This window comes from Polypterus senegalus, chromosome 1 (genome assembly GCF_016835505.1).
Source record: "Polypterus senegalus isolate Bchr_013 chromosome 1, ASM1683550v1, whole genome shotgun sequence".
NCBI classification, from domain to species: Eukaryota; Metazoa; Chordata; class Cladistia; order Polypteriformes; family Polypteridae; genus Polypterus; species Polypterus senegalus.
In genome coordinates, this window is record NC_053154.1 from 25504142 (window position 1) to 25648320 (window position 144179).

The following is a 144179-nucleotide window of genomic DNA, read 5'->3' on the forward strand; positions in this document are numbered from 1 at the left end:
TGCCTCGATCACGTCTTCTCGCATGTTCGCCGTGATCTTGGGGAAGAGTAAGAAATCACAAGAGGCCAGATCAGGAGAATAGGGTGGGGCATTCAAAAAGACTGCTCCCAGAGACACCGATGAAGAGGATGGTCTTGGTGACTTGATGCTTAGGAGCATTATTGTGGTGAAGGAACCAATAGCTCAACTTGCACATTGAGTGACCTGTGTTGAGGTTTTGTAGAACTTCAGCCAAACATTTCTTTGTAGATATCTGAAACCAGGCTGACCAATTCTGGATGTTTCTTTGAATCAAATCTATCAATCAAATATATGCTTCCAGCTTCTTGAATTTTTCTGTCACTAATAAACAATAATGAAAATGTGGTAAAGCATGAGTGCTTGTTTGTTCTTATCAAAAAACATCATTCATGAGCAGGTAGCACATTTACTTCTATCTTCATTTCTTGTTTCCATCATGATCTAGGAGTCAGATATTTTCAAGTAGTTTTTGTAAATAGTTGAATAAGATTCTCTGAGAAAATCAACAATTCCCCTCTTATAAGAAGAACTCTAAATAAATTGAAATGAGTGAATAATGCTGCTGATTGGCTAATACAGCTGCTACACAGATCCAGCATTCTGAGCTTTGCTGTTGTCTGTATGGAGTCTGCATGTTATCTCCTTGGATATGGGTACTGGTTAGGGTGTGGGACTTCAGGGTAAACTTGCCTAACTTATATCTCTATTATAAAAAAAATCTTGTAAGGTTGGAAGGAGACGAGACGTGATTTTCTCACAAAGACACTTTCACGTCCCGCAAGACGAGTCTTTGTGCCAAGAGATTTTACCACACCCAGGGCCGGAAATAAAAGACAAAGAGTAGATGATAAAGTAGAACGTCATAAAGAACTCAAAAACATTTGCGCAATACACATGCAGAGCAGGTTAGAGATAATGGAAATATGAAAATTCGAAAGTCTCAAAAAAAGGATAGTAAAGATCGCATTAGCGCAAACAAACGGAAATTATTACTCAGTGAAATAATGGAACAGCAGAAAGTGATTGAATATATTGTTCGGATTTAAACTTTAAATTGGAGACTTGTAGATTGTCTAGTTCGTGTTGCCATCAGGGAAAAACAAATAGTGTTGCTTCCCAATTAAGAGGTGTATCCACGAGAATTAAAAGATTTGTTGTTTGGTGAAAGTGAAATCCCGTGAGAAAAATCATTTCTCATTTGTGTGAATGTCATTGTCAGACACATTTCTTGTAGAGAGAAAGCAACGATATTCACTCACGGGCAGTTATACATTGCATTGGCACAATGTAATTCCAAACACAGAATCAAAATTCAATGCGATATTGATGAAAAGGTAAAAGCGAAATGAGATCAAATATATGAACAAAGGTGATATGAAAAAAGTGCGCTATGTGAGATGCAGATCACGTTGCACAGCAGCGGCAATCCAGCAGCTGATCGAGCAAAGAGGAGGTAAAAAATAAATATATATTTGTTTTCCATTGTATCACCGTTTAAGAGGGGGTGTTGGAAGAGCGACCGCATCTCCTTGGGGTGCGTTCAGCCCCCCTCTTCACAACGCGAGCGGCAGAGACAACAACAAACATTTATTTCTATAGCACATTTTCATACAAACAGTAGCTCAAGGTGCTTTACATAATAAAGAATAGAAAAATAAAAGACACAGTAAGAAAATAAAATAAGTCAACATTAATTAACATCGAATAAGAGTAAGGTCCAATGGCCAGGGGGGACAGAAAAAACAAAAAAACTCCAGACGGCTGGAGAAAAAATAAAATCTGTAGGGATTCCAGACCATGAGACCGCCCAGTCCCCTCTGGGCATTCTACCTAACATAAATGAAACAGTCCTCTTTGGATTTAGGGTTCTCACGGAAGGACTTGATGATGATGGTCACGTAGACTTCTGCCTTTTAATCCATCCATCATTGTTGGAGCATCATGATGCTTTGAGTAGGTGGAGGAGGCGCAGGCCACCACCACAAAGAAACCGGAAAAAGAAACAGAAGAGAGTAGGGGTCAGTACGGATTTTAGAGCCACCATGAATAGTTATTATGATGAATTGAACATACAGAGTATCAGTATTAAGTTAAATTGAAGTTATAAAAAGGCCATGTTAAAGTAATGTGTTTTCAGCAGTTTTTTTAAAGTGCTCCACTGTATCAGCCTGGCGAATTCCTATTGACAGGCTATTCCAGATTTTAGGTGCATAGCAGCAGAAGGCCGCCTCACCACTTCTTTTAAGTTTTGTTCTTGGAATTCTAAGGAGACACTCATTTGAGGATCTAAGGTTACGATTTGGAATATAAGGTGTCAGACATTCCAATATATAAGATGGGGCGAGATTATTTAAGGCTTTATAAACCATAAGCAGAATTTTAAAGTCAATCCTGAATGACACAGGTAACCAGTGTAGTGACAACAAAACTGGAGAAATGTGTTTGGATTTTCTGAGATGGGGAGAGGGGGTTGGTGAGAGAAGCAAACAGGGGGTAAAGCCCCTTATTTTTATAAAATTTCTAACTGATTGATCATGAGTTATAATTCATTTATGTTTTTATTCCAAGAAAAATGAATTCCAGGCTACACCCCTGTCCTACTTCAGTATTCCTCCTACCTCCCCAAAGAGAGCAAAAATCAAAATTTGACTTTTCCAAGGGGTGGACTGGCGTCTTGTCCAGAGCTTTCTCCTGCCTTGTGTCGAGTGGTGTCAGTCTCCTACAACCCTGATATAAATAAAGACAGTTTGAGAAATGGACACTTGCTGCACAAATTCTTAGGCACACTACACTAACACTAGGTAGGGTGTCCTTTAGTTCTCAAAGCAGCTTCAATTCTTTGCAGCATGGGTTTCACAAGATGTTGGAAACATTCCTTTGAGATTCTGGTCCATGTTGGCACGATTGCATCACACGATTTCTGTTGATTTATCAGTTGCACATTCATGCTGTGAATCTCTCCTTCTACCACATCCCAAATGCGTCCTGTTAGATTCAAATCAGGTGGCTGGGAAGACAATTGGAGAACACTGAACTCATTGTCACGTTCATGAAACCAGTTTGAAATGACTTTTGATTTGTGACGTATGTGATGCTAGAAGGGTCTAGCTGCAGCTTGCAATACCTATAACATGGATCAGGTAATGGTCACAACTTCAGTCACAAAACGTCCTTTGACTCAGATAACCCTCCAACAACCGAAATCTTAACCGTTGTGTAACGGGGCCCTAATGTTAAGCATAGTGTAATGCGATGGGTGTTATGTGACCAACGTTGAGGGTGTTTCATGATGTTGGGGCGTTACATGACTGCCTCATAGGTACTGCGGTCTGCAACTACACTCAGTTGAGCCAGCCCAGCGTAAATGAACAGCAAGAAACTCCGTAAGCCTTAATGTGAACAGCACTAAATAATTGTTAATAAACTGTTTAAAAAGGTTTGGACTCACGTTTAGGTTGTCTTGGTATTTTTCGGCCATTTCGCCGTTCGTTTCAGCCTCGGACCTCACTCGTGGTTCCCGGCCGGTGTTTTGAGGTTGGCGCCAAGGCTAGGCGCAGTTGCGGCTTTCTGGAATCCAGGAAGACGGCCACAGGGGGAGCCCATTTTGTTTCACGCTGAAGGTACACCGCATCGTTTTGGTTTGTTTTTTTCTGATATCCTTGAGCATAAGAAAAATTCTGTTTTGTAGTGCTAGTTAGGGATCAATTATGTGTATGTTGTTTGTGGATGTTTTGGTTTTATTTGTTTGAGGAGCATTACTCCCTCCTTCAGGATCGTAATGGTACCTCCCAATGTTCCGCCCAACGATTGTGGCGACAAGAGGCTTTTTTTGAAATGAGTTTATTTCACTGGACCCCTTTGTCTGTCTGGGTCGAATCGTGCAACTGAATTGAATTGCTCTTTTGGCGAAGCAAAATTACTTCAAATTCTGCATTGTTCAGTATCGATAACAATACATTATCATTTCAAAACCAATGCAATTACGTAACAAATTTCACCATAATTAATGTTTATGCGATTAAAATTAACGCACACACAACAATGACGGAGAGAGAATAAAGATATAGGCGCATACAAGTGAGAGATGCGTCGGATTAACTTATCCAGTGAGTGGAGTGGGTGAATATGCGTGCCGACTTTACTTGTTTACTCTGGCGAAGGAGTAGCCTTGATGATCACAGTGAGGAAGTATTGCCGTATTTTTTTTTTCGCTGCGACCGAGCGCTAATCCCATAAGAACCTAAACAGAATAATAGAGACCAAAATATAATTCTTTTTAGTATTCAAATAATACTGTAAAGAAGATATATTATGTAATACTTTTAAATAAGCTTCCCGTTCATGAAAATGGTTAAAGAAAAATCATTGGCAAAATACTCAAAAAGTAAGAAATAATATATACTGCTCAAAGGAATTAATGGAACACTTTTTAATCAGAGTATAGCATAAAGTCAATGAAATTTATGGGATATTAATCTGGTCAGTTAAGTAGCATAGGGGGTTGTTAATCAGTTTCTGCTACTGTGGTGTTAATGAAATTAACAACAGATGCATTAGAGGGGCAACAATAAGATGACCCCCAAAACAGGAATGGTTTAACAGGTGGAGGCCACTGACATTTTTCCCTCCTCATCTTTTCTGACTGTTTCTTCACTAGTTTTGCATTTGGCTACAGTCAGTGTCACTACTGGCAGCATGAGGCGATACCTGGACCCTACAGAGGTTGCACAGGTAGTCCAACTTCTCCAGGATGGCACATCAATACGTGTCATTGCCAGAAGGTTTGCTGTGTCTCCCTGCACAGTCTCAAGGGCATGGAGGAGATTCTAGGAGACAAGCAGTTACTCTAGGAGAGCTGGAGAGGGCCATAGAAGGTCTGTAATCCATCAGCAGGACCAGTATCTGCTCCTTTGGGCAAGGAGGAACAGGATGAGCACTACCAGAGCCCTACAAAATGACCTCCAGCAGGCCACTGGTGTGAATGTCTCTGACCAAACAACCAGAAAGACTTCATGAGGGTGACCCAAGGGCCCCATGTCCTCTAATGAGCCCTGAGCTCACTGCCCAGCCGCATGTAGCTCGATTGGCATTCGCCATAGAATACCAGAATTGGCAGATGCACCACTGGTGCCCTGTGCTTTTTACAGATGAGAGCAGGTTCACCCTGAGCACGTGACAGAAGTGAAAGGGTCTGGAGAAGCCATGGAGAACATTATGCTGCCTGTAACATCATTCAGCATGAGCAGTTTGGTGGTGGGTTAATGATTGTCTGGGGAGGCATATCCATGGAGGGTCACACAGACCGCTACAGGCTTGACAAAGGCACCTTGGCTGCCATTAGGTATCAGGATAAAATCCTTGGACCCATTGTCAGACCCTATGCTGGTACAGTGGCTCCTGGTGCATGACAATTCCTGGCCTCATGTGGTGAGAGTATGCAGGCAGTTCCTGGAGGATGAAGGAATTGATACCATTGACTGGCCACCACACTTTCCTGACCTAAATCCAATCGAACACCTCTGGGACATTATGTTTTGGTCCATCCAATGCCACCAGGTTGCACCTCAGACTGTCCAGGAGCTCAGTGATGCCCTGGTCCAGATCTGGGAGGAGATCCCCCACAACACCATCTGTCATCTCATTAGAAGCATGCACTGATGTTGTCAGGCATGTATACAAGAACACAGGGGCCATACAAAGTGCTGCGCACAATTTTGAGTTGCTGCAATGAAATTTTGGCAAAATGGACTAGCCTGCCACATAATTTTTTCACTCTGATTTTTGGGGCGTCTTTGAATTCAGGGCTCTGTAGGTTGATCATTTTCATTTCCATCAAACGATGTGGCATCCTTTCGTTCCTAACACATTACCCAGTCTATATCAGTATAGATATCCAGGAGGATTTATTTTTCCCATTGAGATCTGATGTGTTTTCAAAATGTTCCTTTATTTTTTTTGAGCAGTTTATATATAAAAATTTAAGTAAAAAGATTTTACTTACTTTAGTTATAAATGCATTAAAAAGCAAACAATACATTTTTCTTTAACCCCTGTTTTCATGGTTATATGTTACTAAATAAAATCGTGGTGCACACATAAATTAATTAATTCAATCAATTAATAACAACAACATTTATGTATATAGCACATTTTTATACAAACAATGTAGCTCAAAGTCCTTTACATGATGAATAGCTACTTTCATCATAAAATACTAAAAAAAAACAATTTTTTAATTCCAGGGTGGTGCAATGGTAGCACTGCTGCCTTGCAGTAAGGAGACCTGGGTTTGCTTCCCGGATCCTCCCTGCATGGAGTCTGCATGTTCTCTGGGTACTCCAGTTTCCTCCCACAGTCCAAAGACATGCAGGTTAGGTGCATTGGCAATCCTAAATTGTCCTTGGTGTGTGGGTGTGCATGTGCTCTGTGGTGGGCTGGCGCCCTGCTCGAAATCTGTTCCTGCCTTTTGCTCTCGGATTGGCTCCAGCAGACCCCCGTGACCCTGTGTTAGGATATAGCGGGTTGGAAAATGACTGACTGATATTGTAATTCCCCACCATGCTAAAAAACTTTCAAAAATTGTTGGAATCAAAAATCTGTGCTCCATGATTTTATTTAGTCAAATATAACCATGAAAATTGTGATTAAAGAAAATGTAATTTTGTACTTTTTTAGTGCATTTATAACTAAAGTAAATAAAATCGTTTTATTTAAACAAATGTATATATATTTTATTGATCGCTCATGATGTTTGCTGATGACATTGTGATCTGTAGTGATAGTAGGGAGCAGGTTGAGGAGACCCTGGAGAGGTGGAGATCTGCTCTAGAGAGGAGAGGAATGAAGGTCAGTAGGAACAAGACAAAATACATGTGTGTAAATGAGAGGGAGGTCAGTGGAATGGTGAGAATGCAGGGAGTAGAGTTGGTGAAGGTGGATGAGTTTAAATACTTGGGATCAACAGTACAGAGTAATGGGAACTGTGGAAGAGCAGTGAAAAAGAGAGTGCAGGCAGGGTGGAATGGGTGGAGAAGAGTGAGGAGTGATTTGTGACAGACGGGTATCAGCAAGAGTGAAAGGGAAGGTCTACAGGACGGTAGTGAGACCAGCTATGTTATATGGGTTGGAGACGGTGGCACTGACCAGAAAGCAGGAAACAGAGTTGGAGGTAGCAGAGTTAAAGATGCTAAGATTAGCATTGGGTGTGACGAGGATGGACATGATTAGGAATGAGAACATTAGAGGGTCAGCTCAGGCTGGATGATTGGAATACAAAGCCAGAGAGGCAAGATTGCGTTGGTTTGGACATGTGCAGAGGAGAGATGATGAGTATATTAGGAGAAGGATGTTAAGGATAGAGCTGACAGGCAAGAGGAGAAGAGGAAGGCCTAAGAGAAGGTTTATGGATGTGGTGAGAGAGGACATGCAGGTGATGGGGATGACAGAGCAAGATGAGGAGGGCAGGAAGATGTAGAAGAAGATGATCCGCTGCGGCGACCCCTAACGGGAGCAGCCAAAAGAAGAAGAAGAACTGATCGCTCGTGAAGACTTGAGAGGCAAAGTCAGCGTGTGTGAGGTGCACCAACCGCGGAGGGGCAAGGTGGCTGAGCAGCTGGTTATTGTTAAGGAGCAGCTTGAGGCTCCTGGAAACCAAAGACAACTCCTGAGGGATTTTGAGGAGTTGCATTTAGGGCTTGGGGTGGCACAGAGTTCAGTTTCGGTAGTTTTTCTCAAGGCTGCTAAAACCTTTTTTCTGGACTGAAACTGTCCAAACAGTAAGTGTATGTTTTGTTTTTTCTTACTCCATTTTCACTTCCCTTAGTGTTCCCCCCCACTTCCCACAAGAAGATCGGTTTTAGCTGTGGACTGCATTTTTTAGTGTTGTTTAGTGGGACATATGTATTTATTTATTTGTATACATTTTCACAAAGAACTGAGGGTTTTTTTTAAAAGCTATTATGGAATAAATATCTACCTTTTTTGTAAATCTTCCTCTCTTGTGCCTCTCTTATTACACTCTCAGTCCCAGTCAGTCCTAAACTACTAGTAGGCCACCTGCTTTATTAGACGGTTTGCGACAGCGTAATGCATTATCATGCTGGAAGCAGCCATTACAAGATGATGAAATTGTCACCATATAGGAATGTACAGCAACAATATTCAAATAGACCGTGACGTTCAAGTGATAATTAATTAGAAATAATGGACCCAAAGTGTGCCAAGAAAATATTGCCCACACTATTAATGCTGCCACCACCACCACCAGCCTAGATTGTAGACCCAAGGCAGGTTGGATGCATGGATTCATGCTGTTGGCACCAAATTCTGACCATTCATCTGTGTTCCTCAGCAGAAATCATGATCCATCAGACCAGTCTTCAGCTGCCCAGATTTGGTGAGCCAGTGCCCACTTAGGCCTCAGCTGTGGAATTCGTTGTAGCCCCTCTTCCTCAAGATGTGATGTGTTGTTCATTCTTAGTTGCTCTTCTGCTCACCTCAGCTGGCTATCTGAGTTACTATAGCTTCTCGATGGTCTGGCCATTCTCCTCTAACATCTCTCATCAACAAGGCGTTTCCATGCTGCAGAACGGAAAATGTTTTGTTTTTCTCACCATTCTGAGTAAACTCTAGAGACTGTTGTCTGTGAAAATCCCAGGAGATCAGCATTCACATATATACTCATGCCAGTATCAAAATCACTGAGATGACATTTTGTCCCCATTCTTGTTTGATGTGAACATTAACTGAATCTCCTGACCTGTACCTGCCATATAATTGGCTAATTAGATAATTGCAGGGATAAGCTAGTGTAATGGTGTAACTAATAATTTGCACAGTGAGTTTATATTGTGTAAACTACACATTATGGTGTGGTGGACCTTGCTGCTGTCTCATTGTGCCAGAGCTTGCCATTTAAATGAATGCCCAGACACTGCCCATCAACAGTTTGCACTTCTGTTCGTGGCCATATTTTTTTTTTTCTCACATATACCAAAGACGGTCATGTTAGGTCGATCGGTGATACGATTGGTCACGATGTCGAAGAGTTTAGATGAGTGCTCTCTTTAATGAAGTGGCACCTCTACCAGACTTTAGCCTACCTTACGAATGATGCTGCCATCCACTCGTGACTTTGTAGTGCAATAGGCGGGTTCAAAATAAATGAATGGACGGTTTAGTGTACTAAAGACCAAAGTGACAAGCAACACTGAATAAAGATACTCCGAGGGCGGAAATGGCATTAGACTTTCGTCATTACTTTTGCTCGGAGAAGAGAAATGTGTCAAATTTGAGTACCCGCTGCGCGTTAAAGCGGCGCTCGTCGTTGTGGCCTCGAAAGAGGAGGCGGGATCGCGCGCAGCTCTGCCTGCCCCTCTTCAGTCAGTGGCAGAGAGACGGGGAGGGAAGGCGATCAACAGTTGCTGACGGACGCAAAACACACAGGGACGGCTGCCAGGCAGGCAGGCAGGCAGAAAAGGAGAGGTGTGAAAACACAAGGGGTCTTCACTCTGTGGATTCGTGTACCGGGAAAGAGCGCCTAGAGTCGGAACAGTGTTAGAGGTGCCGGTCAGAGCACAACCACCTCACTATTATGTCCTCGTCGAAGCTGTGTGATGAAAATTACAAACGATGAGCAGCAACTTTACTTTACCCAGACCGCTGAGGAGATCGGGAAGTCTCCCCCCGTCCAGGACCGTCCGGGTGGTAGTCTTGGGTCAAGGTGCTGTTGGAAAAACAGGTACGATGCCGATCCGGGGCCATGTTGGGAACTTATCACCTGTTACAGGTCTTTGCATTATTCACCCTGCAGACTCTCTTTACACTATATGGGATCACGGGAGCAGCGGTACCTTAGCAAGAACCAGCTCTGGACTGGACGCCACTTGTGTGCAAATCGACATTTCTAAAAGGAACATTGTATAATCACACAATGCCGCGCTGCCATTCATACAGCAGCTTTCATTTTTGTTGCAAATATATTACCGATCTCGTTAAAAAAATGAAAGAAATACGAAAGTCAAACTGGTGAGTGATACGTGTCAAAGGCAGCAGTTCTAGAATACCTCATGAGCCGCAGAGAAGTGTCCGTGAAGTCTCCCAGAAGATTATTGTTTATTTCAGCCGAAAATTAGAAAGGAGAGTCTGCGGAAATAACAATAATTTGCATCTGAGCGCAAATCTTCCACGTCTCTCGCGGGCCAAACATACCGCTGACTGGACTGATTTTAAAGTCGGGCGCTTGAATGAAGAGTTGTGATGATGACAGGAATGGAAATTGGCGCACGCGGATTGGGAGTGGAATCGATCTGTTGTAACATTTAGTATTTTCTATTTTTAATACGGTTCAGTAGGGTAGAATTTATTGATGGTTTCTTTTTTTCTCAGCAATCAGGGTATTAAGTAAACTTTTACAATTACTGCTGCATTACCTTTACGTGACGAGAATTTGTGCCTTATGAGCTACCTAAGGCCTTTGAACGGATTGTGCCAACGGGACAATAATTCTAAACTATATGGCAACCTTTTAATTTTATAGTTCACCACATTGAGTGCTTATTTGTAATTTTCTTAAAATAATAACATATTTTAAAACGATCTTCTCAACCATTCTACTCACAAATGCGCTTTCATTAACAGCATCCTGGAGAGCAACCGACGTAACACAGAAGGTACAGCACGGGGTGTCGGTGCATCACTGGGCACACTTTGTCGCACACTCATCAGCTTTAGAATTGTTAATCGATACACAACTACAAATCATTCCACTGATGGAAGAACATAACGTCCTCGAAGGAAACCCACATACCCACTGGGAGAAGAATATGCGTGTTCTTCACAGAAGTCTATAATAATAATAATAATAATAATAATAATAATAATAATAAGGGCAACACGGTATGTGTCGCCACTTCGACAAATTCGACAGATGCCAAGCTCGATGTTTGCTAGTGTGAGGTTTGCACATTCTCTCCGTATGTGTGTGGGATTTTTTCCTCGGCCAGTCCGCGTTTCGTCCCACACATCTAAAATCGCGCAGATTTCGAGGTCGGCAGTGAATGAATGGCTCTTTGAATGACTGCCACTCTGCTATCGACATTTTTTGATTTATAACTGGCCTCCGTTAGCCTGAATTGAACAATGCGGCTTTGAAAATTTTGTATTGGTATTTATAGGTCACCATTTGATAACATCACCTGCCTGTCTGTTTGACTTTTTGAATTCTTTAAAAAAAAAAATTTATCTATTATATAATGCCTTTCATTATCTCTATCTATCTATCTATCTATCTATCTATCTATCTATCTATCTATCTATCTATCTATCTATCTATCTATCTATCTATCTATCTATTATATAATGCCTTTCATTATCTCTATCTATCTATCTATCTATCTATCTATCTATCTATCTATCTATCTATCTATCTATTATATAGTGCCTTTCATGTCTATCTATCTATCTATCTATCTATCTATCTATCTATCTATCTATCTATCTATCTATCTATCTATCTATCTATCTATCTTATCTATCTGAACTCATTTAATACATTTTCATTACATTGCATGTTTTCTTTTTCTCTTCTCACATTTCACATGGCACTAAGGGTTATAAGTGTAACTTATCCATTTTGTGTGCTTATTATTATTTATTGTTCTGTACATGGGCTCGTGTCTCACAGTCCTGACATTATTCTGAGCTCGCTGACTACATTTGTCCATCCTGTTTACTTCAGTTTCTAATGACTGTGAAGATTGAATGCAATATCAGAATTTGTTAAATTGCTGCTGTTCAAGACGTTTATTAAATTGGATTTTTTAATTTTCTGTTGACTCTTTTTTGACAGATTTCAGTTGGTTGTCCAGCATTTTAAAGGCCGCCAGTAGCGTACCACCAGAGGGTTGCTTGTTATTGTCTGTCTGCTCAGTAGCTAAGCAGACCCCAGAGCCCACACGCTGCCCTTAGCCCGCCTTATCTACTTTGTAGCACGTCACTCTCTCTTTGTGCTTCATGGTTTGTTAGTCCTGTTTAGTTTTCACAGTTGCTCCATTTAAAGCATGAGCTGGGAGAGTGAACTTTTCAAATTATGTCTGCAATGAAAATATGTTTTACATTGAACCTTTTGGGCTGATTAATGATCGCCATTAAGTTGATTTCTTTTTCCTCTTTATCTGGACATAAAGAGTTTGACATGCCTGTCTGAGTAACGTTTGGTGTCTTTATGGTGTAAATGAGAGAAGACTAGTGCTGAGAGTAATTCATTGTGAGACTTCCTAGAAATCTGTCGGAATATCTGCCTGACAGTTTTATGTGTGCACATTATTTGTCATCGAAAAATAAGCCGTTTGTTGTAAAACAATTCGTTAACAAAAGGAGGAAAAAAGATAGTTAGAACCAGAGGTAGCAGCTCATTTTGCAAGAAAACCAACTGGGCAAATCTGCAGAGCGAGGTAGCCAACTGATTTGGATAAAGTGTCTGTAAGGCTCACAGCAGCCAGTAGGTGGCAGCACACAGGACCTGTCTTTGAAAGACAACAGTGGGTGAGAGACAGACGAGGTGTCCTTGGTGCACTCAGCACATGACACAGGAAACACGGACAAGTAAGGGAGCTTGAGACTGGCAGAAGTGTGTGGCTGAGCAGGAAGAGCAGAAACAATGCTGGCTTGGCTATTAACCCTTTCGGCCCTGGATTTTCTGTTTTTATGGGAAAAAGTATTTTGTGAGATATTCTACCTTTGGGGTTTCTAGGAAGCTCAAAAATGAAAAAAAAAAATATCACTATTATTATACAATAGCTGCCAAATACTTCAATCTTCTTGAGGAAATAAAATTGAAAGTGGACCTACTTACTATGTGGTGTGCACAGTCCGGAAGGATACATTTTCACTTCTGTGTTTCACAGACTGTATGCCAGTCTCTCCAGTCTGTGGTAATAGTAGCACGCCCGGTGCCAATGGCTGCAAACGTACCTGTGCTTTACAAAAACGGCTGCATATTTATGTACTAGTAATAGGATGTCAGGGCTGAACCAAACCTCAGAGTCACAGGAAGCACAGAAAGATCACCTTGCAAGCTGCCCATGAGCCTATAGCAATGTTTTTTTTGTTACTGAGAGAGATGCTTGACTTTTCATGGATTTCTAGACAATACCCTGAATCATGGACCTATGACTGACAACGGCGGAAATCCATTCACACCTTTAATTAGGATGGCAGCCATTGTCTGGCCATAGATACATAGATATGTAAGGCACTATATAAAAGATAGATATGAATGGCACTATATAATAGATAGATAAATAGATAGATATGAAAGGCACTATATAAAAGATAGATATGAAAGGCACTTTATGATAGATAGATAAATAGATAGATAGATAGATAGATAGATAGATCTGAAAGGCACTATATAAAAGATAGATGTGAATGGCACTATGTGATAGATAAATAGATAGATAGATAGATAGATAGATAGATAGGAAATTCACTAAATAGATAGATAGATATGAATGGCGCTATATGATAGATAAATAGACAGAAAGATGCAAAGGCACACTATATGATAGGCAGAGAAGGAACTTCCTCTCAGTTTGGAGTCTCTTTCTGTTTCCTTTATTCCCATTTGCCAGACTGCACAGTCACAAACTGTAAAGCTTAAAGAGACTGAAAATGTACATTTCTTTTAATATATTGTGCACACCGTAAAAAAGGAGCTAAATAAATTCAACATTTGAAACTGCTACTGAAATCTAGTAAAAAATGTGACAAAGCCTTTCACGTACATAACATAATGGGCAGTTAAAGTGAGAAATAATGAAAATTGTCTTAGAATGAAAATGAAGGAAATGAGATGCACTAAATCTGTGTAAGTTGCCTGATTGAAGTTTTCACAGCTGCCTTCCGAGCCTCAGTGTAATTATTTGTACTTGAAATGACAGCCCCAGAGGCCACATGTGAGAAGTGGAGAGCAGCACATTTGGAACAGGCAGCAGGAAGTATTTATTACAATAAAATAAAATACAGTTAATCACTGCGAATGTTTATCATGCTACTACCGCTGCAGTTGCTAAAACATTATCCCTATGCTGCGCAACAGAATGACTCGTCTTTTTTGCATTCTTCACAAAAATTATTACCATATTTAACCATTACACTTAATGCATCGATGCTGTAATTTATTAATTGGCAAAATCTCACAAAATATTAAGAGTGACTGTTTGTCATTTCATTTATCCTTATGATATCAACAAAAGAGCCAAACAGATAAACAGATAGTTTGAAAAGGTACAATATAATTTATAAATATACTGAGTGAAAGACACTACATAAAATGAGATCAACTGACAGATAAGAAAGACACTATATAATAGACACTGTAGATGGAGTGAAAGCTCTATATACAATGAGATCAATAGACAGATAGGAAAGACACTGGATAATAATATAGATGACTAATGTAGATAGAGTGAAAGGCTCTAAATCAATAGATGAATATGAAAGGCACTATATGATAGATAGAGTGTGAAAAGTATGTTATAAAATACAGTAAATAGATGGAGAGGGCGGCACGGTGGCGCAGTGGTAGCGCTGCTGCCTCGCAGTTAGGAGACCCGGGTTCGCTTCCTAGGTCCTTCCTGCGTGGAGTTTGCATGTTCTCCCCGTGTCTGCGTGGGTTTCCTCCGGGCGCGCCGGTTTCCTCCCACAGTCCAAAGACATGCTGGTTAGGTGGATTGGCGATTCTAAATTGGCCCTAGTGTGTGCTTGGTGTGTTTGTGTGTGTGTCCTGTGGTGGGTTGGCACCCTACCCAGGTTTGTTTCCTGCCTTGTGCCCTGTGTTGGCTGGGATTGGCTCCAGCAGACCCCTGTGACCCTGTGTTTGGATTCAGTGGGTTAGAAAATGGATGGATGGATAGATGGAGAATTAGGTAGATATAATAGGCACTGCATAAAATAAGATCAACAGATAGATAGGAAAGACAGTGTATAATCTAAGTACCGATAGATGAAAAGGTACTTAATAAAATGAGATCAATAGATAAATAGTAAAGTCACTATATAAAATAAATCAATAGATACCATATAATATGGCAGGCAAGTGTGGCATAATTGTCGAGGTTTTTATTGACATGGTGTGACTATGAACAAGTCACTTCACCTGCTGGAAGAACTAAAGAAATGTAACCAGTTGTATTTCAAATGTTGTAAATTACTTTGGATAAAGGCAGCAACTAAATAATAATAATAATATAGATACTGTGGTTGGAGTACAAGGCACTATATAAAATTAGATGGATAGGAAAGACACTATTTAATACAGGTAGGTAGACAGAGTAAAAAGCACTGTAAGAAATTAGATCAATAAAAAGACAGATAAAGAAAGTATCTTCTTATATAATACACTACCATTTGTCTGTCCAGAATTTTAAATCACCTGTAGCTTGCAAACCGTTTGACCTGCTGACCTGAAATTTGGTACACATATACTAAGTGACGTCTTCTATCCACTTGCAGGGTGACGATTGGACCCCAAGGTTATTCCTCTTTTTATTTTTAATTTTATTTTATTGTAGAATCAACTCTCAGCAGCGGCCAGCAGGGCAGCCGTGCGGCACATGCGTACGGGCACCGTTCTCATCTCTACCACCTTCGCCCTCATTTCCCATACCTTTTCATATCTTAACTCATTCTTGATGGCAGTTTGAAGATTTAAGTGCCAGCTTAAGTGAAAAATTAAAGTAAGCGTACTAAATAATTGCAACACAAACACTGACTTAATCGGTTTTAATATGAAAAGATGCCGACAAAAGAAGAGAAGAAGCGGGCCACTAGGGTGGAGACGAGAAGAGCTGCTCAGGAACCTCTGAGCAAACGAATGATAAACGCACAGAGAAAGAGGAGGAAAACTAGGAATGCTCAAGTCAAATGTATTCACTGCACGTTATTGTGCAGTACGCCGTTACTGGTTTAATATAAATAGACTGAAACAGAAGGTGAAAGGCACTATATAACAAGATAGATAGATGTGAAAGGCACTATATAGTAGATAGTTAGATGCATAAGGCCTGCCTAGTTCCATCTGCTAAAGGTTTAATATCTGGTGGCATTTTCTTGCCATTTTGTATCCCTTTTCTTTGAAACAATCCGGGAGTCCAGCTGTAGTCTGCTCCAAGCTCTCTATAAACCTTTTGTCGTCCTAGAGGAGCCCTTGCTTGATACCCAATAGCATGTGCCATAGGATGCCATCCCTACTTGGATGATGCATACCTGCTTGTAGTGCCAGCACTGGGTGTCTTATCCACCTCTGTGCTCTCCCTGTGCTGTCTGTTTCATTGTCTGCCTCTGCTGTTGAGCTCGTTTCTTGATCTCATGTCATTGACTTTGTGCTGTGATTCTTCATGCAGATGAAACTCCTTTTTTATTTATTGATTGATGTATTTCTGACTGGCTCTTAAACCCTGGCATGTTTTCCATCAGGGTGCTCTCATTGTGTAGTTGTTAAGCTTGATTTCCTTTCAGGAAGGACTTGCTGTCAGGTTGACTGGTGAACCTTAATTTGTCTTGAGAGTAGGCAGCGGTTGGCATCCCATCCAGGACAGGTTCTTGCATTGTGCCCTGATACTTTGTATACTGTATTGTTAATGCAGTTTTAAACTTCAAGTAGATATAATGTTGCAGATATCACAGTTAACAGTAAAACATCAAAGGAAAGATTTTAGGTTCATTTAAAAACATGATGTTGAAGAACGTTTATTTACTTATTCTCTGCATGCTTCTTGGACATGGAGACATATTGAAAATGCAGAACTGTTTCTTCAAGCCCTCGTCCAAATCACAAAAGTACTTGAAAGCTGCCATGTGCCAAGAAGTCATGTGGCACCGATCTCCAGAGTGACCTGGGATCCATGCCGGTCTAATAAGGGCCCTTCTTCACTTCAGGGTGAGGCTCCCTCTCACATTCAAAGGAATGCTTTAGATATATTAATGGCCGCTCTGCCCAGGAATGGCTTCCATCTTAGTGGATGGGCTCTGTCTCCCTTTGACCCTGAACTGAACAACATAAATGGATGGAAGCATTTTAGTGGTGGCACTTTCAGCCCATATGAAGCATCGAGTATATCTCAGCACTACAGGCATGTGGACGTCACTTACTGTCCTCCTTTACGTAAGTCAGACTCCACAGTATGGCCTGGAAAAGCAACGGCAGCAGGAAGCAGCTGGGAGTAACTGCGTCTTGAGATGGGATGGCCACAGGGCAGCAACATTTAAAAACTGAGGTTAAGTGGTGCACTGAATTCCTAAGGAGTCCCAGAAGGGACCGAAGTGGGGCAGCATTCCCAGTCTGGATTATTTTTAGCAATTTTCACATTCACTGGAGATGTGACTCTTCATAATCTCATCGTATTGTGAAAGTCTTTGGCCAAGACACTCCAGAGCGTGGGGGGGGGGACCACCAGTGGCAGTCAGGTCTCCCTGTTAACCCTTTGACTTTCGCTTTACAACATTAGTTTGGTTGACCATTCTGTTATGTGGTGTTTATGTGCTTTGTGGACCCTTTTATCCAAATCGACCTGCAAAAGAGACAAACACAAAGTAAACATCAAGTGTGAGAGACAAGAGTTAAGGACGAGGGTACAACATGGATCATCACACGTGAAGAGCTCAGAACAAAATGCAAATGTGTTGCATGTCCTAGGTTAATCTCTCTATTATAATAAAAAATAAATCCTGGGACGAGACAAGACTTTTTAGCCTGGGCTGAGACGTGACTTTCTCAGAGAGACACTTTCACGTCCCGCGAGACGAGACTTTGGGCCTGGGACCGGAAATAAAACAAAGAGTAGATGACAAAGTAGAATGTCGTAAAGATTTCCAACACGTTGGTGCGATACACATGCAGAGCAGGTTAGAGATAATGGAAGTACGAAAATTTGAAAGTTTCAAAAAAAGTAAAGATCGCATTAGCACAAACAAACGGAAATTATTACTCGGTGAAATAGCGAAAAGAGATCGAATTATTGTTCGGCTTTAAACTTTAAGTTGGAGACTTGTAGATCGTCTAATTTGTGTCGCCATCAGGAAAAAGTAGTGTTTCTTCCCAATGAAGAGGCGTATCTGCGAGAAATAAAAGATTTGTTGTTTGGTGAAAGTGAAACCCATATACGTGAGCAGAAGAGACGTGAAGTGGCTGACGTGTAACACAGGCCGGGTGGTTGGTGAACGAAGCGAGCAGAGGGCAAAGCCCTCTAGTAATAATAATAATAATAATGATAATAATAATAATAATACATTTTATTTGAATAGTATCTTTCCCATGCTCAAGGCACTTCATAGAAAGAATAGCAGAGTATATGTAACTTTGGATACAAATAATTTCTGCATAAAACATTAAAACAGATAAATACAGAATATAGAAAGCAATAAATAGAATAAAAGAGAAGAAAAAAAAAAGAAACCGGAGTAAAATACTAAATTCAATACTAAAAGAAAGCCTGAAATCACATAATTTGTGATATAACACACACAAACACACACACAAATGATGCTGAGTTTCTGGACAAAGAGGTAAACTGGCAGAGGAGGCAGAATGTCAGTTTAAGTGAAACGCCTTCCTCAACAGAGGAGTCTGAAGTTGTTTTTTAAAAGAATGAATGGAGTCAGCTGATGTCGTTAATTTCGGGAGGTCATTGTATAAAGTCAGGGTGCTATACAGCTGAAGGCCCTGCTGTCACCCACAGAGCGCAGGTTAGTATGGGGCACAACGAGACTGCCAGAATCAGAGGACCTTAGCAGTTGAACAGGAGCAGAGCGATGGAGAAGCTCACTGATGTAGTCCGGTGTGAGGCCATTTAAAGCTTTGTATGTTGTTAATAAAATTTTATATTCAATCCCGTAAGGCACAGGGAGCCAGTGAAGGCAAAGCAGCATGGGTGTTGTGTGCTTACTGTTGCTGGTTTGTGTAAGGACTCTTGCAGCAGAGTTTTGAATTGACTGGAGCTGTGATAGACATTTAGAGAAGGTACCTGCCAGCAGCAGGTTACAATAATCGATGCGGGATGTGATAAAAGCAGGGACAAGTGTCTCAACATTAGAAAAGGAGAGGAATGAGCGAGCACGGGATATGTTACATAGGTGAAATAAGAAAGTTTCTTAATGTGATTTATGTGGGTGGAATAAGAAAAGGAGGAATGACACCAAGATTCTTTGCATTAGAAGAAGGTCTGGTCATCACCATCAAGAGTGACTGGGAAGGAGCTGATTTCCTTAAGTTGTGCTTTAGGGCCAATTTGCAGGAGTTCAGTTTTGTTCACTGTGTTCTGCTCCATAATAATAATAATAATAATTCTTTGCATTTATATAGCGCTTTTCTCACTACTCAAAGCGCTCAGCAATTGCAGGTTAAGTGCCTTGCTCAAGTGCCCAACAGAGCAGAGTCTCTTTTGGCATTTACGGGATTCGAACCGGCAACCTTCCGATTGCCCATTTCAATGAGGCAAGATGTGATCTGACAAAACTCCGGTGAAGTTTCTCTTTTAATATTGAAATAGAGTTGAGTATCCTCTGCATAAAAATAATAACCTAGTCCAAAACTATGAATAATATGGCCAAGAGGAAGAATATAGATATAGAAGAGCAGAGGGCCGAGGACAAAGCCCTGGGGGAACCCCTTGTGTGACTGGCGCTGAGTTGGACTAACAGACTTCTGGCTGTCACTCAGATAGGACTTAAACTACTGGAGGGCAGTGCCAGAGATACCCAGCATGTTCTCCATTCTGGACAGTAGAATGTCATGTCTGACTGGAGTGTCAAATGCTGCACTTAGGTCTAACAGAATTAATATGCTGGTTTGTCCAGAGTCTGCTGCCATAAGCAAATCATTGATTACCCGAATCAAAGCAGTTTCACTGCTGTGCTACGCTCTGAAAGCAGAGTGTAAGGGTTCCATCAAATTATTAGAAGTTAAGTACTTGGAGGGTTGGGAGGCTGCAACATACTCAGGAACTTTTGACAGAAAAGGTAATTGTAAGAGAGGCCAAAATTATAAAAACCTATCGGCTAATATCAGTTTGAAAGAAATTCACCAAACGTGAGTCTTCAAACACATCTTAAAAACATTGAGGTAGTCAGAATTTTGAATGAAGGTGGGCAACTCACTCCACTAGCTAGGAACTACCCATGAAAAGAGTCTAGCCTGAGATTTAATACCACAGAGGTTGCATCACCAGATGGCATTCATCAGCAGACCTAAGTGATTGAGTAGGAGCCTAGGATGTCACAAGTGTCCCCATACACGGTATATACTGTAGGTGTTGACCCATTGACTACTCTTGGGAATCACCCTGCACTCATTATATTATCATTATTATGATTATTATTGCAGTGGCATACTGAGTTGGGCAATGTCTGGTATGTAGACACTGTTGGTGAACCATATATGTGGGCCTTGTCCTAAGGGGATGCTAACTAAGCTCCCACTGTTCTGACCTCTAGAGCCGTCTCCACTCTTGGGTGGCTACTTGTCTCGTGCTTCTCCTTCCTGATATTACGAAGCTCCTAGTTTCAGGTCACTCCTCTCACCTACCTTGTTATTACAGTTCTAACTACTCCCTGGTCCACACATCTCACTTCTAAGTCACCCTCCTTCTTCATGACTCTGTCCCTTTTTTGACATTCTGCAGACATTACTTGAATGGGTTCCCAGGGACCAAATATCATTTAATTCCATCTGAAAACATCATCTGCATGGTCCCCAATCAGGTGTGGATGTTTATATAATATTATTATCCATCCATCCATCCATCCATCCATCCTCTTCCGCTTATCCGAGGTCGGGTCGCGGGGGTAGCAGCTTAAGCAGAGAGGCCCAGACTTCCCTCTCCCCGGCCACTTCTTCTAGTTCTTCTGGGAGAATTCTGAGGTGTTCCCAGGCCAGCTGGGAGACATAGTCCCTCCAGCGTGTCCTGAGTCTTCCCCGGGGCCTCCTCCCGGTTAGACGTGCCCGGAACACCTCACCAGGGAGGCGTCCAGGAGGCATCCTGATCAGATGCCCGAGCCACCTCATCTGACTCCTCTCGATGCGGAGGAGCAGCGGCTCTACTCTGAGCCCCTCCCAGATGACTGAGCTTCTCACCCTATCTTTAAGGGAAAGCCCAGCCCTGCGGAGGAAACTCATTTCAGCCGATTGTATTCGCGATCTCGTTCTTTCGGTCACTACCCATAGCTCATGACCATAGGTGAGGGTAGGAGCGTAGATCGACTGGTAAATTGAGAGCTTTGCCTTACGGCTCAGCTCCTTTTTCACCACGACAGACCAATGCAGAGCCCGCATCACTGCGGACGGCGCACCGATCCATCTGTCAATCTCACGCTCCATTCTTCCCTCACTCGTGAACAAGACCCCGAGATACTTGAACTCCTCCACTTGGGGCAGGATCTCGCTCCCAACCCTGAGAGGGCATTCCACCCTTTTCCGGCTGAGGACGATGGTCTCGAATTTGGAGGTGCTGATTTCCATCCCAGCCGCTTAACACTCAGCTGTGTACTGATCCAGAGAGAGCTGAAGATCACGGCCTGATGAAGCAAATAGGAAAACATCATCTGCAAAAAGCAGTGACCCAATCCTGAGTCCACCAAACCGGACCCCTCAACACCCTGGCTGCGCCTAGAAATTCTGTCCATAAAAGTTATGAACAGAATCGGTGACAAAGGGCAGCCCTGGCGGAGTCCAACTCTCACTGAAAACGGGCTCGACTTACTGCCGGCAATGCGGACCAAGCTCTGACACCGGTTGTACAGAGACCGAACAGCTCTTATCAGGGGGTCCGGTACCCTATACTCCCGGAGCACCCCCCACAGGATTCCCCGAGGGACATGGCCGAACGCCTTTTCCAAGTCCACAAAACACATGTAGACTGGTTGAGCAAACTTCTATGCACCCTCCAGGATCCTGCTAAAGGTGTAGAGCTGGTCCACTGTTCCGCGACCAGGACGAAAACCACACTGTTCCTCCTGAATCCGAGGTTCAACTATCTGACGGACCCTCATCTCCAGAACCCCCGAATAGACTTTTCCAGGGAGGCTGGGGAGTGTGATCCCTCTGTAGTTGGAACACACCCTCTGGTCCCCCTTTTTAAAGAGGGGGACCACAACCCCAGTCTGCCAATCCAGAGGCACTGTCCCCGATGTCCATGCGATGTTGCAGAGCCTTAAGGAACTCCGGGCGTATCTCATCCACCCCCAGGGCCCTGCCACCAAGGAGTTTTTTGACCACCTTGGTGACCTCAGTCCCAGAGATGGGGGAGCCCACCTCCAACTCCCCAGGCTCTGCTTTCTCATTGGAAGGCATGTTAGTGGGATTGAGGAGGTCTTCGAAGTACTCCCCCCACCGACCCACAATGTCCCGAGTCGAGGTCAGCAGCGCACCATCCCCACCATATACAGTGTTGACACTGCACTACGTCCCCCTCCTAAGACGCCGGAAGGTGGACCAGAATCTCCTCGAAGCCATCCGAAAGTCGTTCTCCATGGCCTCCCCAAACTCCTCCCACGCCCGAGTTTTTGCCTCAGCAACCACCAAAGCCGCACTCTGCTTGGCCTGCCGGTACCTATCAGCTGCCTCCAGTGTCCCACAGTACAAAAGGGTCCTGTAGGACTCCTTCTTCAGCTTCAGCTTGTCCACCACCGGGTTTGGGGATTGCCGCCACGACAGGCACCGACCACCTTATGGCCACAGCTCCAGTCAGCCGCCTCAACAATAGAGGCACGGATCATGGCCCATTCGGACTCAATGTCCCCCACCTCCCTTGGGACGTGGTCGAAGTTCTGCCGGAGGTGTTAGTTGAAACCACTTCTGACAGGGGACTCTGCCAGACGTTCCCAGCAGACCCTCAGAACACGTTTGGGCCTACCAGGTCTGACCGGCATCCTCCCCCACCATCGAACATGCTTGAACATGGTGTTTGTTATGGACACACAGGGGTCCTGCCCCCTCCCTTCGGACTGCTGCATGTCTCTCGGATTCGCACAAATAAATCAGTACAGCAGGCAAACTATGATACAGCGCAATGAGAGAAGTCACAAAATCAACCGGAATGTTCAAGTAAATTATAGAAAAAAGCCCGATCTAAATCCATTAAGTAGTTTGTCTCATTCGCTAGCTGAGAGGAGTGAGGAGAGACCTGTGGCCACTTTCTCAGATTCACACAAATAAATCCGTACCACAAGTGAATTATGATACTTAGCGTGATGAGAGAAGGCGCAAAATCATCCAGGATTATCAAGCAAATTATAGAAAAAACCTTATCTAAATCTGTTTTCTCGTGAAAAGCAGACAGACAGACATTGGATTTTATATATAGAGAGATGGGTATTGTCGTCTAGGCCTGAATTGCATTAAACTAACGCAAAACACTTCAGAATGGTTGCTGCAATTTAATATTGTCACAGTGCCTGTAGTTGCGGTGGGCTGGCGCCCTGCCCGGGATTTGTTCCTGCCTTGCACCCTGTGCTGGCTGAGATTGGCTCCAGCAGACCCAATCGGCCCAGCAGACAGCCGTGACCCTGTGTTAGGATATAGCTGGTTGGAAAATGACTGACTGACAGTGTCTGTAGTTCTTTGAAAGAGTGAGTTACAGCAGCACGGTGGTCAGCACCGTTTCCCCCGAATCATCAGTTCTGGCAGTGTGTGGTTTGGATGTTTTTCGCTTGTCAATGTGGGCTTTTCTCATCTCCAAAGGTTTCCTGTCATATCTAAAGATGTCTAAATTAGATTGATTGGTGATGCTTGGTGGATCTGACATGTGAGGACGATGGACTGGCAACCAGGAGTGTGGAAGTGCATTTAAAACTGAAGCCAGGAAACACTTCTTTATGCAGTGTAGCTGCATTTTCCCAACATTACCAAAAGTTCAGCAGCTCTAGAATAAGAAATGGGATTCAACAAAAACCTGATGCACTGAAATGATTCCACAGACAAAATATCTTTGTTGTTAAAAGTTTTATTTAAAATTCAAAGTTAAACAGTTCAAATAAAAAAGAGAAATTTGAAATAGCAAAAAAAAAAGTTCTTGTTAAAAAAAGTTCTGTTCAAAGCTTAAATCTTATTTCATTTCTTTAAGTTTGCGTATTCATTTAAATCATTTCCAAACGTGTCTGAACCATTTCAAAATGGTCAGAAAACTGTATGCCTGTCCCATTTCTAAGCTGAAAATGGGTCTTTGAAGTCCCTGTGCACTGGGACCACACTCTAAATAACAACTGACTCAATTATCAATTATGAAAGAAAGTTCTATCTCATATTAACTTACAGGTGGACAAGACAATACCATTGTCTATGACTATGAAAGAAATTTACAGTCATATGAAAAAGTTTGGGAACCCTACTTAATTCTTTGGATTTTTGTTTATCATTGGCTGAGCTTTCAAAGTAGCAACTTCCTTTTAATATCTGACATGCCTTATGGAAACAGTAGGATTTCAGCAGTGACATTAAGTTTATTGGATTAACAGAAAATATGCAATATGCATTATAACAAAATTAGACAGGTGCATAAATTTGGGCACCCAACAGAGATATGACATCAATACTTAGTTGAGCCTCCTTTTGCAAATCTAACAGCCTCTTGACGCCTCCTATAGCCTTTGATGAGTGTCTGGATTCTGGATGGAGGTATTTTTGACCATTCTTCCATACAAAATCTCTCCAGTTCAGTTAAATTTGATGGCTGCCGAGCATGGACAGTCTGCTTCAAATCATCCCATAGATTTTCGATGATATTCAAGTCAGGGGACTGTGATGGCCATTCCAGAACATTGTACTTCTCTCTCTGCATGAATGCCTTTGTAGATTCTGAACTGTGTTTTGGGTCATTGTCTTATTGGAATATCCAACCCCTGCGTAACTTCAACTTTGTGACTGATGCTTGAACATTATCCTGAAGAATTTGTTGATATTAGGTTGAATTCATCCGACCCTCGACTTTAACAAAGGCCCCAGTCCCTGAACTAGCCACACAGCCCCTCAGCATGATGGAACCATCCACCAAATTTGACAGTAGGTAGCAGGTGTTTTTCTTGGAATGCGGTGTTCTTCTTCCGCCATGCAAAGCACTTTTTATTTTGACCAAATAACTCAATTTTTGTCTCATCAGTCCAAAGCACTTTGTTCCAAAATGAATCTGGCTTGTCTAAATGAGCATTTGCATACAACAAGTGACTCTGTTTGTGGCGTGAGTGCAGAAAGGGCTTTTTCTCATCACCCTGCTATACAGATGTTCTTTGTGCAAATTTGGCTGAATTGTAGAACGAAGTACAGATACACCATCTGCAGCAAGATGTTCTTGCAGGTCTTTGGAGGTGATCTGTGGGTTGTCTGTAACCATTCTCACAATCCTGCTCATATGCCGCTCCTGTATTTTTCTTGGCCTGCCAGACCTGCTGGGTTTAACAGCAACTGTGCCTGTGGCCTTCCATTTCCTGATTCCATTCCTTACAGTTGAAACTGACAGTTTAAACCTCTGAGATAGCTTTTTGTAGCCTTCCCCTAAACCATGAGACTCAACAATCTTTGTTTTCAGATCTTTTGAGAGTTGCTTTGAGGATCCCATGCTGTCTGTCACTCTTCAGAGGAGAGTCAAAGGGGAAGCACAACTTGCAATTGACCACCTTAAATACCTTTTACCACTCATGATTGGACAGACCTGTCTATGAAGTTCAAGGCTTAACAAGCTAATCCAACCAATTTGGTGTTGCAAGTAATCAGCATTGAGCAGTGACAGGCATTCAAATCAGCAAAATTACAAGGGGCCCTAAAGTTTTGCACAGCCAGTTTTTCACATTTGATTTAATTTCATACAACTAAATACTGCTTCACTAAAAATCTTTGTTTGGAAAACACCCCAGTACTCAGATGTTCCTAGGAAATGAAAGACATACCACTGTTATCTTTTTTGTTGAAAGGAGAGTAAATTATTATGCAGCCTGAGAGGGGTTCACAAACTTTTTCATATGACTGTGTATTCTATTGAAATCAAGCAAACACTAATATGAATTATTGCGGGTTGAAAAATGACTGCCTGACTAATATGAGTTTAACTCAAAGCTTTATCTTTCTAAGATTGGCTCTTACATGCAGAGTTATGGGGCTCTGAAACAAATTGCAGAGACATGGAGTTGAAGTAGAACTCCTGACAACCTTTAAGTAGAATCTGGATGAGCTATTGGGGACAGCTTGGCTATTAGCTAAACAAACATGCTTGATGGACTGAATGGTCTCCTCTCGTCTCGTTCTTTTGTTCTTATAGGCCCCGTAACATATTTCAAAGTCAGCAATACCGCAAAGTGCTTAACAGGATTCATCAGTACCACTTACACCTGCCAATACATCCATCAATCCATATCACAGCTAACCCATCTCTCCCATTTGATTTTGTTAGATGAATGTTGAGAGGTAATCAATCGTCTGGACCTACTTAATCCAGTTTACAGATGTGGGGGCCACATACACCGGGCCAGTTTGAAGACACAAATCCTCCCATATGTGCATGTCTTAGTGGTATGGGAGGAAGTGATAAGTATGCAGAGGGAGATATGGTGCCTTGTAGAAGTAATTGCCCCCCTAGGTGTTTGTGCTGTTTTGCTGCTTTACAACCTGGAATCAAAATGGATTTTTGGTGGCGGTTAGCATCATTTGATGTACACAGCATGCCTACCGCTTTGAAGGTGCAAATTATTTCTTATTGAGACATAAACAATAATTTAGATGAAGAACAGCAATCCAGAGTATGCATAGGTACTCACCAAACCATTAATACTTTGTTGAGCCCCCTTATGCTGTAATTCCAGCTGCAAGTCTCTTGTTGAATGTCTCTATTAGCTTAGTACACCTGGCCACGGAAATTTTCATCCATCTCTCACGGCAAAACTGCACTGGTGTAAAGCAATCTTCAAGTCATGCCACAGATTCTCCATTGGATTGAGGTCATCCCAAGACATTTTAACGTTGCCCTTTAAACCACTCCAGTGTAGCTCTAGCAGTACGTTTAGGGTCAGTCATTGCCATGCAGGAAGGTGAACCTTCACCCCAATCTCAAATCTCTGACAGACTCAAACAAGTCTTCTTTAAGAACTGCACTGTATTTAGTGCCAGCCATCTTTCCTTCAATCCTAACCAGTTTTCTTGTCCACACAGCATGATGCTGCCACCACCATTCTTCCCTTTGGAAATGATACTCTTGGGGTGATGGGAAGTGTTGAGTTTGCGTCACTCTTGGTGTTTCTCATGATGGCCAAAAAGTTAAATTTTAGTTTCATCTGACAAGAGAACTTAATTCCATGTCTTTGGAGAGTCCACCTCATGCTGTTCGGCAAACTCCAAATTTGCTTACTTATTTTTTTTCTTTAAGCAAAGACTTTTTTCTGAGCACTCTGTCATGAAGCCCCGCTCTGTGCTCTGTACGGCTTAAAGTGGTCCTATGGACAGATACCCCCATCTCTGCTGTGGATCTTCGTAGCTCCTTCAGGGTTATCCTTGGTGTCTTTGTTGAATCTCTGATTAATGCTCTCCTTGCCTGTTCTGTGAGTTTTGCTGGGCAGTCTTCTGTTGTCAGTTGGTAGTGGTCCCATATCTTTCCATTTTGTCATAATGGATTTAAAGGTGCTTCCGGGCATATTCAAATCCGAACTTCTGCACATCTTTGGCTCTGACCTGTTTGGTTTGCTCCTTGGTCTTCATGTTGCTTGATTAGTGGTGTTGCTGTGTCAGGGGCTTTCCAGAACAGGCCTATTTATACAAACATCATGTGACAGATCATGTGACACTTTGATTGCACACAGGTGGACCCTATTCAACTAATTATGTGACTTCTGGAGTTAACTGGTCGGACAAGATCTTAGTCAGGAGTTTCATAGCAAAGGAGATGAATGTGTATGCTCACATAACTCGTATATATATAAATATACTAGCAAAATACCCGCGCTTCGCAGCGGAGAAGTAGTGTGTTAAAGAAGCAATGAAAAAGAAAAGGAAACATTTTGAAAATAACGTAACCTGATTGTCAATGTAATTGTTTTGTCACTGTTGTGAGTGATGAGTGTTGTTGTCATATATATATATATATATATATATATATATTTACACACACACATAAACATATATATATATATATACATATCTATACATATACACATACATACATATATATATATATATCTACATATATACACACACATACATACATACAAACACACATATATAAACATATATATACATATACATACATATCTACATATATACACACACAGCTATTTCTTATCAGTGCAATACGCTGTTTGTTAAAACGGTTGACTCCCGCTCTTACCTGCAATAACAAATCAAATCATGCAGTTGTCTTTGCTCATATGTCATTTTAGAGCTGGACGCCTGGCATCTTTTTTTGGCCACAAGTTCGTTTCTGTTTGGTGTGAGGTTCTGTGTTGTGGAGATTCTCAGGATGGATTGCAGGTGCTCATCAGTGAGGCGACTCCTGTGTGCTGTTTTGTTAGTCTTTATCACTGAGAAGAGCTTCTCACACAGATATGTGCTACCAAACATGCACAAGGTTCGAGCCGCATGTAGACGGACTTTTTTTGTTCTTCAAAGTCACCAAAGCGCCGTGCAAACTCAGTGCGCAATAACTATAGCTTCGCAATAACTTTCAGCATCATAAGATAGACTTGATTAATGCTGTAAGTGTTCGGCAAGGCAGCTGAAGTGCTGCATTATGGGACCTGTAGTTTATTGTGTTACCAGCGCTTCATATACCCGGGCCATTAATAACAATAATACAGTATATAAAATGATCTCGGGCGGATATAATTACACGCTGGCCGGATGTGGCCCGCCCTTGAGTTTGACACATATGGACTAAATAGAACTTGAAAAGATATATTTTTTCAAATGTGATCGCGCAATTCAGATAGAGTTGACGCAAGACTACAGCCTGCATGCCTCAATAAGTCATCCTCACCTCGCTCTTACTTTTTTACCGTTCATCTAATGAATACACTGAGTATGGCTTTACCAAAACAATCATTGATGGCGAATAAAGTATCCATTATTCGAGTATGTAGAGCGGGATATATATATATATATATATATATATATACCCGCGTATGCAGCGGAGAAGTAGTGTGTTAAAAAGTAGAAAAGAAAAGGGAACATTTTAAAAATAACGTAACATGACTGTCAATATACAGTATTTGTTTTGTGAGTGTTACTGAGTGTTGCTGTCATCAAGGATTTGATTATCATTATTTCTTTCAATCAGGTTCGTATTTGTAGGATGTGTTGTGTTCAAGTTACATTCCGTGTTTGTCAATCGTTGTAAAGATGACAGGTTTCATTCATCGATTCGTTTCTTACTGCATCAATAAACAGCTCGTCTTCTTCTTTATCTGAGACCTGACACACTGCATGCACAGGTTTTTTTTACACTGTCTTCCTTTAGCGGGACATTGACTTTTTCCACCGTGTGCTTTGTTTCCGCAGTAGCTGGATTTATGAATATGCTTGTATGTATCAGACGCTTCATATTTTTGCTGCCTTTTCAATTGTGTAATTCGGTTTTGTTCAGCTCTTTGGAACTGTTGCTTTTATCTGTGCACTGCGCCAGTTCACGTGAGCCACTCGGTGTACATGCATCGAAGGTTCCCAGCTGTGCTGGTGCCATCTCGTGCTATGTCCATAGCTTTATTTAATGTTACCTTAGTCCTGGCACTTAAAACTTTCTCTCGCAGTTTCGCTGAGTTTGTGCCAAACACCACCCTGACCATCTCATCTTCCTCTCCATAAGCACAGTCCTTCACCCGTGAATATTTACCCGTGGCAGTTTGCTATTGGATTGCCGCTGATGGACGGCCTTATATGGGCAGGCACTAAATTACAAACGCCAGCGGCAGCCTGTCTATGAACTTAATTTAAAGTGTAGGTTTACATCGTGCTTTGTTTCCGAAGTAGCAGAACTCATGAATATGGTTGTATATGTCACTCGCTCGCTTCTTATTGTTTCGCTGCCTTCTCAATTATATAATGCATGTTTTCTTGAGCGCTTTTTTGAGGTCTTTCTGGTTTTCTATGTACTGCGTGATTACGTAGGAGGCGTGATGATGTCACACGAAACTCCCCACGCGTTGAAGCTCATCTCCATTACAGTAAATGGAGAAAAACTGCTTCCAGTTATGACCATTACGCGTAGAATTTCGATATAAAACCTGCCCAACTTTTGTAAGGAAGCTGTAAGGAATGAACCTGCCAAATTTCAGCCTTCCACCCACACGGGAAGTTGGAGAATTAGTGATGAGTCAGTGAGTGAGTGAGTGAGTGAGTGAGTGAGGGCTTTGCCTTTTATTAGTATAGATTAGGGGGTTCCTGCCTGCTTGCTTTGCTCGCCATCCACTTCGCGTCTCTGTTGCTCATGTTGTGAAGAGGGGGGCTGAACGCATCCCAAGGAGACGCGGTCGCTCCTCTGAAACCCCCTCTTGAATGGTGATACAATGGGAAACAAATAGTTTTATTTTACCTCCTCTTTGCTCCATCAGCTGCTGGCTTACTGCTGCTGCCGTGCCGTATGATCTGCATCTCGCATGGCACTTTGAGCCTTTAACAGCCTGTACAGCAGCTGTCCTACTCCATGTGTTTTACTTTCGGCCCTGGGTGTGGTTAAATCTTTTGTCACACAGTACTGTCTCATGAGACGCGAGTTCTTGATATTTTTTAATTTAGAATTTAAAAAACGGAATAAGAATCTGAAAATCTAACAACATCACATTAAAGTTCGATAAAGTCTGAAATGAATGATACCATACAGATATACAGTATATGTAGGTTTTAAAATAAGCCCGATTTAAAGCGTGACCAAAAACGTGACATAGACATTTTTAGGCTTAGGATTTAGAATAGATATATGCTGTATACAATATATACTGCTCAAAAAAATTAAAGGAACACTCTTTAATCCGAGTATAGCATCAAGTCAATGAAACCTCTGGGCTATTGATCTGGTCAGTTAAGTAGCAGAGCAGGTTGTTAATCCGTTTCAGCTGCTTTGGTGTTCTTGAAATTAACAACAGGTGCATTAGAGGGGCAACAATGAGACGACCCCCAAAACATGAATGGCTTTAACAGGTGGAGGGAGGCCACTGACGCTTTTCCCTCCTCATCTGTTTTTTCACTCGTTTTGCATTTGGCTACGGTCAACGTCACTACTGGTAGCATGAGGCGATACCTGGACGCTACAGAGCTGGCACATTTAGACCAACTTCTCCATGATGGCACATCAATATGTGTCATTGCCAGAAGATTTGCTGTGTCTCAGCACAGTCTCAAGGACATGGAGGAGATTCTAGGGGACTGGCAGTTACTCTAGGAGAGCTGGACAGGGCCCCTCGTAGAAGGTCTTTAACCCATCAGCAGAACCCACCAGTATCTGCTCCTTTGGGCAAGGAGGAACAGGATGAGCACTGCCAGAGCCCACAAAATGACCTCCAGCAGGCCACTGGTGTGAATGTCTCTGACCAACCAATCAGAAACAGACTTCATGAGGGTGGCCTGAGGGCCCAACATCCTCTACTGGGCCCTGTGCTCTTTGCCCAGCACCGTGTAGCTTGATTGGCATTTGCCATAGAATACCAGAATTGGCAGGTCTGCCACTGGCGCTGTGTGCTTTTCACAGATGAGAGGAGGTTCACCCTGAGCACATGTGACAGACGTGAAAGGACTGGAGAAGCCGTGGAGAACATTATGTTGCCTGGGACGTCATTCAGCATGACCGGTTTGGTGGTGGGTTGCTCTCTACAGGCCTCTACAGGCTAGTCAATTTTACATTGACTGCCATCAGGTATCGGGATGAAATCCTTGGACTCATTGTCAGACACTATGCTGGTACAGTGGGTCCCAGGTTCCTCCTGGTGCACGACAATGCCTGGCCTCATGTGTCGAGAGTATGCAGGCAGTTCCTGGAGGAACAAGGAATTGATACCATTGACTGGCCCCCATGCTGTGCTCGCCTGACCTCAATCCAATAGAACACCTCTGGGTGTGACATTATGTTTTGCTCCATCCGACGCTGCCAGGTTGCACCTCAGAATGTCCAGAAGTTCAGTGATGCCCTGGTCCACACCTGTGATGAGATCCTCCAGGACACCATCAGGCATGTATACAAGCGCGTGAGGGCCATACAAACTGCTGAGTACGATTTGGCAAAATGGACTCACCTGCCTGCCTGTCACATCATTTTTTCACTTTGATTTTTTGGGGTGTCTTTGAATTCAGCCCTCTGTAGGTTGATCATTGTCATTTCCATCAAACGTTGTGGCATCCTTTCGTTCCTAACACATTACCATATCAGTCCATATCAGTATAGATATCCAGCAGGATTTTTTTTCCCATTGAGATCTGATGTGTTTTCAAAGTGTTCCTTTAATTTATTTGATCAGTTTACATATATAAAATATGTATTTATACAGTATATTTACCTTTATATATGGAAATTTTATTTTTATTCCAATCCAACAATTTGGACTATATTGTTAAGTCCATTACCTACATTTCAGTTTGTAATGAGCCAAAGCAGGGCGAACTCTGAGGAGATCTGTAACTGCTCAGGGACGGTGTGGCTCTGGAGTTGTGAGGCAGCACATGCAGCATTTTTACATTCATTCATTCAGTCATTGAAGTTCCAAACATTTTTCCAAGCCAGTATGCATTAGGCCATGGGAGTTGCACACATCCACAATGAAATCGGTTGTTTTCATGCGTCTCTCATATAGCATCTTACAAACGAGTCTCTAACGCAATTCAGAAGGATTCAAATCCCAGGCTGGTCAGCGTCGCACTAGTTTGGGTTTTTGTACAGTTCTTTGGCTTTTCTTCCCAAATCTCAAGAAGGTACGTGTTAAGTATATTCAAGACCCCAAATGGAAAGAAGTCCCAGAGGGGACTGGGCGGTCTCATGGTCTGGAATCCCTACAGATTTTATTTTTTCTCCAGCCGTCTGGAGTTTTTGTTTTTCTGTCCCCTGGCCATTGAACCTTACTCTTATTCGATGTTAATGTTGATTTATTTTTTTATAATTATGTCTTTCATTTTTCTATTCTTTAATATGTAAAGCACTTTGAGCTACTGTTTGTATGAAAATGTGCTATATAAATAAATGTTGTTGTTGTTGTTGTTGTTGAAATATAGAGATTAGAGTAATATAAATGTGTCTCACATGATATATTGCACGGGTGAGAGGAGCCATACAATTTCCCCTTTTCTTTACTATACAGAAGATGTTTAATGTTGTATTTAAATTTTGTTCTCTCTTTCTTGTTAACTTCCAAATCTCTTAGATGTTGAGTAATTTGCTGTAAGTACATTGATTTTACAACTCAAAAATGTAGAAATGCTGTGGCTGACACTACTACTGTACCAACTTAAGGTGGGTCACACAGCTGCATGAGTGCCCACCAGCAGTAACTGTATTCTTCAGTGACCCTACTTGATCTGTTTTGTAATTGCCACCTCTTCATTCTTTTTTTATTTTGCAGCAATGACAGTGCGATTCATCACCAAGAGGTTCATTGGAGAGTACGATCCAACTTTAGGTAGGTGTTGACAAGAAAAACAAATTTGACAACTTACAGTATGCCTGGCATACCACGCGGGTGCATTTGGCGACTAAGTTGAGTGAGATGAAAGTTGGCGCATTTCACATTTTTTATTCACTTCAGTGTTTAAAGTCAGTTATTACATTTTTGTGTATTAAATAGTTTTGTAACAATGAGTCATATTCAAAGGTAATAGCGATCATACATTAGAATGCAATTCAGTTGTGTTTGTAGACACCATTAAATATGTGCCTTTTGACAGCACTTTAGAGTGGAGTTAAAAACGGAGCACAAAGAGGCTTGTGGTGGCTCAGTGGCTTTCATAAACAGCAGGCAGCAACTCAAGTGACGTGAAACTGGCCTCGGCTGAAGTGTGTTAGTGGTGGAGGGTCTGGGACCAGCTGTTGTTCAGTTTTCTTAAAAGTAACATATTTGAAAGTACACTTAACTGAGTATTATACAGTAATTAACAAATGAAAAATAACTATTAATACAAAATAACCAATACTAGCATAAAATCACAAGGCCGAAGATCACAAAATATTTGAATTTTATTTTCCACCTTGAATTCTGTTACATTTGACATATTCAGGCAGTGGATGTCACTGAAAAACTTCCATCTATCCATTATCCAACCCGCTATATCCTTACTACGGGTCACGGGGGTCTGCTGGAGTCAATTCCGGCCAACACAGGATGTAAGGCAGGAAACAAACCCCAGTCAGGGTGCCAGCCCAGAACAGGGCACACACTACGGACAATTTAGAATCACCAATGCACCAAACCTGCATGTCTTTGGACTGTGGGAGGAAACTGGAGCACCGGAGGAAACCCACACAGACACGGAGAGAACATGCAAACTCCACGCAGGGAGGAACCGGGAAGCAAACCATGTCTCCTTACTGCGAGGCAGCAGCGCTACCACTGCGCCACCATGCCCTGAAAAACTTCAACATACAAATTTTAAAATTTTGTAAATTGCCACATCTCCATCAATTTTTATCACCTTATCTTTTCTTGTATATGCCGTTTCAAAATAATAACACTGGCATGTGAAAATACATATGTGACGAATTACAGGAATGTTTATCTGTGGCCCCCTGAACATGGCACTTGTGAACATTTGGGCAACTGACTGATGTAAAAGGCACTATATGATAGATAGATAGATAGATAGATAGATAGATAGATGTGAAAGGCACTATATAATAGATAGATAGATAGATAGATAGATGTGAAAGGCACTATATAATAGATAGATAGATAGATAGATGTGAAAGGCACTATATAATAGATAGATAGATAGATAGATAGATGTGAAAGGCACTATATAATAGATAGATAGATAGATGTGAAAGGCACTATATAATAGATAGATAGATAGATAGATAGATAGATGTGAAAGGCACTATATAATAGATAGATAGATAGATAGATGTGAAAGGCACTATATAATAGATAGATAGATAGATAGATTGTACACTGGAATATGCAAATGCATGCTGTATGTTCAATTTGTTAAAATTATATAAATAAGTAAGAACTTGGGAAAGAGGATTGTAAAAGGAGACAGTTATCTTACATTTTTATTCAGTCTGAAGATACACAGAAGCCAAAGGGTCTCTGTTTGGTTTTGATAAACTGTAACACATTCTTGTATGTTATACCACAAAGTAACCCGCACAGCACACACTGTAACTATAAATGCAGTTCCATTTTTAAACCCATCATTTATTTACATCAGTTAGGGCAGCTACACCTTTCCTGTGTAATTAATTAATTAATGAATTAAAAAAAAAAAAAACAGGAAGCAATGAGGGGAACAGTTAAAAATCCCTGGCCCTAAATAACAGAAATATGTTATTTTGTATCAAAAAAGAGTTATTTTCAAAATATGCTCAAAAAAAGCAATGCGAGAATAAAAGCAAAAATTAGGTCAGAAAGGTATGTCTTAAAAGACAAACTAAACAGAGCAAAAACAGTCAACAAGCTCAAATCTTTATCCTTAAATTGCTGTCTGATAAACACGAGTTAAGTTGTAGCAGGTTTCATTTCGAAATTTTACGCATAGCGGTCATAACGGTCGACAACGTCCGCCATGTTGAACTTTCTTATTTATGGCCCCATCTTCACAAAATTTGGTAGGCGGCTTCCCTGCGCTCACCGAAACCAATGTACGTACTTATTTCGGTGGTGTGACGCCACTGTCAGCCGCCATATTGAACTTTCCAACGTCACTAAATCTTCAACTTCCCGTGTAGGTAGAAGGCTGAAATTTGGCAGGCTCATTCCTTACAGATTACTTACAAAAGTTAAGCAGGTTTCATTTCGAAATTCTATACATAACGGTCATAACGGTCGACAACGTCCGCCATGTTGAACTTTCTTATTTATGGCCCCATCTTCACAAAATTTGGTAGGCGGCTTCCCTGCGCTAACTGAAACCAATGTACGTATTTATTTCGGTGGTATGACGCCACTGTTGGCTGCCATATTGAACTTTTCAACAGTCTTTGTTACTTACGGGCCCGTCTTCAAGAAATTTGGTACACGGGTTCCCAACGCTAACTGAATCCTACTTACGTACATATATACGCCCATAGCCTGCAGCTCGGTCACCGTGTGAGGTGGCGTTGGGTCCCCCATCCCAACGCCTCCCACGTTGTTGGCTGCCTGCCTATATAAGGCCGTCCGTTGCTCCGGTCTCTACATTTCCCTTCCTTGCTTCGCCACAGGATTCACGTCTCCCTGCTGATAACTACAGCCTTTTTATTTAATCCACGGCTTCTCCTCTATCTTATTGTTTGTTTATTACAATTATAGTTATTGTGTAGGTATTTTAGACTTACTTTACATTGTTCAGGTACCCATTTCCTTTATCGTTCCAACCGTAACCCCATTAACATGTCTATCGAGGTGATCACCATTGATCAAAGAACTGTCAATTACTGAGTGGTTTCCATGCCTGGAGATGGCACCTACCGTTTCCTTTCTCTTTGTTTCATATTGCACGGCCATATCAGGCTCACTCTTGATATCCAGAGGAACATTGTGTCTTATGTATTGAATGACTGGGACAGGTTCAAGGTGTGGACTTATGACGGTACAGGAGATAATTAGACTACACAGGAGCACTAAAAGAGTGAAATGCTTAAGCCCTTCACCTATGGATCTGCATGTGAGTTGATGGCTGCCGTTGAATTGTTCGGTTGTCGCTTTCAAGTGTACCGAAATGGCCAAATATTTTACACCTTTCGACAACCGCCAATGCCTCTTAAACATCTTAGATTCACGGGTGACGATTTCAGTAGTGGACACTTTGATGTTTATGAATGTTTAAACTCTCAAAAGCTGGATGTGAAGTTATCAATGAAACCAGTTGTATGCTTACAACGCTTGACAGAAGCACAAGTCCTACAAATACTGTCGTAATTGAAACAAACCATGAAACTCAAACCGATTATGACAGCAGCAGTCCAAGCTGTGAGATTTGAGACAAGATTACTTTTCACACGGCCAGCTGCACGTTGCATGCTCAAGAGTAAGCTCAGCGCACAGCTTGGTCATATTACAACCGGAGGGCCGAACTGACAACATGGTATACAAAGAGATCCTTAACAAATAATTATTGGTATATTTTCCCTCAGTTTAAAAAGGTTTAATTTTCTTCTCAATAAAAATTTTAAGGCAGTACTTCACCGCTGCGAAGCGCGGGTATTTTGCTAGTATATATATATATATACTGAGTATAATTTATACATAAAATGTATGTTGTCGTACCTTGCATAACTGAATAACCTTTATGGCACAATAACAATTCAATACATTTATGGTCACTACAGTATTTGGATTTAATAATCGTCATGTGGGAAAAGGCTGACTCGTATAAATAAGTAGAGCCAAATAATGCAGTCAAGGAGCATTTGAATTCAGCCAAGTGAAAAATGACGGCTGTCCGATTAACTGTGATTTTTAGTTCCCTCTCCTTTCTCTTTCTCAGAGCGCTTTTTGGAAGGACGTCACTTTATAGTTTTTATGAACAGTTCGAAAGTTCCTTTCCACATTTTCCTTCTTTGGAATAGCAATGATAGATTGACAGATCAGACAAACGCACTTCGATTGTGACATTGTGAGAAAAAAAATCCTCTTCCAATTCCACATCCAGCCCATACCCTCCACAAACAATTTTTTTTTAAATCCCCTCTTTAGTCGATATAAATTGGAAGGCTAACTAGATCACAGACAGAGTTTTACAGTAGCTTGCGTGTTTGATCGTGTGTGTGGGATGACCAGTATGTTAGAAGAGAAGAGATCTCAGACTGGCTGCCCTATATGTCAATCAAGTGGCAAATGCCACAGGGAGGATATATCGTAAAATAACGTTTAAAAATATTTTTTTGAATGCAACGCAATCTACCTGCACTACCTTTGCGATCTACCAGTCGATCGCGATCGATGCATTGGGCACCCCTGTAGTAGATGATCTATAGAGGGAGGTCACCCATTAGTGGTCTTGTAAACTGTCTTCGAGGCTGTAGCACCAAATACAAGCATATTCTTGAGTAACACACATAAACAGAGGATAATGGGGTCTGAAATAAGTGAAAAATCAGCGTGGCACCACAGGACAGAATATTTCGCTTTCAGTTACTTTTTTTCTTATTAGCCATATTTTTTGCAACATGTGTATTTTACAAAAATAATTTACATATGCTCGATGGCGAGCGCCTGGTTGCCGGGCACAGCCCGAAGAGGTAACGTGGGTCCTCCTCCCCATGGGCTCACCACCTATGGGAGGGGCCAAGGAGGTTGGGTGCAGTGTGAGTTGGGTGGTGGCCGAAGGCGGGGACCTTGGCGGTCTGATCCTCGGCTACAGAAACTGGCTCTTGGGACGTGGAATGTCACCTCTCTGAAGGGGAAGGAGCCTGAGCTAGTGCGCGAGGTCGAGAGGTTCCGGCTAGATATAGTCGGACTCACCTCGATGCACAGCTTGGACTCTGGAACCAATCTCCTTGAGAGAGGCTGGACTCTCTACCACTCTGGAGTTGCCCCCGGTGAGAGGCGCCGAGCAGGTGTGGGCATACTTATTGCCCCCCGACTCGGAGCCTGTGCATTGGGGTTTACCCCGGTGGACGAGAGGGTGGTCTCCCTCCGCTTTCGGGTGGGGAAGGGTCCTGACTGTTGTTTGTGCATATGCGCCGAACAGCAGTTTGGAGTATCCACCCTTTTTGGAGTCTCTGGAGGGGTTGCTAGAGGGCATACCTTCTGGGATTCCCTCGTTTTGCTGGGAGACTTCAATGCTCACGTGGGCAATGACAGTGAGACCTGGAAGGGCGTGATTGGGAGGAATGGCCCCGATCTGAACCCGAGCGGTGTTTTGTTATTGGACTTCTGTGCTCGCCACGGATTGTCCATAACGAACACCATGTTCAAACATAAGGGTGTTCATATGTGCACTTGGCACCAGGACACCCTAGGCCTCAGGTCGATGATCGACTTTGTGGTCGTGTTGTCGGACTTGCGGCCATATGTCTTGGACACTCGGGTGAAGAGAGGGGCGGAGCTGTCAACTGATCACCACCTGGTGGTGAGTTGGCTTCGATGGTGGGGGAAGATGCCGGTCAGACCTGGTAGGCCTAAACGTGTTGTGAGGGTCTGCTGGGAATGGCTGGCAGAGTCCCCTGTCAGAAGTAGCTTCAACTCCCACCTTCGGCAGAACTTCAACCACATCCTGAGGGAGGTGGGGGACATTGAGTCCGAATGGGCCATGTTCCGTGCCTCTATTGTTGAGGCGGCTGACCGGAGCTGTGGCCGCAAGGTGGTCGTGCCTGTCGTGGTGGCAATCCCCGAACCCGTTTGTGGACACCGGCGGTGAGGGATGCCGTCAAGCTGAAGAAGGAGTCCTATAGGACCTTTTTGTCCTGTGGGTCTCTGGAGGCAGCTGATAGGTACCAGCAGGCCAAGTGGAATGCGGCTTTGGTTGTTGCTGAGGCAAAAACTCGGGCATGGGAGGAGTTTGGAGAGGCCATGGAGAACGACTTTCGGACGGCTTCGAGGAGATTCTGGTCCACCATCCGCATCTCAGGAAGGGGAAACAGTGCAGTGTCAACACCGTATATGGTGGGGATGGTGCGCTGCTGACCTCGACTCGGGACGCTGGGGGTCGGTGGGGGAGTACTTCCAAGACCTCCTCAATCCCACTAACATGCCTTCCAATGAGGAAGCAGAGCCTGGGGACTCTGAGGTGGGCTCTCCCATCTCTGGGACTGAAGTCAAAAGGTGGTCCCTGTACAACCGGTGTCAGAGCTTGGTCCGCATTGCCGGCAGTAAGTCGAGCCCGTTTCCAGTGAGAGTTGGACTCCGCCAGGGCTGCCCTTTGTCACCGATTCTGTTCATAGCAGCCAGGGTGTTGAAGGGGTCCGGTTTGGTGGACTCAGGATCGGGTCACTGCTTTTTGCAGATGATGTTGTCCTGTTTGCTTCATCAGGTCATGATCTTCAGCTCTCTCTGGATCGGTTGGGTGAGAGATCCTGCCCCAAGTGGAGGAGTTCAAGTATCTCGGGGTCTTGTTCACGAGTGAGGGAAGAATGGAGAGTGAGATCGACAGACGGATTGGTGCGACGTCCGCAGTGATGCGGGCTCTGCATCGGTCTGTTGTGGTGAAAAAGGTGCTGAGCCGTAAGGCAAAGCTCTCAATTTACCAGTCGATCTACGTTCCTACCCTCACCTATGGTCATGAGCTATGGGTAGTGACCTGAGATCACGAATACAAGCGGCTGAAATAAGTTTCCTCTGCAGGGTGTCTGGGCTTTCCCTTAAAGATAGGGTGAGAAGCTCAGTCATCCGGGAGGGGCTCAGAGTAGAGCCGCTGCTCCTCCGCATCAAGAGGAGTCAGATGAGGTGCCCTGTTGAGGTGTTTCGGGCACGTCCAACCAGGAGGAGGCCCCGGGGAAGACCCAGGACACACTGGAGGGACTATGTCTTCCGGCTGGCCTGGGAACGCCTTGGAATTCTCCCAGAAGAGCTGGAAGAAGTGGCCGGGGAGAGGGAAGTCTGGGCCTCTCTGCTTAAGCTGCTGCCCCCGTGACCCGACCTCGGATAAGCGGAAGAGGATGGATGGATGGATGGATAATTTACATATGTTGAACTACTACATCTACCCTGAAAGAGTTAATTAAATACTAGTGAACATGCATGCATTCAGTTTCGCCAGCTGTGTTCTGCTCAACTAATTTATAACGTTCTCGATTGTGTGCTAGATTGTGCTCAAGTGCGCTATATTCAGGATTCATTCTTGCTTATCAGTGTAGTTCATTGTCTTGTCTTTGTATTTTTTTTGTCCTACATCAAAAAATTGTTTTCTGTGATGTGCTTGACACTCAGAAGATGTCACTGCTCTTCTTTTTCTTTCTGCCATTAATGTGGCAATTCTACATTTTGCTATCACTTTGCTGTAAATACACACGGCCCCAGGTAACTTTGCTGTTCTTTGCTTATGTTTAATAAAGTTTGATGTTCAATGATCAATAAACACAATATTTACACTTAATAATGAATTCTAAACACAAGGACCATGGTCTTATTACAATAAACTATTCTGGCGACCAGGTCACCACAACCTATTTTTTTTTTTCAATTTTCAGGACTAATATCACTATATTCAAGATTAATCTCTGCCTGTCTATGTGGTTCAGTGTCTTGTCTTCTTATTCTTTCTTGTTTTTCATCATTTAATCACCTTCTGTAATGTGCCTGACTCTCAACAGAAGTTGATGCTCTTCTTTTTCTTTTAGCCATTATGATGCTCATCACTTGGTTTCTCAATGACTTTGCCATAAGCACATAATCAGAGGTCACTTTGCTGCCCTTCAAGACCACCAACTTGCTACTACCTAAAATTATATATTGAATATCACGTCTTGCCCTGTCAGTGTGGTTCATTGTCTTGTCATTGTATTGTTTTTTTTGTTCTATGTCACATCATTGCTTTCTGTGATGTGCTTGACGCTCAGCAGATGTTACTGCTCTTCTTTTTTTATGCCATTATGCTGGTCATCACTGGATTTTCCAATCACTTTGCCATAAATACACACGGCCCTAGGTAACTTTGCTGTTCATTGCTTATGTTTAATAAAGTTTGATGTTCGATGATCAATAAACACAATACACTTAATAATGAATTCTAAAGACAAGGACTGTGGTTTTATTACCATAAACTATTCTGGCAACCAGGTCACCACAACCTTTTTATTTTTATTTTTTTTACTTTAATGACTTATCACACTCTTTTCTTCATTACCTTTTGCTTGCCAGTGTGGTTCAGTGTCTTGTCTTCTTTTTCTTTCTTGTTCTTCATCTCTTAATGGCCTTATGCAATTTGCTTGACTCTCAGCAGAAGTTGCTGCTCTTCTTTTCCTTTCTACCATTATGGTGCTTATCACTTGTTTTCTCAGTGACTTGTTCACAGGTCATTTTGCTGCCCTTTATGGCCACCAAATTACCATAACCTAAAATCTTATCTATGTGGTTCAGTGTCTTGTCTTCTTATTCTTTCTTGATCTTTGTCACTTAATCACCTATTTTGATTTGGTTGGCACTCAGTAGATGACACTGCTTTTTTTTTGTCTTTCTGCCACAGTGGAGGTTTCATTTCTCTGTCACTTAAACAAATTACCAGAGATCATGGCCACCAGGTCCTCACTACCTAAAATGGTTTGAATTTTCAGAACATGTCGTATCATAAGCATTCCATTAAGACCAAGATCAGAGTCCTTGCCTCATTAATTTGTAAGTAATGACTGCCAGGTAGACAGACTGTGGTCCCCGGCCGGGACGCCCAGGAGGACGAGAGGAGGGCTTGTGCCTCCTCCAGACCGCGAGGGGGCATCCGTCCTGGTTATGTTGGGGGCCTCAGGTAAAGGGCTTGGAAGCCCAGCCCTGTAGGGACCCGTGGCCACCGCCAGGCGGCGCCCCGATGCCGGTATATCCTGTGTGGTCCCCGGTCGGGCTCCCAGAAGGACCAGAGGAGGGCTTTTGCCTCCTCCAGACCGAGAGGGGGCGTCCGTCCTGGTTATACTGGAGGCCACGGGTAGAGGGCTTGGAAGCCCAACCGTGTAGGGGCCCGTGGCCACCGCCAGGCGGCGCCCAGGTGCCTGAGGAACCCTGGAGCCCAGCACTTCCGCCACACCAGGAAGTGCTGGGGGGAAGACGACAGGGGACACCCGGACGGCTTCCGGGGCGCAGCCGGCACTTCCGCCACACTGGGGTGTGGCTAGGACTGATTGCCGGGAAGCAGCTGGAGCCCATCCGGGTTCCTATAAAAGGGGCCGCCTCCCTCCAGTCAGTGGTAGATGTCGGGTGGAAGTGGACAGAGCTGGAGAGAGGAATGGAGGCGGCCAGGAAAGGAAGGCACAAAGGACTGTGTGGCCTGGACAATTGGGGCATCGGTGCTGGAGGCACTGGGGTTTGTGCACGTGACTTATTTGTGTAAATATTGTAAATAAACAGTGTGTGGTGACAATATGATGTCCGTCTGTCTGTGTCCGGGTCCAAGTTCACACAGACCTTAACATTTTATACACTATATATATATATTTTATATACAAGGCTTGCTGCTGCTGCTGTGCCACGTGATCTGCATCTTGTGCGGTGCTTCAAACGTTTAAAAGCCTGTACAGTGTTTGAATAACGTTTCTGTCTCCAAAATCTCCTGTGTATCTGTGCAACTCTGTGACCCAAGCATGACAGCGTATGTGGATTTCACTTTCACCAAACAACCAATCTTTTAATTTTTGCGGATATGCCTCTTCATTGGGAAGAAACACTACTTTTCCCTGATGGCAACATGAATCAGACGATCTGCAAGTCTCAAACTTAAAGTTTAAAGCCCAACAATATATTCAATCTCTTTTCGCTGTTCCGTTATTTCACCAAGTAATAATTTCCGTTTGTTTGTGCTAATGCGATCTTTACTATCATTTTTTGAGACTTTCGAATTTTAGTACTTTCATTATCTCTAACCTGTTCTTCATGTGTATCACACAAATGAGAAATGATTGAACCGTGTGCGGGGTTGTAAATGTTTTAGATGTGGGCGGAACTTTTCCAACTCTCTTTGCATAAAGTCTTATCTCGCGGGGCTTTAAATTTTCTCTCGTAGGACATGAAAGTGTCTTTCTTCAAACGATCACATCTTGTCTCCCAAGACATAGATAAGCAAAAGAAACATGAGCTGTACCATACCAAATAAGACTCCTACACCCTGTAAGCTTTATGTTGTACATTTTCAGTGTAAAGAAATAATTTAACAATCCTTTTTTTATTTCCAGAGACAATATACAGACATGAAACTTCAATAAGTGGAGACGTCGTTCACTTTGAAATATTAGACACAGCTGGCCAGGTAAGAATTGATTTCAAAAATTACATTTTCACTGTCTAAGCATTTAACATCGAGTTATGTCATATTTGATACAGCGTCTCCAATAGTGAATATCATCATCTAGCACTTTACGTTAATGGTGTTTCTAAAGGTGTTGATTTTCTGTTGTTCCTGGAACTGCATCAGTGTCCTCACTCCATAACTAATTAGCTTTAAAGTCAACCTCTGACATCACAAAGCTGAAACTGCTTCAAAAGTCAGGCAGCATCCCATGTGTGGAAAAAAAAAATGGTGACTGTTCACAAAAACCGCATACAAAATCCTCCAACGCTTGAAGTTAAAACCATTGCCATTGTTTAAATTCGTAAGATAAGTGGATTTTTTAAAACTGTTATTATAGGATGCAAAATCATCCATCTTTGTACACAGCAGGCAGCAGTAGCTCAGTCAGTAGAGCGGGTTGTCCAGCAATCAGAGGGTCGCAGGTTCGATCCTGGCTCCCGGCTTGAGAATGCAGCTGTTGTGTCCTTGGGCAAGACACTTAACCTACCGGAAGGAAGGATTGGTGGCGCCAGTGTTTGGCAGCCTCGCCTCTGTCAGGGTGCCCCAGGGCAGCTGTGGCTACAAAGTCCGTTATTTACAAAGTAGCTTATCATCACCAATGGGTGAAGCGCCTAGGGGGGTTCTTGAACTCTAGTAGGCGCTATATCAAATACAGGCCATTTACACACAGTTTAGTGGTGGAGTGGTGGCTGTGAGGCTAAGGATCTGCGCTGGTATCCTGAAGGTTGCCAGTTCGAATCCCCGTCACTGCCAAAAGGGATCCTACTCTAATGGGCTGTTGAGCAAGGCCCTTAACTTTCAATTGCTCCAGGGGTGCTTTACAGTGGCTGACCCTGCACTCTAACCCCAAGGGGTATGTGAAAACTAACAAATTCCTATAAGGTGAAATAAAGAACAGTCCTTGCTTTAAGACGACAGAGGCTGGCTGATTGTTCAGGTGGCTGTGATGGATTTATGACATCGTAACTGGAAGTGACGTTTTCCTGCAGGCGCCGGAACCAGAAGTGATGTCTTCAGGGTTGGTTTAGACCGGTTTTCCCGTTTTTGGTCTGCAGAGGCAACAGAAGAAGGTTTATCGCACTCTGCCACCCCCTGGCCTGGCGTGGAACTACCTTCACTTGGCCCGTACAGCACCCTCCTATTCACACGTGTGTGACAGCTGCTAAACCGATTTTTATGCACGTGTGTATGCGCTACATTAAGTCACATCTGTACCATTCAGCGCTTTCCTGGGAAAGGTTTACCTTATAGATGGTGGATAATACAGTCTGAAGGGTGATATGTTGGCGTAGAAGCCAGACGTATTTTCTCAACGTTCCTAGCTAGGTCTTCCCTTGTGTTCCTAGTTTTCATGTTCACTTTACTTGGGTTTCCTTCTCCAGTTAAGAGATGTATGTCATATTCAGCACATTCTTGCAGTCACTTCCAGTTGACATTTTTCCATATTTGGGTTCTCCTCGTCCAGTGAAGAGACGTATGTCAGGTTCTGCACATTCTTATGGTCACTTCTATGCAACATGTGATTTTTTTTTTCAAAATTTGGGTTCTTGCAAATGTCATTTTATTAGGCATTTGGGTATAAAGATTGTTATGAAATATGATGTTTGCTACTGTATTTGTGAGGTGTGCATCTGTTAACGTTGGTCACTTGTGTGTGAAGTGGATTTGCCAGCTCAGATTGTTTGGCTTTTAGGAATTTCAAGAAATCCACGTTGGCTCGTAGTTTATGCCAAGTTTAGTTTTGACCCAACTTGCCAAGGAGATTCTTCTTTATTGATGTCAAACTATCTTATTGTAATGCCCTTGCACCACCCTTCCTTTAATCAGCGTGCAAGACCCTGAGCTCTTTATTATGGTGTCGCCACCTCTATTGTTGGCATGTACAATATATGCCACCTTCAGCCTTTGAACACATAACCAAATCACAGTTTACTCTAAATTTAAGTAAAAAAAAACTTTCTCTTTACTTAAATTCAAAACGAATAACAGGTTTCATTAGCTAAATGTAGGAGTATAAAAGGTCGGCAGTGCAAAACACCAACAACACTCCTATGGACGAAATGCTCCGTTTAAGAACTAAGGGCAGCTTTGAACAAAATTCAACCACCATCATGCAAGATATCTGCAACTTTTAAATATGGGAGTTCACTTTTTCCAGTGGAAACCTCAACAAAGACTCATGTGGGTTGCTTGGTATGTTTAACAGCTAAACATGGAGGCAACAAGGCATGCTGTTGTCATGGTTTTTGCTGGGGGTCCATACCCAGCTTTATGTTTATTTATTGCCTATTTTTTCATTTCTTTTCTTTGTAAATCATTTTGTACAGTACATTAGAACATTACAAAGATTTAGACGAGAATAGGCCATTAAGTACAAGAAAGCTCACCAGGCATGTCAACTTAATAACATCAAGCCAAGTGATGGTCCCTAAAGACCTCCTGTCTACCACACTACTTGGTCACTTATTCCATGTGTCTATGGCTCTCTGTGTGATAAAAGCTTCCTAATGTTAGTGTGTAACAGTATGTGACTAGCAGAGGCATCACAGATAGCATCTAATAACAAGTGTTGCTGTTTCTTTCTGATTGATGTTTTGATTTGCATTTTTTTGTCTTCCCTGTCGAGTTTGTTAAACTGTCATGCGTGTAGTTTTTTAACACAAGGAATCTGATTTTGGCATTTATATTTGTCCAGATACACTGTTGAAAACGTTTTACCATTTATTTTGCAGTCCCATTTTATTTTGCTATGGGCACCACCATTTTGGAGTAACAGTGTTTGGCTGTGGCCTTGGCAATCTTACCCCGGACCAGCAGGGAGTATGCAGCGACAGCGGCAATATAAATGTCGATTCCAGGGTCTCCATATTAGAATGAAAATAGTGTTGGTGCGTAATTCTTTGCAACTACATTTTTCTTAGTTAATGATTTTTTTCTTGTTTTGGTATAAAGGTCAAAGTCAAGCTGAAAATAGAAAATAAGATTTATTAAAATCCCAAAACCTTATATTCTCCTAGAATTCTGGCACTTCTAGGCACGTGGTGCAAGTACATTGAGAAGGGTGGAAACGACATTGAGAAATGATCACTTTTGTTACGGTCCATTCTATTTTATAATAAATCCCTGTTTTGTTTTGGTAGAGTATTATATTGCTCTACTTTCCCCTTTTGTATTATTAATATGCATCCTTTGTCAGAATTCCTCAAATCTCCCAGACGTACCACTGTTTATAAGGTTTTGTACTTTATAACTTCTCCCCACCTCCCCTTCTACATTTATAACCTCAGTTAATTAGGTGTAGTAAAAGACAAGCTGGAATTAAGTTACACTTTAAATAATGTATTATTGATAATATTCATAAACAGTAACAATATGCAAAGTACATTTGAATATTGGCAACTATACAACCTGATAAATAGTAATGTTTAGTATCAGGCAGCACACAGACTTGTTAGTTACTTAAATTGTCTCCAGTTAACTCCTCATTTGTGGTCAGCTTTCTTCAGAACAGGCCGCATGCCTGTCTCATTATGGCTGCCGAGCTGTGCTCTTCATTGTGTTGTCCTTTTCAGTTCATGGTATGTGAGATGCTCCTTCATCAGTTTGGTATTGGAGAGAGAGAGAGAGGGTGAGGTAAACAAACAAATTTATAGGTTTTCTGTCCAACCCCTACAGCCAATAGGGTGTCATGGTACTTAAAGGCTTTTGATACAAGACAGTTCCAAACGGCCAAACTTCAGACCAATGGGGGGACAGAAATCCCTCACACCTGCCCCCAAAATCATATGTCAAGGTAAAGCTTTGCAGTAAGACAGCCTGGCTTTCCTGTGGGGGTTGAGAGAGAGTCCTGCAGAGAAACATTTGCCAAACTTGTTTGAGGCACTTCCCCCAACTCTGTCGTAAAATTCACTATCCTAACTTGTTCCTAGGGGGGAAAACATGAATGCTTCTCACTAATATAATACTAATATTACATTGCTTTGTCTAAGTTACAAATAAAGACATACAAAATATTTATCAACTTGTATGCAAAATTTCACATCACAACAGTCCCATTTTCTAAATTTAGCTTGACACCCTCTCGTAATGTTTGGAAATGGACAATGGTCTGCTCATTTTACAGTCAGTACAACTATTTTGAATGATTTTTAATGAATTGATTTTTCAAATAAATAGCCATCAAACAGATGAATCTATTATCTCATCATTTTTGCCACTCACAGTCCTGCTTTCATTTAGACAAATTGGAATCATAACAGCAAGAAAGCAAATATTATTTACTAGCTGCGTAAGCCCATGCTGTAAAAAGCCTGGGGTCCTAGAAACTATTGAAATAGTCAGAAGTGTCAGGTAATTGAAAGGAACTACAGTAATCCCTCCTCGATCGCGGGGGTTGCGTTCCAGAACCCCCAGCGATAGATGAAAATCCGCGAAGTAGAAACCATATGTTTGTGTGGTTATTTTTATATATTTTATGCCCTTATAAACTCTCCCACACTGTTAACATTATTAGAGCCCTCTAGACATGAAATAACACCCTTTAGTCAAAAGTTTAAACTGTGCTCCATGACAAGACAGAGATGACAGTTCTTTCTCACAATTAAAAGAATGCAAATATATCTTCTCTTCAAAGGAGTGCGCGCGTCAGGAACAGAGAATTTCAGAGAGAGAGAGAGAGAGCGCTCGCTAAGAAAAGCAAACAATCAAAAAATCAATATGTGCTTTTGTGCTTTTAAGTATGCTGAAGCACCGCGATAAAGCGGCATTTTGTAGAGGAGCGTCCGTATCCTCTGTGCAAACAGCCCCTCTGCTCACACCCCCTCCATCATGGAGAGAGAGTGAGAAAGACAGAAAATAGCAAACAATCAAGCACCGCGCGGGAAGCACATCATATATCATTGAGGAGTTTTAGTTAATATGTAATACATGCTCCGATTAGGTAGCTTCTAAGCCATCCACCAATAGCGTCCCTTGTATGAAATCAACTGGGCAAACAAACTGAGGAAGCATGTACCATAAATTAAAAGACCCATTGTCCGCAGAAATCCACAAACTTGTGAAAAATCCATGATATATATTTAGATATGCTTACATTTAAAATCCACGATAGAGCGAAGTCGCGAAAGTCGAAGCTCGATGTAGCGAGAGATCACTGTACTCTGGACGTCTCTCTCCTAGGAGGTTTCGTTTTGCCAACATGTTCGCCTCGCTTGTGTATTAGCGGCAGGAGGAAAAGTACAAGGGATACTGTTTTGCTGATGTTAGCGACTTTGTCTTTCTTCTGAGGTTTCGTTTTGCTGACGTGCTCGCCTCACTTGTGTTATGAGCGGCTAAGAGAGTTTCTGTTTCCTCAGAGGAGGAGTCCTTACCCCGACTCCACCTTTCACTTCCAGACTAGAAAGACAGACACATAAACTTCTACGCATAGACATTTATATACATATAAGATAAGGGATATTTAAACATTATGGAGACCAAAGTGCTGTACTTATACAGTAAAAGCTAAAAGGTAAGGAAAACAAAGTTAGAAACCAAATAATCATTAGCACTGGCAATTAAACAAAAAATGAGTATTAAAACATGCATATAAGACAGACTTGAAAGCTAATAAGAAAAGGTGTGCTTTGAGTCCACATTTAAAAACAGTAATAGAAGGAGCAGCTCTACTGCTGAGGCCAAAACTTTTCCTCAATTATGGGACAGCAACTGAGAAAGCACAAACCCCCTTAACTTCTAATCAAGATTGATGTGCCTTGAGCTTGAGGATAATGATGACTGATTATAGCTCACCGTTGCTATTACTCCTACTTCTAGAATAACTAAAATTACTACTGAAACAATTACTTTTATTTAAGGCAGAATGTTTAAACATATAATGGCAGTTGTGAGTACAATACAATACAAGACAATTTATTTTTATATAGCTCAAAATCACACAAGAAGTGCAGCAATGGGCTTTAACAGGCCCTGCCTTTTGACAGCCCCCAGCTTTGTAATGGCTAAATGCAGCGATGTATAAGTTCAGCTATGAAGAGCTGCAGTAGTGCTCCTCTGTGACATCCAGCATGTTTTATGGCAGAATGCAGGAGTATGTAAGGCCAGTTGTGAAGATCCCTAACAATTTCCATTCCATTTCCAGAATTTTAGCAAGTAAAGCTACAATAAGCGATTTTGAATAAATTGAAAATTCTGTATTTTCTCTGTCTTATTCTCTGTCATGTATACCTTGATTTCATGTTACCAACTTGTATCTTGTTTAAGTTAGTCTTCCTGCCACAGAAGGAGTTTCTCTTGTCTCTTATAAAAGAAGCGAGCTGACTTGTATTCCTCTTGGGTGTTGGCTTGAATACTTCTAATTTGGGCATAAGCAGAAAATCCATTGGCTAAAGAGAACAACATCAAGAAATGAACTACTTGTGCAGTTTACACAGGGGAGCTGAAGTTCGAAGGAAGCAAAATTACAACTTAGAGAAAAAGAAATTCTAAACTAATCTTGTGTTTCATTCCAAACAACTGTAAGAGAGTTTTGACTGCCAAGGAAAGAGTGCAGTTTTACAATACCAACTGTTATTTCCTCTACCATTGTTCAGTCTGACAGGTCAAGTCAGGACAGGTCAGGGAGCATGCACTGGTACAGCCTTTTGCCATTCCCACCACACGACAAAACAGCTTGGGATCCTGGTTGGCAACCTCTCGAGGCTATGTGGTCTGGTCCCACCCTCCGATAGTGACCATCTATTTGCCGCAGCCAGGTGTTACGTGAGTGTCCCCTTGGCATGGTCCAGCCATTCGGGTCCTCAACAATGAGCATTCCGTGAGCCAGATCACCCTCGGGGAATCACACCACATGGTGTAGTGTCATAACTGATGTTCCCTCACAATGCAGGTAATGTGCCTCATTCGGGACTGCATGAGCAACACAAAGTCAAACCAGCGGTACCCAAGGATTTTCCGGAGAGACACAGTACCAAAGGATTCCAGTCTTCGTCTCAGGTCACTGGAAAGCATCACATGTCTTGCAATTATATAGTAAAACAGGAAACATCAGGGCTCTCAAGACTTGGACCTTTGTCCTTTTGCATATATATCGGGAGAGCCACACACCCCTTTCCAGCAGTCTCATGACCCCCCCATGCTCTCTCAATCCGTCTACTGACTTCATAGGAAGAGTCACCAGAGACATGTATGTCACTGCTGAAGTAATTAAACCTCTCGACGAGGTCGACACTCTCTCCGCAAACTGACACACTGCTAATGGCCGTGCCCAAGATGTCATTAAAGACCTGAGTGTTGTTTTTTATCCAGGACACTCGCAAGCCCAGACCCTCAGACTCCAAACTCAGTCTCTGGAGACCCCCAATCAAAGCCCCCATTGACTCTGCAAAGTTTATAGCATCATCGGCAAAGTCAAGATCCATGAATCTTTCTTCACCAACAGATGCTTCACAGCTGCTGGACCCCATGACCTTGCCCAACACCCAGTTCAAGTAAGCATTGAACAGAGTAGGAGCAAAAACACACCGGTGATGAACCCCATAATCAACTGGGAAAAACACAGAGGTTCTGCCTCCACTCTGCACAGCACTCACAGTACCAGTGAACAGACTAGCCATGATATCCAGCAACTTTGAGGGGATTCCGCTAAAGTCTCAAGATGTCCCACAGGGCAACTCGATCAACTGAGTCCAATGCTTAACAAAAATTGACAAAGGCTGCAGAGAATCTGCCGATATTCGTGTTTGGGTTTGATGAGAACCCTCGATGCCAGGATGTAGTCAATAGTAAACTTCTTAGGCATAAAACCAGACTGTCCTTGTCACTGGTAGGTGAGCAAGTGATCACATCCTATTGAGGACGACCCTAGTGAGGAGCTTACCCGGCACCGAGAGCACTGTTATCGTCCTGTAGCTGCCACAATCCAGGCGATCACCCTCCCCTTTCCAGATAGAGACCATAACTACTGTTTATAGATAGATAGACAGATAGACAGATAGATAGATAGATATGAAAGGCACTATATAATAGATAGATAGATAGATAGATAGATAGATACTTTAGTAATCCCCAAGGGGAAATTCACATACTCCAGCAGCAGCATACTGATAAAAAACAACATTAAATTAAAGATTGATAAAAATGCAGGTAAAACAGACAATAGTTTTGTATAATATTAATGTTTACCCCACCGGGTGGAACTGAAGAGTCACATAGTGTGGGGTCTCCTCAGTCTGTCAGTGGAGCAGGACGATGACAGCAGTCTGTCACTGAAGCTGCTCCTCTGTCTGGAGATGATCCTGTTCAGTGGATGCAGTGGATTCTCCATTATTGACAGAAGCCTACAATATTACCGAAAATGATGATAGTGCTTAAATGCCATATTGCATACAATTTAAGATGTACTTTTCTCTTATGTTTCCTTCCATTGTTATGTATACTTAAAAAGTTTAAATTGTGGTGCATCTTAAATTCAACAGGCACACCTCAAAAGTCCAGAAATCATTGTTTTCGGGGGTAAGATCTATCAAGTGTAAATCCAAATGCAAACAAGTGGTTGCCCACACATGGGCGCATGTGCTTTTATTTTTGTACACACCATGCGCACCAGCTTGTGAAGGGAATTGTGATATCAAAGAAAAGCGATTCAATGATTGCAGGCTTGACTATGAAGGAAAAAAGGTCTCGGTAGAATATACCTTGCACGGCCAAAAAAAACAGCAGACTTTCTTTGTTAAATAAAAATTTCCTTGAAAGGAGGGAAAGCCAAAGTATTTCAGTCTTCCTTTTTGCTCATTTATTATAATATTTTTATTTGCAACATTTTTTTAAGGGTAGGGTGCATCTTAAATTTAAGACCATTTTAAAATGCTTCTGAGATAGGCCACTAGACTTTTAATGTTCCAGCCAAGATTGTTACTCAGACCAAGCCAGAACCAACCTGTCACACATTGTATAATTCCAGTGCTGTGTGATACCTTATAACGGACATTAAAGGAATGCGCCACCAAAAAATGATATTTTTTTATGTTACTTACCTCATTTGGTTTGTAGTAATGGCCAAGAAAATGTTTAATCTCACGTTTTCATATTAAATGGATACAACACACATTGTGAGAAGATGGCCATCTATGGAGTCCAACGCTGGACCACAAAAAACAACATAAAAAATATTATTGAAAAAATATCTCACAAATTTTCCTTTTTCCACATAATATGCATGTCGAGGCATTCAGTCATGTACTCCCAATAGGTAAAACACATGCCTTTTTTACTAAAATATTGTTAAATAAATGATTCAGAGCAGCGCAAGCAGAGGAAACACATTCACACAGGAATGAGGTTTTGCACTGAAGACAGGACTCTTAACCAATGAATGACTGAAGATGTGATGGTTCTGAAAAATCTGTGGCAGTGGCTCAGTGGGTAGCACTGCTGCCTCAAGGGTCTTGTTATCTGGGCGTGAATTGTGTTTTCCGTTTTTGTCTCTGTGAAGTCTGCATGTTTTCCACATGTCTTTGTGGGTTTTTCTACTTCTACTTCAGGTTTACCTTGTAAAGATGTGTGTTTTACGTTAATTAGTGATTCTAAATTGGTCTCAGATGGGTGTGAATTTTGGTGAGCCCTGTGATCGACCGACACCTCATGATTTTGGGATGTCTTTCAGCCTCGTTACTATCAACAAATCTGGTGCTTTTACAGTAGGCTTTTTGTTTAATCCACAATAAATGCATTTTTTATGATGTTCTTTCTTCCCAGTAACATTTTGAAAATCAAAATGAATCCAGGCACTCAACTTAAATGCAGATGCAACATTTGGATAAGAGCATATGCAGCCATACTAACATTAGTGGTTACCATCACTCCTCAAAAACAATAAAGTAAACCAAAAAAATGTTCACAGGCTATTTCTGTTCCCTCATAAAAGAAGAAAAAGTTCAGTGTGCTGTTTATAGGGTTTTACAAGAAACATATTTATTTATACAAGTACCAAAACCCCGACATCCATTATCTAAGCCAATTAATTTCAATTCAAATACAGAAAAATGTCTGCCTGCCTTATATATATATATGAACACAAAAATCTCAGTAAACTCTGTCAGTATATAAATAACATTGCATAACAAAAAGTACTGTAATACTATGGCATATAAGGGTGGCATAACGACACGTCAGTTTGACTCAGTGTTTTAGGTTTGAATTCTCCACAAAGATTCTCAATTTATTTTTGTATGGCGTTCTCCTCTGAATGTTGGCTCTGTACACTGTAACAGCTAAATTATACATTTTATAAATTACATTATGGACAGACACATAACTCAGATAAACATACACAGATTAGGATTAGCATAAACAGATGCTGCAATCCAAATCCAGTAATATTATGGTCGAGATAAGGCCAGTTGACATCTTAGCCAAGATAAACAAGGTCAGCGACAGCCCTGAGAGCTTCACGATAAGTTATAGACAAAGTCAGACACATCACAGGTATGGAGACCTGTGCCAACTGGCTGCCCCTTCACTCCTGGGCACTGTGCCAACTGGCAGCCCACCAATCCAGGGCACTGTATACATTGCAAACATTTGGGCCTGGTAGCCTAATAAGAATCCATCTTTGGATTCCCAAATCACCAGTATCTTTGTTTCCCTGTCAATGGCAGCAGCAAACATTGGCAGTATAGCAGTGGCACTACCCAGAAGACCAATGAAGTTTACAATTACTTTATTACTTATACTGTATATAGAAATATGTAACAAAACAGAGACCAGTGATTCATCAGCTCTACTCAGGGTCTGTTGGACTACATCAGTCAGACTAAAGGAGCATCTCTTCTGAAAGCAGGCAGATCATTCCACATCTTTGCACTTTTAACACTGTTCATCTTTGCAACATCCATCCATACATTGAATCTGAACACAGGGTCACGGGGGTCTGCTGGAGCCAATCCCCGCCAACACAGGACTGCCGCATACTGGATGTTTTTCCCTTTTCACACCATTCTTTGTAAACCCTAGAAATGGTTGTGCGTGAAAATCCCAGTAACTGAGCAGATTGTGAAATACTCAGACCGGCCCGTCTGGCACCAACAACCATGCCACGCTCAAAATTGCTTAAATCACCTTTCTTTCCCATTCTGACATTCAGTTTGGAGTTCAGGAGATTGTCTTGACCAGGACCACACCCCTAAATGCATTGAAGCAACTGCCATGTGATTGGTTGATTAGATAATTGCATTAATGAGAAATTGAACAGGTGTTCCTAATAATCCTTTAGGTGAGTGGATATAGATTATTTCTTTATTGAAGCCACACATACACACCAGCTGACAGGATGAAACTGGCCAGGAAGATGAGACAGAAACATGTAAAAGACCACCCAGGCAGACTATTTTAAAATGCTGATGTTTGCTGAATCAGTATATGACCAGAGTGACCAATGGCTACTGTCATGTAGAAACCATAAGAACTGAGGAAGGTGTTATTTAGACAAAAATAACATGGATGGCTCTGTTAGAAGTTGCCCATACCTGGTGTGAAATGAATAGCTTCAACTCACACAAAAGGTTTGGGACAGCCAACCTTGACCTTGGCTGCAAAAAGTCAATGTCCATCCATCCATTATCCAACCTATAGGGTCACGGCGGTCTGCTGGAGCCAATCCCAGCCAACACAGTGAGCAAGGCAGGAACCAATCCCGGGCAGGGCGCCAACCCACACACCAACACCCGCAGGACAATTTAGAATCGCCAATGCACCCAACCTGCATGTCTTTGGACTGGGGGAGGAAACCGGAGCAAACCCACGCAGACACGGGGAGAACATGCAAACTCCACGCAGGGAAGACCCAGGAGGCGAACCCGGGTCGCCTAACTGCGAGGCAGCAGTGCTACCACTGCGCCACCGTGCCGCCCTTCCTTGCAACATGGAATACAATTTTTCCTTCCATCTACTCTGTGCTTTTCAGTATTCTCACCCTGGGCTGATCAAACACAGGAACTCTGCAGTCTACTTGTGACTTTACGCTGTAGGAAGTTAAGTAAATGAATCCAGATAAGTAACATTTGATCTGGCTTTTATATAAATAACATATAAATGTTTTTAATGTAAAGACCATCACAAAACATAATCACAAACAGGACTTTGTATGATACGTTGGCGAGCTCTGTAAGCCGTGCTGTTTCTTTGAAGGACAAGTATGTGGCAGACTGACTGGCAAGATAACACCCGACATCTTGGTGTACCCAAACGGTGCCATCTTTCGATATTACACTTGGTGCAGCTGCGTTGCTCTTATGTGTGAGTAGACGTTTCTTGCAGGGAGGGCTTCTGTTCTCTTTCTCCGATCTGAGTTCATCTCTGTTATAGCGCGTCTTTATTTGAAAACAGCAGTGTCAGATCGGGGCGAGCGTGAATGCGACTGAGAAAATAAAACTGAATTAAAAAAAAACGCTAACCTTTACAAGTACCATACATTCACACTTTCTGTTACAGACTCAAATCAAATGTATGTTTTTATTCTATAATAGTAATAATAAGAGCAGCTCACTACTCAGAATAATCAAACTGGGAACCTCCTGATTACGAGTCAGCAGCCCAAGCGGTCGTGTCAGTGTTGTACCCTAACTCAATTTCTTTTTCTTCGGTTATATTTTTGAATAAAAGCGCACTTATTTTATTATACTTGCACCTTTTGTGAAAGTGCTTATTTGATATTTGCACTTGAGTCTTCACACATTATACTCTTCATGTCTACATTTTGTCAATTAATACTAAAATATGAATAAACGTTTCTGGTTTAGTTATGTGTTCAACAATTCCTGCCTCACATTTCATCCTACACTTACACAGATCATTGTAGACACGCAACACTCACAAAATGTACTCTATGTTTTCCAAATGAGGATATATTATTTACCCTCTCCTTATTTTGATTTTAACGTAGGGTTGCAAGGTAGATGTCCTTTTTTATTTAATCTGTAGCTGTCCTAGTAAGAGCAGGAACTTGTCAAACATAATTAAATAGTAATCAGAGATACTTCAGTGCAGGGGTGGGCAAAGTCATTCCTGGAGGGCCGCAGCGGCTGCAGGTTTTTGTTCCAACCCAATTGCTTAATAAGAAGCACTTATTGCTCAAGTGACACCTCTGCTTCATTTTCGTTGTCTCCCTCATTAAGATTTTGAACCCTTATTGCTTATTTAAGTCTTAAACAGCTGCATTCTCGGTTTTTAATTGCTCCTTATTAACAATAAGATGACAAAAGAAACCAGCAGTTCTCCATTTTGCTTGTTCCCCTTTACACCTGTGTGTATTTATCGTGCACTATTTGGTTTAATTAAATACTTGGAAGGAAAGAGAAGAGAAAAAAGTGAAGGATTGAGAATTACCATCCGTTTTACACTTCAAAGTATTTGGATGATATCCTTAGAATGAAAAAAAAAATCTAGGATATGAGAATGATTTGACATAGCAGAGTTAAAGCACTAATAAGCCATGAAATGTAATTATTGGCAAGGATTGTTTTCTTATTAAGCAACTGGGTTGGAACAAAAACCTGCAGCCACTGCGGCCCTCCAGGAATGACTTTGTGCCCACCCACCCCTGATTTAGTGGATGAATACTTACATTTTGATTCTCAAATCTATAAGTGATAATTACATTCAGTGTTTGATTGTGAAAATGAGTTTACTCTACCGGTCAAAAGTTCTAGAACACCTCAGTTTTTTCAATATTTATGAAAATGCACATAGTTTAATATCTTAATGCTTTATGAAATCAAGGCATGAACAAATAAACAATGGCAGATAAAAAATAAGTCAAGGAATCATCCATCCATCCATTATCTAACCTGCTATATCCCAACTACAGTGTCACAGAGATCTGCTTGTGCCAATCCCAGCCAACACAGGGGGCAAGGCAGGAAACAAACCTCGGGTAGGGTGCCAGCCCACCGCAGGGCACAAGCACAATTTAGAATCGCCATTGCACCCAACCTGCATGTCTTTGGGAGGAAACCAGAGCGCCCGGAGGAAACCCACGCAGACACGGGGAGAACATGCAAACTCCATGCAGGGAGGACCTGGGAAGCGAACCCAGGTCTACTAACTGCAAGGCAGCATCGTTACCCACTGCACCACCCAAGGAAGTGTGCAAAATTTTATTCAAAGTAATTCATCAAAGTAGCTCCCTTTTGCTGATGTAACAGCCAAACTTTCGTAACTCTTGTGATTCAGAATGCCAGTCGCTCTGTGCCAGTCACCAACCCCAGATCATCACACTTCCTCCATATCTGACTGCCTGTATCACATATTGAGGAACCATCCTTTCACCAACTCGATGGCGTACAAACACCCTGCGCAATGAACCAAAGATTTCAGTCCATAAGACTTTCTTCCAGTCTGCAGTAATTCGCAGCCAGTATTTCAAGGCCTATTCTGTCCTTTAAGGAACGACTTTCTTACTGCCACTCGCCGTGCCAAACCTGCAGCACAAAGTCTCCTCTTCACAGTAGACAGTACACAGAAGACTTGCTTTTCTTGACCATTGTTAAGCTGTGCTTGAAGCTGTTGTGCTGTGAGGTGGTGTAGGACACCACAGGACTCACTGACAGTTGGATTTTTTTTCTCTAAATGAAAGGCCTACGGGCGGCATGGTGGCGCAGTGGGTAGCGCTGCTGCCTTGCAGTTAGGAGACCCGGGTTTGCTTCCCGGGTCCTCCCTGCATGGAGTTTGTATGTTCTCCCTGTGTCTGTATGGGTTTTCTCCCACAGTCCAAAGACATGCATTGGTGATTCTAAATTGTCCCTAGTGTGTGCTTGTGCCCTGCATTGGGCTGGCGCCCTGACTGGGGTTTGTTTCCTGCCTTATGCCCTGTGTTGGCTGGGATTGGCTCCAGCAGACCCCTATGACCCTGTAATTGGGATATAGTGGGTTGGATAATGGATGGATGGATGAAAGGCCTACACTTCTAAGGGTAATAATGCTCTGCCTCTTTTCATTCAGTAATTGCCATTTTCTTGCCATTAACATTGGAATTTACAGCTTTCTACCAGGTAATATTGTCGAAGTAGTACTTCAGAGGGTGTAGTAACACAGTCTGAGCTTTAAGACAGACAGAGGGTTTGTAAGTAATCAACAGTAATCAACAGTAATCAAAGCAATCATCAAGTTGGGACACCTGTGCAAATTGTTTACTTCAACTTGTAAGGCTAATTTACTTTAATTGCTGCAGAACATCTGTAGGTTGTAATCTATTATTTGTTCCCTGTTCCCTGTTCCCTGTTCCCTGTTCCCTGTTCGGGTGACACGGTGGCGCAGTGGTAGCGCTGCTGCCTCGCAGTTAGGAGACCCGGGTTCACTTCCCTGGTCCTCCCTGCATGGAGTTTGCATGTTCTCCCCGTGTCTGCGTGGGTTTCCTCCGGGCGCTCCGGTTTCCTCCCACAATCCAAAGACATGCAGGTTAGGTGGATTGGCGATTCTAAATTGGCCCTAGTGTGTGTTTGTGTGTTTGTGTGTGTCCTGCGGTGGGTTGGCACCCTGCCCAGGATTGGTTCCTGCCTTGTGCCCTGTGTTGGCTGGGATTGGCTCCAGCAGAACCCCGTGACGCTGTATTTGGATTCAGCGGGTTAGAAAATGGATGGATGGATGGATGTTCCCTGTTCCCACTTGTAATATTCTGAAATTTCCTTTTTGCAGTTTTTGCTAACCTAAACTTTAAATGTAAACCCCTGGCTGTTTCTTGCTTACCTTTTCACCATTTTGGTTCATTCATTGCATTTCAACTGTCTAAAATTGAAGATAAACTGGAAAAACTGAGATGTTCTATAACTTTTGTCCAGTAGTGTATCATTCATTTATATGGTGTCACGCTTGGGTCACAGATTTGCACAGAGACACAGGAGGTCGTAGAAACAAGAAGGATTTTTATTCAAACACCGCAAACACATAAGCTTAAATGTGCTCCATGACAAGTCAGAGATGACAGTTCCGCTAGGAGCAGAGAGAGAGATAAAAGCGAGGCTTGTATTACGCGTTTTAGTGCAAGGATAAGGAGCAATGTGAGGGTAGTCAGTGTTTCAGGGTTTGTGGTTTTCCCAGGGGCGTCTGTCTCTATTTGGGGTGTGATCAGCCCTCCAGCTCACACCCTCCCCCTCAGCTTTATTCACATTCCTGTGAATCAAGCGACTCTCTGTACCAGGTTCATTTAGTCGTGATAACACGTCTGCGTTGAGGTGTTCAGAACCTGGTCGGTGCTTTACTGTGAAACTGTAAGGTTGTAAACCCAGAAACCATCTCATTAGATGAGAGTTTGTATCTTTCTGTCGGTACAACCACTGGAGTGGAGCATGATCAGTTACCAAAGTGAAGTTCCGTCCCCACAAGTAATAGCAAAGCACTTCCACAGCCCACCTAATTGCCAAGCATTCTTTCTCAATTGTAGAATAATTACGTTCCCTAGGAAGTAATTTCCTACTCAAATATGTGATTGGATGTTATTCTCCATCAAAAATTTGTGACAGGACTGCGCCCACACCAAATGCACTTGCGTCTGTTTGCAAGATAAAATCTTTTGTGAAATCCGGGTTCCTTAGAACTGGGTAAGAAGACAATGTTCGCAATTTTCTTTCCACAAGATAGCTCGGTTTTTTCTGCCTCTAGTAAGTTCTATAAGAGGAGCAGCTCTATGTGCAAAATTTGGAATAAATCTTCTGTAGTAACCAGCAAGCCCCAGAAAAGCGCGTACTTGTTTCTGTGTCGCAGGTCTCGGGTAAACAAGCATTTCTTCTATTTTCCTTAACTGTGGCCTAAGTAAACCCTTGCCCATAGAATAACCTAAGTAATAATTCTCAGACATGCCCAATTTACATTTCTTAGGGTTAGCAGTAAGGCCAGCCTGTTTCAAGCTTTCAAGAACGGCTTGAAGCCGCTCTAAGTGTGTTTTCCAATCATTGCTAAAAGTCACGACATCGTCAAGGTATGCCCCGGAATATTCAGAATGAGGACGCAGGATCTGATCCATCATATGCTGAAAAGTTAGAGGTGCCCGTGAAGACCAAACGGGAGTCTTGTAAATTCATAGAGTCCGTCAGAGTCGCAAATGCCGTTTTCTCACAACTGCTAGCCTCTAAAGGCACCTGCCAATAGCCTTCGTGAGATCTAGCGTGGAGATATAGCTCGCCTGACCCAGTTTTTTCAACAGTTCATCGACACGGGGCATGGGATAAGCATTAAATTTAGAGACCTTATTCAAGCGTCTGAAATCGATACAGAACCGAACCGAACCGAACCGTCTTGCTTTGGGACTAATACGACTGGGCTGCCCAAGTCACTTCTACTTTCACGAATTACACCCAGTGTCAGCATCTTTTTTACCTCTTTGCGCACAATATTTCGCCGCACTTCCGGTATCCAGAACGGCCGCATCTGTACGCGAATATCAGGTTCAGTGGTAATTTTATGTTTTGTAATGTTAGTCTTGCCTGGTAAATCTGAAAAGACATCAGTGTTCCGTTCTATCAAAGATAACAATTCTGTCTTTTGCGTGTCAGTAAGATCATTACCAATGGTAACATCGGTCTGAGAAACAGCAGCCAAGGAAGTGTTAACCTCTTGTCGGTCGTGCTATTCCTTCAAGAGTTTAATGTGTAAAATCTGGAATCGTTTGCGCCGGCCTGGTATTCTACCCTTGTAATTTACCAGACTCATACGCTCCTCAATAATGGCGGGGCCCTGCCATTTAGCTAAGAATTTGTGTAGATCCGAGGGAACCAGTACCAAAACACGATCGCCAGGTTTGAACTCAAGGAGCTTACTGCGCCTATCGTAAAGACACTTCTGAGTTTCCTGTTCTCATTGTTGGTGTTCCACAGCAATAGAGGAAAGCATAGAAATTCTGTCTTGCAACAAAATTAGTCAATCTGCAAAGCTTGGACCTTGAGCTGCTCTCTCGTTTCCTATCCATAGTGCTTTGGCTACAGTCGAAGAGTTGGCCTTTCTCAGCACCATCATTTCTGGATATCGTGTCGCATAATCAACCAACACCAGCAAATATTGGTGCCCATCTTTAGTCTTGGGTAAAGGTCCGACAATATCTAATCCCACACGCTGAAAGGGAACTTCCAATATAGGCATAGGACTATAGAGGAGGCTTATAAGCAGAGACTATCTGGCAGTCTGGACATGAAGTACAAAACCGTTCAACATCTTTCCCCATATTAAGCCAATAAAATCGTTTTGATAACCGGTCTCTAGTTTTGTCGGCACCGAGGTGCCCCCCCAAGATGTGTGAATGTGCCAGATGCAAAACAGTTTCCCTATGTGCGCCAGGTACCACCAGTTGTTCAATAAATTCCCCCTCCAAATGATCTGAGATCACTCTGAAAAGGCAACCGTCCTTTTCTATAAAGTGTGGGGTTTTCACACCCCCGGAATTACGCTCTTGGTAATAAGAGTCATTAGCAGAGCGAGCCTGTTTAAATGCATATTCTAATGAGCTATCAGTATGCTGCAAACGCACAAAATCTGATTGTTCGTTAACACTCGGTTTGTGTTCGAGGCGTTTGCGATCTGGGAAGATGTAGAAGGAGCAGCCCATTCTGGAAGATTGTCGGGGGTGACCTCCTCCGTCTCGCTGGAGAGATCGGGTTCAATATCTAAGTTGGGCTCTAGATTTTCCCTGGCCATTACCAGTTCTTTGTCTTGGTTTTCTTCTTCTCCCCCAACTAAGTTCATTAGTGGACTGGACTACTGGTCCCTTACATTTATTAATCAGTTTCGGAAAAAGGGCATTTCTCCGTCCTATGAGTAATGGCCAAGGGAATGAGTCTGAAACGGCAGACCAAACCTTAAAGTGGCGACCCCTATAAGTTAAAGGAAGAAGTAAAGTCTGATAATCTTTAACATCACCATGTACACAGCGTATTTTTACAGTCACACAGTCTCTAAGGCATTGTTCATTAAGACAGTCTCGTCTCACAATACAAAGGTCACTTCCTGAGTCTAACAATGCTGAGATTTCTCTGCCCCCCAATTTCACCGGGATCAACAAGCCATCTTTTCCATCCGAAGGATACGTAATAGTTGAGCAACAAACCTCGGCCAGTCCAATCTCCATTGAATGAGCTGGAGACCAGCGACATTCTCTTGCCAAATGGCCGAGTTGATCACACCGTAAACATCTACGGTCGGCTCCGCTTCCGAAGTATCCTCTGCGACGTCCACGTTGACGTGCTCTGTAGTGTCCACGGTTTCCTCGGCCCACTGTTGCCGCTGTCTCCCCAGAAACAGGTGTTTCATCTACGACTGGATTTCCCGGGGTCCTACCTGACCCCATTAGATTTTTAGGTCCTGCAGCTTGTCGTTCACAAGTTGCGAAGCAGCACGAAATCCACCACTCTTTCTCCAAGCGGACTGTGAACCCTCTAATCGTCTGGATATAATCGTTAATGTCATGACGTAGAAATTCATCTCGAAGAACTGCAGGTATGCCGGCCAGTAATATATTCACGACAACTGTTTCCATCACGTCTTCTTCAAACCAGCAGTGCACTTTATGTATCAAATCTTGAATTTGTGCACGGATTGGGTCATCCATGTTTAGTTTCCAGTCTTTAAGTGTTTTAAGTTTAAGTTTTAGACCTCTGAAATAAGTCTTCGGCAGCATCCATCTGTGCAACCACTCCTGGTACCACTTGTCACGCTTGGGTCACAGATTTGCACAGAGACACAGGAGGTCGTAGAAACAAGAAGGATTTTTATTCAAACACTGCAAACACATGAGCTTAAAGGTGCTCCATGACAAGTCAGAGATGACAGATCTGCTAGGAGCAGAGAGAGATAAAAGCAAACAATCAGTTCCAAAACTGACAGGCGCTGCGCAAGGCTTATAAGTCGGCGGAGTACCGCACGAGGCTTGTATTACGCGTTATAGTGCAAGGATAAAGAACAATGTGAGGGTAGTCAGTGTTTCAGGGTTTGTGGTTTTCCCAGGGGCGTCTGTCTCTATTTGGAGTGCGATCAGCCCTCCAGCTCACAATGGATTTTAAAATTCTCCATCCACACTCCATGATCATTATTAATAGCTATATCAGATAAAATCTAAAATTGAAACACAGACAATGAATATGTCCCAGATGGTCTGTTAATTATTTCCATAATTGTGATAAATTCTGTTTTAATATATAATTACGGGCACTACAATAGACGTGACATCACTTAACATTTTTGAAATAATATTAAGTTTATCACACATTCATAAGTCCCTCTTTGACCAATATCTTTTGATTTATGAAAGAATTTAAAACCCTCCAGTGAATCATGAACTAAAGGAACTGACTTACTAAGGCAGGATTCCGAAAAGAGACAAAGGTCAAATATTTTGATTAGATTAGATTATTTATTTATAAAAGCACATTTAAAACAACAGAAGTTGTGCCAAATTGCTGTACAAAGAAGCATTACACGAAAAAACCATACAAACAATCATACAGAAGCAGATTAATAAAACAACCAATTAAAACATTCCCCACAGTCCCATTATACACAGTGAAAGGCAGAAAAAAACAAGTCACTTTCTGACACAGAACACACGTAAAATGTATGTGTACCAAATAATGATACATTGTTTGCCCTGTACAATTCCAGACGACTAACTCCCACATACACAGATTTCAGCGATGAGAATTCTTCAGCTGCGTCGGTGGGTATGGGTGAGCGGGCCGCCTGCTGCCAGTGCTGATTAACACAATTGCAAAACAAAAACACTGATAAGGAGGTGCGATGGAATTTAAAGTGGCCCTGCTTTACGAATATTATCTCAGGCTTCAGGGATTCTAGTGTTAATATAGAAAAATACCTTTTGAGAGAGATAAAACGAACGTTGTATACAGCCTGTGGCATGATAACACATATTCCACAAATATTCATTATAAATGAAAAATGTATTTGAATAAACATGAAAAAACACAAAAATGTAGCCAAAGCAAAGTAAAGGCAAATAAGGATTTGCCTAAAAATGCAATCCAAGGTGAACAAGTCCCAATATAAAATTCGAAAAACAGTAAACCAAGAACAGAAGCAAATATTTAGAAAATAATAATAATAATAAAAACAGAAAATAAAATGGGAAATAATACTCACAATAAACTCCAAATAACTCTCATTGATCCAATACTGGGACAGTGTCTCTGATCTCGACATAAAGACAGAAGGAAGAGCCAATAGCAGAGACATCAAGGTGGCCCCTCCTCCTGGGGTTCCACCTACAAAACACAAGGAATGGTGAAGCATTTAGAGACAAAGGAAACAAAAAGTAAATATATAGCACACATAAACACATGGAAAATGACAAATAAAAACGACAATAAAACGTCATGTGAAAAGATACTTTCCACTCAGGGATTAATAAAGTATCTCAAATCAAAACACAAAATACTCATAAACCAGAGAGAAACCCAAGTATCATAATGCTATGAAATCATCAGTTATCAATTAAAAATGTTGAATTTTTAGCCAACCCGTTTCACTGTTACTCGCTCACAGCGTGGATGAAGTGGTGCGGCTCACTTTAACTTTGCTTTGCCTACAGTTGGGCCTGCGCTGACTGATGCCAAATTAGAAATGACCGAATGATCTAAGCAAACCTTTTCAATGCAATTGTTAGTCTGGATTATGGTGATCTGGTTCCAAACACAGGTATCATACGTGCATATTTTCCTCACCAAGCCTAAATGGACTATTTTTCGTAAGTAATGTTAGCCATACCATGGGCAGGAAAACTAAACAGCACATACTTTACTATGTCCCACACTCAAAAGGTAGGGGACATACCAAACATCGGTCTTGAATAATGATACATTTTGAGATGGTAGCACTCCATTAACAAAATAAACGGTAGTGCTACTTGGGTTTCTTTAAGAGTGAGGTTGATAACTAACTTATTGACGTATACCGTGCTTGGCTGGCACAGCGGAAGATTGCTCAGTGATGCTGCTCCACAGATGCATAGTTTGAATTCCCATGCCTTGGCATTGTTTCTGTAGAGTTTTTATGTTTCCTTCATGTCTGTGTGTAGTTTTCACCGACTTGTACTCTTTCTGTCCCAAATCCTAAGGGTTAGGTTGTCAAAGTTCATGTGGCTCTCTAATGAAACACAAGTGGTTGGATTAATTAATTAATTAATTAACTAACTAATTAATTAATTAATAATAAGGAATGCTGTAGTTCTAATGATGCCAAATAATTATGTTAGAAATATAAAATTCAATTACTAAATTGTCCTATGAAATGCTCCTTCCCTAATGAATCTCACAGATATTTATTTGAGTTTCTTCCTCAGAGACAATATTTGACAAACTGCTTAGACCGGTAGTAGCTGCCATCTTCCTTAAACGTGATGTTAAAGTTTTCGAACGTTGTTTTTGCAGGAAGAAGACACTCTACTGATTGAGGAAAAGATCAAGTGGGGCGACGGATTCATCATCGTCTACTCGGTGACAGATCGTTGTAGCTTCGATGAGGTCATGCGCTTGTGCTTCCTGGTGAACCACATCCACTCCAGCTCCAAAAAGGGTAACTCTGACCCACCACCCATGGTCATTGTGGCCAACAAAAGGGACCTCCAGTTTGATCGGATGGTCTCAACGGAGGATGGTGAAAACCTCTCCAAAACCCTGAAGCAACCTTTCTATGAGATCTCTACCAGGGACAGCTGTGAGGAGACAGTTGCAGTCTTCCATGCTCTGTACTACGAAATGATGAAACAGCTGAACTCCTCGCCCACGTCCTTCAGGAGGAGAGCTGTCTCTAAACTCATGGAGAAGATTCCTAAGATCCACTCCAATTCTGCACTGGGCTCTACGGGCCGGAGTTTTAGCTTCAATTCCTTCCGAGACTTCTTGCCGGAGTAAAGGAAAAAAAGGTGGCAAATGAATGGAAGAATTGTTTTATTACAAGGGCTCTGAAAATGTCTCATGTTGGATAATGGGTGTGGACCTCATACTCTGAAGAACAAAGCATGGTGGGTGTTTAGAGATTACAGGAGTCATCTGTTGGGAGCTGGCTCTTGCTTGTCGGGGTCTCCTTCCACGTACACTAGATGTTGCTATTTTTTATTAAGGAAATACATTTACTTTTTTTCAGCAGCTAGATGGGATAAAGGGTTTATAGCCAAAAGGCTACGTGTGGCAGACCGAGTGCATGGAGGAGTGACAGTTGACATGGCAGGGTGACTCAAGTGATATTTTAAGCTTGTGGACTTTTAATTCATTTCCTTTTCAGCCCAAGGAAGAGTCTGAACTTTTATAAAACTCACTTTCTCTCGGCCTTTATTATCATTACGAAAATAACAGCTTAGAAATGTGGCAATTGTCCTGAATTAATAAAAATCTAATTAAAAAATCGGCTCCATGTTTTGTGTGTTTTTCAGCCCCATTTGAGGCTTGGAGGTCTTTGAGATGTAACTTTATTATAAGGTTTCAAAAGTAGGCCAGCAGGAAGCGGAAGGCCCACAACAGGCTGGAGTTTTACAGAGTGTCAGTTGAGACCATTGGCTGCTGGGAATATTGGCAACTGGGAAAGCAGGGCTAGACAGCTTCCCTAGACCCCAGTATGACAGGTACAATCAACTGGATGCTCTGAGATCTGGGATGGGTTCATTTGGGTGTTTTGGGTCTGTCATCATCAGACGTCCTTGTCCAGGACACCAAGCCAAGGCTGATCAGGCCTCAGCTTGCATCACAGCAGCAGCAGTCCATGGATTAACATCCTTTTGAAGCAAAGCCATCCAGATGCTTTTTCACAACCTCTGTGAAAGTTTGTATTGCTCTCCACTTTGCAACTCCATTTGATGCCAAGCAGTGCATCTTCTACGTTACATTCTACTTCAACTGGCTGGCAGCTAAGTCACCAACCCTGTCTCCGGCACTGGTACTGGACTTTAAGAAACATTAGAAATTAGCAAAACACCCGCGCATGGCAGCAGAGAAGTAGTGTGCTAAAGAAGTTGTGAAAAAGAAAATAACGTAACATGATTGTCAATGTAATTGTCGTTGGCTTATTTTAGTATTGAGAGTGAGTTTGATGATTGTAAAGAGTTTAATTTCTGATTGTAAATGTTGTGTATGAGAAATGCCCATTTTTAGGATGTAAGGATCTCTTTGTAAACGACGTTTGCAGTTCTGCCCTCGGGCTGTAAAATGACCAAGCTGTCTGCTGAGCTCACTCTCGAGGATGCAACATACAGTCGGCCATGTGGGAAACAATCTTGTGTCAAGTCAATGCTGACCTTTTTTAGAGTCTGGCCCTGTGATTTACTTATTGTCATAGCGAAGCAGACCCTTACTGGAAATTGGAGGCGTTTGAATTGAAATGGGAGGTCAGAGGGTATGAGAGGGATGAGAGGAATAAATCCAGTCTCCCCTGAGCCAGTCCCAGTGAAGACAGTTGCCTCAATGAGGTTCTTGTGCATAGATTTGATCTGAAGCCTGGTGCCGTTACAAAGTTTTGGTGGTTGTAAGTTTCGTAGTAACATAATTAGTGTGCTGATCAGTATGTGGAGGCCTGCCCGGAGGATTAAGAGTGTGAAGAAAATAAATGAAAATGCAGGAGTCACCAGCAGGAAGACGTGAAGGAAGGTGAACAATAACAGGCTTGAAGTGGTGGAGTAAAGAAGAAGGGAGCAGTGAGCACGACAAACAGCTGAGGAAAATAAGGAGGCGAGTGAGGAGGCACATGAGCGCGGGATGTCGTTAATGTATATAGGCAGGGAGCCAACCATGTGGTAGGAGCGCGGACAGCGGCCGTCCGGAAAAAGGACAGGGGACCGGGGCGGCCCTTGTGTGTCTCTGCCATGAAATAAATCCTCTGTTAACGGAAATAAGGAATCAAACTGCCAAAAGGAGAGGTCAGCTTTGAAAGTTCGTTATGGGGCACGGCACGAAATGAATCATACTTAACATTTATAGCTACAGTGTAAAAATTGAGCATGAGAAATTTGGGCTTCTTACGTATATTGGAAGTCACAGAAGTGGTGAGGACGGGTTTTCCCTATCTATATATACACTTTAGGGGGTACACCCGTTTCCCCCGCTTGGGTGTTGCAATAGGACATGAAACATACAAAACTTTTATAAATACACTGCAGGGAATGAGCACGCAAAATTTGAGTTTCCCACATATATGGAAAGTGGGAGAATTAGTGATGAGTCAGTGAGGGCTTTGCCTTTTATATGTATAGATTTTTAGATAAGAACAGGCCATTCAGCCCAACAAAACACACCAGTCCTACCTACTTAATTCTTCTGAAGTAATATCAAGTCGAGTTTTGAAAGTCTTCAAAGACCTACCGTCTACCACACAACTTGTTAGCTTATTCCAAGTGCCTGTGGTTTACAGTGTAAAGAAAAACTTCTGAATGTTTATGGGAAACTTACCCTTAACATCTCTGCCTCTTGATGAACTCATTTTAAAATAACAGTCTTGATCCACTGGACTAATTCCCTTCATAATTTTAAACACTTTAATCATGTCACCTCTTAATCTCCTTTTGCTTAAACTGTAAAGGCTCAGCTCTTTTAATCTTTCCTCATAACTCATCCACTGTAGCCCTGGAATCAGCCTAGTCGCTCTTCTCTGGACCTTTTCTAGCGCTGTTATGTTCTTTTTGTACCCTGGAGACCCAAACTGCACACTGGACCCCAGATGAGGCCTCACCAGTGTGTTATAAAACTTGAGCAGAACCTCCTGTGACTCCACACATCAAGGTGCTATATAACCTAACATTCTGTTAGCCTTCTTAATGGCTTCTGAACACTGTCTGGAAGTTGATAGCGTTGACTCCTAAATCCTTCTCATAAGGTGTACTTTAAATTTTCAGACCTCAAATCTAACATTTTTACTTTCCTCATGTAATACTTGCTCAGCTGCCTAAAGGCTCTGGGAGAAAGTCAGTATTGCTGGTGACATAACCAGGTGTTAAAGATTGTGGTGGTCAGCATATCCTTGGCTATCTGGGATAGCAAGCTGGATCACTGCCTCAACCATAGCCCACATCGCAAGCAGGTCTACTTCACACTGTGCCAGATTGGTAACTAACAGAAGACCTAGACAAATAACACATTCCCAGAACACATTACTGTAACATCACGGTGTCAGAAGTCACAAAACACGTGGACATGATTGGACTCACCATACCCTGGGTGGATCACATGGAGGAGGCGTATGAAAGGAAGCATGCGAAGTATCAGGTCTTTCTGGAGAAGTTCCGGGGCAAAGATGGCAAGCCTGTTGCCTGCTAATGAAAGTGGGTTGCAGGAGCTTTACTGGCTGCTTGCTTTGTAGAGGCATCAGCATGGCAAAGAGGAGAGCCATTAGATTAATCATGGAAGCTAAAGAAAGAGCCTCCAAATGGTTGGACCACAATGGCTGGAACAAAAGCTGGGGGCTGAATACCTCGAGCTGAGTCAGATATAAATATATCTCCATTCATCCGCCCATGAGAGCATACTGCACACACTCACACATCACATCAGGGACCAATATAGTATTGCCAATAAACCTAACCTGCACGGGGTCCCGGGACTTGAAACTGTTTTTTTCACTTTCTGCAAAGCACTACACTTTTTGTATAATAATATGCTACATAAATCAACATAAATAAATGTTGTTGTGTCTTTATAGTACCTTTCATAGACCCCAAACCCAAAAAATAGGTTAGAAATTGATTAGGGTGGATTGAACCTGTGAAATAATCAGCCTCAACACAGGAAATGGTTTGGGGGAAGCCACCCATATAATACTATACTATAATACTGATGTGCATAGATTGGAGTCCAAGACTGAACTGAATCAACATTCTAAACATGGCGGCTTTAAAGGCCATGACCGGAAGTGACATGGCAGAACCAGAAGTGAAGTTCTTGTGGGTGCTGGGACCGAAAGTGAAGCTCTTCTGGGCGCTGGGGCTGGAAGTGACATTTCTCTGGGCACCCGAACCGGAAGTGATGTCTTTACGGTTGAATCAGGCAGGTTTGCCCGTTTTTGGTCTGTAGAGACAACAGAAGAGGGTTTAGTGCACCCCACCATCACTTGTCCTGGCGTGGAATTACCTTCACTTGGTCCATACAGCTCCCTCCTACTCGCACATGTGTGACAACCTTTATAGAGAAACACTCTTACTGTGCTTTGTGGAAGGCTCTCTAAAATTATTTTTTCCAATTATCATTTTCATTTAATTGGAATGACACCTCCATTCTGTCACTTGAGCTTCCTCTTGAAGTTGGTGCCATTTTTAGGAGAGCAGTATTATAAAGAAATGATGTAGCCATCAGGAGTGCAAAACAGCCCAACTTGCTGCTGGTCCCAACCCTGGATAAATAGAAAGGGTGAGTGTCAGGAAGGGCATCCATTTATAAAACATTGGCCAAAACCTTAATGATGGAATCAGTCCCATCAGTTTTGGAAAATGCTAGGGCATTTCCTGTAGGTTACCTGACCCCTGTGGGAAGTCAGCGAGGGCTACTGGGATCAGGGTGGCCTTGGCTAAAGAAGTTTGTCCAGAAGTAGCAGAAGAAGAAGACAGTTGAGCTGAAAGAAAAAGGTTTAGTTAAAGGTAAAAGTGGAGACACTGAATGTTGGGACAATGAAAGGGGAAGGAAGAGAGTTGGAAAAATGGGAGTGTTGTGTGTGCTGGAAACAAGATGGAAGGGGAAAAATGCAAGGGAATTGGGAGTTGGCTTTAACTTGTTGTACAGCAGAGCAAATGCACAAAGGAGAAATGGCGTAGGTATCGTAGTATCCAAAGATCTAGCAGATTGTCTTGTCAGGGTGAATAGGAGGAGTGATAATGTGATGAGTGTCAAGCTGGGCCTCGGTGAGACCATAGTTAGTGTCATCTGTGCATAGACTCCTCAAGTGGGCTGTGAGGAAGAGGAGATGAAGAACGTTTTCTAGGCAGGGTGAATAGGAGGAGTGAAAATGGATGAAGTTAGTGTCATCTGTGCATAGAGCAGTACAAGAAGGAGAAGGAGAAGAGGTGATTGTTGGCGGTGATCTAAAAGGGCTTGTAGGAAGGAGTAGGGAGATGACAGAGAGGGTACATGGAGGGTGGGAAGAAAAGGGAGAGAAAAGGGGAGAGGATTGTAGATTTTGCCATGGCATCTGATTTGATAATAGTTAACACAATTCAGAGAAGATCTCATTTGGAAGAGATAAAGAATTGTAAGGTCATATATGGGGAAAATGTGAGAGTGCAGCATAAAGTGGGGGTGACGGACTGGGAGATCAGAATCATCAGGAGAATCAAATCAGAGCAGGCAGCACTGAGGATAAAGTGGTGGAGATTAAAAGAGGAATGACTTAAAATGGTTTAGGGTGAAGGTTTAAATGAAAGTGCAGTCATTTGAGAATGTGGGGGAATGGTGGGAAAAGAATAGCAGAGAATGAAATAAGAATAGATGAAGAGGCGTTTGGTAGGGTGACAGAAAAGAGCCCACCTGGAGACAAACAGATATGGTGGTGGAACAACAGAGAGGTGCAGGATGTGATCAAAGCTAAGAAGGAGGCAAAGAAGAAATGATATCAATCAGGGAGTGTTGAATACGGAGAAATGTATAGGCAGACAAACAAGAAGGTGATGGCAAGAGCCAAGGCACAAACTTTGGAGGAGGTCTTTTAAAAATTGAAGAGAAAAAGGGGAGAGAGAAGGATTTTGTAGAACAATGAAGGCTAGGAAGGCGGTTGGGAAGGGTTTGAGTCAGATAAAGCAGATGATGGATGAGCAAGGCGTGGTCGTGAGTGAGCAGGATAGGATCAAGAAATGATGGGCGACATGCTTTGAAAAGCTGTTGAATGAAGAAAAATCCAAGGGTAGTATTTTGGATGGAACCCTAAATGAAAGGCTAATATCTAGAATAAGGAGGGAGCAAGTAAAGGAGGGACTGAAGAAATGAAAAAATGGAAAGACATGTAGGAGCAGATGAAATATCAGCAGAGGTGTGGACGCGTTTAGGAGAGGAGAGAGTAGATGTGTCATGGGATCTAAAGCAGAAGATCTAGGAACAGGAGACAATACCAGAGGAGTGGAGGAGCAGTGGGATTGTACCCATTTATAAGGAGAAGGGAGAGATTCAGGATTGTGGGAACTATAGAGAGATAAAGCTGATGTCACACACAATGAAAATCTGGGAAAGGGTTATAGAGTGACAGCTTAAAGATGAGACCACCATAGGGGAGGAGCAGTTGGGTTTTATGCTAACTGATGCTGTCATTGCTTTGAGACAGCTGATAGAGAAGCATGGAGAAGAACAGAAAGGTTCACGTGTTGGTGTTGGTTGATTTGGAGATGATTCAAGCTGTTTTGGAATAAACTGTATTTTTGGGCTGGCAAAATTGGATGCCATTGTGAAAGAAAACTTGCAAGCTACTAAGGGTTAATAGCTGACCAAGCCGTTTTGCTCTAACGGCAGGTTATTCATACAGGTGTTTGTCATAAGACAGGGTGCAGTAAGCTGACCGAGGACAACTTCTAGTTTCTTTAGGAAGGCGTCTGTTAGACACAGGAGAGATGGCCTTTCCTTCTTTAGGGTCTATCGGACAAGAAAAATGAAAAAAATAAGAACAGATGGCCCATTAATGTAATAAAATGAAGTAATTAAGTAAACAATATTATGTTTTTTTTTATAAATAAGCGGGAGGTGGAGGAAGGAGAAATTATAAAAAGCCAATCGAAAAATGGAACTTTGCTCTTCTGCCTTGCGCCGTAGAAGCCAGGTACTCATCTGTGATTAATAGATTGAACTATTCCTGTCTTCCTCGAGGGCGTTTCTTCCACACCATCATTAAGAATCCCCTCCAGGAAGCGCTCTCTCTATGGAGCTCCTGTAGCCACAGACTCATCCCACCCTGGTGAGCTAAGAATTACCTCTGGGGGTCTTTTCTTCCCACTGCTGTCAGGCAAGTCACTGCTTTCTCCTGATGTCCCAAACTAAAGTTTTATCCTCTAAGTTGCAGTTTTTGTACATTATTGATTTATTTATTTATTGATCAAATGATTGATTGATTGGCTGTATTATCTGACCGGTGAGTCTGTATCATCGCTTTTTATGTTTCTGCTGCTGCAGGCATCTAAACTTCCCCTGGAGATTAATAAAGTTTTCACATCCATTCGAGCTTTAGATAACAGATGGGACTATTTAATATCATGCATTTTGAAGTAACCCTTTCCTTAGACAATTAATCTTAAGGAATTCTTCAGACACGCAGGTGGATCCTTGCCTTGAGCACATTGCATCCTGCACGGCTTCTTCCCACCTCTGGCCCTGAAACACACAGCTGGTGTATATGAAGGTAAAGTTATCCATTGTTACTGCTGTGCCAGAATCTGATGTTTGCTGCATATCCTTCTATTTACATTGCAATAAAGCATTTGTAAAAACTGAAAATCAAAACAGTGGCAGAGACATCTGAGCTCTACGGGTCTAGAAGCACTGATGCAGAAAATTGTGTCTAGGAATAACCGACTGCCTTCTTTAGAACTCGAGGATCAGTGCCGAGTGAGCCGACAGGACAGGCAGGAAGACCCCACGTCACCACAGTGTCATGTTACCGCCCCCAGTCCACACCTCTGAGGCTTCATGCCTTGATCCCTTGACTTTACTATTACTCATTGTTATTTTCCACTTATAGCTTTTTCAATTAAATTTCAAATGTCTGCTTTTATTCAATCTTTTATCCATCCATCCATCCATTTTCTAACCCGCTGAATCCGAATACAGGGTCACAGGGGTCTGCTGGAGCCAATCCCAGCCAACACAGGGCACAAGGCAGTAACCAATCCTGGGCAGGGTGCCAACCCACCGCAGGACACACACAAACACACCCACACACCAAGCACACACTAGGGCCAATTTAGAATCGCCAATCCACCTAACCTGCATGTCTTTGGATTGTGGGAGGAAACCGGAGCACCCGGAGGAAACCCACGCAGACACGGGAGAACATGCAAACTCCACGCAGGGAGGACCGGGAAGCGAACCCGGGTCTCCTAACTGCGAGGCAGCAGCGCTACCACTGCACCACCGTGCCGCCCCTCAATCTTTTATTGTCATTATTAATTTCTGGTTTTATATGATGTAACTTTTATCAAGTCAATTTTCTTTTTTAACTGTTAAAAGTTGAAGTTCATCGTTTAATGTCGTTAATTTATTTTTCTATTCTACCACTTATTATTGAGCCCATTCAATGGAGCTCTGTAGGATGAGCTGGATGCAAGACAGTGTGGTGGGCCCAGGCCAGGACGTCCCTGTGATGGTAGGGCATATTCAGGACAATACCTCCCCCGAAATACGAGAGGGTAACCCCCTGGCTCACAGTGCGGCCACGGGTTTGGAGCTTAGATGCTCAACCTTTGCTGGGGCCTGTGGCCACCACCAGGGGGCACCTGGACAGTTTCAGAGCCATGGGACCACCTGGAGCACTATTAAAGGGGCCACCTCACTCCTATTCGAGGAGCAAGAGACGGGAGGAAGGAAGACAAAGCTTGCTGGGAAAGGAGGAGTGAAGGCGGCTAAGAAACAGAGAAAGAAAGACGAAGGAGAGAGAAGGGACTGAGCATTGTGTGCTAGTACTGCTGTACTGGACTCTGTAGTGGGGAGTAAGGGGATGCACTGCCCCACTTAAATAAAACAGGTGTTGTGTGGCTCTACATGCCCTGGTGGTCCACAACAGGAACCAGGAGATTGGGCACCAGTACCCCACACACTGTGGTCAACATGTCTGAGGCTAAGGATCTGCGCTGTTATCCTGAAGGTTGCCAGTTCGAATCCCTATCACTGCCAAAAGAGATTCTACTCTGCTGGGCCCTTGAGCAAGACCCTTAACCTTCAATTGCTCCAGGGGCGCTTTACAATGGCTGACCCTGCACTCTGACCCCATGGGGTATGCAAAAACTAACAAATTCCTAATACAAGAAATTGTATAAGGTGAAATAAAGAACAAAAAAAACAAACAAAAAAATACTGTCTTTGGATTGGTGAGTCATCTTCTGGAGATCGAGAGGTTGGGAGCATGTGCCACCACAGACAAGCCACCTGGATTTGGACCCTTGCTCCTGCTTAATGAGCTCAAGCGCGTGCAGAAGGAACTCCGAGTCCAGCTCAGGGCAGCGAAGGAGCAGTACAGGAGAAAGCCGGAGCAGAAGTTACAGAATAACAGCATGAAGGAAGTGTGGGATTGGATGAAGATCATCACTGGTTGCAGCTCGAAGTGGGGTGCCACCATCGAGAGAGACGTGGAGAGATCAAACCAATGAACTTCTTTAATAGGTTTGACCACCCTAACCCACTCTCACCTCGGAGTACTGCATCCTCCAACCATCCTTCTGCTGATACCAGCATAGGTGAGACATCCCCACCCACAATTACAGGTGAGCAGAGAGCTGAGGAAACTTCGTGCCAGCAAAGCAGCGGGTCCAGATGGTGTTTCGCCACGACTGCTGAAGGCCTGTGCGTTGGAGCTGGGGAGTCCTCTACAGTACAGCGCATCTTCAACCTGAGCCTGGAACGGGGAAAGTCCCAAGGCTTTGGAAAACATCTTGTATCACCCCAGTCCCAAAGGTATCACATCCTAGTGAGCTGAATGACTTCCGGCCTGTTGCTCTGACGTCACATTTGATGAAGACCATGGAGCGGCTGCTGCTTCACCACCTGAGGCCACAGGTCCGCCACGCCCTCGACCCTCTGCAGTTCGCATACCAGGAGAAGTTGGGAGCAGAGGATGCCACTTGGAGTGGCAGTGGTGCTATAAGAATTATGTTTCTGCACTTCACTAGTGCCTTCAGCACCATCCAACCTCTGCTCCTTAGGGACAAGCTGACAGAGATGGGAGTAGATTCACACCTGGTGGCATGGATCATGGACTATCTTACAGAAAGACCTCAGTATGTGCGTCTTGGGAACTGCAGGTATGACATTGTGGTCAGCAACACAGGAGCGCTGCAAGGGACTGTACTTTCTCCGGTCCTGTTCAGCCAACATATATCAGACTTCCAATACAACTCAGAGTCCTGCCACGTGCAAAAGTTTGCTGATTACACTGTTATTGTGGGCTGCATCGGGAGTGGGCAGGAGGAGGAGTATAGGAAGCTAATCAAAGACTTTGTTAAATGGTGCGACTCAAACCACTTATACCTGAACACCAGCAAGACCAAGGAACTGGTGGTGGATTTTAGGAGACCCAGGCCCCTCATGGACCCTGTGATCATCAGAGGTGACTGTGTGCAGAGGGTACAGACCTATAAATACCTGGGAGTGCAGCTGGATGACAAATTGGACTGGACTGACAATACTGATGCTCTGTGTAAGAGAGGACAGAGCCGTCTATACTTTCTAGAAGGTTGGCATCCTTCAACATCTGCAATAAGATGCTGCAGATGTTCTATCAGACGGTTGTGGCGAGTGCCCACTTCTACGCGGTGGTGTGCTGGGGAGGCAGCATAAAGATTAAGGATGTCTCACGCCTGGACAAACTGGTGAGGAAGGCAGGCTCTATTGTAGGAATGAAGCTGGACAGTTTAAGATCTGTGGCCAAGCAACGGGCGCTGAGCAAGCTTCTGTCAGTCATGGAGAATCCACTGCATCCACTGAACAGGATCATCTCCAGACAGAGGAGCAGCTTCAGTGACAGACTGCTGTCACCGTCCTGCTCCACTGACAGACTGAGGAGATCGTTCCTCCCCCACATTATGTGACTCTTCAATTCCACCCGGGGGGGGGGATAAACGCTAACATTATTCAAAGTTATTGTCTGTTTTTACATGCATTTTTATTACTCTTTATACTGTTATTTTGTTTTTTGTATCAGTATGATGCTGCTGGATTATATGAATTTCCCCTTGGGATTAATAAAGTATCTATCTATCTATCTATCTATCTATCTATCTATCTATCTATCTATCTATCTATCTATCTATCTAATTCAATATGTCAGTATGGGAGATGGAGGTTAAGGAAATAGCACAAGAAATAATTAGAAAAATACTACTGCCGATGAAATAGATTTAACTGAAGTTATCACGTATTTCAGAGAGAAAATGGAAGACTCATCAGAAGAAATTGCAACGTGCGCGGCCCTTTCAGACTACAATGTTGATGAAATTATTTTTGAAAACATCTAAGAACAACGAAAGAGGCTACACGCCAGTTCAGGTGATGAAGTTACCCCCCGTGGACCCCCTTCCTTTGACTCAGTAGAAGACTTTCTTTTGTGCATTTTAATAGTACAATGGATTGCAGATCTATATGGACAAAATTAAATAACTTCATAAATAAGCAACAAAAACATATTTTGTGGCAAATTGTTTTATTTGTGCTCTCATTTCATCACAAATTTATTTATTTATGCTCACATTTCCTGATGCATTTTATTTTTCCTCACACTTCACAGTACTTCTATTTATTTATTTATTTATCTAATTTTGTCAGAAATATTTCTTCATACAAATGCAGGCAATTCTCTTTACACCAAGAATCAAATTCTTCCGCCTGACTCCTCTCCTCTGTCTCATCCCCCTTATCAGTACACCCCAGAAGTGCAGAATCATCAGGATTTCTGAAAGTGACCTGACCTGCTGTTGTTATTGCCATTTCATTTTTTTCCGTCAGGTCCATTTTCTCAGTCAAAAAATGATAGCTGCCAAGTTACAATTTATAAATAACGCCTTTCCTCTCTTTCAGCACTTTTAATTAAATCCTCTCTTGCCCAAGGGCTTTGCAAGTCTTCTGTATCCTTGGTGTCTGAAGAAAATATTGTATGACTGTTCTTTCAACATTTTCAGAATTAACATTTTAACTGAGAAAAGCAGATCATTCAGCCCATCAGGCTCGATGGGCAGGCTAAGATGCCCTCGCATTTCATTGAGATACTGTGAAGGCTATCAGGGTCTCCACTTCACCTGGTTGACTCAGTAGAATCATGAAACTTAAAGCAACTTGATAGCTGCCAGGAAGTGAACAACATGGAAGGCCACCAGGGTGAAGAACACAGGAACCTGAAGATGAAATGTTAGTCAAAAGGTCGCAACAAGTTATAAAGTGTAGTCATGGCGTATGACTCAGATACGTTGAGGGGACTTAACTGATTTGAAAGTTGGAGCAGTTACTTCACCAGACAGTGAGTTTTCATTTTTGATTTTTAAATACAGTGGATTTAGGACATATTCAGACCCCTTCACTTTCTGCCCACTTTAGATTTCATTTTTAAAAAGATACATTTTCCATGTTTACCCATCTCTCCACACTCAACGACCCATAATGACAAAGTGAAATCATGTTTCCAAAAAGGCTGGCAAATTTATTAAAAATCAAAAACTGAAATCTCTCCTTAATGTAAGTACTTAGATCCTTAACTCAGTACTCTTTAGAAACCCCTTTAGCAGCAGTTGTCATTTCTAGTCTTCTTGGGTAAGACCCAATGAGCTTTGCTCAGCTGCATCTTCGTGCTGGAGAAGCAGGAGGTGAGGTGTGCATGAGAGCAGTGAATTTGAGGAAGGTTGCTGGACCTGATGGCATCTGTGGACGAGTGCAATTGGACTGTAAGGGTCAGCTGGCTCTGGTCTTTTCGAAGATCTTCAACCAGTCCTTATCCCAGTCCACTATTCCACCCTGCCTGAAGTCCTCTATCATAGTTCCACTGCCCAAACAAGACTACCATCAGCAGCCTGAATGACTACCATCCAGTGGCACGTACTCTGTGATCATGAACTTCTTTGAAAGACTAGTCCAAACTCACATCATTTCAAGCCTTCCACCCATGTTAGACACACATCTTACAGGGCAAACAGGTCTACAGAAGATGACATAGCCACAACTCTCCATACTACTGCCCTGAACCACCTAGAGCAGCAGGAGAGTTACACTAGGCTGTTTTTTGTAGACTTCAGATCTGCATTTAATACTGTTCTCCCTCATAGACTGGTGACCAAATGACACATCTGGGACTGTTTCACTCCATCTGCCTCTGGATTATGGACTTCCTCTCTGATCGCTCACACAGGGTAAGAGTAGACCCCCACTGAGCCCTCAGCCTCAGCAATGGTTCTTCACAGGGCTATGTGCTGAGCCTTCTTCTCTTCACCCTCTACACCCATGACTGCACTCCAGCAACAGCATCATCATCTCTGGGGTGAATGAGTATGCTTATCGAGATAAAGTGGAGCGGTGGTATTTGTAGTGCAGGACAACAATCTGGGTCTCAGCACACCATATAAAACCAAGGAGCTGATCATCGACTTTAGAAGGAATAAAATAAATATTCGGCCCCATCTTATTGGCAGGGATTGTGTGGAGAAGGTCTCAGACTTCCGGTTCCTGGGTGTGCACATAGAGGAGGACCTGAATTCGAACACTAACACCACAGATCTGGTAGAGACTTTACGTCCTGAGGATCCTCAGGAAGAACCATTTTACCCAAAGAATGCTCATGTCCTTCTACTTTTGCTCCATAGAGAGCATATTTACTTATTGCATTTGTGTGTAGATGGCCAGCTGCACAGCATCAGGCAGGAAAGCATTTAGATGGTCGTCACCACTACCCAGAAGATCATTGGAGGCCTTCCCCCATCCCTGGAAGATCTTTACAGTTCCCATTGCCTGAAAAAGGCCCGGAGCATAATTAAAGACTCATTTCACCCTGGTCACTCTCTGTTTGAACTGCTGCCCTCAGGCAGATGCTTCAAGACAATTAAAACATAGACAAATAACCTAAAAAATAGTTTTGACCCAAAGGCCGTGACTGCACTAAATGATGTTCATACTGTGAAACCTTTGGGAACAAATTAGGCAATAAATACCAGCAGAATGTGAAAAATGTTTTGTGTAGTATGATGTTTGTTTTGCTTTTCCACTTTCAGAATCCCTTTTATAAATCTTCATATTTATGTTTTAGTAGTTTTATAATTTCTTGCTGTTTTTCACTGATAGGATGGCATCCAGTTTGGTTGTACAATGACAATAAAAATATTCATTTCATTTCATTTGGGCAGTTTATCCCATTCTTCATAGCAGATTCTCTCAGCGTCCATTAGATTGGATGGGAAGTGTCTGTAAACTGCCACCTTCAGGTCTCTCCACAGGTGTTCTAGGGGGTTTAAATCTGCAATGCACCGAATAAGCTACATAAATACATAATTAAATAAGGAAAACACAGTAAAAACCAGTTGGGAAAAGCAGATGTTCAAAGACCTTTCCAGTGCAACAATCTTCTCAGTAATACACTGAGACACTCAGTCCGTGAATGGAGTCCCGTCACCTCCATCACTACTTGCCTACAGAATCTCTGTTTGCTCCATTCACTCTGTCATCACGCCATACTGTGTCGAGCCCGCAGTTACCTTTAGATGATCTCTGAGGTCTTCAGGTCTCTCCATAGATGTTCTATGGGTTTTAATACTGGGCTTTGGCTGGGTCACTCAAGGACATTCAGAGATTTCTTCTTAAAGCCACTCCAACATTGCTTTGGCTGTACACTTCAGGTCATTGTCATTCTGTAAGGTGAACTGTCACCATAGTCTGAGGCGGCGTGACTCTGGAGCAGGTTTTCTTCGATAACCTCCCTTCATTGTTTCCTCAGTTCTGTCTAGTCTCCTTGTCCCTATCATCGAGAAGCAACCCCATAGCATGATGCTGCTACCACCATGCTTTACCATAGGGATGGTAATATTCAGGTGATGAGCTGTCCCTGGTCTTCAACAGACATAGTGCATGGTGTTCTACCCAAAGAGATTAATTTTTATCTCATTAGACCAAAGAGTCTTTGTCCTCTTGCTCACAGCATCCTTCAAACTATCAGATGTTTTTTTACTCAAGAGTGATTTTCATGTATGCACAATACTATAAATGCCTGATCGATGGAAACCTGCTGAGATATATGGTAGAAATTTAACATCTTATTAAGAAACGTCCCCTAACAGGACAAATCAGTTATCAGGCAGGAGAAAAGCTGTTCATCGTATCTTTTAATTACTCCCTAGCCAAATGCTTTAGAGGAAACATTCTTCAAAAGCAGTCTGTTACAACCTGGTCAGAATGGTCAGAGAAACAAAGAATAGAGGTTCATTTTATAAACTGTTGAATTTACATACGGTGTCAAATGTCAATCAATGCATACATTTTACTTGGCTTGGTTCATTGGTTTACACCCAAATGATTCATCTTTCAGCACATCTATATATATAATTCACTAAGGCAAGACAACCATGGAAAGCACGCCGGAAGGGGCGTGGATTCACTAAGCCGCCGACAAGTGAGACACCTATGGCGCAGGAAGGAGCCACGCCCACCAACTCCAAGACCATTGGATACGATGACAACTCGTAGGGCCACGCCCACTAACTCGGACGCGACGACACAGAAAAAATGGTGTCATTTATATTTGTCTGTCATATAGGCCACATGCAGTGTAGGTCATGTTAATGTCATGTGCATGTCATGCACCTCCGAGCTACGTTGACTGTTCATAGAGGCATGTTTCTCGCGGAGGTGAATCGCCATATGCAGCGTGTGAAACGGTTTGCGAGGGGTATCCCATGGGATCCTTAAAACAATCCTTTACAACTGAGGTTAAAGCACAATAAAGTAAGCAGTCTTTAAAAACTGACTTTTCGGTTACAACGCACGACCGCGTGCACCATAACAAACTGTTTTACACACTACATACAGCTATTCGCATCCACAACAAACATGCGTCTTCTTAGATGCTCCTGCAGGAACACGGAAGACGTTTTCCTGCCCACCAACGCTCCTTTTTCACCGGCCAGCGTCTACCCTCGCTCTCTAGGCATTCACACTGCCTGACCATTTGCCCAGACGCAAAAACTCATTGACCACCCAGATAGTCCCTTTCGTCTGTGGTAAGAGTCCACATGCACGTCTGAGCCACGCGGCGTTTGTTATGCTGAGGGTTCACTATTGTGTTTTATTTTGCTCTCTCCAGAGTTCCATCATTTCATTCACTTACTGTTGTATTCTCACACCAACTCATTTTAGACATCCTTGTCTTTCCAGAAGTGTTTAGCATTTAATAAATAATTATGCATGAGATTGACCGTGTGTCTACCCAGCGCAGAGAGGCATGGGTAGGCCGTTGAACCCCATTCGGGCTGCAAGCCGTGAAATTCCCACTAAATGTGACTCATACACTCCTACTCATTACGTCCCTACCCTTTGTGCACACCCCCCTCCTACTGAGGTCGGGTATCTTGGTGGATTATACATAGAAAAGCAGCCAAAACCGAGGGGTATCCCATGGGTCCTTAAAACATTCCTTTACAATTGAGGTTAAAACACAATGAAGTAAGCAGTCTTTAAAAAAAAGAGGTTTCGGTTACGACGCATGCCTGCGTGCACGATAGCAAACTGTTTTACACGCTACATGCAGCAATTCGCATCAATGCTCCTGCACTTTGTTCACACCCCCCTCCCACCTCGCTACTACCATGATCTGGTGTCTTAGTGGATTATATATAGAAAGGCAGCCAAAACCGCACAGAGCAATGAAAAGTTCCATCTTTTCATTCTCATTCTGTTGTATCCTCAAACCCTCCCTTTTTAGACAACCGTGTCTTTCCAGAAGTGTTTAACCATCAATAAATAATTATGCGGCGTTTGTTATGCCGCGGGTTCACTATTGTGTTGTATTTTACTCTCTCCAGAGTTCCATCTTTTCATTCGCTTACTGTTGTATTCTCACAGCAACCCGTTTTAGACAACCCTGTCTTTCCAGAAGTGTTTAGCATTCAATAAATAGTTATGCATGACATTGAGCGTGTGTCCACCCGGCGTTGGTAAGCCGTTGAACCCCATTCAGGCTGCAAACCGTGGAATTCCCACTAAGTGCGACTCATACGCTCCAACTGGTTGTGTCCCAACCCTTTGTACACACTGCCCTCCCACCTCGCTACTACTGTGGTCGGGTGTCTTGGTGGATTATATATAGAAAAGCAGCCAAAACCGCACAGAGCAATGAAAAGTCTACGTCAGTCACAGGTACATCGAGACGACGACTCCAGTGACGAGTTGGAGGTGGGCACATGAGCGGGCAGTGCATACTGAACGAGAAATCAGCAGACTAGCATGGCGGACGGAGCTGAATGGACGTCCTTCTCCTCTCCTCCCATTCCACACTCCGCGCCGTGCACCCCCATCCCTCCGTCTGGCAGGAGAAGGCGCGAGGACGGTCCGCCAGTTTTCAGTCACGGACGATTGTGTGTTGGTTCGTTCTGTGCATTGTTACAATGTTGCTTTTCTTGCTGATTTATTACATTACCGATTTTTCAAATGTTAATTTTCTCCCTGTGCTTAAAAATCATTAAAAAACTGGCCTGATTATGCGGCGTATGGTATGCCGCGGGTTGGCTACTTTTATATATTACATCAACCTTTCTTCTGGTACATTCTTTATTTACTTGACCATTTTCCTAAATTTCAGTGTACATTTTGTTGTTCACTTGACCATCATCTGGTTTCCTGGTGTGCCTGAACAGGTTTCGGATAATTATTAACCCTTTATGCTATTTCTTTAAGATGAATGCTATGTTTCCTTAAAATTATTCTTTTACAGATAGCCATCATTCCATCAGGTTCTCTCATCTCACCGCTCATTTCTGAAGCTCAGCTAAAATGACTTTTTGGTCACCTCCATGAGTAAGACCCTCCTTCTTAACCAGTTATTCAGATTGGCCAGACTGCTCTCTCAAGAAGGAGTCCTGGAGGACAATGTGCTCCTGGGAACACTCAAAGCTATAGAAATGGTTTTAAAGAAGGTGACTCGTATCTCTAAGTCAGCAAATTAGCCACGTTTCTGTTGTATTCAGTGCTGTGTCCCTGTATGGTATGAAGCTTCTTCCTCTTGTCTCTATCTTGTACCATTTCCTCCAGGTTTCTTCCTCCTGCTCCTCTGTTTCTTTCTTGCTCTGTCACCATATCTTTCCACCTCTTTCTGGGCATTCCTGCTTTTCTCCTTCCCACCAGAATCCATCTTTCTATGCTTGGCCACGCACCATATACTGTATGTTCTGCACATTTGATTCTTGATACACCTATCTCACTCAGATCCATCTGACCAGTCTTTTCTCCCAAATCCTCATTACTAATCGTTCTTGGCCCTCTTATTCCATGTGGTGTATGCCTAGGACGCCTCCACGCTGGGAGGAACGGGGGAGGGAACATATCCAGAGCATTACCCCTGGAGCTCCAGGTGGCAGCACCCGGGTTGCAGAGGTGCTTTGGATTCCCACAGAGTGTGATACAGCCCTGTTGGCACTTGGTGACTGTGTTGTGCTTGTGGGAAATGGGGGAAGGTGTTTCCCACAAAGAAAAATATAAAAATGTGTGCCTTGAACTTGTGTCCCACGTCTGTCTGTGTTGGGTCTGGGCAGTGGTGCACCCCCTGGTGGTCCACATCCACTTATCCGTTGCAAGCACCTTCTGTCAAACACATCCAGTCTTCTCTTAATTGCTTGGCTAAGTGTTTAGCTTTCAGCTCCATATAAGTCATGTGTTATGACTCTTAATTCTGTTCTGCTGTTTGATGTCTCTGCCCCTTCATGTTTCAAGTACATCTTTCTAACTTAATAAGTTCTGCTTCTGCCAAAAGTAATCTCTTTGTCACATCCATCTCACAGCTGTCTTTCTCCTCCATCTCGCTACCCAAATATGTGAATTTCACTACTCTTTCCAGATCTTTACCTTTATATTCCAATCTGCTCATTTCTTCTTATTGACCAATCTTCATCCAGTTTGTTTTGGCTATGCTTATATTTATAATAATGATCTCTGATTCTGATCTAAATACTCTCAATAGCTCTATTAATGCCATTATACTCACTGCCAGAAACACTGTATCCTCCGCATATTCAAAGATCTCCCACCGGTGCTCCACTACTATTTTCTGATTCATCAACCTCCCTCAGCACATGGTCCAACACCTGGTTGTCCTGAGTAGGATGTTAAACCACTGACAGTGAAGAGGTTGGTCTCTGCCACTGGTACTAAACCTGAAAACCTCAAATAAAAACCCCAAATGAGCTCTAAGCTAGACAGAGAGAGGGTATGTGCAGTAAATGAGACTTTCATAGGCCAAGATCTCCGAGTTGGAAGAAAACTGGGAAATGAAGAAGCATGCACCTTTTACAGATGGGGCCGAACCAGTCAGGCAGCAGGCAGTGGAAGTACACTGCAAAAAATGAAATCTGAGCAAAGTGAAAAGTATCTAAATCATGAGGTCAAGTATAGCTTTCCATATTGTAAAAATTATTGACTTACCCAAAACAAAACAAACAAAGCAAAACAACTCCCATTTAAAGTTTTTTGTGTGTTTTTTGCATATGCATTTTTTGCAGTGATGAGACAGCTACAAGTTTGGATCGCTGAACTGGATAGGTGTCATGTAGAAGATGTCAAGCCACCAGAAGCCATAATCCCTGGATCTGCAAAAAAATGTCACAGTCCTACTTAGATGAGATGACAATGCTGGAACAAAAAGTGCATGGAAGCCCAAGTGCATTTGAAAAAGCTGAGTGATGAATCCTGAGAGGAGAACATGTGACAGCTAAATGTGAGAGGCTGCTTGAAGTACTGAAGTTGAAAGAGGGGCAACTCATTGAACAGTCCGGTCAGAAAAAAAGCCTTGTTAGAGTAGCGCCATGTTATAGTGCTTGACGCTGTGGAAAGAACAACGAGTTGACTGGAATGCTAGAAGGGCCCAGTTTTTAAGAAGTTAACCACCAAAAAAATGTTGTTGGTAGATGGAGCCATCTGTGGGTTCGGGTCTTTTGGTATGAAGATGGAAAATGAGTGAATGACTGAGTTACATTGAAATCCTCGGACAATGTCCCCTCATAAGAGCTGCACTAGACTCATGCATATGAAAACTAAGCAGTTAAGCAAATCTGGGCTTCAACTGCGCAGTAACGTGCTTTAGGGGTCCATGGCAGTGCAAGATTTTTAAAACCAGTGAAGCAGCACAGGTTTCATGAGTGTAGGCATGTGAGAAAGAAGCAGTGTGAGTGTGGAGATCTTGATGGGAGAATTTGTCAATTGCATGTAATGTGCAGGAGTGGATGACAGGGCAGGAATTGGAAAATGCTAAGCAGAGTTTCTGGAGATATAGGGAACTGATGAAAAACAACCTACCTCTGAATATAAAGAAGAAACTGTTACATACACAAGCATGGTCCACTTTACAGAATGGCACAGCAACCTTTGCACTCACGTTGGCACTTCCAAAGAAAATCACAGTGTTTGCATTAGTGCTACAGGAGAATACTAAAAATTAACTGAATAAAGAAGTTTACAAATTAGGAAGTGATGCAAAGAATTGGTATGACGAAACCAAATCTGGTGGAGTCAATATTGAGGCGAAAATCGAAATTCTTCTGTCATATTGTGGATGAAGATCTGTGAAAAATCATTCAGAGGAAAATTGAATAAGAAAAAGGAAAGCAAGAAAAAGAAGAAAGTGGTGGATGGATGGATGATGTAGAAAAGGTAACAGGCAGCTAAGATGTGAAAACCAATACCAAAACTAAGTGGAAAGAAATGGCTGATGCAAGATTCCCAGTCTGAAGACACCAACGATGGCGTCATGGTCATGTAGTGGCAGTTCATGATTACGGTTAGCACAACTTGTTGCTTACTGAGGCTCCACGAGTCATTTGCCAAACCCGCTCTCACCAGAGTCTAAAAACAAGAGCAGAGGAGTTGACAAAGGAATGGAGGAAATACAAAGAGAGAAAGTAAGAGTTGTCACACACGGGTGCTTGGGAGACAGCTGAAGGGCCTGAACGAAAGTAATTCTGATCCAGACCAGGGGGTGGCGGAGTGCACTGACTCTTTTTCTGGCTTTCCTGCAGACCATTCACGGGAAATTCCGCCTGACCCCAATGATGTCACTTCCGGTTCTGCCCCCAGTGTTGACGTCACTTTCAGTCTCGAAACCATGGACAAAGACCCTTCCTGTTCCGATCCTTTTGATGACATCACATCCGGGTCGGATCTTATTGAGGAGGACCCTTCCGGTTCATCCCTAGATGACCTAATTTCCTGTTCTGGTCTTTAAATCAGCCATCTTACCTTCATACCATCAGTTCCATATTGAACTCAAATCGATGCACATCAGTGACATAACTCATATCCGTTTGCAGGCAGGGAGCAATATACGGGTGGCTGCCCTAAACCTTTTTTCGACTTTTGTGTCTGCTTATTGTGACAGAGTATATCAGGATCAAGACGGAGTTGGTGCAAAGGAAAGGGGACAATGCGCTAGATGGAAGCCCCTTGTGGAACAACACCACGGTTGGGGGCAGAGTTGCTTCTGTTGAACTTTCTGATAGCAGCAGAAGCAATTGATCACTTGAATATTGAATATTGGTGGTACGAAGGAGAAGGGTCTGTGGGGTCTCCCCACAAACGCCAATGGATGGTAGTGGGGACATGACCTAAAGATGGCTGGCGTCACTTTCCTTTGCCTGAGCAGACCCCATGAGTGAGCAGAGGAGATGGGTTCAAAGAAGGATGCACTGTGGCTTGAGTTTAGAAATAACTGATCCTGACTGTGATTTTAATTTATTTATGGATTTTAAGCTCCTCAAAGATGCTGTTTTCATTGGTTTGTTTATTTATTTACAGAATTAGACAGCATTGCACTTTCATTTGGACACTGATTATTGTTAATAAAATTTGCACAATGCAGTTCACGCCCGACTTGCTTGCTTGTGTCCCCTCATTGCACCAGTCTATGGAAGTCATGGTCACGGTGTCATGGTCATGCAGTGGCATTGGCAGTCCCAGGTTCAAGCAGATGTCAAGGCTGTGATCAACTTAGACATCACAAGCTGTCAAAAAGAGAACCTGGCCACCACTGATCCAATTCTGGGTTTGATTAAAGATGAGCTAAAATAACAAATGAGCAAAGTTTGGCTTCTTTTGTTTCCTTTAATGCAGATGTTCTCCCTCTGTTTTTCTTTTATGACTTTTTACGGCCCCATCTCTTCAACTTGTCCTACCTGTTTACAGATGGCCAGCAAGTAATCTGAAAGGAATATGAACTGACAGCTCTTCTAGAAATCTGAAGTGTGCAGCCTCTCACCAGAACAAAATGTTTTGATAGATGTTGTCTCGTTCTGCAGGCCGTCTTCACACTCAAAGTGCCGACAGCTTTCTACTGCCGGTCTGAACCTGATTTTTCATTTTTTTTCTTTCTTTCTTTCTTTTTTTTTTTTTAAAGTGCTGACAGATTGTTTCTTGGTTGGATTTCAGTCGGCAGGTAATGTCTTTAGGCTGCTTTCTTCTAACATTGATATGACTTGATTTAGCACTGCAGGCAGTATGGTCCTACGGTGATAAGTGCTGGACTGTAAATCACAAGGCTGCAGACTCTATCCAAGGCACTAACTCACCGGGTGACCCTCAGCAAGTCACAGACAACTGTATGTGTGAGAGGAAAGTGCTGTTCCCATCAAATGGACTAAACATGCTCCTATGTAGGATGTGAGCATTCAGACCGGCATGGAGCTCAGGTGGGTCAATGTTTGTGGTAACTCTAGTGCTACAACACCTTCAGTGGGTTGTGTGAACAATCAAGATGCTGGTTAATTCTGTTCCATTAAAACAGAAAGGGCGCATCAAAAAAGTGACGTCACTACCAATGCTTGGCCCCCACAAGTCAGTTAGCCCAGGGCTGTCTTAAAGTATGGGCACAATGGGCAATGGCCAGGGCCCCAGGAGTATAAGGGCCCATGATTTTTCTGATGCCTATGTATGTTTCGGTTGTGCTGTCAAAACAAGGGCTTCAGCGCACTACTTTGCCTGGTGGTCTATGATCCTGGTAAGAGGGCCCTGAGTTAACCCTGTGGTGGTGTGTGCTACAGGGTGGAGTTTGCCAAGGTCTTCAGGATGGTGACTTTATTTTTCACTTTATTGATTGATTGATTGATTGATTGATTAAAAGTGGAATGCAAAGTTTCCCTGCAAATTCAATTTTACAGAATTCCTTGACTCTTCACTAGTTTGTGTGCATCGTCTAAATGTGACCTCAGCACTAGTGGTAAAGTTTTGAGAGACTGATGGGTTTGACTTACAGAATACATTTGTTGTGATGCAGATTTCCTTTTTATTCTTTTTTTAAAGAATATTTCAGGTTTTATGTATTTTGTGTTAATATTTATTACGGTGATCTCCTGTTTAAAATGCTTCTTTTTGTCCATTTTTGTTTGCTTTTCATTATTATTCATTGTTTTCAATTATTTGTAATACTACTCTGTTCATTTACTATTTGCCTAATCAAGAATTACCTGTTAGTTTTATTCTACGTAGTCATATTGTAGTATCTTACCTGTATTTGTGTTTTGTGGTTCCTTGTATTTTGTGGGTGGCACTGTTAAGGCACCACCCCCTTCCCTATAAAGGCTGCTGGGAGTTGAAGTCCAGTGCAGCCCGGAGTCTGTGATATTGTTAGCATTGGGCTTTTTATTTTTGAATTCTGATTACTGGCTTTCGACCTTTTTCGATCCTTTTGGGTTTTTTTGGAATATTGTTAGCTCTGGATTGCCTTTGGCAACTTTTTTTTGGCTCTTTAAAGCCTTGTTTATGTTTTTGCATTTTTTTTAAAGTAAACATCCTCTTTATAACCATTATTTGTGGACCTGTCTCTTCTCCAGATGGAGTTTGCATGGTTCTCCCTTTATTGAGACATACTTGAAGGTTTCTTGAGACGTTTTGCTATCATTTTGAATTGTTTTCCTGAGATTTGTGTTATGAGTTACATTGGTGGTCTGCCAGAGAAGTCGCAATAATATGTTTATGCTTATTTATGGTTTAGTGTTTGTGTATTATGTATTTAAGTATATTTACATTCCTTGTGTTTTGTGAGAGGAACCCTAAAGGGGCAGCAGCCCCCATGGTGTCACTGCTGTTGGGACCAAACTCAGCCTTTATAATGAGATAAGAGAGATGGTCTTAGAAGCATTGTCATTTAAAGATTACTATTATAAATGCTGATTATCTGTTTCTGAATTCTTTTCATGCTGGTTTTTGGATTTCGATACCGAATTGTGATTTTTGGACTTGTTTGCCTTGGATTACAGTTTTAGGCAAATCTTTTCTAGCTTATTTTTATTTTGTACCATTTTTATTTTTCCTTTTGAGCTATTCAAATAAATATATTTATATATAAAAGACATTGAAAATATTTATATTTAGAAAAATATATACTTTTGAAGCCAGATTCCCTTTTTTTGTCAGCCCATGTAAGCTGAAGACTGCCTTTAAAGTTTGAGGTCAGGCTGCCTAGGTGATGCCCATCCTAGCACCTTGACTGGCCTACCCAGGACAGGCTCACCTAACTAAGGCAGACCCCAAATACTACCTGGCAAAAGAACTGGAAATATCTCAAAAGATATAACAAAAGCCCCACAAGAGGATGGATAACCACAAACCCTTGGCTTATATAAAAAATGTCCAGAAAGAAAACTAGAAATAAAGGGCAAATAAGGGTAAAATACTAAACAGAATAAAAAGGTCAAAAATGATTTACCTAAAAGACAAGGTTCTAATGCAGAATCCACAAAATTTACATGAACTCTTCCATTAATGAAAGATCTATGGCTCCTGAACTTTCTTAGCTGAATTAAAGAGTCAGAGGAGGGCTCAGTAGTGGTGACATCAGGGTGGCCCTGCCTCCTGGGGCTCCAGCCACAAAGGCACAAAAACAGGGAAGAGAGCAAAATGACTGAATCACAAACAAAACCAACAGAAAGCACAAAGCCGTGAATAATAATAATCCACACTAATGGAGCACACAAACCTCCAGTCCTCAAAGAAGATGGAATTGAAAAGGAATGAAGACCACCAATATAATGAGATGTGTGATAAATCATTTCTTCTTGCAGTTCTTATTGAAGCCCCAATGTCTTTAGGTATGTGCAGTGGCGTATTTAGAGCAAACAGAACTTATGCATTTTGGAAGCAGCTCTTTTTTTTCTACCTGAAAAAGTGGTGCTGCACACCAATCCAACTTTCCCAAGTCGTACTCAGAAGTCAAGCAAAATGACCCCTTTTATTGGCTAACTAAAAAGATTACAATATGCAAGATTGTGTGAAGAAGGGGCCTGAGTTGCCTTGAAAGCTTCCATATTGTAATCTTTTTAGTTAGCCAATAAAAGTTGTCATTTTGCTCGACTTCTCACAACATTCATAATGGCTAACACAGTACAACACCCTAGTACCAAGCAGGACTCATTAAACCAGCATTGATGCAAGATTGTAAATCGTGTGCACAATTTGTACCACAGGGTGTAGGCAAAGGTTTTAAGTGTGCCACTGTGATCTGTGAGGTTTATTACAAACAAATTATTTTATAAAAGACTATTCTGCGTATTAGTGAAACAGGACTGTGAGTAGGGCCCGGACCAGCTCTGTACTCCTGACGTCACTCTCCTGCCCCCTTTGCCCGCAGCCTCTGTCTCAGATTAGCGTGCATATATCGCTCCTGCAAGAGAACTATGATTCTTAGCACAATGAGAGAAGTTGCAAAATCAACCAGAATGTTCAAGCAAATTATAGAAAAAAAAGATCTAAATCTGTTAAGTAGTTCTCTCGTTCACTAACTAAGCGGAGTTAAGGTTACGTCCGGAGGCAGATGCATGAGTGAGGAAGACCCCGCAGCTTTGCCCGCGTATTAGTGAAGCATGACAGTGAGGAGTGCCCAGACCAGCTCTCCACTCCTGACATCACTCTTCCCCACCCGATGAGTTTCTCTCAGATTCGCGGTAATAAATCGTTAGGCAAGCGAACTAGGGTACTTAGCACGATGAGAGAAGTCGCAAAGTCAACGGAATGTTCAAACAAATTATAGAAAAAAACCCGATCTAATCCGTCTCTCATGAAAAGCGGGCAGACATACAAACGGGTCAAAATACTATTCGCGCTTGGACTATTACATTTTTAAAACCGTTTCTTAGCAAGCACCTATGGTAAACCTACATTCCATATTTCAAGTCCCAAGTCCTCATGGTTCGGGAGAATTCCTGATTAGTGAGTCAGTGGTATTTGGCTTTTATATACACTCACCTAAAGGATTATTAGGACCACCATACTAATACAGTGTTTGACTCCCTTTCTCCTTCAGAACTGCCTTAATTCTACATGGCATTGATTCAACAAGGTGCTGAGAGCATTCTTTAGAAATGTTGGCCCATATTGATAGGATAGCATCTTGCAGTTGATGGAGATTTGTGGGATGCACATCCAGGGCACGAAGCTCCGTTCCACCACATCCCAAAGATGCTCTACTGGGTTGAGATCTGGTGACTGTGGGGGCCATTTTAGTACAGTGAACTCATTGTCATGTTCAAGAAACCAATTTGAAATGATTCGAGCTTTGTGACATGGTGCATTATCCTGCTGGAAGTAGCCATCAGAGGATGGTACATGGTGGTCATGAAGGGATGGACATGGTCAGAAACAATGCTCAGGTAGCCCGTGGCATTTAAATGATGCCCAATTGGCACTAAGGGGCCTAAAGTGTGCCAAGAAAACATCCCCCACACCATTACACCACCACCACCAGCCTGCACAGTGGTAACAAGGAATGATGGATCCATGTTCTCATTCAAATTCTGACTCTACCATTTGAATGTCTCAACAGAAATCAAGATTCATCAGACCAGGCAACATTTTTCCAGTCTTCAACTGTCCAGTTTTGGTGAGCTTGTGCAAATTGTAGCCTCTTTTTCCTATTCGTAGTGGAGATGAGTGGTACCCGTGGGGTCTTCTGCTGTTGTAGCCCATCCGCCTCAAGGTTGTGCGTGTTGTGGCTTCACAAATGCTTTGCTGCATACCTCGGTTGTAACGAGTGGTTATTTCAGTCAAAGTTGCTCTTCTATCAGCTTGAATCAGTCGGCCCATTCTCCTCTGACCTCTAGCATCAACAAGGCATTTTCGCCCACAGGACTGCCGCATACTGGATGTTTTTCCCTTTTCACGCCATTCTTTGTAAACCCTAGAAATGGTTGTGCGTGAAAATCCCAGTAACTGAGCAGATTGTGAAATACTCAGACCGGCCCGTCTGGCACCAACAACCATGCCACGCTCAAAATTGCTTAAATCACCTTTCTTTCCCATTCTGACATTCAGTTTGGAGTTCAGGAGATTGTCTTGACCAGGACCACACCCCTAAATGCATTGAAGCAACTGCCATGTGATTGGTTGATTAGATAATTGCATTAATGAGAAATTGAACAGGTGTTCCTAATAATCCTATAGGTGAGTGTATATAGATTATTTCTTTATTGAAGCCACACGTACACACCAGCTGACAGGGTGAAACTAGCCAGGAAGATGGGACAGAAACATGTAAAAGACCACCCAGGCAGACTATTTTAAAATGCTGATGTTTGCTGAATCAGTATATGACCAGAGTGACCAATGGCTTCTGTCATGTAGAAACCATGTTCTTTAGACACAGGGCAAAAATAACATGGGTGACTCTGTTAGAAGTGGCCCATACCTGGTGTGAAATGATTAGCCTCAACTCACACAAAAGGTTTGGGACAGCCAACCTTGACCTTGGCTGCAAAAAGTCCATCCATCCATTATCCAACCTTCTATATCCTAACTATAGGGTCACGGCGGTCTGCTGGAGCCAATCCCAGCCAACATAGGGTGCAAGGCAGGAAACACACCCTGGGCAGGGTGCCAGCCCACCGCAGTGCACACACACACTAGGGACAATTTAAGATCGCCATCAATGCACTAACCTGCATGTCTTTGGACTGTGGGATGAAACCAGAGCACCCATAGGAAACCCATGCAGACACACGGAGAACATGCAAACTCCATGCTAGGAGGACCCAAGAAGCAAACCCAGGTCTCCTAAGTGCGAGGCAGCAGTGCTACGCACTGCACCACCATGCCACCCCAAAAAGGTAATGTTTTCAGTATAACAGTGTACAGAGTTGAGTTCAAACAGAACTGATCAACAGAGGGAGTAAGTTATAGGGAGGTCAGAGGAAGTGACGTCATCCTGGGGCCCGGGACCAGAAGTGATGTCGTCTTCATGCCCGAGACCAAAAGTGACATCCTCAGAGCTGAAATGGAAGTGACTTCTTCAGACTCAGGCAGAATTTTCCATGCCTGGTCAGTGGGGAAAAATAAGAAGGTTTATTGCACCCTGCCACCCCCCAACCCGGCGTGGAATTCCCTTCTTTTGGTCCCTGTAGCTGACTCCCATGTGCACATGTGTGACGCTGGCAAATATGTAAATATGTGAGTGTTTATAATGAAGAGGATCCATCACAAAGTCAGAAGTCGAACGAATGCTGTTTCCCATCTTGATGGACTGGTTCATATAGCTGTCATCATCCTCCCATTGAAGACTGACTGTATGTTCCATTGGCTTCTCTTCAGTCTGGATATGTATGTATAAATGAATCATGCATTGTATTCTTTGGGACGGAAATGACATTTTAAAGCAAGTTAAATACATATACCTTTTTTGTCCCATAATTCTCCTATCTGATTATGTCCACCATGGTTACTAAAGGGATGTGTTAAGGCTCATGTCTGCTCTGCATCAAGAAATGACACAATCCAAGGGAACAGGTGCCCCTTGCTCTACACACAGGGTGAGTGTGGCATGCTGATGGGTGTCTGTACAATGTGTCCATATTCAGTCCAGCCTCTCGCTTTGCCATGTTTGGTTTTGTTATGGTGTGTCATTGCTCGTCAGTGAAGGTTTTCTGTGTTTGGCTGGAGACCGAGCAGTGGCTGCAGGTCTTAAATTTTCTTTGAGTCATGGCGTATCACTGTCTTCTGCGATGAAGTGTGTATCTCGTAATTAATAGTCAGAAGATGGGGCGGCTGTTCCACTTGGTGTTCGTATAATTGGCCTGTGCAATGTGTTTCACAGTTAATGGCTGAAAATGCGAGGGTCTTGAAACCCACCAACCCAGGACACTTTGCTGAGGGTGCCACCACCTAATGGTGTCCAGGACTTTGCTTTTGTTTGAAGTGTGTTGAAGGTGATCAGCCAGGAACACAGGTTCTGCATCCATCCATTTTCTAATCCGCTGAATCGAATACAGGGTCACGGGGTCTGCTGGAGCCAATCCCAGCCAACACAGGGCACAACAGGAACCAATCCTGGGCAGGGTGCCAACCCACCGCAGAACACAGGTTCTGTCAGCAGCTATTCCCATATTTCTTTACCTGTCAGCTTTTTCACACAAATGAATGTCAGACCAGATGGTGCATACACCTCTCATGAAACACAGCACCACGAGTCACTCCACCGAGGTTACTGTAATGCCACAGTTATTTTCAATTCTAACAGGCGGCGTAATTATTTTCATGTCAACTATGTCACATGGTTCACGTCACTGTGCATTTTCTGTCGGCGCCTCCATGCCATGAGAAGGAGTCGAAGCCTAACTTCAGGGCTGCAGTAGTCCGCATGTCCAGTTTATGGGTTGTGTTACGTGTGTCATGGCACAAGCTTTTGACTAAGACAAAAATTATGCTCCAAAATTTAGACAACCCTTAGTCTTTTGTACATAGTGACTTAACAAAAATAGGAATAATCGGACAACAAATTTTTGACTGTAATATAACACCGGCCTGGTTTATGGGCCTTTCAGATGCTTCACACATACTAAAATGGTAACATCACGTGTGTGTTTTGGGCACATCATTTTCTCTTGGTTATTTATTCTTATCTGTCAGATGGCGATATCGTTGTGTTCAGGGCTGTGGAGTCGGAGTTGAGGAGTCGGAGACAATTTTGGGTACCTGGAGTCGTGGTCGGAGTCGGCAAAAATGTACCGACTCCGACTCCTAATAAATTTAAATTGTAATGAAAAAAAAAAAAAATACAGCAAGTCCAAATGTCCCATTTCACAAACAATAATCATAATTCTTTTGTAAGAATAAAGCCCAGTGCACAGTTCTGTTACTACTAGTGTGAAGTTCAGCTGAGCTATTATACAACCTGACATTCACATATTGTAATCTGGATTATGGTACATTACAAGAACTGTTTTCATGTTATTTCAGATATAACGTGTTTAACAAGTTCATTTGAGTGTAAACAAGTGTAATGATGTAGGTGGAGGTGTGTGTGTGTTCAGGGGTTCTGTCTGCACTCTCCACTTATGCTCCCACCCAGGGCTGAACTTTAGCATAACGTTGCACACCACCTACAGTAAGTAGTAGGAAGTTAGTTAAGTGGCCTCCCACTGAAGATCAGCGCACATGGGAAAAGGCAGCAGCTTCTGCCCAACGTCCTCTCTCTGCTAGAAGAGCTTAGAAGAAGAACTTGGAGGATCAACTTCTTGGATTCAACTGTAAGTCAGTGTTCGTGTTTATTTTAAAACTGTGTATGCCGGAAGGCTGTGTGCATGTTTTTGGATAAAACTGCAGGGCTATGTGTATGTTTGTGTCTATGGTGCAGGAATGAATGAATGTTTGTGTATATGTTTCTGAATAAAACGTAGGGCTCTGTGTTGTGCGTATGGTACATGTCTGTGTATGTTTTTCTGTATAGGTTTAGTGCTGGGCTATAACTTATTTGTGTGTATAGTGCCGTGTTGTATGTATGTTTGTATAGAGCAGGACCATGTGTACCGTATATACTCACATAAATGTCGGGTCTTGAAACCGGAAAATCGATCCTAAAATCAGACCTCAATTTTAAAAATACGACACTTAAATTTGTTTTTTTACATCTTCTTGCCTCCTCCAATCTCGCATCAGTTTCTCAGACGCATCGAATCTTGTTGCAGCAGCGCAGTTATCAATGTCTTTCGCTACTTCAACAACATTTAATTTGAAACCAGCTTCATATTTTGTTCTGATTGAATGCTCCATCATAGATAAGGGATGCTCTTACGATAAAGGTGTATGAGGGTGTGGGATACAAAAAACACAAATCAGTGCAAACGTCACTTCAGAATAGTTCAGGTATTGCTGTGTGGTCATGTAGGCACCATGAAGAGAGAGAGAGGGAGGTTAGGAGCGCACGCTGATACAGCGCATTGCCGCACCCACATAGAAACAACAGGCCGTGTGCTCGGTGGTTACTCTCTCAGGTGGGCGTTAGCATATCATAATCTCTTGGACCAATAGCGGGAGTTTACTGCATTCAACTTATACGACCAACATTATTAAATACAGGAAATTATACAGTCAAATCAAGTCCTGACTTATCCGCGGGATAACTTATCCACAAGTATATATGGCAAACAGAAAAAGATGTAAAGAAGGCTGGAGTTCTGCACTGCTTACCCTGATTATTTGCCGTGTTGGTGGTGTCAAAATACTAACTGCAATGCAAAAGATGGGGACTCTTGGGATAGCCGTGCTACTTCTGTGAGTGCAGATGTGGAAAATAGCGACCACTTCCTGTGGTGCTGTCTTTTTATACCATCCTAACTGTAAGGGGTGGAACTGCGGTCTCTCCTGATGTAACATCACTTGTCCTCCTTCTCTTCCATGGATTTCTCTGCAAGCCGGAGTGCTGTAGAATTACAATACCATACAATACAGTTTATTTTTGTATAGCCCAAAATCACACAAGAAATGCCACAATGGGATTTAACAGGCCCTGCCTCTTGACAGCCTCCCAGCTTGACTCTCTAAGAAGACAAGGAAAAACTCCCAAAAAAAACTTTGTAGGGAAAAAAATGGAAGAAACCTTGGGAATGGCAGTTCAAAGAGAGACCCCTTTCCAGGGAGGGTGGGTGTGCAGTGGGTGTCAAAAAGAAACAAATCCTCAATACAGTATAAAAATAAAAAATTTACAAGTACGGAGCAGAATTTAACAGTAGATGATATCACATAATATGATTTGGATTTGTTTAGAGTAGTGGACACCTCATTCATCAAGCTGCCTCCCCCATTTGGCCATTCCACAGCTGAAATAGTGCTAATCCCATGAAAGGACCCCTCTTTCCCATGATTCCTGCGATCCTCCATCAGGGATGTCTTTACCTTAGGTAGGCAAAACAACTTGGCAGGTGGGCTGTAGCACCAAGTGACACATTTGAGTCACAAGAAGAGAAACAGAACAGGTGAGAGTTAGTATCCAATTCTAACTATCATATTACTTATGTTTTAGTGCTAATGACTAACAACAGAGATGCAGTCTCTACAGTTAATCAGCAGCTCTAGTCAGGGTCTGCTAAACTGAAGTAGTGAGTCTTCAGCCGGGATTTGAAACTTGCTCTACCGAAGGGGCATCACTTATAGTAGCAGGCAGACCAATCCACAGTTTAAGGGCCCTGTAACTAAAAGCTCGACCTCCTACTGTTATTTTATTAATTCTTGGAATCAGAAGCAGACCGGCATCTTGAGATCTTAATGTGCGCTCAGGTTTGTAAGTCATGATAAGTTCAGACAAGTAACCTTGGCCATTTAATGCTTTATATGTTAAAAGGAGGATTTTGAAATCTGCCCTAAACTTAACTGGGAGCCAGTGTAAGGATTTAAGAACTGGGGTTATGTGTTCATATTTTCTTGTTCTTGTAATAATTCTTGCAGCGGCATTTTGGATTAACTCTGTATAAAGAACAGTTTGAACAGCCAGTGAACACCGCATTGCAGTAGTCAATCCTACTAGAGATAAATGCATGAATTAATTTCTCACAATCCTGTTTATTTAGAAAGCGCCTTAATTTCCTAACATTTTTAAGATGGAAGAAACCTGATTTGGACAAGTTTGTAATATGTGCTTTAAATGACCTGCTAGAGTCAAAGATAACTCCTAGAAAATTCGGGCTGATTCAGTAAAATTAATTGGGATTCCAACTGAGTTAAATGATGACAGAATATTGTTGTGATCAGCGTCATTCCCTCCAACAATTAACATCTCTGTTTTATCGATGTTTAAATACCTCTTGTTTAAAGAATTCACCTCTACAGGGTGCTCACCATGCTTGTGCGGCTGACAGAGTCTTATATGTAATTAATTTTTTCATATTTTGGAATTCTTTGCTGTAATGGCCATATTGAAATACACACACCCACACATCCGTACCTTTAATCTGTATTAACACTTCTCCAACATTTGACAGCTCCAGCAAATCACGTAAGAAAGGCTGTATTATTATTGCGTGCCACCACATCAAAAGACAATAAAAAGAAGAAGGACACAAGCCACTAACTACAAAGTGCAAATTTAGTTAGTGATGTTACTGAGAGTGTAGCTAATTTATAAAAGCGGAATTTAAAAATGGTTGTGTCTTAGTGGGATATGCTGGGCTGCCTGTTCTCTGGCCTTTCACAACGCACAAGCTTTCTAATGCACGCGTCGCCATCACAGGACCTCTGATCAGACACATTCTGTCTGTTTTGATTGGTGGTTAGTGTTGATCGACTAAATTTGCCAAAGCTAATATATTGTGTTCGCTTGTGACCTTGTTCGTGGAATATTTTTCTGGAATATTTCTTTGGTCCAGCTTTTGCACCCCATGATACTTTGCAAGCCCTGCATGACGTTACAGAGCTGTAGCAGCCATGCACAGAACCTTCCTGCCGGCCTTTTATATGATCTTTGATGTCTCGACCTGATCAGAGCTCCAGACAGATTTCTATGTGTTAAAAAAAGGCCAGTAAAACCTTGCAGTAATCTCTTTTGCAGGATACATTAGCTCAGCATTTCTCAACCACTGGGGTCACGTCCCCCTTTGTGCTTGCCAGTAGCCATATCTGATTCACGAATGGGTCATGGTGGGTTGCGAGTGGTTCGCTAGATTCCTTTCATGAAGGGGGACCTCACGGGAGACCCCACCCTCCTTCCAATCGTGCTCTTTTCACCAAGGAGGAATCCCCCCAACTCTTCTGATCATGCTCATTTCACCAAAAGGGACTCTTGCTCTATCAACCACACTCTTGTACCTGTGCAAATCACACTAGAGAAAGTGTAATGCATTCAAGATAGTAACCAGGAAACAAGCCTTTAAAACATGGTGGGTGACTGAAGATGTGCACCTTGAACTGTTTTGAACTGTTGTCCAGACCTAAATAATGGCAAAGAGGAAGCAAAAGCAGAAAAATAAAGGTTTACAGAAAAATAAATTCATGATAAGCATATGTCATGGAACGAGTACCACAAACTGCAAACACAAAGGAGAACAACAAATCCTACCAAGTCTGGGGTTAAATTGGATATTTGCTATGTCTATTAGGAAAGATGGCTGATCTCATCAGATGGACCCAATATACCCATTTTCCCTCACCTCCTGTACATTTTATAACACCCCAGGCCTCTGCCGCTCCTTCCTGTTGAACCTCTGTCCAGCTCTTCTCTCCTCTGACCAGAATGGACTTTTCAGGATCAGCCAGGAATTACTTCTAGAAACACCATAGGAATAACCTCTGAAGACAAAACCAGCCTTTGAAACCCCTGAGGCCATCCTCCTAGTGTTTCCTCATTAGCTCCGAGGTTTTCCTGGACTGCAGTTCTGCCCTAAAAGAACAGAAAGCCCATATATCACCCGGACAGTGAAGCGGTAGAAGGAAGATGGCTCCTGTGTGTGGCGCCCTGCAGCCATACTGATCATACTGGTCAGTATGCTGTATTTATGTCCTGAGGGACTTTTCAAATCTGCCACTTGTGACGTCTAACTTTCCCATTATGTTGCATTCATGTCACTGTTGATTTGCTTACTGATTTATACAAAATCAACTGGATTAGCTTTTATTTTTGTACGTGAGTGTATTAAAAGCAAGTTACACACACACATTGTGCATGTATCACTTTGCTCCAATTTTAAGGCTACCACAAAAATGTCATCAAGGGTGTGGTTTGCACTGGCTGCTAGCGGGCAGTCAGTGAGTCTAAAAAGGAAAAACTGAGTCAAGTCAAGAAAAACCTCATTAGCAGACCTTAATGAGAATTTTATGAGTACTGTCATGGAATATATGAATATATAACACTTCTCCCTGGGAGCTGGCAACGCAGACCTGCATGGCTAATTGGCTTTCGTCAATAGTGTATCCAGCTATGATCTGAAAATAAACCTTAAAAGACCCCTACTTCTCATGGCAGAATGAGACCCCATTAGGTAAGAGTAATCCATCCATCCATTATCCTAACTACAGGGTCACAGGGGTCTACTGGAGCCAATCCCAGCCAACTCAAGGCGCAAGGCAGGAAACAAACCCCGGGCAGGGAACACACACACATCCACCAAGCATACACTAGGGACAATTTAGGATTGTTCTAACCTGCTTATCTTTGGATTGTGGGAGGAAACTCACGCAAAAACGGGGAGAACATGCAAACTCCACACAGGGAGGACCTGAGAAGCAAACCCAGGTCTTCTAACTGCGAGGCAGCAGCACTACCCACTGTGCTACTGTGCTGCCCTAGGTAAGAATAATAACAAAATATTTATTAATGTTTACAAGGTCTTCTTGATAGAAGAAAAAAGTGCAAAACATCTGTACAGATGCATGGGATGCTACATTTTTGGCCACATTTATCGGTCCAGCATAGTTGGAAAACTTTTCCCTAGCCCACAGGAACACTTAAAAGACCATTTCACAATTATAATCCACTCAAAATGAGCTCAGTTCCTCCGTCTCATTGACTTCATTGCATTCCACAGAATTTGGTGAAGTTCCGGAACATTTCCATGATTTCACCAAACTCTATGGGGTTTGCTCATCATGACTGGTAATTAAATATATCTCACTGATGTACAGAAAGGTGCTGTGATGCAAAAGAAGGACCACCACAGAGTGTCTGCATCACTTACAACAGTAAGAAATTAGCAAGGTTTTAGAAGAAAAAGTTGGCAAAACTATATTAGAGCTGAGTCAAGAACTGTGCTTGGAAGTGCTTGTGTCTGGTGACACTTCCTATAAATTACCTCAAAAAAGTCATTAAAAATGTAAAAGCACTTTATGAATGCACATATCTGAACTCTTCACGTGACCCTGAGTTTAACACTTCACTTCACCTGGCGCTGCTCACATTTCATTTGTATGAAAGAAACTGCATTTGACTCGAGCTGTCTGGCCATTTTATAACCCAATAATCAGGGTTGCTATGAGTTGTATTTAGATTTATTTCATTACTGCATGTGACACTTAGTTTCAAATGTCATGATTCTTCTGTAATGTTTATGAATCAGTCAGTCATTGCCCTAACACAGGGTCACGGGGGTCTGCTGGAGCAAATCCCAGCCAACACAGGGCACAAGGAACAAACCCAAGGCAGGGCACCAGCCCACTGCAGTCTTACAAGAGATGTTCGGAATTATTGATGTTTTATGCTTTCCCAGGACACGCACACACCAAGCACAATTTAGGATTGCCAATGCAACCATAACGTGTTGCATGTCTTTGGGAGGAAACCCAGGCAGACATGTGGAGAACATGCAAATACCATGCAGGGTGGACCAGGGAAGTGAACCCAGGTCTCCTTACTGCGAGGCAGCATCGCTACCACTGCGCTACCGTGCCGCCCTGCTTATAAATCATTTTAATTTAATTTAACAGTATATTTTGATGCATTACTTTCACATATTTATGTATTGTTCAAGTTAGAATTAGATGCAGTTAGCTAGCCACTTTCATTTTATAAGCTAAAAATGTATTCAATTTATTTAGTAGATAAATGAATTTACGTTAATTATCTTTTCCAGGTTAATTTTGTGTTTTATAAACATTCCCCTGTATTTCTGCACTTTAAAACTCTCATCAGATTCAGATTTGTGTCAAACACACAAGCTTTGGGCATGTCAGTCAGAGTTCATCTCATGTCACGGGGAAAGATTTAGATGTGACACTCCCATCAACCTGATATCCATTTGCCCTTGAATGGAAGTGTTCGACTCAGTTGATCGAGCTGCCCTGTGGAACATCATGAGGGTTTGCGGGATCCCCTCGAGGTTGCTGGATGTCATGGCCGGCCTGTACACTGGTACTGTGAGTGCTGTGCAGAGTGGATGCAGGACCTCTGTGTTTTTCCAAGATGATTCAGGGGTCCTTCAATGGTGTGTTCTGCTCCTACTCTGTTCAATGCTTACATCGACTGGGTGTTATGCAGGGTTAAGGGGTCAAGCGGCTGTGAGGCATCTGTTGGTGAAGAAAGATTCATTGATCTTGACTTTGCTGACGATGCTGTGATCTTCGTGGAGTCAATGAAGGCTCTGATCGGGGCGCTTGAGAGACTGAGTGAGGAGTGTGAGTGTCTGGGCTTGCGAGTGTCCTGATAAAAAACAAGACCCAGGCCTTTAATGACCTCTTGGGCATGGCCATCAGCAGTGTGTCTGTTTGCGGAGAGAGAGTGTTGACCTCGTCGAGAGATTTACTTACCTTGGCAGTGACATTCATGTCTCTGGTGACTCTTCCTATGAAGTCAATAGACGGATTGGAAGGGCATGGGGGTCATGAGGTCGCTGGAAAGGGGTGTGTGGCACTCCCGATATCTATGCAAAAGGACAAAGGTCCAAGTCTTTAGAGTCCTGGTGCTTTCTGTCTTGCTATATGGTTGTGACACATGGATGCTATCCAGTAACCTGAGATGAAAACTGGACTCCTTTGGTACTGTGTCTCTTCAGATAATCCTTAGGTGCAGCTGGTTTGAGTTTGTGTTGATCATGGAGTCCTGAATGACCTGCATTGTGAGGGAGCATCAGTTACGACACTATGGCCATGTGGCATGACTCCCCGAGGCTGATCATTGCTGAGGACTTGTGCAGCTGGACCAGGACAAGCAGACGCCCACATAACACCTGGCTGTGGCAGATAGACAGCCATTTCCGGAGGGTGGCCTGCCTTGGAGGTTGCCAACTGGGATCCCAAGCTATTTCATTGTGTGGTGGTTACAGCAATGCGCTGTACCAGTGCATGCTCCCTAACCTGACCTGACTTAAGATAGAGAAGTACAATCCAGAGGAACTATGATGTTGCTTCTGCTCGACCTGATGAATATTCCACCATTTCCATTTCCACCTCTTTATTTAAGGTTATCTGACCAGCAGATCATTGTCAGACTCGACCAAAATCTCAATAACAGATGTCCTCTCTGAGGAATTAAAAACTGCTGTAATAAGAGAACACAGACGAAGATAAAGGACTGTGGCACCGAATGGTGATATTCATATATTATAGTGCCTGAAAAAATAAACTTTTTGCAAAAAACTACATCTTTAAAAATTAGAGTCTACTATCAACCTGGGGAAGGATTGCATTAATACTGGTTACTAGAACATTAGAACAGTTTAGATGAGAACAGGTCATTCAGCTCAACAAAGCTCCCTAGTTCCTCCAAAATAACATCAAGTTGAGTACAGAGAGCTCCTCTAGAAGATCAGGATCATTTTCATTGTAAAATGCTCAACCGGAGACGCCACATTGAAAGGGGAAGCTTGGGGTGACAGCTGCACCATCACAACACGCACTATCACAACACTCAAGGCGGGATGCAGGTATCTAGGATTCAAACCCTGTGCCAGGTTGTAGTCTGTGCACATTCTCCAAATGTTTATGTCAGTTCTTCTCCAACTGTGTCAGTTTTCCTCTCACGCCCAGACTGAGATGTTTTTTAGGTTGATTCATCATTTTAAATCTCGCATCACTCTGAGTGACATCTCATCCAGGGGTGTTTCCTGCCTTGTATCAAATACTGATGGGGCCCCAATTAACTTGAATTAAATTAGCTACTGTCACACACGTACGAGTAGGAGGAAGCTGGATGGACCAAGTGAGGGTAATGCCACGCCAAGCCAAGGGGTGGTGGGGTGTGTTAAACCTTCTTCTGATGTGTTTGCAGACCAAAAATGGGAAAACCTGTCTGATTTGACCTTAAAGACGTCACTTCTGGTTCTGGCACCTGGAAGAATGTAATTTCAGGTTTTGTTGCCCAGAAGAATGTCACTTCCAGTTCTGGTGCCTGAAAAAGACATCACTTCCGCTTCCAGCACCACAAGGGCACGTCACTTCTGCTTCCGGAGCCTGGAAAAATGTCACTTCTGGCTCCAGCACCACAAAAGAACGTCACTTCTGCTTTTGGTGTCAGAAACACGTCACTTCCAGGTTCATTACATCACTTCCGGTCTTGGCATTTAAAGCCGCCATCATACCAACAATTCCTCAGTTCAGTTACAGACTCCAACCAATGCACATCAGTGCTAAATTTTCAAGCCCTATAGCAGCCAAGGAAATTATACATGTGGCTGCCCCAAACCTTTTTAAGTGTGTCGAGTCCAATCATTTCACACTTCGTTTGAGAAATTGTATGTTCCTATTGTGTGTGGGTAAATTGAAATACAATTTGTATCAGGGTTCATTGTATAAATTGGCACCATACACAAGGAGATTCACACACCTTACATGTACCAGTCAGTCCAGTCGATATCAGGGTCACAGAGTCAAAGTGTTTTCTGTCAGCACCGGGTGTGAGGTAGGAAGCAGCCCTGGACAGCCCCTATTCCAGCACAAGGCCCACTGACACACTCGTATGGGAGCCAATCTGGAACCTTCCGGAGATGTGGGAGGCACCAAAGACATTTATGATACAGAAACACGCAGACCATCAGATATTTTAACAGATCCATACTTAATTTAAACCCATCAGAGTGTAGGAGGATTAAAACAGAAAGCCAATCTCTCTGTTGGCCATGATGCAACCTATCATTTTAAGACGAGCAATTTGACATTTCTATATGTTTTTTTTCAGAAGTTAGAACTCATTTAAGTGATGAGGAAGTACAGCAATTTTTTGCCCACCCACATTTCTTCTATTGAAGCTGGCCTATTGTGCCTTGTTGCAGCTTGAATGTACTTCACAACAAAAAGAAAAGATTTGACTTGTAAATGTCTGGAGCCTTTGAAATGGTGGGAGTCTGGCGGAAGGGAAATGATATGCTCTTTATTCTGAAAGGCTTGAAATGGAGATGTTTATGGGTGACAAGCAGCCTGCTGATGACAGACTTGAGGATTAAATGACCTCCTGATTGATCTGCTGTTGCATTTTGTAAATATTCTTCTTTATTATCAGGACTGCTACCGCCTGCTTCTTAATGTTGTGGTGTAATTGTGTTTGCTTTGTAATGGTCCCTGTTTTGAAAGGAGCAATAAGCAATAAAGATTCAGTGACTGATTAGAATCATTGCACAGCTCAATATTTCCTGCTTTTATTTCTTCTTAGCCCTCTGGTGATGCCGCCAAAGCTGCTTGTTTTCCAGTTCAGAATATTAGGGAACCAGTGATGATCTCCGCAGAGTCGAGTGCTGAATCCACTTCAGAAACACCCAATAGGCTTTGAACCCTGCATGCTGGAGATCACCTCAGAGTGTGAACATCATCCATCCATCCATCCATCCATTATCCAACCCGCTATATCCTAACTACAGGGTTCTGCTGGAGCCAATCCCAGCCAACACAGGCCGCAAGGCAGGAAATAAACCCCGGGCAGGGTGCCAGCCCACCACAGAGTGTGAACATCAATCTTTTCAAATCCATTTATCTATCATTAAGCCCTGATGCTTTGTTGATCCTTAAAGTTGTGATTCACAGCAGACTGGAAGCAAATTGTTGATGGTCATAAAATGACAAATCACCTGGAAAAATTTCAAGAGATGTAGCTGCGTTTTCCTCAGATAACCAAAGTTTAGAAGCTCTAGCATGCAGAATGGGATTCAGCAAAAGCCTGACGTGTTAAAATGATTCTACAGACAAAAAATCTTTAGTAAAAAATCAAAGTTAAACAGTTCACAAACGAAAGAGAAAATTGATTTAGCAAAAAAAAGAAATGTTCTTGTTAAGAAAAGTTTTGTTCAAAGCTTAAATCTTGTTTAATTTCTAATCATTTCTGAACTATTTAAGAATGGTCAGAAAACTGTCGGCCTGTCCCATTTCTATGTTGAAACTGAGTCTTTGAAGTCCCCGACTACTGGGACCGTATTCCAAACAACAACTGACTCAATTATCACACTGGATCTTAGTTATAGCAAGAAAGGTCTGTCTCATACTAACTTACAGGGGGATAGATAGATAGATAGATAGATAGATAGATAGATAGATAGATAGATACATAGATACATAGATACATAGATAGATGTGAAAGGCACTATATGATAGATAGATAGATAGATAGATAGATAGATAGATAGATAGATAGATAGATAGATAGGAAATGCACTATATCATAGATAGATAGATAGATAGATAGATAGATAGATAGATAGATAGATAGATGTGAAAGGCACTGATAGATAGACAGATAGATAGATAGATAGATAGATAGATAGATAGATAGATAGATAGATAGGAAATGCACTATATCATAGATAGATAGATAGATAGATAGATAGATAGATAGATAGATAGATAGATAGATAGACAGATGTGAAAGGCACTATATGATAGATAGATAGATAGATAGATAGATAGATAGATAGATAGATAGATAGATAGATAGATAGATAGATAGGAAATGCACTATATCATAGATAGATAGATAGATAGATAGATAGATAGATAGATAGATAGATAGATAGATAAGACTATACCATTGTCTATGACTATGAAAGAAATTTATATTCTTTTCAAATTAACTCTTTTAGAGCAGATGTCGACTTTTGTCGACAGGAGAGGTTGAGGGCGCATGTCGACTTTTGACTCCAGGGGTAGATGGCGGCAATCAGCTGTTAATGGCGACAAAACTCACTGTTACGTCACATACATTCCTTCTCTGAAATGTTAGACTCACTGACTCGCCATCTAATCCTTGTGTGTGTGTGAGTTACGAAATGTAAACAAATGAAAATACAGTACTCAGCAGACGATGTTTTGCGCATTATCGCTGAGTTGGACTCTGATTTTTTCAGAATCTGATTTTGTTGACAGTGATCAGAAGATCGAGCAGTAGAGTGGGGAGCCGGCATCAGCTGATTGGACACCAGCCAATGCCGACCCAGCTGATCGGGTGCCAGCTAAGCGCATTCGCGCCGCCGATGCACCTACGGCAAGGTTCGCGTGGGAGGAATACCGAGACATTGATCTGTGGGAGCCAAACTGACTACCGGACTTCACAAGACGGCATGGCTTGCTGTTGGACATGACAGATTACCAGCTGCTGGACTACTTCAGTCTGTTTTTTCCTGAGGCTGCTTTTCAGCTACTGTCAGACGAGACAAACAGGTATGCAGAGCAATATTTTGAATAGCAGGCTGCGCTTTCACTGCATTCTCATTTTTCAAAGTGGAACCCCTCAACAAAAGACGAGATGAAGGGCTTTGTGGCATTACAAATAGAGATGGGACTAGACGTGCTATAACTTCAGGGAGCATTGGTCCAAACGTGCTTTGTCCCCTGGTGGCTTTGGACAGGTTATGATGCTGCAAAGTTTTGTTCACTTCTGTGATAAGCAGAAGCAAATCCCAAGGGGTGAGCCAGGCTATAACCCCATGTGTAAAGTTCAGCCCCTGCTTGACATTGTGGAACCAACATATAAACAATTCTATCAGCCTGGCCATGATTTGTCTGTACATGAATCTATGATAAAATACAAGAGACGCCATTTTCTGCCAATATATGCCAGACAAGCCCACAAAGTATGACATAAAGGATTTTGTACTGGCAGAAGCAAACACTGGTTTCTGCCTGAAAGTAATTACATATACAGGAAAGTATTCCTTTCAAAGAGAGAACTGTCCCTTGACAAGTCAGGTTGTGCTGGAGCGGCTTCATGGCTATGAACATTTGGGTCATATTGTGTACACATGCCCAGAATTATTCATGGAGCTACAGAGCAGGGGAATTGGAGCTTGTGGCACAGTGAGGGTGAACAGGAGACACAGGCCTTTACAGTTGAAGCCAGACAGGCTGAAGATGACAATCCGGTTTTCATGCGGGTGGATAACTTGGTGGCATTGGCATGGTATATGTCAAACGGTTGACTTTCCTGCAAGATATGAGGACAAAAAATACAAACCTGACTGTGTTGTGTGCAGCAGCAGATAATTGAAAAGGAGGTACCAGTGCAACACATATTGTAAGCAGTGCAATGTGGTAATGCATGCAATTGGCTGCTTTGTGCTTGCATACAGTGCATCCGGAAAGTATTCACAGCGCATCACGTTTTCCACATTTTCTTATGTTACAGCCTTATTCCAAAATGGATTAAATTCATTTTTTTCCTCAGAATTCTACACACAACACCCCATAATGACAACGTGAAAAAAGTTTACTTGAGGTTTTTACAAATTTATTAAAAATAAAAAAACTGAGAAATCCCATGTACGTAAGTATTCACAGCCTTTGCTCAATACTTTGTCAATGCACATTTGGCAGCAATTACAGCCTCAAGTCTTTTTGAATATGATGCCACCAGCCTGGCACGCCTATCCATGGCCAGTTTCGCCCATTCCTCTTTGCAGCACCTCTCAAGCTCCATCAGGTTGGATGGGAAGCATCGGTGCACAGCCATTTTAAGATCTCTCCAGAGATGTTCAATCGGATTCAAGTCTGGGCTCTGGCTGGGCCACTCAAGGACATTCACAGAGTTGTCCTGAAGCCACTTCTTTGATATCTTGGCTGTGTGCTTAGGGTCGTTGTCCTGCTGAAAGATGACCCATCGCCCCAGTCTGAGGTCAAGAGCGCTCTGGAGCAGGTTTTCATCCAGGATGTCTCTGTACATTGCTGCAGTCATCTTTCCCTTTATCCTGACTAGTCTCCCAGTTCCTGCTGCTGAAAAGCATCCCCACAGCTGCCACCACCATGCTTCACTGTAGGGATGGTATTGGCCTGGTGATGAGCGGTGCCTGGTTTCCTCCAAACGTGACGCCTGGCATTCAGACCAAAGAGTTCAATCTTTGTCTCATCAGAAAAGAGAATTTTGTTTCTCATGGTCTGAGAGTCCTTCATGTGCCTTTTGGCAAACTCCAGGTGGGCTGCCATGTGCCTTTTACTAAGGAGTGGCTTCTTTCTGGCCACTCTACCATACAGGACTGATTGGTGGATTGCTGCAGAGATCGTTGTCCTTCTGGAAGGTTCTCCTTTCTCCACAGAGGACCTCTGGAGCTCTGACAGAGTGACCATTTGGTTCTTGGTCACCTCCCTGACTAAGGCCCTTCTCCCCCGATTGCTCAGTTTAGATGGCCGGCCAGCTCTAGGAAGAGTCCTGGTGGTTTCGATCTTCTTCCACTTATGGATGATGGAGGCCACTGTGCTCATTGGGACCTTCAAAGCAGCAGAAATTTTTCTGTAATCTTCCCCAGATTTGTGCCTCGAGACAATCCTGTCTTGGAGGTCTACAGACAATTCCTTTGACTTCATGCTTGGTTTGTGCTCTGACATGAACTGTCAACTATAGGACCTTATATAGACAGGTGTGTGCCTTTCCAAATCATGTCCAATTAGTTGACTTTACCACAGGTGGACTCCAATATAGCTGCAGAAACATCTCAAGGATGGTCAGGGGAAACAGGATGCACCTGAGCTCAATTTTGAGCTTCATGGCAAAGGCTGTGAATACTTACAGTATGTACATGTGCTTTCTCAATTTTTTTATTTTTAATAAATTTGCAAAAAACTCAAGTAAACTTTTTTCACGTTGTCATTATGGGGTGTTGTGTGTAGAATTCTGAGGAAAAAAATGAATTTAATCCATTTTGTAATTAGGCTGTAAAATAACAAAATGTGGAAAATGTGATGCGCTGTGAATACTTTCCGGATGCACTGTACTTTGCAAGACTTTGCTGTGTAACATGTACAGTATGTGAAATCATATAGTATGCAGGCTCATACAACAAGCAAGACAGTAACATTTGTCAAAAATAAATATTTTTGGTTTATTTGATATGTTAAACCATTGCTTTGTGTTTCTTTTAAGAAAAGTTAGTTTTTGGAAAAATATTCAGCCCTGAGAGAAAAGGAACAAAAAAAATAAATAAAAATAATAGCTCTAAAAGAGTTAAGCAAAAGAGTTTAACTTAAAGCTTTAACTTTCTAAAATTGGTTCTTACAAGAGATATTTGGAATTATTGATGTTTTATGTTTAATTGAAGACTAGCCATGGTACAAAGACAGATAATTGAATAATTCAAAAATATTTGTTCTACGCGTATCTTCTGAGCCTTTCCTCTGAATTTGCTTGTGTGTGAACGTCTCTTCACTGGCGCTCATTCTCTCAAGCCCGCTCCTGGCATAAAGCCTACTTCTCTGACTCTTGTCATTATTATTATTATTATTATCGTGGCAGATTTATTGCCTCCTGTTCAGTTTTATGCTCTCAGTCTCAGTAGTGCGTCCTACGTCTTTACTAACGTCTCTTCACTGGCACTTCCTGTGGTATAGCACCTCAGTGCTGCATCAAAGTACGAACAGTCGACAGAATCATAACTAATTCTAGGCAGCATTGTCTTTTGTAAATAGTTCAAATGGTGCACTTACCTTTGTTTTGTTTTGTTTTTTTCAATGCAGTAGGTAGGTGAATGTGCGAGACGTGCCTAAGGCCGGGGATATAATGGTGCGTGACACGTGCGCTTGAGGACGTTGCTGCTAAGTAAGCACTTTACTGACTATACTTGTGCACCTACTTTAAGTAAATCTGGTGGCTTCCACCAGCTGGCAGTGTGAGAAATCATCACGGTGAGAAAACAGCGTCTGGTTTCACTATGTTGTGAGTTGAGAGAAGAAAGATGTTAAAAAATAAAAAAAAATCTTCGCATTCTGATGCTGTTGCGAAGGAACAACACAGAAGATGGTAGGCAAGACCTTTAAATGTATGGGGAAGATGCAACGATATGCAAGAAATGGATGAAGAAAATCACCGTCAAGACATTTGCATGTCAGCATTTATGTTTGATGATTTGCTTTACCGCATCAAACCATTTATCAAACATCAAAGCATGCAGATTTCTCCTGTTGGAGCCGCATTGCAGCTTGCCGTCACGTCTTGATAGTAAACAACGATGCTGATGTCACTTACCAAAACCTGGATGCACATGCCACCCATATTTTTGCTGGTACTTGAGCTTGCCCATGTATCGTGTTAATTTCTGATGACGTGCTCAGAAGATGCATCAATAGAGGCTGGGAACGTGTGGCAGCCATGATGTGTGTGAGGAATCGTTCTGAGTGTGAAGTATAAACTGGCCCTGAAGCGTCACCAGCAGCTGAGGGAGGCGTTAAAAGCAACGCCGACTGCCCGTGTTGGAAGAAAGGGGTGCAACCTTAAGGACACTAGGGGTGCAGCAGTCAGCTCGGCGGAACAGCCGACATGAAGCCAAGATGCGTGTAAAAGAAAAGCCAGCTTACGTGCAGGTAAAAGAATGGCCTGCTGGAGAAAGAGCTACGCATGCAGGGTGATGCTGCAGGTATTGCGGGAGTGTGCATGTGTAACAGGACTAAGCCTTATAGTAGTTTTTGGGGAGGTCAATAAGATGTAGATGCAGCTAACATGCTATGTAAAATGGGATAGGGTGATACCCTAGAGCGGAGCTTCTGAACCTGAGGTCCGTGTTCCCCTAGGGGGTCCATGGATGGGTTTCGGGGGTCCATGAGGGTCAGATAAAAATTAAACAAAATGAAAAGTAGAAAAATAGATAGAATGTCAAAGATGATATGCGTGTCACCTTGTTGAAGACCACTCCACAGTTTCATATTCTTATTCAAGGCAAACAAGAAAAGTACAGTAGATAACGAGAGAGTAGATGTGGTAGTAGTAATGGTAGTAGAAAACATAGTAGTAGTAGATCTGTTTGAATTTGCACAAGAGGATTGTATTAAATAATTATAATGAGTAGCCATTACTTTTTGAATAAAAATAAAGTGTTTTTTTAGATTGTTTACTTTAAATTTTAATAATACTTTGTGTATGTCATATATGTATGAGACAATCAAACCTCAATAAATAAAGTACATTGTATTCATTGCATGCAGTGTTTATGTGGATATTTCTGGAGAAGGGGGTTCATAGCTTTCATCAGATTCTTAAAGGGGTCCGTCACTCACGATTGGCCGTATAAAAGAGGCAGAGTGAACGTTAGGGAGGAGTCTGTTGTTGTGCTGAATCTGCATTGTAGAGGTTAGTTGGTGGCAGTCCAGGTAAAGACAAGACGCCTACAGAGTGGAGGGTGACAACAAGGAATGAAGGAGTGAAGCCGGGGGGTCTTTCCTGGCAAGGGACTTGGAAATGGTATTTTTTTTTGTCTACTCTTATGGAAGAAGGTTTTCTTTAAGCAAATTAAACCCTTTTATTTGTTTTTTTTTTGGTATTTTTTTAAACCTGCAGAGTTCAGAGTGCAGAACTTGAAAAGGGTGTCACCATTTTACCACCTCAATTATTTATTGCATTTTTTTTGTGTGCACTGGACATTTATTTTGTTATTTTAATGAGTCTATTTTGCCTTTATCTCTAGAGGTTTCAACTCGGTTACGTACTACTAGGAGCCCCATGACCAAGGATGTGCCACAGGTTCAGGGGCATGGGGTTCCACATACCCTCTCTCAAGCGTGTTGCCCTAAAGTCTTCTGCTCAGACTCTGTCATTATTTTCAGGTCGCCTTTCTAACATCCTGTCCAGCTTTATTTGTCATCTTTGAAGGTGACGCTCTCAGCGTGCCTGGTGGGTCACAATTCCTCTTTCGATTGCGTCACCAAAGCCAAACTCATCAATCAGATTGCTCAGAGGGACTGGACACACAGACCTTAGTGGTTTATTATACAGAAGATTTGTATCTTTCTGAAGGAACTGGTAATTGTTACATTAGTAAAGAACACCGCTTGTCTGTTCTGTAATTGTAAGTATAGATTTTTTAAAAATAAAACAGATACCATCCCAGAATGCACACCAAATGAATGGCCAGCCCCTCCGTTTGCTGGTATTCTGCTTCTGTCTCCTTCTGTTGCTGTCTGTTATTCATGCTGCAGTCAACTGAAGGGATGAGTGTTGGAAATAAAAGAGTTGGACTAACTGAAGGCCTTCACGCTAACAGTTTGCATCTTCCCTTCAGAAGCTCAGAAGTTTGATGGTTAAAGAGGATATTTGGTGCTTTTTTTCCCTTGCTTGCCTTTCTTGATTTTGATATTTACTTTAGTGCTTTTTGATACTTTTCCCTTTGATTGTCAGGTTATAAAAATGTTCAACTTTGAAACACAGTGTTATTGAAATTTATTTATTATTTATTTAGGAATCCTTGGTTCCAAAACTCTAAGTATGATGTGTAGATCACCATATTTAATGCAGAAGAGACCAAGAAAAATGACTAAAAAGCACAAATCACAAAATCATTGCTCATAATATACACCTAAAATAATTGATATGATGAACATGACTTCAACATTTAATGTAAGTTCTATCTGCTCTCTGCCCATCGAGGGCACGTTTATATGTTGTGTGTCCTGCAGTATGTACAGCTCAGGTTTTCCGGCCGACAGTGCAGATAGCTTCACCTGCCAAAAATGTTTAGTTAATTTAGAGTTGGTCGGGAAAATACGCGAATTGGAGGACCGCGTTAGGAATCTGATAGCGATTAGGCAAACCGAAAATTGGATCGACTCGGTTTGTTTAGACAATTCGGCTACATCTGATTCGGCTTCAGTCTCTCCAGGTCCCACTGTAGTCAGTGCGAGGCCGAAATCAGCAGCACCAATTCAGCCACAGGGCGAGTGGGTAACAGTAAGACGGGGGTCTAAGAATCCAAAATTTAGTCCCCAGCACCCAGGTCACCAATTCGGACCCAGAACAGGTTCTCAGCTCTCCGCAGCGCGCCTGTGGAAACTGAGAATAATAAAGTGCTCATAATTGGCGATTCCATAGTGCGGAATGTTAGAATTCCAAACTATGTTAAACCAGCAGTTAATGTTAAGTGCCTTGCAGGGGCCAAGATTTCTGGCATAAAGGCCGCATTGGACCGTGTTGCCGACGATGAAGTATCTACCTTATTGCTGCATGTCGGCACTAATGATATTTATTTACAGCAATCTGAGGTATTAAAGCGGAACTTCATCTCTATGCACCAAAGCTAAAACAAAATGTCGGAATTTAATTGTATCTGGTCCCTTACCAAGATTGTATAGAGGGATGTGATTTATAGCAGATTGCATTCCTTTCACTGCTGGCTAGAAACCTGGTGTGCAAATAAAAGCATAGCATTTGTGAACAATTGGGATGATTTTTGGGAAAGGCCTGGATTTTTCAGAAGAGATGGTCTTCATCCTAACTGGAGGGATCTTATGTAGTATCCCAAAATATGGCAGCAAAACTGCCTGGTTGACTGATTAGAGCACCATCCAGGCCGCAGTCATGTGATCTTAAATCACAGGCTGTTCTTTATCCCACCTGTTATTTTCCTGAAGCTGTTACCCATAATCCCTGTTGTGGGGCATCCAGTAAATTTAGTCTTGAAACAAACCATAAATTAATTGATAACCAAAAATAAGGTGTATAATTAGACCAAGGGATAAAACCAGACACTCCACCAGGGGCATCTGTAATAGAAATTTAATTCAAATTAAAACAAAAAATATATCAGCAGTTCAGAAAGAACCATGCAGTTTTAAATGCTGTTTATTGAACATTCGCTCTCTTGGCACTAAAGCTGTTTTGGTAAATGATATTATATTAAGTACAAAATCTGATCTGTGTCTTCTTACTGAAACCTGGCTTAGTAAATGTGACACTGTTCCCTAGCTGAGGCGTCACCAGATGGATACTCGTTCCTTCATAAGTCTAGAGATTCTGGTCGAGGAGGAGGCCTTGGAATAATTCATTGTAACAAAATGCAAATCACTCCTAAAAATTTAGGCAACTTTACATCCTTTGAGGCATTCATTTTAAATATTAAAACAGATTCCAACACAATTATAGTGCTAGTCTACAGACCACCAGGGCCATATTCATTGTTCATGACTGAATTTAGCAACCTTCTGTCTGATTTGGCTATAAATTATGATCACGTAGTTCTGATGGGGATTTTAATGTACACATTGATGTGGAAACTGACACTTTTAGCAAATGTTTTACTTATTTGTTAAATTCAGTAGGATTTTGTCAGATTGTCAAAGGTCCAACTCATAATCATAACCATACATTAGATTTAATTATAACTTACAAAGTTGAAATTCAAAATTTAAATATTACTCCATTAAATGTAGTTATTTCCGATCACTTCTTAATTACGTTTGATTTAGTTCTGCCCATGCCAACACTCGCAGATTAAAACAAAGACAGTGCGACATCTAGATTGTAATTCTGCTTCAAAATTTATAGATACCTTGAGTAAGTCGAGTGTAATTGTGGAAAACCATTTAGATCAGTTAACATCAAATGTAAACGTGGAAAACAATTTAGATCAGCTAATATCACATTATAATGTGACCTTGAGAGATGCTCTGGACACAGTGGCTCCCCTTAAAACAAAAGTGATCAAAGCACATAGAAACTCTCCCTGGTTTAATGAAAACACTCGAGCTCTTAAATTAGAGTGTCGAAAACTGGAGCAGATGGAGAACAACAAAGCTACATGTCTTTCAAATTGCATGGACAGAGAGTGTTAATAAATATAAAAAGGCCCTCTTTAAAGCTCGCTCAGAATACTATTCTACATTAATAGATAGCAATAATAAAAATCCTAGGGTACTTTTTAGAGCAGTGGCTAAATTAACAAATGGGAATTCAGATCAACAGTGCAAAATACCAACAGATATTAGCAGTACAGACTTTATGAACTTCTTCAATGAGAAAATTAAAAATATAAGATCCCAGATCTCAGCATCACAGTACAAACCAAATACTAGCTTAGCAGACCCTGCTCACATTGCATTCAGCACTTTAATAATTTTAATCCTGTAACTGAGCAGGAAGTCTTAACTTTAATTACTAAAATGAAGCCCACTACTTGTTCCCTAGATCCAGTGCCAACAAAACTAGTAAAAGTGCAATGGATGTTCTTGTAGCACCTATTCTAAACATTATCAATAGTTCATTATTGCATGGCACAGTACCTGATGCACTAAAAGTGTCAGTCATTAAACCTTTACTTAAAAAGTCAGACCTAGACCCACACATACTAAATAACTATAGGCCTATTTCAAATTTACCATTTCTCTCTAAAATACTAGAGAAAGTAGTCGCCAGTCAGCTTCAGTCACACCTTACGCATTACAATTTATTTGAGAAATTCCAGTCTGGCTTTCGACTGGTCATAGTACAGAAACGGCACTAACACGGGTTGTAAATGACATTCTGATATCCTCTGATGAAGGAAATTCCACTGTAATTATGTTGTTGGACTTAAGTGCAGCATTTGACACCATTGACCATTCTATTTTACTGCACAGGCTAGAAAACGATGTTGGGCTTACAGGCCCGTGCTCGCTTGGTTCAGTTCTTATTTATCAAATCGATTCCAGTATGTACAGAAATGTGCTGACAGTACTCCATCATTATACACAGAAGTTCAATATGGTGTCCGCAGGGCTCAGTACTGGGACCTTTACTGTTTTCACTTTACATGCTTCCACTGGGATCTCTCATTAGGAAACATAATGTTAATTTTCACTCGTATGCAGATGACACCCAGTTATACCTTTCATTTAAATCAAATGAAGTTTCTCCGATGTTGTCTTTAATTAGTTGTGTTAGTGAATTAAAGGAATGGATGAATGAGAACTACTTGTCTTTAAATACAGATAAAACAGAGATGTTAATTGTTGGAGGGAATGACGCTGATCACAGCAATATTTTGTCGTCATTTAACTCAGTTGGAATCCCAATTAATTTTACTGAATCAGCCCGCAATCTAGGAGTTATCTTTGACTCTAGCATGTCATTTAAAGCATATTACAAAGTCGTCCAAAACATGTTTTTCCATCTTAAAAATATTAGGAAATTAAGGCGCTTTCTAAATAAACAGGATTGTGAGAAATTAATTCATGCATTTATCTCTAGTAGGATTGACTACTGCAATGCGGTGTTCACTGGCTGTTCAAACTGTTCTCTATACAGCCTCCAGTTAATCCAAAATGCGCTGCAAGAATTATTACAAGAACAAGAAAATATGAACACATAACCCCAGTTCTTAAATCTTTACACTGGCTCCCAGTTAAATTTAGGGCAGATTTCAAAATCCTCCTTTTAACATATAAAGCATTAAATGGCCAAGGTCCGCTTACTTGTCTGAACTTATCATGACTTACAAACCTGAGCACATTAAGATCTCAAGATGCCGGTCTGCTTAGGATTCCAAGGATTAATAAAATAACAGTGGGAGGTCGAGCTTTTAGTTACAGGGCCCCTAAACTGTGGAATGGTCTTCCTGCTTCCATAAGAGATGCCCCCTCGGTCTCAGCCTTTAAATCCCGGCTGAAGACTCACTACTTCAGTTTAGCATATCCTGACTAGAGCTGCTGATTAACTGTACATACTGCATCTCTGTTGTTAGTCATTAGCACTATAACATAAGTAACATGATAATTATATTTGAATACTAACCCTCACCTATTCTGTTTCTTTTCTCGGTACCCAAATGTGGCCATTGGTGCCACGGCCCACCTGCCAAGTTGTTTGCCTGCCTATGGTAAAGTCATCCCTGATGGAGGATCACAGGAATCATGGGAAAGAGAGGTCCTTTCATCGGAGCAATGTTTCAGCCGTGGCATGGCCAAATGGAGATGCAGCTAGATGGATGAGGTCTCCAGGACTCTAAAAATATCCAAACCTAATTATGTCATATCATCTACTGTTAAACCGTAATTCTAAAATTTTTATTATGCTGTCTTAAGGAATTGTTCTGTTGTGTATATTGTATTGTATTGACCCCCTACTTTTGACACCTACTGCACGCCCAACCTACCTGGAAAGGGGTCTCTCTTTGAACTGCCTTTCCCGAGGTTTCTTCCATTTTCCCTACAAGGTTTTTATTGGGAGTTTTTCCTTGTCTTCTCAGAGAGTCAAGGCTGGGGGGCTGTCAAAAGGCAGGGCCTGTTAAAGCCCATTGCGGCACTTCCTGTGTGATTTTGGGCTATACAAAAATAAACTGTATTGTATTGAACAAAAGAGTCAAGTCAAGCCAAGCTGGGGAGCATGCACTGGTACAGGACGTTGCTGCACCGACTACATAACGAAACAACTCGGGATCCCGGTTGGCAACGCCCCAGTCAGACATGCGGTCAAGTCCCACCCTCCGATGATGACCCTCTATCTGCCATAGCCAGGTGTTATGTGGGCGACCCCTTGGCCTGATCCAGCCACTTGGGTCCCCAACAATGAGGATCTAATGAGCTGGATCACCCTCGGGGAAACACGCCACATGGCCGTAGTGCCTTAACTGACGCTCCCTTATAATACAGGTAATGTGCCTCATTCGGGACTCCATGAGCAACCACTCATTCCACACAAACTCAAACCAACGGTATCCAAGGATTTTCCGGAGAGACACAGTACCAAGAGTCCAGTCTTCGTCTCAGGCCATTGGATAGGGTCCATGTCTCACAACCAAATAGCAAGACAGGAAGCACCAGGACTCTAAAGACTTGGACCTTAATACTTTTGCATAGATATCAGGAGCGCCACACACCCCTTTCCATCGACCTGATGACCCCCAATGCTCTCCTAATCCGTCTACTGACTTCATAGGAAGAGCCACCAGAGACATGAATGTCAATGCCAAGGTAAGTAAAACCATCAACGAGGTTGACTCTCTCCGCAGACAGACAGACTGCTGATGGCTGTTGACCAAGAGGATATTAAGGGCCTGGATCTTGGCTTTTATCTAGGACACTTAGTGTCTGGGAACAAAAGAGAAGGATAAATAAATGAAGAAACAAAAGTATCACAACACAAAAACTCAAACTGCTGCACTAGTCATATAGGAACTGGAATTGAATCCTGTCTACCATTAGGGAGGCCCCATTACGCGGTCCCTACACAGCAACTCTGTCATTTAAATATCCTCCCAGCTCTCTCTTATTGTGTTTCTCGCTTTAGCCATACAATCTCCTGGACATTATGTGCCTTTATACAGCTGACCACCCAACTGGATGCTCAACTGGCTGAGCAAGCCTGTAAGATTGGCTTTATACCTCATTCTGGAACTACGTCAGGGTCATCTGTGGAATAACTCCAGGAGTCACAGCCGCCAGTCCTGTGGTCTTCAGTTCAGAACTCCCTCTGGTGGTCCCAGTCTTCTTGCATTCCTGAGCCCGAATAAGCATCAAAGGACTCCCATTTGCCTAATACAAGGACATGAGATTGATCACATGGGCTCTCTGTGCGGACCCCCACCTCAGGCCTCTACCTGTCCAAGCTAATCTCACAGAACATCAACAGAACAATGAAGACCCTCCTCCCTGCTACAACTCACCATCTTACTTCTGCTGGTATTCTTGTCTGGGATGGCCCAGAACCTCAGAGAAAACCACCAAACAAGGTAGATGTCCACTTTTGTCAAAATTCAGAGGTAGAGTATGTTAATCAGCTGTAAACAGATACAAAACACATTCTAAACTCAATACATTTTAGTTTGACTCTCTTTGCTTGAAGGAAAGTTAGGATCATTGATTTGTCCTCAGTTCCTGGAGTGCAAAGAGCAAACAACCTCTAAAATGGCATCATCATCTGGTGAGATACCAAAACGAATGCACAAAGCAAAATACTCTGTGGGCGATGTTTTACATATTATTGCTCAATTGGACTCTGACTTCTCGGGCTCCAATTTTGATCCAAGTGATCTGGAGGTGAAGATCCAAAACAAAAGTGACGGATTAGCATCAGATGATCAGTCCCCCAGCTAATCGTGGTGATGAACGTGTTTGTGTTTCTGATGCACCTACAGCAACATTTGCCTGGGAGAAGATAGCCAGGTGGCCAACCTGCTCCGCATTCCTGCTGGCCATCAAGCTGCACCTGCACAGCCACTGCTGACAGAGATGGTGAACAGGCACCAAAGGCAACCACAGCACATAGCAACAGATGTTTTATGTTGATTTACAGTATGTGTGAAACCTTTGGTTTGTATGCATTTCAGAAAACTGGGTTATTGGAAAAACATATTCAGCCCTCAAAGATTTAATAGGTAGAAAGAGAAAAGATCTCTCAATTAATATATCAGAAAAGGAGTGGAAAATAGCAATGCAGAGAATTCACTCGAGCTCCATATGCGCAAAGCATACAATTATACAACTCAAAATTATATATCGAGCACATCTGTCTCGACTAAAACTCTCCAAAATGTTTCCAGGACATTATCCAACCTGCGAACATTGCAACCAAGTCCCAGCCTCACTGGGTCACATGTTCTGGGCCTGCACCAAATTAGCATTAGGGAAGGTTAAGGTTAGGGAAAATTCTCTGTGAATATGGAGTACTGTAGTTGTGAGTCACCGTCACAAATGAATCCAAAGACGGACGTCCTTTATTACACGAGCTAATGGAGCTGCCGTGTACTCTTGTTCAGTGCAGCATGGCAGACTGATCAGTCGTAACAGAACAGTGCCTTTTATTAGTTAGGTTCTGTGATAAGTGGCCCGTGGTGCTGCCCTAATTTTAAATAAATAATTGTGCCCCGTGAAGTGCCGGCTCTAATCCGGTGCGGGTGACTGCATAAATGTGCTTCACTTCAGGGATGGTGATCACGATGGTCCCTCATTAGGGAGTGCTGGCATCTCACACTCATGCCCAATTAGGCGATGGGCAGTATAAAAGGAGCCTGCATGGGACAGAGGGGAGTGGGGTGAGACAAAAATGAGTTGAGAAAGAAAGAAAGAATGGAGATGGTGGTTAGAAGATGGGAGAAAAGGCAGGAGGTGGAGAGAAGTGATGTGAGTGAGCAAACAAGAGAGAGTAAGAACCAGAGAAGGCAGGAAGATGGGAGGAAGTGCCTAGAGGTGCCTAGATGACGCTCAGAGGCTGTAGGAGGCCATTCCAGCTGAGCGATCAGGGAGCTGAAGTGATGTGCTGCTTGGATGAAGAGACTTGCTGCATAAGGCCAGGAGAAAGGCAGTGAGGGTTGCAAAGGGTATTAGAAGCTGCGGTGAGGCATCCTATGGGGGAGCCGTGGAGCGTAGGGAGTCAGTGGCTTGGTGTGGTGCCCTACTGGGACCACAGACAGCAGCAGGGGCCTGAGCTTAGGAGCAATGGGGTTTGGCATTGTGCCCTGCTGGGAGCAATGGGCTGCAGGGATCCAAACCTTGCAGATAACCTTGGCTGAACTGACCATTAGGCATTTCCTCGATTGGCAGGTCTCAGTTTGGGTTAGTCTGACGAGATGTCTGTTTTAAAATGGATGCACTGGGGACTACATTTTTAAGGAGCTTTCTGCACAGTGTTTTGAACCTTGATTTTAAAGGATTATTTGTTGACTTTGTGGGCAGCACGGTGGTGCAGTGGGTAGTGCTGCTGCCTCTCAGTTAGAAGACCTGGGTTCACTTCCTGGGTCTTCACTGCGTGGAGTTTGCATGTTCTCCCCGCGTCTGCGTGAGTTTCCTCCCACAGTCCAAAGACATGCAGGTTAGGTGCATTGGAGATTCTAAATTGTGGTTGGTGTGTGTGTGTGTGCCCTGCGGTGGGCTGGTGCCCTGCACGGTGTTTGTTTCCTGCCTTGCATCCTGTGTTGGCTGGGATTGGCTCCAGCAGACCCCCGTGACCCTGCCCTTTGAGCGTCTGTTTGTTTGACTTTGTTTTAAATAATAGCACTGAGCGCCATTACACCTACCCCTTGCTATGTGTGTCCTCATTTGCCCGGCTCATCTCGGTTGCAGTATGGACGGTGGCAGATTCAAGAGGCTCCCAAACAGGAGTGGGAGTGTGGAGCTAACCCACACCGCCACAGGTTCATTTACATAACACAGCTTAAGAAGCATTTTAATTTATGCCAATCAGCACATAGATAAATGGTATATTTTACGAACATCCCTATGTCTTAATATTATCTAAAAGTTACAAAATAGTTAAACAGATTGAAAGACTTTGGTAAAAGTCTTGTTCAACAACTGGGCGTCTTATATAAAAATCAATATTAGAGAACTAAATACAAATTTAAAATGTCATATTATTTCATTTCTGATACCAATGAAGTCAGGATGACCTTGAGATGAAGCAAGCCTAGGTTCGCTGTGGATCAGAAAAGGTGCCGATAGTTTTAAAAATAGTGTGGCTCACATATCAGGAGTGTGGATGTGCACTGGAGCAACGAGGGGCCACAGAGTCCATAATGGGGGAATGGAGTGATTATTAGTGATAAGCGAGCACCAAAGTGTTTGCGATGTTCGTGTGCTCTACTGAGCACCCGAATATAATGTAAGTCAATGGGCGACTGCTCTGAACAGGAGAAGGTGCTTGGTCCATTGGAAAAGGTCAGAAAGTGACGGAAACACCACCCAAATGGACTGGGAACAGCATGAGATTGATGTCTGGATGCATCGTGGACACCCAAGTCGCTGCTGGGAACCAGTTTGTCCGAGTTGTATGCCACTTTTACAGACTGACAAAAACACGCCCAAAACCCCCCCAAAAAATCAATTTTACAGGAAAAATGATGCTCTAAAACATTATATGCCAGTGTCTGCAGGTGAGCTGACATTCTAAAACATTATATGGTAGTGGCTGCATATATTGCACCCGATGACATGTTCCGGCCAGCCAATCAGTGTAATGCCAGCACCTGACATGGCTACTGGCATTACAGTGAGGGCAGTACTTACCTGCCCCTTGATTGGCTGTCTCCAATCCGCGAAACATGCGGGGCGGAGACTCGAGCATGGCACACGAGCACATGTGGTGCTCGTTCGAGTAGCGCCATGCTCCAAGCATAGCGATGCTCGAGCCAAACACATGTTCGGCCGAGCATGCTCGCTCATCACTAATGATTATGCATTCACGCACAGAAGACCAATCAGCTCAGTCATCTCTCATTGAGACTCCATGGATCGTTCAGCACACCTGCACTCACAAAGAGTATAAAAAGGTCAGAACAGGGAGAAATGAAAGAGGAAGACGAGGAAGAAAATGAAGGTAAAGAAAGATGAGAAGAGTGCCAGTGCAATTCAAAGGTAGTGAATCGTTTGGGGTGCTCTATGGTGAGCGAGAGAAATAGAGAGGCGGGAGTGCTACAAACAAAGCCTGTCCTGCAGATGCTGAGGGACGGTGGCAAGGATGAAGGAGTAGGGCTGTGAGCGTCCCGGCAGCTACCGTCAGAAGTGACTAGGACGAGAGTCCATTAGGACCGCATTAGCTGAGCATGCCTGAGGGGTGAGCAGGGTGAGATGAGAGAGTGAAAGAGAGAAGCGCTATGAGAAAGACAAAGGGATGAATCTGACTCATCTTTATACCTGGTTTTAGATTTGGATTTATTTATTGGACTTATTTGGTGAAACGTTAAGCAAAATGATACCTCTTATTGATTAACTAGAAAGATTACAATATGCCCCTTCTTCAGGCAAGGAGTAACCAGAATACGGAAGACTGGTTATATACTAATCTCAGAATAATGAAGGATCATCATACGAGGTTGATTTATACTATTAAAGGTGATTCATTGGATTTTGATACTAATCACATGGAGAAGGAAATTCAAATTACCAAAGTTAGATGTTGGTCAAAATGAACTTTGTCATCTATGATGATTACACCTCACCTGAAGAAGGGGCCTGAGTTGCTGTGAAAGCTTACATATTGTAATCTCCTTAGTTAGCCAATAAAAGGGGTCATTTTGCTTGACTTCTCATTACATCCATAATGGCTAATATAGTACAACACCCTAGTAGTACTTGGTGTGAAGAAAGAAGTTGAGACAACACGCTCATAAAGGTTTGGGGGTGTTAGCCCCGTGTACTGTAAGGTCCAAAGTAACCTTTCCCGGGTAATGCATTCAAAATGAATCATGCAGTGAATGAGAGGATTTTTTATAGTGAAACCGGCAGGAAATTGAATACAGAGGGAATGCTGGGAAATGACGTGGAACGTTGAGGCTGGAAGTGCAGTCGTCAGGTGAGGTCGGAAGTAAAGGCTTTGTTATTGTGTGTGTGGAAAAGTCTGCCAGTCTTTAAATGGTGCGTTTTATTCTTCAGAGAGAGAGAGACATTACTGCCCTGCACAAAACCCACTTTCTTTGTGTTATGCCATGTCGTTGAGTATGTTAGCTGCTCCCCAAGTGCGTGTGTGTGACATTGGACTTATTTATTGATTTTAATTTCTTCACGAGCACCGTTTTTAATGATCATTTACTGAAGATCATTTTGCATTACACTGTTAGTTTGAACACTTGGATTATTTTAATAAAAGCACTTATTTCACTATACCTTATGCACACTTATGTCCTGTTATGTACTTTGATAACATTATAGTTATCACTAACTCAATGAGGTTCAATTCTGTAAATTGCCTCCGTATGATATTGTAATGTTACTTTATTCAGGAAGGTTTAAATCCCTTTCACACTGTACTGTTATATGGTTGTATTGTCTATTTATGGTATTGGTATGATATTTACAGTACTGTTTCTGTCACACATCAGCACTGGTGGCGAAGACCTGAAGAAGGTGGTCAACAACTTCAAGTATGTCGGCTCAGTCATCAGCAGAGACGGCAACCTGCTCCTTGACGTCTGTGCATGGATCAATGCTGCATGGTTGAAATGGCGACAGGTCACCGGAGTCCTCTGCAACCGGCGCATGCCAGACTGTCTTAAGTCCAAAATATATAAAATGGTGGTGCATACGGCAAAGCATGAACGGATCCTTAGTGTGATGGAAACGCGGATGCTGCTGTGGTGCCTTGGTTTGACGAGATGGGACCATGTCATGAACACTGACATCCTAAAAAGGATGCACCAATCGTGGAAAAGATGCATGAGGTATGTCACCCGTGGTGATGAGAACTCAGTGACCAGAACAGCACTGCATCTGAGCCCCCAAGGCAGACCCCTGCAAGGGAGACCGAAGAAACGTTGGATGGACCAGATCAAGGAGGACATGAAAATCGCTGGTGTTGTCCCGTAGGATGCTCTGGACCACTCCAAATGGAGGAGACGTTGCAGACAAGCGGAACCTGCAATCGCATGGGGCTAACATTAGGAAGAAGATGTTCCTGTCACACCTTGCACCTTGTTGGATGTTGCTATGTGTTGCACCGGGGCTCATGGAGATACGTTGTCTCATCTCACTATTTGTGTACACAGTTTCTGGTGATAGTAAAGTAAGCTTGTCCTTAACCTTGTTTGTGTCCTCATTTGTCCTACTCCATGATTTTCGATGTCCCATAAAACGGAAGGACCCCAAGGCTGCTGCAACCTTGGGCATCACAGACCCACTCTAACAGGTAGGCTTAAGCTGAAGCACATTACAATTTCAAACGAGTGCCAAGTAAAAATGGCCTTCACTAGTTGATTAAGCTCAGGGTCCTAAAGGCCCAGAAAAATCAAAGCTGATTGAAAACTTAGTTTAATTGTGAAAAAAAATCAGAAAGCTAGGATTATGTTTCAGATTTAAAAGGGCAGTCTTAGAACTAAATGGACTGTTTGAGTTTATCAAATGAAGGACTCATGAAAAACATGCAAATCCACACAACTTGTATCTATTATCAGCAAGGTATTATCCAACAATTTTTCATAAGGTTTTATGTGAGATGCTACTACAGAGTAAGATATTAGCTGTGAAAATTTTCATTGTGATTTTGTCTCATCTTGAACGATTATAAACTGCCCCTCCATTTTCTTATCCCTCTTTTCCCTAATTTATTCCTCTTTCCTTTCTATGAGTAACATGGCCAATTAAGAAGCCGCTCCCGCTCCCTGCCTTTGCTCTGTGAGGACTGCGTGCTACCAAACTGTTAGACAAGAGCTGTCTGCTGTAAATAGATCTGTCAGGATGACTGCTGGGATTTTTGACATGAAAGCGTCTTTGACAATGATACGCCATGACATGCCGAGGCAGGCCTGCGGGCTTCTTGTTTTAGCACTTGACCCTTGAAGCTCAATAAATATATATCTATATACATTTTTAATTTCTCTTCTCAATAGTAAAAAGATTGCCATTGTTGCTTGAAACACAATATCTATTATTAGTTTGCCTCTTGCAGCCGGAAATGGATTATATTTTGTGAAATCTAGTCTTCAATTAATTTTTCAGTCCGTTTCATTAAAGTGTGATTCACACCCTGACACTCGAGATTCTTCTCGTTTGTTACTCTTACATCATCGGGACAACAATTCCCTGGATGCATGAAGTTATTGATAAGGATGCCAACTCCTTTTAAAAAGCTTCAAAGAGTCCTTGTCAAGGCAGATGTGAAGAGCGGAAGCTTTTATAGTGCTGTGATAATTTAGGATTTTGGAACAACCTTACACGGGACATAATTTCTATTGTAATGTGGCTCCTGAAAAACAAGGGATTGGTTTTTAGAAATTGAAATGTTGACATGAGATAATACCCAGAAGGGTACTAGAGGGTACCATTGAGGTTGGGAATATGCACTGATGCAGCACATTGCCACATGCACCACCTCAGGATCCAAAATTAGGACAAGAATGCAGTCGTGCAAAACAGATGGCACCTCAACTCTACTCTAGTTCAAATGGAGAGGAACAGTGTGAGGCTTCTTATAGTGGCTGGAGTGCCAATCCTGCCACCAGCCCCCAAATTTTACTGTGCAAGTTGGAAGACCTTGCTCAAGGGCCCAACAGAGTGGAATCACTTCTGGCATTTACGATAATCGAAGCCGCAACCTAGCCACAGAGAAACCCCTCCGCCATAGGAATAACATAACCACGGCAAAAATACGAAGGGTTACAGAGACTCCTTCAGTACTGTGTCTCTCTGGAAAATCTTTGGGTTGACTTTGTGTTGCTCATGGATTCCCGAATGAGGCACATTATCTGCATTGTGAGAGAGCGTCAGTTATGGCACTACGGGCATGTGGCGCATTTTCCCGAGGATGATCCAGATTGTAGGATCCTCATTGTTGGGGACACGAGTGGCTGGACCAGTCCAAGGGGTCACCCATGTAACACCTGACTGAGGCAGATAGAGGGTCATTTTCGGAGGATGGGACTGGACCGCATGTCTACCTGGGGGGTTGCCAACCGGGTTACTGAGCTGTTTCATCATGTGGTGGGTGCGGCAACATGCTGTACCAGTGCATGCTCCCCCAACTTGACTTGACTTGACTACAGAGACTTCAGGTGACACAGAAGCCTAACACTTGGAGAAAAAAAAAGAGTCAGACAGTGTGTTTAGATACCCTTCAATAACCCGGTTATTCACAGAAACCTGATTTCCAAAATGCCATGTAAACTCTTATTCTGGTTAGAGAAATAAAGTTATTGGGGTCTGAGAAACCTGAACTCTCAGAGGTAGATTTCTCAGTGAATAACTTGATTACGTGGCCATGTAAACCTTTAGCCTGTTATGGATATTGCACTCTGTTCAAGTTCATTGGTCTCTGTCAGTCTAAACCTGTATTTGCTTCACAACGCGCTTTCAGCAGCCATGGGTAGAAGCGTCCACAAAATACATTTCCAGAGGCAAGGAGGGTCACATTTTTCCATATCTGTCTCAGCTTTTGAAAAATCAATAAAATTGTGAATGTGAGCTCAACGTACAGTGCTAAATTCAGAAGCACAATCTCGAAATCGATAAATTTGTGTACGTGAGCTCAACGTACAGTGCTAAACTCAACAGCACAATCTTGAAATCGATAAATTTGTGTATGTGAGCTCAACATATTGTGCTAAACTCAACAGCACAATCTCAAAATCGATAAATTTGTGTACGTGAGCTCAACGTACAGTGCTAAATTCAGCAGCACAATCTCGAAATCGATAATTTTTTTGTACATGAGCTCAACGTACAGTGCTAAATTCAGCAACACAATCTCGAGAGCAGTAGGGTAATAAAAGTAATATGTGTTATGTAATTCACTTACTTTTTAAAGTAACCTAAAGTATCCTAACGCAAAACAATCTTATTGAAGTAAAAATCCCTGCATTGTTATTATTCTAGCACCAACTGGAGTAAGGCAAGAAGAAAGAGAGTGCCATAACTAAAAAAAATGGCAACAAAAAGTCACAAATAAAGTAACATAATAAACAGTAAACGTTAAAAGAAAAATCTCGCAAAAGAAACGTAATTTGCAGCCTCATAAACTCCAGTTTAGAGTGTCTAACCTCTAGTGGAAGGCAGAAAAAATGTAAATAAATGGTTCAATATAACAATACTATATTTGGCTCTGGATTTTCTTTTGTAATTTGTAGATTTGAATTATGCAAGGTCTCTTTCCGATAAAAGTTCTTCATGTAAACATTTATTTAAAGATAACAAAATAGTTTAACGTCTTCCAGAGTCACCATATTGTTTTATAATGGGCATCATACTTCTGTGTCTGTACCTTCAATGTTGCTAGGATTGGATGACAGGAAGTGATGTCAGAGGTAAGCAGGTGTAAAGCTCAGCGTGAAGACTTCCCAGTTATCCGGGTTTGTGGATAGTAACATCAGTTGTACCGAGTCCATTTTTGTTTCCAGCTACGATCCATTTTGTTCCCAGCTACGATCCTGTGGCGTTGATCCATTTTATTTTCATTATTTTTGGAACTACTTTTAGGTTTGACGACAGAGTTTTGGTTAACAGAAGTTTTTCAACTTTTGACAACGTTTCTTCTTCTAGTCCTTTTTCATTGCAATCTTCTTCAGGTCTCTTTGTGGCAGAACAGCTCGGTTGAAGGCCATAATGTTTTTGCAAGGATGTAGTCGCAGGAAGAAGAGAGATGAGAATTGTGATAATAGAAAAGGAGAATGAAGAATATGGGAACTGAGAGTTCCTATTGTACTGGAGTGGATGTGTTAACATTTTTGGTTTTAACTCTGAGTGTAACTTGGGCTGGAAATTCCTGTAATTACGGAAAAACCCGAGCCAGACTTGGGGTGACGTGTAATGATCTGCTTTATAGTGTTAACCCTGAATATCTCTTGAGAAAACATTCTTCTGCCATCTAGTGGATGAAATAACATCTTTCTGAAAAAAAAAATAATACTTCTATGCTTTCTGATACTTTATGGTAACTCTAACAACTCTTGTGGTGTAGCGGGTCCACAGCGCATGACAAAAGGGCCAGTTTTAAAATAAATAATCACTGTGCTCACGGCTTGGTGATGGGGCATGGTGGTTGTGTGGCTGAAGCAGTTCTCAGGGCGATTCGCGATGAGGGCGTTTCTCACCTAAGTGCACAGATGAGACACTGTCCACATCCGTGATTGTTCCTGGGGCTGATGATTTGCCACAACTGCCATGCCCTCTAGTTAAATAGAAGCATGATTCGGCTAAAGAGGAATGAAAAAAGAAAGAATGGACAGAGGTTGTAGGAGAAAGCAGGAAGTAGTGGGGAGAGAGAGAAAGCCGGTGTGAGCAAGTGAGCGAGTGCAGGTTCGAATGCAGCTAATCTGTGAGCCTGGGTGTTGGGAAGTAGTAGTGGTCATTCCCACTGAGTGATCATGGAGCAGGAGTCACCAGTGATGAAGGGAGGATGACTCTCCGCATAAGGCCGCGGAAGGCAGCAGGAGTCGGGACTTGGGACGTGGTGTCCCCAGCGTGAGAGCCCTGGTCGTTGAGGAATCCCAAGTCGCTGTTCAGAGGAGCCTACCGGAGCCAGGGATCGGTGAGGCAATGCAAACAGCTGAAGCAGGCACAGAGAAGGTCAGCTGCATGTAGGGCGACTACCCTATTGAAAAGTCCAGACGGGAGAAGTAGGGGAGCCGCCAGGTAGAAGACACCGGGCTTTGAATTGTATTTTAAGGGATTGCTTCCTGCATTGTGTTTTAACCTTGTTGTTTTAAAGGATTGTTTTTTCTAATGGATTTTAACCTCCACGTTTCACAATTGATTTTATGGATTATTTATTTATTGGAACTTTGGACACTGCACTTTATTTAATTTGAACATTTTTTTGTTGTTGTTTTAATAAAAGCACTTTGCACTTTTTCACCATCCCCTTGCTATGTTGTTACCTCACTGCTTAGCTCATCAGTAACATTACCGATGATGACGGGTTCAAGGGCTCCCAGAGGCAAGATGGGAGCATGGAGCGAACCCGCATCGTCACATAACTCATCAATATTTATGAGTGGAGCGGAGCCTCCAATGAAAAACTCAATGGCAAACTGAACCATTACCCAAACTGATCTGATTTGGTCATCAGGTGTGACACAGAAAGTGAAACTGATGCATACAGCACTGTACGATCGAACCGCTGTGATATGCCCGGTGAATTTGGACATGTGAAGCTTCACTGTGGTGTGACAGTAGCTGCGTGACAAAAAGACAAAATGACAGTGGAGGTGCAAGTGCTAAAGAGTCGTTAGCCCGTTAGGCCCTGTTCACAACATGGCAACTGTCAATATTTGTGTGAAGGGAAAACGTAGAAGTCAGTAAGCCTAGTAATGTGGTAGCTCGTCATTTGTGCGAATCATTGGCATTGGCATGCTACCCGCTTGTGTGCAAGCAAAATCAAAAAATATAAGAAAAGCATACAAAGAAACACACTTCAACTGTCCTGATTGCAATGTTGGGCTGTGCATTGGTGGCAGTTTCAAAACGCATAGGACACTAAATCTGCATCAGTACAGTGGCGGACACTAGACAGACCTTTCCTTCTGTGTTTATTTTGACATTTCGGTATTTACATGTTGCAGTTACACATAGTAATGTTTTTGTAGGTGACAAAAATTCAGCATCATAGGCTCGTTTATTCAGGGGTAAACATAACACTAAGGAGGCTACTGAACAGGCTTATAGGACCTCAAGTTTGGGTCTTCTAGACTGGGGAAAGAATAGGAGATGAGAAAAAAAACAAATTTAAAGGGCCTGAGTGCAGTTATACAGCTAAGGCTCTGCTCTGTGTGCCCTGAGGGGTTGAGGATGCGAAACTGATTGGCAAAATATGTGAGCTGTCAGCTCTGTCATCCAAGGAGCCCACTGTAGCACAGCCATCTTTTGAACATCAAAAAGTCGGCCTGCCGGAGTTTGATTCACTCTGTTGGCATGAAGAGAAAAGTAACACCACATTGTGATATAAAAAGAAATATTGTAGACCACAAAAAAAAGTGAAGAAAATATCTGAAAAATGACAGTCAACAACGGTACATTTCAAGAATGAGAAAAGCTTCAGAACCGATGATGCCTGTCAGAAGGCTTTATGATCTTACGCTGTCCTCAGGGCCCTTTTAACAGGTAATGTCCAACACAAATGTGATTGCTTATTATCAGCATGGTGCAAGTAAGGACTTTTTTTGTAACTTCTGTTCACCATTACGATGGTGATGTCGCGATTGCTGTTATTTTGCTTGTTTATTTTCACAGGTAACATTTTTGAGAAGATTTGTCACTATGACCCTATGTGTTGCAAGTCACATCGTAAATGCACTGTGTCACACATAATGCTATGGCGATTCTGTTATTGAAGATCATTCCACAGAAATCAATTTTGGGGGAGATGAGTAAATACGTGACTCATAATTCTGTCTATGATCTGATAGAATGGCCAGAAAACTTAACTGTCATAAAATCTAATTCAGGTCATGAACTTAAGAGCACAAGCACTCTGACAAACGAGAGGAGACCATTCCGTCCATCAGGCTCATCTGTTTAACTAATAGCTAAGATGTCCTAATATCCAATCCAGATTCTTCGTAAAGGTTGTTGAGATTTCTGCTCTGCAGTTTATTTCAGATTCCCACAGCTGTTTGTATATTGAAGAGCTTCCTGATTCAAGTCCTAAATTTTCACTGATGTTCTTGAGTATGCGATTCGCCGTTAAGTTGACAGAATTTGAATGGAATGAAAGAATTCTGCTGGAAGCCTTTACGCCAAAGTCGCCTCTCATTCTTAAGAGCGTTTTGACTCCCATTTTGATCTCCGGCTTTGGTTAGCAATTTTGAAGTACCTGCTGGCCTGTGAATTTGGTTACCCATTTCTGTCTTTGGTGGACCAACATCTGCTGCATCTGATGATCCTTGTGAAACGTAATTAAATTGCCAGTAAGGACTTGTACTGTATGCCAACAACCGCTTTATGATGATGTGGCTATCTTAGATCCAGGGATATAAAAGGACTTTGCCAACAGCTTATTGAATATTATGTGGAATTGTTTTTGTTAACATTTGTGAATTTTTTTTTTTTATTGTTTGTGTTTGCTACCGTGTTTATTTATTTATTTTTTTTGGTAATTTTGTTTAAATATTGTGCTGGAGTTTTGTGGTTTTGTTTGCATTGGGGGGTCATCATTTTAGATGTCTAGTTGCTATAATGCTAACTAGTTGCTATGGGTGGAATGCTTGTGCCATGTGACCAATGATGTCATGTCGGCCAGGATATAAGATCGCCTCTCAGATTAGAAAATGTCTCAGATTTTACTAAAAATTACTGACTGAAAAAGGCCAGTAAGTGCAAATGTATGAGCAACTACCAGGAGAAAGAACATACTGTAATTAAAAAATAAAAACATAGTTCAAATCCAGAAGACATTCAGAGAGTGGACAAAACCAAAACGCTGGAGCGTTATAGAAATGTTAATCTAAACTGGGATGAATTGGCACTGTACGAGGTAATCTTTACATTCTGTTGTTGATGACATCATCGTGGTGCATCATGGGAGGGTTACCATGGCAATGAGCAATGCAAACCTCACAAAATGGTACAACTTCCCCTCTGGGATTAACAAAGTGTATCAGATAAAAAAACGAAACAAAAAATGCACAAAAAAATAAATATTTTTAAAATAAAACTTGAAAGAAAAAGGAAATATAAGGAAATCTAATGGGTGAAAAACCCAGAAAAGGTGCCAAGGTGATTTTTAGGGCTAAAGGGAAACAACAACAAAAAAAAAAAAACGAAAATGGCAATTCATAACAATAACTAAGGAATTGCCTTGCACTTCAAATGACTAAAGAATAAATAGTTTTTTGTTTGGATTGTGAACTTTGACTAAGAATTTCAATTCATGTTTAAAGTTACTTGATATTCTTGATCTTTGTGTTTCAACCTTTAGCCAGATCTCTGACCTCTCCTTCTGAGTAACCTCAAAACTACAACATTTTTCTGTTGCTGTTATTATCTGTTCAAGCCCACTTGGACCTGTCATCATTCCAGATGATCACAACAGCCAGTCAAAAAACAGCAACTTCCAAAAATAAAGAAATGCTTTTTAAGACATCCTTATGCTCTTTGATTATTTTCTGTGGGAACTGCCATTCCAAGCTGTATTTTACATTGGCGCCCCCATATTTTTTGCAACAAAGACCCCATCGCTGCTAACGTGGCTTGCAACTTCTAACATCAACGTTCACTGCCCCAATAAAAGTGCTAAGGTTTTGGTTAATGTTTTTATTTTTTTAATATTTATTTCTGAAAGGATTTCTGAGATCAAATACTTGTTTAGAAGGATCTTGAGGCATTTCCATAAATGTCAGTTTCTTAAAGAATTATCATATTTTTTGGATCGTTTTAGCCCCCATTTTGTACCTTTCTTGATCACAGCTGCATTATGTTCCTGTCATTAGGTCCTCTTAACACATTGCTTGGAGGTCACCACGTTCATGTATGACACGAGGGGGTAAAAGATCATCCAGGAGTTCCTTATCCGAGGCGTGGACTCAAAGCCCTTCTTCAAATTGTTCTTTTTTTGATCACATTTCTTGTCTGTGGTTTTGACTTTGATGCTCATGTTTTTATATTTCCTGGTTTTAACTCTTTTTCTCCTAACTGATCTATTCTTCTGGTTATTTGTCAAATTAAAAGATTACACTTCGTATTCGAGTTTGGTTAAAACAAAGGGACAGACTCACAAAATTATTTTTTTAGAGTATTACATTAAAAACCTCCCCATGGGCTCACCACCTATGGGAGGGGCCAAGGAGGTTGGGTGCAATGTGAGTTGGGTGGTGGCCGAAGGCGGGGACCTTGGCGGTCTGATCCTCGGCTACAGAAACTGGCTCTTGGGACGTGGAATGTCACCTCTCTGAAGGGGAAGGAGCCTGAGCTAGTGCGAGGTCGAGAGGTTCCAGCTAGATATAGTCGGACTCACCTCGACGCACAGCTTGGACTCTGGAACCAATCTCCTTGAGAGGGGCTGGACTCTCTACCACTCTGGAGTTGCCCGGTGAGGCGCCGAGCAGGTGTGGGCATACTTATTGCCCCGACTGGAGCCTGTGCATTGGGGTTTACCCCGTGGGACGAGAGGGTGGCCTCCCTCCGCCTTCGGGTGGGGGGAAGGGTCCTGACTGTTGTTTGTGCGTATGCGCGAACAGCAGTTTGGAGTATCCACCCTTTTTGGAGTCTCTGGAGGGGTTGCTAGAGGGCATACCTTCTGGGGATTCCCTCGTTTTGCTGGGAGACTTCAATGCTCACATGGGCAATGACAGTGAGACCTGGAAGGGCGTGATTGGGAGGAATGGCCCCCCCGATCTGAACCCGAGCAGTGTTTTGTTATTGGACTTCTGTGCTCGTCACGGATTGTCCATAACGAACACCATGTTCAAGCATAAGGGTGTTCATATGTGCACTTGGCACCAGGACACCCTAGGCCTCAGGTCGATGATCGACTTTGTGGTCGTGTCGTCGGACTTGCGCCATATGTCTTGGACACTCGGGTGAAGAGAGGGGCAGAGCTGTCAACTGATCACCACCTGGTGGTGAGTTGGCTTCGATGGTGGGGGAAGATGCCGGTCAGACCTGGTAGGCCCAAACGTGTTGTGAGGGTCAGCTGGGAACGGGTGGCAGTGTCCCTGTCAGAAGTAGCTTCAACTCCCACCTCGGCAGAACTTCAACCACGTCCCGAGGGAGGTGGGGGACATTGAGTCCGAATGGGCCATGTTCCGTGCCTCTATTGTTGAGGCGGCTGACCGGAGCTGTGGCCGCAAGGTGGTCGGTGCCTGTCGTGGCGGCAATCCCCAAACCCGTTGGTGGACACCGCGGTGAGGGATGCTGTCAAGCTGAAGAAGGAGTCCTATAGGACTTTTTTGTCCTGTGGGTCTCTGGAGGCAGCTGATAGGTACCGGCAGGCCAAGCGGACGCAGCGGCTTCGTTGTTGCTGAGGCAAAACTCGGGCATGGGAGGAGTTTGAGAGGCCATGGAGAACGACTTTGGACGGCTTCGAGGAGATTCTGGTCCACCGTCCGGCGCCTCAGGAGGGGAAGCAGTGCAGTGTCAACACCGTATATAGTGGGGATGGCGCTGCTGACCTCACTCGGGACGCTTGGGTCGGTGGGAGGAGTACTTCAAGACCTCCTCAATCCCACTAACATGCCTTCCAATGAGGAAGCAGAGCCTGGGGACTCTGAGGTGGGCTCTCCCATCTCTGGGACTGAAGTCACCGAGGTGGTCAAAAAACTCCTTGGTGGCAGGGCCCCGGGTGGATGAGATACCGAGTTCCTTAAGGCTCTGGATGTTGTAGGACTGTCTTGGTTGACACGTCTCTGCAACATCGCATGGACATCGGGACAGTGCCTCTGGATTGGCAGACCGGGGTGGTGGTCCCCCTCTTTAAAAAGGGGGACCGGAGGGTGTGTTCCAACTATAGAGGGATCACACTCCTCAGCCTCCCTGGAAAAGTCTATTCGGGGGTTCTGGAGAGGAGGGTCCGTCCAATAGTCGAACCTCGGATTCAGGAGGAACAGTGTGGTTTTCGGTCCTGGTCGCTGAACAGTGGACCAGCTCTTCACCCTTAGCAGAGTCCTGGAGGGTACATGGGAGTTTGCCCGACCGGTCTACATGTGTTTTGTGGACTTGGAAAAGGCATTCGACCGTGTCCCTCGGGAATCCTGTGGGGGTGCTCGGGAGTATGGGGTACCGGACCCCTGATAAGAGCTGTTCGGTCTCTGTACAACCGGTGTCAGAGCTTGGTCCGCATTGCCGCAGTAAGTCGAGCCCGTTTCCAGTGAGAGTTGGACTCCGCCAGGGCTGCCCTTTGTCACCGATTCTGTTCATAACTTTTATGGACAGAATTTCTAGGCGCAGCCAGGGTGTTGAAGGGGTCCGGTTTGGTGGACTCAGGATTGGGTCACTGCTTTTGCAGATGATGTTGTCCTGTTTGCTTCATCAGGCCGTGATCTTCAGCTCTCTGGATCGGTTCGCAGCTGAGTGTGAAGCGGCTGGGATGAGAATCAGCACCTCCAAATCCGAGAGCATGGTCCTCAGCCGGAAAAGGGTGGAGTGCCCTCTCAGGGTTGGGGGAGAGATCCTGCCCCAAGTGGAGGAGTTCAAGTATCTCGGGGTCTTGTTCACGAGTGAGGGAAGAATGGAGCGTGAGATCGACAGGCGGATCGGTGCGGCATCCGCAGTGATGCGGGCTCTGCATCGGTCTGTCGTGGTGAAAAAGGAGCTGAGCCGTAAGGCAAAGCTCTCAATTTACCAGTCGATCTACCTTCCTACCCTCACCTATGGTCATGAGCTATGGGTAGTGACCGAAAGAACGAGATCGCGAATACAAGCGGCTGAAATGAGTTTCCTCCGCAGGGTGTCTGGGCTTTCCCTTAAAGATAGGGTGAGAAGCTCAGTCATCCGGGAGGGGCTCAGAGTAGAGCCGCTGCTCCTCCGCATCGAGAGGAGTCAGATGAGGTGGCTCGGGCATCTGATCAGGATGCCTCCTGGACGCCTCCCTGGTGAGGTGTTCCGGGCACGCCCAACCGGGAGGAGGCCCCGGGGAAGACCCAGGACACGCTGGAGGGACTATGTCTCCTGGCTGGCCTGGGAACTTCTTGGGATTCTCCCGGAAGAGCTGGAAGAAGTGGCCGGGAGAGGGAAGTCTGGGCCTCTGCTTGCTGCTGCCCCGACCCGACCTCGGATAAGCGGAAGAGAATGGATGGATGGATGGATGGATTACATTAAAAACAAACCATGACAGTGTTTTAACTTTGGCAACGAACTTGAATTTTCTTGTCTTGATGACTCTTATTACAGCTAGTTAGAAGACAGGCCAGTCCAAAGCCCGAGAGGTAAGGGACGTAGAATTAGAGAATAAATGTTAAACAAGCAGGGGTACGAAACAAATCAAAAGGCACCAGCAACAAAACACAAACATTTTTTTTTCTAAAAAAAGGATACTAAAGGTCCTAAACATAACTGTCTTTTCCCTAACTTATGCTAAAGCCTGAAGTACTGTAATTATTTTTTTTAATGAATCCAAAAGCTTGAACTCCAGGAGCTGTGTGCCACCATCTTACATAGTCACTGCACAATGATCTTGCTGCACTCTGATGACATGTCATCATGTGGCTGGAAATGGAATTTTGACACCATAAGCAATGTTTTTGGTGCCAGCAAGATGATGAGAATTTGAGAGCAGATCAGGGGCCTCATGCATAACACCATGCGTAGAATTCACACTAAAACATGGCGTACGGACAAAAGCGGAAATGTTTGTACGCACAAAAAAATCCAGATGCATGAATCTATGCGTATGCCAACTCCCACGTTCTTCCGCTCCATAATTCGCACCTGCTGCCACTCCCCAAACTCCTCCCAGAATTACACCTCTTAGAATTTGCAAATCAATATAAATGGCCCTTAAGCTCAGCGTTCTGTGAAAAGGCAATGGCAAAAGCAAGGGGGGGAAATAGAAGAATTTCAGTGAATACCAAGTGGAGGAAAGGAAAAACTACTATTCATTGGTTTAAATGGTGGTATAAACAACAAAAGGAAGTTGATCGAGTAACATAGAGTGTCAGATAAACTCGAAAGCTCAAGTTCACAAAGTCGCACAGTGCCCGAAATGAAAAAGAAGTTGTCAGATATCAAAGTCGCTGTGAAAAGGTGAGTCGTAGCCCACCGTCTGAGTGTCATATGAAAGCTTATTAGGGTACAGACAAAAAAAATAAGCACACAGTGCGGAAAAAAAGCACGAAATGTCAACTTTAATCTTGAAATTTCCACTTTAATCACATAGTTTATTTTCTCATTAAAGTAGAACATCATAAACTTCATCTTAAAATCGTTTAATTTACTAGTTTCTCAATCCCATCGTAAAGTAGCACATTGAATGCTTTGTTTTGTATTTGATCTTCTATGTGCTCTAAGTGTGTGAATCACTACTTGCTTCTTAATTTGGGCTTTTTCTTCCTCCGACAGGACACAGAATCCATTACATTCGTGATATTACAACTCTCTGAATAATTAAAATACTGAGATGTATACGTGATATCATTTTCATGATGATAGGAATTAAAGCATGTTATTAAACATGGGAACAAGGTCGTGCAGTGATAGTAACAAGCTGGTGCCCCGTCCAGAGATTGTTCCCAAAACCCCACAAGATACTTACTGCGCCATGTGCGACCTTTGATGAAATTATTAATTGCAGCAGTACTGTCTGTTTCAAACGTACTAACCCCCAATTCCTGTCCTTCCTTTTCTTTATCTAAGTACCCAATCACCACACAATCAGCTCTGTAATAGACGTTAAGCCATCTGTAAGCACAGAACGGCAATTCTTCAAAACTTTTAAGGAAATATCTTCGTAGTACATGTTTAATTATTCTATCCTTCCAGTGTCGCGCCAGTCCCAACAAGAATACAGCGCGAGACAGGAACAATCCGTGAACAGAGTGCCAGATCGTCGCTAGCGCAGTGACACTGTGTACTCACATATTTAATTATTAACAATATAGATTATTTAAATGTAACATTTACATTTTATCTGTATAATGTAATAAACATATTTTGCTGCATTTCATCTTAAAAATGATATCGTCATCATATGTAAATACATGCTTTATAAAGTGGCTCAGGTTGTACAATATTATTACTGTATCGCAAGTTTACAGTGAGGTAATTCTACTTATAAGTACAAACAGTTCTACAAGGAGCACTTGATGGACTGATTGATTGCGTTTATTGTTCTTGGGATGAAATTGTTTCTGAACCACGAGGTCTGTACAGGAAAGGTTTGAATCATTTGCCGTATGAGAAGCAGTTCAATAGACAGCATGGCTGAGGCAGCGTGTGCTTGATGCTGTATACTGATAATTCTCTTTCCGATCAGCTGCTGTAGACCTGTGATTCCACACTCAGATACAGTGATATAAATACTCAGAGTGGTGCAGTGAGAGTAATATGGAAAAAGATGATTCGCTGTGGCAACCCCTAACGGGAACAGCTGAAAGAAGAAAAAGAAGGTGCAGTGAGAGTAACAACGCTAAAGCGTTGGTATTTGGAATTGTTTGGCCATTCTGTGGACCATTATATTGTTACAGGTTAATTACAATCAGATGCCTTAAACTAATAAACAATATGCAGTGTATATGATAAAGCCGTGTCAGGGATGTGGATCTAAAAAAGAAAGGGTAACCACACTGGAACAGTAGCACTGCTTTGACTTGGTTCCACCAGTTTGCTAAACCAAGCGCAGAACTTGCGTACGCCAGGGTTTGAGCTACCGTGGAAATGTGCATGGCTTTACGCCAAGTTTAGGTTTTATACATCTCAATGGGAGAGTGGAGTACGCAACATTTTTGTGTGTACACACCGTTTATACATGAGGCCCCAGGAGATTACTGAAGGACAATATCTGGGGAAAAATGATCCACAAAGAGAAAATGTTGGACAAAAATTCTTAAGCACAAGGTCAGAACCATAATAACAAAATAAAATACACTGAGCATAATGAAACATCATTAAAAAAATATAAAAGGGCTTTTGAATTCACAACTTGAATGAGGAAATGCACCTTAAAAAATCTATTTAACCCATCACGTCAACTGTCCACAGGTCACGACCTCTAAGGACACGCCCCAAGCAAAACAGGCAGTTGTCCTAATGGTGGAACTCAGACATAGCAGCTACCACTATAAAACAAAATGCTGGTCAAAACGGCAGAAAATAAATAAATAAAGCATCAGAAACATGAAAAATAAACATTAGAGTCAAAAAGTAAAAAAAAACAACAACTGCCTGATCTTTAAAAATGCTTCAGAAAAATACATAAAATACTTAAGACAGTCAAGGGGTAGAAGCTGTTGTAGAACCTGGCAGAACTGGTTTGGATGCTACAGAACCTTCTACCAGATTGAGGTGAGACAAAGAGACCATGGGAGGGGTGGTAGCAGTTCTTCACAATGCTGTAGGTTTTAAAGACACAATGCTGTATAAAGATGTCTTCAATGGAGGGCAGAGAAGTCCCAACGATCTTCCTGCAGTGTGCACTGTCTGTGGTAGGACCTTAGCAGTTAGAGACATTGCAGTTCCCAAACCAGATGGACAAACAGCTGGTCAGAATGCTTTGCATGGTGCCCCTGTAGAATGTGGTGACAACTGGGGACAGGCAAGCTTGTCTTCTTCATCTGCTGAAAGAAATGCAGATGCTGCTGCTGCACCTTCTTGGTTATGGAGGGTGGTGTTAATTAACCAAGAATGATCAGCCACCAGGTCCACACCAAGGAATTTCATGCTCTTGACCAATTCCATCCTCAATGTGAAGTCTGGTGTGGACAGCATGAGCCTTCCTGATGTCAAACATCTTCTCTTTTGTCTTGTCCATATTAACTGTTTGAGGGCTGATTATTTATTTATTTAATTTTTCTTTTTGGCCTATGGCTGAATATTTTTTCCAAAAAACTCAGTTTTCTGAAAAACACACAAAGAAATGGTTTCACAGAGAAATCAACATAAAGTATTTATTTATGATAAATGTCACTCTGCTTTATGCTCCATGAGCCTCTAAAACAGGGCTATTCAATTGGCCCGCGGGCCACATGCGGCCCAGAATCAACCTCCAAGTGGCCCAGCCCGTGGTTCCGCCCATAGATAATAAATTAATATATATTATTCATAAATTGTTATTTTAATATAATTTAATATAAATATATATATTATATTCATATAAAATATAGTATATTAATATAAATATAAAGTATTTATGTCTATGGTCCCGCCAAAAACGCGTATTCCTACGTAAATTCCGTAGCCTGCAACACGCAAACAATGCAGAGCGTGCCGGTAGTAGCTTAGATTATTATCAATATGTCTTTCTCAACACTGAAACGTAAAATTTCCAATGAAAACCGTAAGTTTAACCCTGCCTGGACTGACAAATACTTGTTTATTTTACCGCCACATCTAAACGCCAAACCGATGTGTTTAATTTGTAATGAGTGCGTTGGAGTATTTAAAGATTACAATGTGCGGAGGCATCATGTTGAGAAACACCACACTTTTCGCACCAATTTTCCAGAGGGATCTCAAGAGAGGGCTGCAAAAGTGCAGAGTTTGATTGCATCTTACAACCGGAGCAGTACTACCATGGTGCGGTCATTCACAGCCCACTAGAGAGCTACTGCAGCATCCCTTCGTGTTTTCTGGATACTGGCAAAAAAGAAAAGGCCATTCACAGACTCTGAAACCGTGAAGGACTGTATGCTGGCTGTCGTGGATGAGGTGATAAATGACGATAAAATTAAAATGAGCGTGGTATCTGCTATAAAAAACGTACCCCTGTCAGATACTTCAAACATTTGTAGGGTTGAAATTCTTGCTGCAGATGTGTATGAAACGCTGTTAGGAGACCTGATGAAAGCTGATACTATGTCTATAGCAGTAGATGAGTCAACAGACAAAACTGATACTGCTCAGTTGTGCATATATGTCCGTTTTTTTGATGGCAAATGCTTCCGAGAGGAGCTGCTCGGCCTACTGCCGTTAGAAGGACACACAACTGCCGATATAGTCTTTGGGAAAATGTTCGCCTTTTTTAAAGACAGTGGTCTGGATATGAAGCATGTGTGCATGCTTGTGACAGATGGGGCTCCGTCCATGACAGGGAAAGTGAATGGTTTGGCAGCACGTTGGTCCGCTGTTGCACCTCAGTTGATCTCCTTACACTGCATTATGCATCAGGTGGTGTTGTGCGCAAAACTAAGCGGGGCGCTCAAAACGACAATGGACAGCGTTTAATGGCTATAATTAATTTTATTCGCTCCACATCAAGCCTCCAACACCGCTTATTCCGCATGCTGCTGTCTGAAATGGCTGCTGAGCACCACGACCTTCTTTTGCATAATGACGTGAGGTGGCTGTCCAAAGGCAAAGCACTGGAGCATTTCTGCGGTCTCAGACAAGAGATCATA

At 42.6% G+C, this 144179-nt stretch overlaps 1 protein-coding gene across 1 annotated transcript; it reads left to right on the plus strand.

Moving 5' to 3' along the window:
* The first annotated feature begins 9374 nt into the window (after window positions 1–9374).
* On the plus strand, window positions 9375–67477 carry LOC120523501 (ras-related and estrogen-regulated growth inhibitor-like). The gene is made up of 4 exons (XM_039744876.1): window positions 9375–9760; window positions 33586–33642; window positions 43974–44047; window positions 66505–67477. Exons 1-4 carry the CDS (start codon window positions 9652–9654, stop codon window positions 66985–66987), a joined length of 723 nt encoding a protein of 240 aa, XP_039600810.1. The 5' UTR covers window positions 9375–9651; the 3' UTR covers window positions 66988–67477.
* The last annotated feature ends 76702 nt before the right edge of the window (window positions 67478–144179 follow it).

Bases quoted from the DNA above. Each gene is read 5' to 3' on its own strand.
- LOC120523501 (XM_039744876.1), top strand. From the start codon at position 9,652: ATGAGCAGCAACTTTACTTTACCCAGACCGCTGAGGAGATCGGGAAGT. The intron at 33,643-43,973 runs GTAGGTGTTGAC...TTTTATTTCCAG, and splicing joins AGAGTACGATCCAACTTTAG to AGACAATATACAGACATGAA. The intron at 44,048-66,504 runs GTAAGAATTGAT...TTGTTTTTGCAG, and splicing joins TATTAGACACAGCTGGCCAG to GAAGAAGACACTCTACTGAT.